The sequence below is a fragment of the Argopecten irradians genome, chromosome 1, assembly GCF_041381155.1.
Source record: "Argopecten irradians isolate NY chromosome 1, Ai_NY, whole genome shotgun sequence".
In the NCBI taxonomy this organism is placed as follows: domain Eukaryota; kingdom Metazoa; phylum Mollusca; class Bivalvia; order Pectinida; family Pectinidae; genus Argopecten; species Argopecten irradians.
This window is the reverse complement of record NC_091134.1, coordinates 60,102,520-60,246,698: the sequence shown is the minus strand read 5'-3', so window position 1 is coordinate 60,246,698 and position 144,179 is coordinate 60,102,520. Positions and strand designations below refer to the sequence as shown.

The 144,179-nt window shown below is 34.6% G+C and overlaps 3 protein-coding genes across 9 annotated transcripts in view; 2 read left to right on the top strand and 1 right to left on the bottom strand.

The window, feature by feature from the left end:
* Positions 1-48,551: 48,551 nt before the first annotated feature.
* LOC138335997 (uncharacterized) lies at positions 48,552-111,766 on the bottom strand. Of its 4 annotated transcripts, none has more exons than XM_069285264.1 (57): positions 111,601-111,766; positions 108,125-108,247; positions 107,641-107,839; positions 106,770-106,910; positions 105,482-105,753; positions 104,663-104,873; positions 103,606-103,694; positions 102,945-103,167; positions 102,359-102,499; positions 101,252-101,499; positions 100,630-100,837; positions 99,763-99,869; positions 98,114-98,330; positions 97,487-97,648; positions 96,898-97,148; positions 95,769-95,979; positions 95,416-95,531; positions 94,924-95,128; positions 94,377-94,523; positions 93,856-94,082; positions 93,318-93,519; positions 93,019-93,134; positions 92,538-92,766; positions 90,945-91,106; positions 90,356-90,637; positions 90,019-90,140; positions 89,703-89,761; positions 89,162-89,310; positions 88,604-88,858; positions 87,845-88,063; positions 86,996-87,142; positions 86,667-86,765; positions 86,130-86,224; positions 82,797-82,982; positions 82,329-82,400; positions 81,786-81,900; positions 81,333-81,479; positions 80,906-80,981; positions 80,553-80,670; positions 80,166-80,212; positions 72,862-72,985; positions 68,176-68,279; positions 67,478-67,580; positions 66,577-66,727; positions 66,252-66,321; positions 65,681-65,753; positions 64,827-64,912; positions 64,212-64,338; positions 64,009-64,050; positions 63,324-63,416; positions 62,837-62,897; positions 61,278-61,627; positions 60,631-60,882; positions 60,145-60,234; positions 59,257-59,325; positions 57,909-57,939; positions 50,566-50,706 (listed from the first exon to the last, which is right to left on the bottom strand). In XM_069285264.1, exons 1-56 carry the CDS (start codon positions 111,619-111,621, stop codon positions 57,916-57,918), a joined length of 8,235 nt encoding a protein of 2,744 aa, XP_069141365.1. In that variant the 5' UTR covers positions 111,622-111,766; the 3' UTR covers positions 50,566-50,706; positions 57,909-57,915. The 4 variants fall into 4 exon arrangements, with proteins under 4 accessions (XP_069141348.1, XP_069141358.1, XP_069141365.1 ...); XM_069285273.1 differs by lacking the exon at positions 57,909-57,939 and adding an exon at positions 58,317-58,329 and having other exon boundaries at positions 50,619-50,706; XM_069285247.1 differs by lacking the exon at positions 57,909-57,939 and having other exon boundaries at positions 48,552-50,706.
* On the top strand, positions 74,602-80,329 carry LOC138336020 (uncharacterized). The gene is made up of 2 exons (XM_069285284.1): positions 74,602-74,773; positions 77,872-80,329. Exon 2 carries the CDS (start codon positions 77,885-77,887, stop codon positions 79,937-79,939), a length of 2,055 nt encoding a protein of 684 aa, XP_069141385.1. The 5' UTR covers positions 74,602-74,773; positions 77,872-77,884; the 3' UTR covers positions 79,940-80,329.
* Positions 111,767-142,382: 30,616 nt separating the features above from the next.
* The window catches only part of LOC138335977 (uncharacterized), an 11,700-nt gene continuing 9,903 nt past the window's right edge, over positions 142,383-144,179 (top strand). For 2 of the 4 annotated variants that reach the window (XM_069285216.1, XM_069285209.1), the window contains exons 1-4: positions 142,384-142,549; positions 142,677-142,718; positions 143,313-143,342; positions 143,949-143,990. In XM_069285216.1, coding sequence (XP_069141317.1) covers positions 142,445-142,549; positions 142,677-142,718; positions 143,313-143,342; positions 143,949-143,990 — 219 coding nt within the window. In that variant the 5' untranslated portion in view covers positions 142,384-142,444. Of the gene's footprint in view, positions 142,550-142,676; positions 142,719-142,739; positions 143,074-143,312; positions 143,343-143,948; positions 143,991-144,179 lie in introns of those variants that run through there. The other 2 variants (XM_069285225.1, XM_069285233.1) reach the window with 2 other exon arrangements.

Below are 144,179 nucleotides of genomic sequence, written 5' to 3'. Positions count from 1 at the left end.
CTTTAGCTGTTGCTGCTGAATTCGGCCACGTTCGACATTTCAACTCATTTAAGCTCCACTGGGGGTCTTTTAATTACATTGTTTACATCAATAATTCATTAACGCCAAGCCATTCCTGGACGTTTTCCATCACACCTAAACATTCATTATTCCGTGTGTGTCTAGCACATCACAGGTGTATTAATCCAGAAAAGTGCGAGCTGGACATCATCCAAGATTGCTAGGTCCTGATTCCATCAGAGGTTATTGTAGAATCGCATGTTCCGGGCTCGTTTAAACATGCAATTACTCAAGCGGATCACGTGCAGGTCGCTTGGGTGAGATAAAAATTGATATAGTGATAGCTCTTCGTAATATTAGTAGTCATATTCCATCATTTCAAGTGTACTAGTTTTTCTACATGCGGTATCTATATATATGTGCATGGTGAATCCATAATTCTTTTCTGTAATGAAATCAGTTGCAGAAAATAAATCGAAATAAGGTTCACTGTATATGATCTTATTTCTTGTCAGATAAAAAGACAACACATTCAAAAGATCGTAGTTTGTTCATATTTACCACACGTGTATTGGCTCCTAAAACATGTATAGACATGTTTTCCTGGTTCGTGGTAAATAGCAATGATGCAACTGACCTAGATATCTATTAGCTTTTTTTCCTGTGTATATTTCGCGACGTCATGGACGTGTTTCAGTCTAGAGGCCCAGAAGAAACACGCCCCTCGACCCCGGCTCCGCCCTCTCCAGACATCGTGTTTGATATCGTCTCACCCACGTTCGTCATACAATACATAAAATGAAACATTAATTCAGCGAGGCGTGAAGTTAGAAAAGAAAGTGTTAACGACTCAATATGGTCTTGATAATTTGTGAAAAATAAACTTTCGTAGTACAAAATTCATGACTTTTCACGTCGATTTCCTGGTAAATAAAAAAAAAACAGTGATGCTATCTTCAAACCAGAAAGGCCCAGTCTCAAACGCACCCTTCCTCACACATATTTTCTGTGCACCATTTCGTCTGGAGAACGTCGTGTTGGAAAGAAATTGAGAAGGAATGAAACGGGTAAGATGAAGGAAGTGGCGGAATGGGGAAGGGTGATATATTGATTCTAATTATCTAATTTCATATATATGTAAAACCTCACTTTGAATTGAGTCACTGTTATACGACGTAGTTTAATTCAATTACATTTCCTGATGGCGTTGTCGATGGGAGATATCAGTAAATCTGGGCATTATTTGTGTCGAACAAGGCTAATATAGAAGATTGTACTCTTTACCGTGGAATTCTGGATGAAAGATGAAGCGTTATATTTTACACTGGTAATTATCCTTGGGTGGTAGTTTCTAAATCTAATACCGGTATTTGTAACAAGAGGACAAAATATGAGGTTAATTTCATGACCATTGATGAACTAACGGATTCGATGAGAAATGTTTCACGAAACTAGACGACATAATTAAAATCGGTTTACAATATTAGGATATGATTCGGGTCGTCCTATCAAAACTTAGACCCAGATTTATGACTAATCTACACTACAAACTATACAAACTGTCCATTGAATCAACTATAAATTATTTCCTGACATATTCTTCCGCGTTGTCCCGATTCTGTTCACTTTTATTGACACATATGATTCAACAATAAGGATTCCATTACACATTAACTCTGACTGTAGTAAAACAAATAAAAACGCGTGTTGTATTACATCCTCGTAAACAGACAGAAATTCCAGCTTCACCACGTATGTTTTATAGGCATTGATTAATAAATTTATTACAAAAAACACACATTACTGTGTATGTTTGTTGTTGATAATTAAGAAATAAAATAGGAGAATTTTGTTAGCTCTAGTTGTGTTTTGTGTACATGTTTGTCAGCATGTGATAGTGAATGGTCCCGTGACAAAATAGCGCGTGCGAGGATATGGATCAGTGTGACAATCGACAAAAGCACGTGAGTTATGTACTCTGGACAGTAGTTTGCATCACCTTACATGGACATGAGTAATACCAACAAAGTATATGGCCGGTGAGTGCACGGTCATTGAAATCCAGGGTTTCCCTAACGTCGCGTGATGAACTCATTGCGGTTAGGAACAACATTACGAACGGTCCCGAGTATCAAAGCCTAATAAAACCTTATCTACTGCCACTGTGTGTACTGGGAATAGTGTAAAATGAATCATAAACGAACCTTTTTTCTCGCACAGATGCAGGTTTAGATTTCCTTGTGGTGTATCTCGTAAAAGATACATTTTCGGCGACATGCACAATGTTGTGGTTGATGAGAATTTCACATGCTGATAAAAATGTGGTTTTGACAAGTTACTGTAGGAAAGCACGTGCATGTCATCTCATCCCTTAAGAAAGTATTTTTGAAACAAGAGATTATCAAGGTCAAGCTTTGAAGGTTATTTTTACACGGACATATGTTGGTACGATGTATAAGCACAGGGTTTTGACGTGGTTACCAATAAACGACACAAATTATAAATTCATGCGTATAGGAATGCTATGGAATTAGAGTCGGTTGCTCCTATCTTCCCTGTGTAATACAGCAGGTGTTGGCGGGGAGTGTTTGTTTTTTAGGGGTAACGTGATATAGAATAGTTCCCTAATCATCGCTGACCCCTTGTAATCTATATTAGACTATCATATTCTCTGTCCTTATCAGCCCCGCGGTATGTGACGAGCGATAAAGGCCGCTAAGTGTTCATCTGGACCCTTCTCATCTCTGACGGCGAAATAAAAATAGATTCCTTACTCAATGTTATCACTCTCTGTGTCCTAAGGGAGGTAACTGCTAAATGAAGAACACGAGAGGTGGATCCGTTAAGTTGTGTAACAATGGAATCTCCCTTTCAAATCATGACTAAAGTTTTGCTCAAACTGCAAAATAGGTTAATTAGGTAAATGTTTTAATGTAACTCGAGTAGAACAGGTTATTCGATACCATGTCAAGCATAGAACTGCAATAAACAGCTCTTTCGCATTTTATAACAGATTTTGCGTATTTATGTGTGATCGATAATTGTAATATGCACTCCAAGCGGCCCTTACCAACTTTATCGGGGTGAGTTGGGTACACCATTTCACTTGACACGACTTTAAATTCCGGTTGGGAGGTCAACTTTTTGGTTTAGTGGCGTAATCGTAAATGTCATATGTAATTGTATACGTCATTCTGTAAATGGGGTCTATTATATCCCCTACGGAACCCGGAGGGACCGGGGACTGGAAAGGGTCGTTGCAGAGGGACAGGGACAGAGGCATGAGAGGGGAGAATGGGGATCACTCGATTCTGATTTTGGTTGGCGAGAAAGAAAGAAAAAAAATCGGAAAACAATTAGGAGACGAACAGGGAACTGAAATGAGGGAGAGGTGTTTTTAGGGTCTCACAGAGGAAAGCCTAGGGAGTCTGATTTAATTATGATATGGATCGCCTACAAGGCCGATCAGACAAGGCAAACGTTAGTTTCTCATGTTTTTGAGTAAACGCGATACTAAAGGCGTCCAAAAAACATGGCCGACATACTATCGATCTGTCGATCAATTAACCTACCGACTTTACCCCCATTCCCCACCCACCCCCATGTTACAATTGGTGCCCTCCATTGCATTTTAGAGGATTACGACCACGATCCAGTGTGAAGATCTTCTATTTAATTTTCGCTTGTACAATATTGCTTCGTATTAAGAAAAATCTAATTGTGGGGTATCTTTGTTCAGAATTGCCGGAAGTTAATACCAAATTTCTGCACGTGTGTGTTCCATGTTTTCCTACGCCCCACCTCTCGCCTCTTCACTTACTTCTCACCGCTGATACTTGTCGACAGTTGTAGCATGGGTGAAAACGGAAGCATTACGTCCGATTTATGAATTGTTTTGCTCAATTTGCTTTACTACGAACGCATATCATATTAGTACCGTTACATTCAAGTAGTAGTATGGCCCGTTTTCCGGTAACGCCGGTAGTTATAAATTTCCTCTATAAAAATAAACGAATTCAATTAAAAGAAAGAGCTGGATTTAACTTAAAACACACATTTAATGGAAACGATTCGAAGCAGCCGTCAATGAAGTAAGTTTTGTATGCATTTTATCCTATTACTTACAGACGGAAAGGAAGTTGCTGTTTTGTGATTGGACAATCAGAACACAATCATCACGCGAGCCACGCGCCGGGGACCGGAACCAGCTGTTTGGTAACTTACAATTAGAAAAATATGGGCGCTATGAAAGATATCAGCGGACTAGGGAACACACGTCGTCTGTCTCAACGGACGGGAAACATCCCGACACTCAAAACAGCATCTAATTATACCCAGAATTAACATCGTCTAAATAGGCGTACATCAAAAAATGGCGTGTAATGTGGAGAGGGTCGGAACTTTTCAATATTTTGGAAGTTTTGTTGAGGAGATATTTCTTATGGCCTTACTTCCAATAGTAAAACATACCGATCGAGTCTTATTTGTTTTGTTCTCGTAGGCATTTCTCTTCAAACGAATGCTCAGAATCCAGCAAATTACCAGAGAAGTTTGGAAACAAAGGACTCAGCTCGTGTTTATATAAACCAGATGCGTACTGCCTATAGATGGCATTGTCTAGTGACAGGGATATAACACAAACTGCAAAGGCCATACACTTATAATACGTAATTCTACCAACAGGCACAAATGTCACGAATGACAATTAAAGAAAAAACGGTTGCGTTGTTATGGAAACAGCTGAATTGGACCAACTTCGTACAAAACGATTAGGTGTTTACATTTGTAGTAAGAACGCGCACCTCAAAATAAAAATATGACCCATACACACTTAATACATAAATAAGAAAGCAGAACAGTAAACATGCTTTGAATTATTTTATTTATTATTTAATTTCTATGTTTGGGGTATTTGTATTTTAAAACAAGTGTTCTATTAAGTACAACAGTACAGAGGTGCGATATGTATATTTGTTTAAAGGCCCATTACCTTTCCGGAGCAAAATATAAAAGTTTCTTAAAAAACATTAATAACATCAGAAAAATGCGTACCGATGACCTAAAATAAGGTTACGACACCAAACATATGCAAGATTTCCTGCGTAATATATGAAAACAGTGGAGAGTCAATTCGCTGTTTTGCCGTCTGGCGCAGTGATAGTCAACTACCGCCCGGTATTTAGGACGACGGCGGGAAACATAATACGACCCGCGTTATGAAAATAAACATTTTATTTATTTTAATCAAACCGTTCAGAAGGTGATGATAAATGTAGTATTAACGGAAAGTTAATATTTTTTGTGACACTACAAAATTATCGATCTTGTTTTACATTCCAATTTTAAAAATTTAAAGCCGTTTCGGAAAGGTAGTGGGCCTTTAAAAAACAAATAATATTTTGATTATGAATTGCTAATTAGACAAAGATTGCCTTAAATGTTAAGAATATACTGTAGAAAAATATTGATTTGTTAAATTGACGTGAAAGAAATAAAAGGACACCGAAAAAGCTTACAAACATGGATTTGCTCCTAAATCATTACAATCGTGGATTCAGAAACCAGGACGTTTGGGCAAGGTCACAAGGACAATTGGAGCGCATACGTCGCATTAGAAATGTAAATTAAAGTTTTGTTATATATGGAGAAAATGTTCCTGTAATTAAATATAGAGACGCTCTAAATTCTTCCCCAATCTAATGCCGCACGCAAGCTGGGAATCTACATCCCATTCCTCGGCTCCATCAATCACACTCAAGAACGCCCTCAACATAGACGTCTAAATATTTCACTTCCCTTAAACATGTAAAGTATGCCCATCTATCTCACATAGAGCATGTCAAGTCTTGACAACAAATGCCAAGGTCCAGTTCGAGCTGACCGGTGGTCAAATGACTTGCATTGTCTATTAGAGATCGTGGACACTTTGGCCGGACATTGATAGCCGGTGTCATCTTCATGGTCACTCTCGGACAATGGTTATGGACACGTAGTGACCAAAAACTTACACTGCATCGTGTAAATGGCCTCTTGTACATAGTCTTTGATTAATTGCATTAAGTAGGCGGGATTTTATCACACAATGTTACTGTCTCAGTTTACGCTGCGTTCCCGAGGTGTTGGCACCCCGGAGGAGGAGGGCGGTGGGTCAGTTTACAGTTTATTCATTCTCACGTGTCCACTCTATTAAAATGTCAGTCGTTATCCGCACGTTAACGAACATTTAACACATCTTACACGTTAATTTTCTGGAATAAAACTGTTAACGAGTTATCGGATCGTTTTTCAATAATAGCCAATGAAATTGGGCATGTGAAGATTCGGTCAATTTTGAAAATGAAGTCATTAATTTTTAGCTCAGTAATTTCTGTAATTAATACATTGATCTAAAATTTAACCAAAATAAAAATATAAGCTACTCGCTGTATTTGGGAAGTTCAGATAGAAGGATATTAAATTAAATTGAATATTTCCGTTATTCTCATATGCCTCATAGGGCATGTTACCATCTAAGATTATAATTTGCAGTGTAGAGCTATATACTTGAAACACAGTGCATGTAGAACATACTGAAAGCCCAATCCGCCGTAAAAAAAAAGTCGAAAACTTCAACAAGAAGCTGACGATTCCCAGATGTTCACGGGTAATTTAAAAAATCGTAAACTCTGACCAACACCATATGTATGTCTGGGAATTATGGGTGGTCACTCTGAAATGTTGGTCTTGACCAGCTTGTATTTGACCCATACCGGACCTTACGCGTCTGGACAAGCGTCAGATTTTACAGCTCATTAAATGATACTTAAAAAGCAATGAGGATTGTCACAGAAAATTTACCACGCGCGATTCTTTGCGTATATTATCGGTAAAGACATGCTCAGAGAGGCGGCCTTGGCCTTGGGACTGAAACTGATACTGAGGTTGTAACAAGTATCCTTAAATATTCACAAGTAATTAGATTAAACCGCTTTATCTGAAGTGCACAATTACACAAATAGGAAAGAAACTGTAGCAAAATTTACGCTCAATGTGTTTTAAATTTTCAAAGTAATTCAAGTATGAATGGAAAATGATGAAAGCTTGTTGGAGTTAATGCTAGGAAATACGATGATGAGTTTCGAATGCTGGATAATTTATTCTGTTTTGGTAAGCGTAGCGATTGTTTATATTTCCGGTGATAAAAGGGCACTTCAATCCATAATTATATTTATATGTACGGCCTACACACGCTCCTAACGGGGCGATGAATTAAACCCCTCGCGTATAATCTCTCCTCTATTTAACGACTTAAGACATTCTGTAAAGGGAAAGTGCTTTCATGAAAAATCATCACTTCGTGATATGTAATGTTCATCTATTCATGGACTGATAAACTTGTACAACACGATCAAGTCATCTACGAATTAAATTGAACCATACCCCTCTATTAAAATATTAATTATCCTTTTAAACGTATACAGAAGTTTCAAAGGTTCTTTTATACTTTGGTTACAAGCGTAAATAAGACAATCATTATAAACAAAGAGAATATAAACATCATGCACACAAGGGGGGGGGGGACAAAAACAAACTGATATGAAGTCATCATAAGTATGTTCGTGAGACATTAAAATTCACATAGCTGATTTGCTGTTTTACTGTGCCCACTAAAGAGGGGTTGTACCCAAACTTGCCACAAAGTGACAATTATATAACTTCTCCCTCTAACGGACGAACATTGGAAAATAAAAGACATTCGTAAAAACATAGACCTATAAATGATCACTAAATACAACTAGTAAATTTCTGTCGATAGGGTCTTGATGTTTCAAGCAGGATATCTAATGACATTAGTAATATAAATGGGCTACATTTATGGTCAATTATGCTATTATGTCAATTAACCCATGAAATGGTGACAACCTGTTATTCTGAAATAAACATAAAGCATTATTGTTTTTTGTCCATGAGTACTGAATAAAACCCTTTGATGTCCATCGCATCGTGCGAAAAATGGGAGTTTCTTAGATTATGAATTTTTTTTAATTCTCGTAGCGTTTTTTCCCATTTTTTTTACCAAAACGTTACTATGTGTTTGGACCGGCTTTCACAACTCTCTACATTAATGAAGCAAACGCCCACAATGTTCATGTATCCTTCAATATCTACAACAAACTAGTCCCTACTCCAATTCCATCCTGTTTTCTATTTCTGCCATCATCCCGCATGTTGCCAGTTCAATCCTGATAGGAATTTTATGTGGATTCACTTTTGATGTGGCACTATAATATCTTCATTATCTTTCGGGGTTTACCCTCTTCGCATGCAAACACAGTCATTTACTCAGCACGACGTATCAACATTAGTAATATGGCGTCGCTATATGTGTCCTTGTTGTTTTTCTACTCAATGCGACTTCGGCCTATACGACATTAGTATTACGTCGTCGGTGTAGACGCATCCCTGTTTTCCTACGCCATACCAAACCCTACCTGAAAATACTTAGGCCGCAGCAATTACATTCTAGATCGTCCTTCGTCAGCCTTTGATTTGCTCAAAGGATTCGGCTTTCCATGCTGGGTAGATCATTAGCAGATATGAATATCAAACAAAATACATAAGTGATAAAAAGGAAATTAATAAAACCGCTGGAGAGAACGAAGTCGACCTACATTTTATGTGTATTCCGGAGATTGCGGTTCCGTCAGCTGTTTGTGTTATTAACGTTCACTGACTTCCGCCATTATGGTGGAGATGAAAGCTGTAGTCGGTAACGCGACTGTTTGACTTCGGTGTCAAACATTTCCGGCCATGTACACATTTTATGGCGACCTCTGTAAGCCTCACCACAAGAGGTACTTACGTAGTTGATGTTGACGTGACGGACACTCAGCTGCTTAAAACAAACTCTTGTATTTGGCCATCGACTGAAAAACTCCGAAAGAGTTTTCTCAAAGAGTTCCATATCAACTAACCAAAAGTTGTGCTTCACTAATGCACAGATATTTTGCAAAATACGTTTTTTTCTCAACATAATGAGTCAAAAGATCTTCACAAACACAAACCCAAATGCCATAAAGCCTCCCAAAACTCACTTCATTATCGCCAATACAAGAAAGACAAACATTCAACTCCCAATCCAATCGATTGGTCGTTAGTTTGAGAAACAAACTGCAGACCTCTTTTTCGGTCTCTTACATGTTTAATCGACATGGTCATTGACGGAGATTCCATGTGCACGTGAGCCTGTGTTTAGGGGGACTGCGACATTCAATTTGTCGGTTTTCCTCCTTGATGGTCCGAATCTGATCCCAATGTTATGACGTGGTCGCACTAAAGTAAAGTGTCGACCTCGTAATATATATTGTAAGTGGTTGAACCAGTCGTCCCAGCTTTCACATTTTGAGCTTAAAGTTTAATGGCCTGAATGCAAAGATTTCCGCACAAGGCCCAACGCGTTGTCAAAACTCAAACTGAAAAGAAACATGTCATGGTTGTTGGAGAGAAGAAAGTGTTTCATAGATATTACACATTAACGGCGTTGCCTATTGCAGTAACGTCACATGCTGACGAATCTTACTCCCTATTGTTAATAATATAGGAAATCATTTGATACCTCTCTAGTTGTTCTTAGTTCAATGTATCCTGCTGAAGAATCTGTTGACTTGATGTCAGGAGCTGGGTGATTTAGTGAGATGCATTTGTATTGTTATAGTGAAAACCAGGTTATCAATTTATTTAAGATGGTGTACTGTTGCATTGGTGCAAATTGAGAAAGTTCGGAGAAGAAAATCTCACGCACATAGCCACAGGTGCATGTCAACAAGCAAAAACACATGTCCTGTATGTTCCCTAAATAACTGGCATAGCTATTTGCCTATAAATCATATCAACATGGGGGCTGACAGGGTCTTGTTAAACCATCGTCCATTAGGGGAACTTTTTGTCACACCTTTTATGACAAAACTTGGCGGGAAAAGGATGTATTTGAGACACGTTCATAAATTATTTACGTTTTAATGACACTGTAGACTATTGTGATTCAATGGTAAGACGATCTACTTGACGGTATGGTCGGGGTGACATAAAGCACGTTCGGACAAAACATGCAAAGATTGGTCATTTAAGTGTGTCCAGTTGGAGCTGTCGTTCAGGTGTTCTCATACGAGAGGCTGGTCAAAGTTGGCAGTAACGAGGCTACAGGTAAACTTTATCACCTCATCTTTGGCAGGTAGACAAAGAATGGCACCAGAGTCAAAACGTGTTGTGAAGTAACAATAGGTTTTCGGTCATTTAAGCTTTGATACTTATTACATACCCTAAGCCCTATAAACGGCCTGTCCATTACCACTAACGAACGCCATAAATCTCACCTGTGTAAATGGCCGACTTCCTTATGTACCTGGCTGACAACCTCTCATTACTGACTCCATTAAGCGAGCCATTCCTGTAATTTCCAACCTGTAGCCAAATTAATTTGTGCTTGCTTGTGTTGGTGAGGGGTCCGTATAACAAGGTAATGGCCGGTTTGAAGGGGTAGGTTACATGCCTAATGATGCCAAGGGTCTCTAATGTGTGGGAGAATGTGAAGCCACCTTCACTTGAGCCTACTTAAGGCTATTGTGTTACCATTGTTGGAATATTGACCGTTTACTCACCTACTAAACCAACAGTATTGACTTTCACCTCCCGGATATACTCCAGGTTTAATCATCGTTATTGCTGTGGCTAAATCATCATCATAAACACTAGTATTGCCGTCATCATCAGTCATAGCCTTACTCCTAATTCTTATATCATCTGAATATCACGTCATATACAGCGAAATTTATTGCATGTTTGTGTTAGGATCTGCTCTGATGACTAACTGTTTTTTTACATAGATTTTTGGAAATAGATGTTCATAACAAAGTTGAAAATGACATAAAATAATACGGTGGCATATTTGATTTTGAGTTATTGTGAATAGATAATATGAATTTGACGTAAATTGTGATCTTACTGGAATTTCACTGCATGTTTTGACCATACACATGGCAAACAAAAGTAATAATTTCCAAATTAGTTGTCTCATAAGTATGAATATTCGCAAAATTGACAAAACCAACGTTTTCTTAAAATAACAATATCACACAGTCAACCCATTCTTTCTGATCAGAATAGCAGTATATGTTACCCCTACCCTCTTTTTGAAGATGAACATACCGATTTCTGACAGATGCAACACCTCGCACAAAAAGGTCTGATGACTTAACTTTTTAACTTTAAGCAAAAAGAATGAAATTTCACCTCTCTACAAATTGTAAGAAATGCAGTTTCAAAATAGCCACCAAATTGATCATTCTTCAAAGGACTAGGTATGGTAAGGGTCTTTTGTGGCCCCCAAATCCGCTATTTTTCAAAGTCCTTTATTTCAAGATGTGAATCTTGCATTTCAAATCTTAACTGCATACCTGACATATTTGATAGTACTATTAGGTAATATAACATTTCTAGTTGCCATGGCAACCATTTTTATTATACATAAATTATGCAAAATGTGAAAATTTCATCAAAATTGGCCCTTTTTTATGCAGTTTTTCTTCTAGTTAACATAGAGTGCATTATAGAACAAACTTTATATTTCTCAAAATGATGTATTCTACGTGTCTGCTAATTCCCTTAAAATATAAAGTTTGTTCTAGGTTGCGCTCTATTGTTTTTAAACCAAAATTGACCAAATTTTCAAATTTGCATAATTTATGCAATGTTACCATGGTTATATAGCAAAAACATACTTTTTGTCAACAAAAATATCATTAAGTTTTTATCAGGGGCGTATTCAATATTTCAAACGCAGCGACTTAATTTCTAGATACTTAATTTTAAATTTGGTAGATTTAGGGGCCAAAAAGAGCCATTACCATATCTAGTCCTTTGTGTATAAAAAATCTATAAACAATTGAAGTTTAATTTGTTAACATATTTTGTATATGGCAACTTGCTACAAATAAAGACAATTATATTTTGATTTAAACCGGTTTTATAGAAGAGGCCGAAAACGCACCAAAGTTAAGGTTCATTACATGACACAAGTTTAGCACTTGTCAATCATAGTTGTAAGTTACTGAGAAAGCAGGAAATAAATATTTAATATGTACTTTTAATATTTTTATTATTACGTTCAGCAAGTAAAAGTAGCAATCAAGCGTTAAGAAATGTTCAACCTTTTGCATTGTATGTATAATGTATATGTAAAATCGACACTGACTTGTGTCTGACATAACTTTCTGATGTAACTTTGATGTTTACCTACCAAGCTGTTTTAAAGCATGATTATTCAGCATCATATTGATCATCGGATTGGTAAGTGTTGGGTGGAATTGTACTCTTCCATTTCATGTCACTTTTCAAGAACGTGCAGGCCAGAGAGACACAGTAACTTCAATGAACAGATCCGATATGAAGTGATAAAAAGAAAAACCAAGTCTTCAGTTTAAATGTTAGATAACACATAATTCGCACGATAGAAGACATTGCTGTAGCAGCATTTGTTCTGTCCCTAGATATCAATATCCTATTGTTGTGTTGCCACGGATAAACTTTCCCTATCACCGTTAAATAAAACATATACAATAGTACATGTATCAGTGATGATATTTACACAACAGAGTTGTACCACACACTTTCTCTTTATAGATAAACTGTTTTTCTCGATTAGCATTTTCAATGGTACAAGACCACACATGGTCCTTCTACGCAATGTAACGTGTTACATAAATCATATTATAACATTCCCGTTTTATCTAGGTAGGTCACCAAAGCTAGTTAAAATAGACATGAAATGAACAGAGGTATCGATTATCAGTTCTCAGTGAATTATGGGTATAGTAAATGTTAATGCGAATATGATGTCATCTGTATATATTGCAGACAGAGTATAAAAGTTACTTAGGATTGGTAAGGAGATAATTATATATAATGTGAATAACTACCAGCCCTGTTACCCAGATATTGTAGTACATTATGTTAAAGACTTGACGTTTTGCTTTAATTTATCTTTCATTTTTCAGACTTTAAACCACCCCCCCATTACACAACACCACAATGAAGTCCTAAAAGGACGGAAACAGCTTTTTCCCCAAATGGTATGTATTGCATGCATGTTTTTGTTGGTTTATATTGAATGTTTTTAAAATGTATCGCAAAGGACACTGAACAGAAACTCCACCAGGTTATATTACACGCCAGGTAGAGTCGCCCGCACACTATTCAAATAAACAGATCCAACCTTCGATCTTCCTTTACCATCATGTTGATTCAATTCTGGGATGCCTTACGGAGGTTGCAAAATAAAAAGTATAAAGTATGCATCAGTTCAGCACCATCGAACTTTCATGATCATACAATTATGAAATTATTGCCTTATGGAATTGTTTGGTAACAATCCCTTAACATTGTATTATTATGAATATGGCATTGTATTATTATGAATATGGCATTGTATTATTATGAATATGGCATTGTATTATTATGAATATGGCATTGTATTATTATGAATATGGCATTGTATTATTATGAATATGGCATTGTATTATTATGAATATGGCATTGTATTATTATGAATATGGCATTGTATTATTATGAATATGACATTGTATTATTATGAATACAAATAATATCAATCAATTACTTCTTATTTTGAAGAGAGTAAATGAGATTGTCGGAAATTATTTCGTTTACATAAAAAACACTGACGTGTTATAGATTCCTAACAAACATTAACTTTGATTTAATCACCCAGATACGTTATTGTAAAAGGTGTCGTTTTATAACGAAACATGCATTGTACTGAGTACTGAGTAGTTTCCATAACAGAAATCATCACAATTTATTTGATGTACTAAGTAGTTTCCGTACAAGAAATCGTCACAATTTATTTGATGAACTAAACTGTAATTTCCATACCATAATTTGTTTGATGTACTAAGTAGTTTCCACACCACAGATTATTTGATGTACTAAGTAGCTTCATCACCAGAAATCAACACAATTTTAATCTTAAATAGAACTAAAATGTCCGTGTAATGTATTCTCCCAAAAGTGAAATCTGACCAAGTATATAGCCACCCGTAGTGTGACAGATACAGATAACGCCAGAGAGATGTTATCGTTTTTAAAACCGCGTCTTTATTACAACTATTGAATAGCTCAGAAGCAATCGAACGATTAGCAACTAATTGAAAATAACTCGTATGGACCACTTAACTTTTTTCCTAAACAAAGTCAAAAGAGTTCCTCAATTTCACCGAATTGCTAAAATATAAAAAAAGTTTTGTTTTCCACCGTTGCCACAGAAATTTAATAATGGAAACTGATATCAAGAAACAAAAGGTTTAACCCCGTAAAACGATCCAGCAAACTCCCAGTGAGTTTTCTTGGTGTTATTTGACATTTTAGGCAGCTCTACGCGTTTAGGGTACAGATATCACGTTGCATGACACACACTCATAAAAAGTCGTAAGTTAGCGTCCCCGAACACATGGTTCCGTTTTGATAGCAGCTTTTCAGGCCTCATTTGGTAGCCATCATGTTTCACGGGGTCGCGAACCCTTATACTCGCTAAGTAAATCATGGCTTATTATTGCCATAAAACGGGGAGAAATCCAATCAAAGTGCCCTTTCTACCAAAGAGGTTCGACCGTGGGTGATTCCATAGATCATTCACCACGCTAAATCGGTAGGTACCATGGTGACAGAATGAGTATATTATTAGGTCCGGAAATGAGACTGTGTATTCCGGAAACTATAAGACAATTATCTGTCCTTGAACGCTATAATACCTTAGGAATAATAAAGTTAAATTGGTATCGTTATATTTATTGATTTTGTGCTCATTCTTACACTTTTCATTCTGCCATTAAAATAACACTTGCTCTGCATCCATACAAAACCACGATATCGATGGTAAAAGATGACAATGCTGAATCAGTCAACTTTAATAGTTTTCCCATTCTGTAACAACACTATGACTCAGATGCATACGTCGACCTGCCACGAAGTATAGGTGATTACATTTGTATTTACCTTCATAAGATATCAATTAATCAATCAATAACATTTAATTTTTGTGTCACATGTTAATATGTACATAAAACGATCAAGCATATAATATACAAATGCATAATAAAACTAATATCAACATCCAGCCTTATAAGACTTACGAGACCCTATTAAGCATAAAACTGATTGTATCAAAAATATAAATATTTACATTTTATCACGATAAAAATTAATTAACATCAAATAATCGTAATATATTGGCGTGAAAAGAATGAATGTGGTTGGGACGATTCGTACCGACGATTCATACCATCCCTAATCCTGGAATAAAAATAAGATAACAATTTTCTCCCATACTTCACAGGGATATCCCGTGGTTGCTAGGGAAAAGATATCTCTATCTTACACAGGGGGGTGTAAGACAGCTCACACGCGCTTGACAATAACGTGACGTCATCAATACATGCGGCGTAACTGCGGCGCCCATTGTAGATGACGTCATCAATTTTGACGCATAACGACGTTCCTGTGATCATGGCGCGATACAAAAGCTGGAAATCAAGTGTAATTTCATCATGTTTTCTACTAAGTATGGGAGAAAAAGAATCAAACATGGGTCTGTGAAGTGGACAGGGATATCTCAACCCGAGTGAAAAAATCTGGCCGATCAACCCGAGGCTTGCCGAGGGTTGACGGCCAAAATCTTTCACGTGTAATATTCTATTAGATCTATATGGTCTACATAATCCGTTCGTGATATCCTCGGCCAAAGGTGAAAATCGCACTATTCACACACGCTATCTTGTTTTCATCTAAACTGGGGCGTTTTGTTCACGTAATTTTGTGCACTGTCGAATTTGCTAATCACAACATCTCACGAAAAATGAAAATGGAACTAAATTGTTTGCAAACTGTGTGAATCCGCGTAGCGGATTCTCATAAAAGTTTGCAAACTATTTTTTTTCATACCCCGATAAAATTAAAAAATAGTGACATCAATACTTATAATTAATTTTTTACTCTATTTGATAAAATGACGTATGTTTAAATGTAATTTTATAGTGGTTTTTCAAAGGATTCTTTTTTCCGAATCAATACGCAACGTCAATGTCTCTATTGTAACGCCACGATAACGTCGGGATTTAGCGCCATCCTCGGATTTTTTTTTCATAGTGGCATGCAAAAAAAATATTGGCCAATCAGAAAGCCAGATTTGGTATGAAAACGAAGAAAAATTAATTATTATACAGTTAAAGTATGAGGTTAAGGGATATAGCAAGTTTCTGGTTTCCCGAGACTTGTCGATTTCCCGAGGCGGAGCCGAGGGAAATAGTCAAATTCGAGGGAAACCAAAAATTTACTATATCACTCAATCCCATACTTTAACTGTTTTAATATATACTGATGCATACAAAAGCTGTGGTTGGACTAAAATGTATTTCTCTCATATGCTTAGCAAATATTCCTGTCACGTATGGCAATGATCATAAGAGATTGAGGGAATTTTACATTATAATAGATCTACATAAATTTGACGACGTGTTGGGTAGCCTAACAGATTTTGATCGCTACTAACGTCGTTTGATTACGTCAACGCAGATGGTGTGGTCGGAAACTAGCTCCGCCCAAATGTTACGTCGCCTGGCTGCTGATGGTGTGATAGGAAACAAGTACCGCCCACCTCGAATCCGATTGGTTAAATGGAAAAAGCCGAGTCCGGGTGTGCGCTAGCTTCCAGGGGTGTGTTAGTTCGAAAGACTAACACACAGCTGAGCGAGGGTTTTGAAAAAAAGTAAGGAGCTAGTCAATTTAACAAAGTAACTTTTATAAAGAAGAGGTATATTATTAGCAGTTTATGTATTAAAACACAAATGAAGTTTCATTATTACAAGGAGACACAACACAAATATACCACCGCCTCCCAAAACATACATACATTCACTCACCGCAACACAAATATACCACAGCCTCCCAAAACATACAGAAATTCACACACAGCAACACGAATATACAGACTCCAAAACAAAATATACCACAGCCTCCCAGAAATATAGACATTCACACACCGCAACACAAATATACCGCAGCCTCTCAAAAATACAGACATTCACTCACCGCAACACAAATATACCACAGCCTCCCAAAACATACAGACATTCACACACCGCAACACGAATATACCACAGCCTCCCAAAACATACAGACATTCACACACCGCAACACGAATATACCACAGCCTCTCAAACCATACAGACATTCACACACCGCAACACAAATATACCACAGCCTCCCAAAACATACAGACATTCACACACCGCAACACGAATATACCACAGCCTCCAAACCAAATATACCACCGCCGTCCCAAAACATACAGACATTCACACAACGCAACACAAATATACCACAGCCTCCCAAAACATACAGACATTCACACACCTCAACACAAATATACCACAGCCTCCCAAAACATACAGACATTCACACACCGCAACACAAATATACACAGCCTCTCAAAACATACAGACATTTACACACCGCAACACAAATATACCACAGCCTCCCAAAACATACAGACATTTACACACCGCAACACAAATATACCACAGCCTCCCAAAACATACAGACATTCAACACACCGCAACACAAATATACCACAGCCTCCCAAAACATACAGACATTCACACACCGCAACACGAATATACCACAGCCTCCCAAAACATACAGACATTCACACACCGCAACACGAATATACCACAGCCTCCCAAAACATACAGACATTCACACACCAAACACGAATATACCACAGCCTCCCAAAACATACAGACATTCACACACCGCAACACGAATATACCACAGCCTCCCAAAACATACAGACATTTACACACCGCAACACAAATATACCACAGCCTCCCAAAACATACAGACATTTACACACCGCAACACAAATATACCACAGCCTCCCAAAACATACAGACATTTACACACCGCAACACAAATATACCACAGCCTCCCAAAACATACAGACATTCACACACCGCAACACAAATATACCACAGCCTCCCAAAACATACAGACATTCACACACCGCAACACGAATATACCACAGCCTCCCAAAACATACAGACATTCACACACCGCAACACAAATATACCACAGCCTCCCAAAACATACAGACATTCACACACCGCAACACAAATATACCACAGCCTCCCAAAACATACAGACATTCACACACCGCAACACAAATATACCACAGCCTCCCAAAACATACAGACATTCACACACCGCAACACAAATATACCACAGCCTCCAAAACATACAGACATTCACACACCGCAACACAAATATACCACAGCCTCCCAAAACATACAGACATTCACACACCGCAACACAAATATACCACAGCCTCCCAAAACATACAGACATTCACACACCGCACACAAATATACCACAGCCTCCAAAACATACAGACATTTACACACCGCAACACAAATATACCACAGCCTCTCAAAACATACAGACATTTACACACGCAACACAAATATACCACAGCCTCTCAAAACATACAGACATTTACACACCGCAACACAAATATACCACAGCCTCTCAAAACATACAGACATTTACACACCGCAACACAAATATACCACAGCCTCTCAAAACATACAGACATTTACACACACACACAAATACCTAACACAAAATACAGACTTATACACACACAGCCTCTCAAAACATACAGACATTACACACCGCAACACAAATATACCACAGCCTCTCAAAACATACAGACATTACACACGCAACACAAATATACCACAGCCTCCCAAAACATACAGACATTTACACACCGCAACACAAATATACCACAGCCTCTCAAAACATACAGACATTTACACACCGCAACACAAATATACCACAGCCTCCCAAAACATACAGACATTTACACACCGCAACACAAATATACCACAGCCTCTCAAAACATACAGACATTTACACACCGCTACACAAATATACCACAGCCTCTCAAAACATACAGACATTTACACACCGCAACACAAATATACCACAGCCTCCCAAAACATACAGACATTTACACACCGCTACACAAATATACCACAGCCTCTCAAAACATACAGACATTTACACACCGCAACACAAATATACCACAGCCTCCCAAAACATACAGACATTTACACACCGCAACACAAATATACCACAGCCTCCCAAAACATACAGACATTCACACACCGCAACACAAATATACCACAGCCTCTCAAAACATACAGACATTCACACACCGCAACACAAATATACCACAGCCTCCAAAACATACAGACATTCACACACCGCAACACAATATACACAATATACCACAGCCTCCCAAAACATACAGACATTCACACACCGCATACAAATATACCACAGCCTCCCAAAACATACAGACATTCACACACCGCAACACAAATATACCACAGCCTCCCAAAACATACAGACATTCACACACCGCAAACACAAAAATATACCACAGCCTCTCAAAACATACAGACATTCACACCGCAACACAAATATACCACAGCCTCTCAAAACATACAGACATTTACACACCGCAACACAAATATACCACAGCCTCCCAAAACATACAGACATTTACACACCGCAACACAAATATACCACAGCCTCTCAAAACATACAGACATTCACACACCGCAACACAAATATACCACAGCCTCTCAAAACATACAGACATTTACACACCGCAACACAAATATACCACAGCCTCCCAAAACCATACAGACAAGGTTCAAACACACCGCAACACAAATATACCACAGCCTCTCAAACATACAGACATTTACACACCGCAACACAAATATACCACAGCCTCTCAAAACATACAGACATTTACACACACGCAACACAAATATACCACAGCCTCCCAAAACATACAGACATTTCACACACCGCAACACAAAATATACCACAGCCTCTCAAAACATACAGACATTTACACACCGCAACACAAATATACCACAGCCTCTCCAAAACATACAGACATTTACCACACACGCAACACAAATATACCACAGCCTCTCAAAACATACAGACATTCACACACCGCAACACAAACTATACCACAGCCTCCCAAAACATACAGACATTCACACACCGCAACACAAATATACCACAGCCTCCCAAAACATACAGACATTCACACACCGCAACACAAATATACCACAGCCTCCCAAAACATACAGACATTTACACACCGCAACACAAATATACCACAGCCCCTCAAAACATACAGACATTTACACACCAGCAACACAAATATACCACAGCCTCCAAAACATACAGACATTTACACACCGCAACACAAATATACCACAGCCTCCCAAAACATACAGACATTTACACACCGCAAACAAATATACCACAGCCTCTCAAAAACATACAGACATTTACACACCGCAACACAAATATACCACAGCCTCCCAAAACATACAGACATTCACACACCGCAACACAAATATACCACAGCCTCTCAAAACATACAGACATTTACACACCGCAACACAAATATACCACAGCCTCCCAAAACATACAGACATTTACACACCGCAACACAAATATACCACAGCCTCCCAAAACATACAGACATTTACACACCGCAACACAAATATACCACACAGCCTCTCAAAACATACAGACATTTACACACCGCAACACAAATATACCACAGCCTCTCAAAACATACAGACATTTACACACCGCAACACAAATATACCACAGCCTCTCAAAACATACAGACATTTACACACCGCAACACAAATATACCACACCGCCCAAAACATACAGACATTTACACACAAACACAAATATACCACAGCCTCTCAAAACATACAGACATTCACACACCGCAACACAAATATACCACAGCCTCTCAAAACATACAGACATTTACACACCGCAACACAAATATACCACAGCCTCTCAAAACATACAGACATTTACACACCGCACACCGCAACATACAACATATACACACAGCCTCTCAAAACATACAGACATTCACACACCGCTACACAATATACCACAGCCTCTCAAAACATACAGACATTTACACACCGCAACACAAATATACCACAGCCTCCCAAAACATACAGACATTTACACACCGCAACACAAATATACCACAGCCTCCCAAAACATACAGACATTTACACACCGCAACACAAATATACCACAGCCTCCCAAAACATACAGACATTTACACACCGCAACACAAATATACCACAGCCTCTCAAAACATACAGACATTTACACACCGCTACACAAATATACCACAGCCTCTCAAAACATACAGACATTTACACACAGCGCAACACAAATATACCACAGCCTCCCAAAACATACAGACATTTACACACCGCAACACAAATATACCACAGCCTCCCAAAAATACAGACATTTACACACCGCAACACAAATATACCACAGCCTCTCAAAACATACAGACATTTACACACCGCAACACAAATATACCACAGCCTCTCAAAACATACAGACATTTACACACCGCAACACAAATATACCACAGCCTCTCAAAAACATACAGACATTCACACACCGCTACACAAATATACCACAGCCTCTCAAAACATACAGACATTTACACACCGCAACACAAATATACCACAGCCTCTCAAAACATACAGACATTCACACACCGCAACACAAATATACCACAGCCTCTCCAAAACATACAGACATTTACACACACTACACAAATATACCCACAGCCTCTCACACAAATATATACCACAGCCTCCCAAAACATACAGACATTTACACACCGCAACACAAATATACCACAGCCTCTCAAAACATAATACAGACATTTACACACCAACACAAATATACCACAGCCCCTCTCAAAACATACAGACATTTACACACCGCAACACAAATATACCACAGCCTCTCCAAAACATACAGGACATTTTCAACACACCGCCTCTCATAACATACAATTCATATACCACAGCCCTCTCAAAACATACAGACATTTACACACCGCAACACAAATATACCACAGCCTCCTCAAAACATACAGACATTCACACACCGCAACACAAATACACAGCCTCCCAAAACATACAGACATTTACACACCGCTAACACAAATATACCACAGCCTCCCAAAACATACAGACATTCACACACAGCAACACAAATATACCACAGCCTCGCCAAAACATACAGACATTCACACACACCGCAACACAAATATACCACAGCCTCTCCAAAACATACAGACATTCACACACCGCTACACAAATATACCACAGCCTCTCAAAACATACAGACATTTACACAGACCCGCAACACAAATATACCACAGCCTCCCCAAAAATACAGACATTTACACACCGCAACACAAATATACCACAGCCTCTCAAAACATACAGACATTCACACACTCACCGCAACACAAATATAAGTATTGTACATGGTGGTTTATAAATAGCTACGCCTGTATCTATACTGTATACATGGTGGTTATACACACCGCTACGCCATATCTATACTGTAATGTACATGGTGGTTAAAGCTACATACAGACATACACACACCGGTGGTTACAAATATAGCACAGCCTGCATCTATAGCTGTATTGTACATGGTGGATCTATTATAACGCTAGCTATCGGACGCCAGTATCTATATCTGTAATATGTTACATGATTTACAGGGGGGGGGTGGGTGGTTATTAAAGCGAACGCTTTGATCTATACTGTATTGGACATGTGGGTTATTAAAAAACTAACGCCTGTATCTATAACTGTATGTACATGTGTGGGTTATTTATAGCTACGCGCCTGTATCTATAAATACTGTCATAGTACATGGTGTTTAATTAAGGCTAAACGCCTGCATCTATAACTTTATTGTACATGGTGTTAAATGAAGCTACGGCCGTATCTATACTGTATTGTACATGGTGGTTAAATAGAAGCTAATACGCCTGTATACTATACTGTATTGTACATGGTGGTTATAATAAAGCTACGCCCTGTATCTATAACTGTATTGTACATGGTGGTTATCTAAATCTACGCCTGTCTCTATACTGTATTGTAACTAGGTGGTTATTAAAGCTACGGCCTGTATCAATACTGTATTGTATATGGTGTGTTATTAAAGCTAGACGCTGTATCAGAACTGAATTGTACATGGTGGTTATTAAAGCTAACGCCTGTATCTATACTGTATTGTACATGGTGGTTATTAAAGCTACGACGCCTGTATCTATACTGTATTGTATCATGGTGGTTATTAAAGCTACGCCTGTAATCTGTACTGTATTGTACATAGTGGTTATTAAAGCTACGCCTGTATCTATACTGTATTGTACATGGTGGTTATTAAAGCTACGCCTGTATCTATACTGTATTGTACATGGTGGTTAATAAAGCCTACGCCTGTATCTAGTACTCGTATTGTACATATGGTGGTTATTAAAGCTAGAACACTGCCTGTATCTCAATACTGTTATTGTACATGGTCGGTTATTTTAAGCTACACGCCCTGTATCTGTTACTGTATTGTACATAGTGGTATTTATAAAGCTACGCCTGTATCATGTACTGTATTGTACATGGTGGTTATTAAAGCTACGCCTGTATCTCTATACTGTATTGTACATGTGGTTATTAAAGCTACGCCTGTATCTATACTGTATTGTATGGTGGTTAATTAAAGCTACGCCTGTATCTATACTGTATTGTACATGGTGGTTATTAAAGCTACGCCTGTATCTATACTGTATTGTACATTGGTGGTTATTAAAGCTACGCCCTGTATCTATAAAAACTGTATTGTACATGGTGGTTATTAAAGGCTACGCCTTGTATCTATTACTGTATTGTACATGGTGGTTATTAAAAGCTACGCCTGTATCTATACTGTATTGTACATGGTGGTTATTAAAGCTACGCCTGTATCTATACTGTATTGTACATGGTGGTTATTAAAGCTACGCCTGTATCTATACTGTATTGTACATGGTGGTTATTAAAGCTACGCCTGTATCTATACTGTATTGTACATGGTGGTTATTAAAGCTACGCCTGTATCTATACTGTATTGTACATGGTGGTTATTAAAGCTACGCCTGTATCTATACTGTATTGTACATGGTGGTTATTAAAGCTACGCCTGTATCTATACTGTATTTGTACATAGTGGTTATTAAAGCTACGCCTGTATCTATACTGTATTGTACATGGTGGTTATTAAAGCTACGCCTGTATCTATACTGTATTGTACATGGTGGTTATTAAAGCTACGCCTGTATCTATACTGTATTGTACATGGTGGTTATTAAAGCTACGCCTGTATCTATACTGTATTGTACATGGTGGTTATTAAAGCTACGCCTGTATCTATACTGTATTGTACATGGTGGTTATTAAAGCTACGCCTGTATCTATACTGTATTGTACATGGTGGTTATTAAAGCTACGCCTGTATCTATACTGTATTTGTACATGGTGGTTATTAAAGCTATACCTGTATCTATACTGTATTGTACATGGTGGTTATTAAAGCTACGCCTGTATCTATACTGTATTGTACATGGTGGTTATTAAAAACGCTACGCCTGTATCTATACTGTATTGTACATGGTGGAATATTAAAGCTACGCCTGTATCTATACTATACTGTATTGTACATGGTGGTTATTAAAGCTATACGCTGTATCTATAACTGTATTGTACATAGTGGTTATTAAAGCTACGCCTGTATCTATACTGTAATTGTACATGGTGGTTATTAAAGCTACTACGCCTGTATCTATAACTGTATTGAACATGGTGGTTATTAAAACCTACGCCTGTATCTATTACTGTATTGTACATGTTGGTTATTAAAGCTACGCCTGTATCTATACTGTATTGTACATAGGTGGTTATTAAACGCTACGCCTGTATCTATACTGTATTGTACATGGTGGTTATTAAAGCTACGCCTGTATCTATACTGTATTGTACATGGTGGTTTATTAAAGCTACGCCTGTATCTATACTGTATTGTACATAGGTGGTTATTAAAGCTAACGCCTGTATCTATACTGTATTGTACATGGTGGTTATTAAAGCTATACCTGTATCTATACTGTATTGTACATGGTGGTTATTAAATCTACGCCTGTATCTATACTGTATTGTACAATGGTGGTTATTAAAGCTACGCCTGTATCTATACTGTATTGTACATGGTGGTTATTATAGCTACGCCTGTATCTATACTGTATTGTACATGGTGGTTATTAAAGCTATACCTGTATCTATACTGTATTGTACATGGTGGTTATTAAAAGCTACGCCTGTATCTATACTGTATTGTACATGCGTGGTTATTAACTCCTAACGCCTATACCGTATGTATTTTTATTTTTTTTTTTTTACTGTATTGTACATGTGGTTATTAAATAACTACGCCTGTATCTACTCACTGTATTGTACATTGTGGTTATTAAAGCTACGCCTGTATCTATAACTGTATTGTACATGGTGGTTTTATTAATAGCTACGCCTGTATCTATACTGTATTGTACATGGTGGTTATTAAAGCTACGCCTGTATCTATACTGTATTGTACATGGTGGTTATTAAAGCTACGCCTGTATCTATACTGTATTGTACATGGTGGTTATTAAAGCTACGCCTGTATCTATACTGTATTGTACATGGTGGTTATTAAAAGCTACGCCTGTATAATCTATTACTGTATTGTACATGGTGGTTATTAAAGCTACGCCTGTATCTATACTGTATTGTACATGGTGGTTATTAAAGCTACGCCTGTATCTATACTGTATTGTACATGGTGGTTATTAAAGCATACTGTATCTTTACTGTATTGTTACATGGTAGTGGTTATTTAAAGCTACGCCCTGTATCTATACTGTATTGTACATGGTGGTTATTAAAGCTACGCCTGTATCTATACTGTATTGTACATGGTGGTTATTAAAGCTACGCCTGTATCTATACTGTATTGTACATGGTGGTTATTAAAGCTACGCCTGTATCTATACTGTATTGTACATGGTGGTTATTAAAGCTACGCCTGTATCTATACTGTATTGTACATGGTGGTTATTAAAGCTACGCCTGTATCTATACTGTATTGTACATGGTGGTTATTAAAGCTCACGCCTGTATCTATACTGTATTGTACATGGTGGTTATTAACGCTAGCTACGCCTGTATCTATACTGTATTGTACATGGTGGTTATTATAAGCTACGCCTGTATCTATACTGTATTGTACATGGTGGTTATTTAAAGCTATACCTGTATCTATACTGTATTGTACATGGTGGTTATTAAAGCTACGCCTGTATCTATACTGTATTGTACATGGTGGTTATTAAAGCTACGCCTGTATCTATACTGTATTGTACATGGTGGTTATTAAAGCTACGCCTGTATCTATACTGTATTGTACATGGTGGTTATTAAAGCTACGCCTGTATCTATACTGTATTGTACATGGTGGTTATTAAAGCTACGCCTGTATCTATACTGTATTGTACATGGTGGTTATTAAAGCTACGCCTGTATCTATACTGTATTGTACATGGTGGTTATTAAAGCTACGCCTGTATCTATACTGTATTGTACATGGTGGTTATTAAAGCTACGCCTGTATCTATACTGTATTGTACATGGTGGTTATTAAAGCTACGCCTGTATCTATACTGTATTGTACATGGTGGTTATTAAAGCTACGCCTGTATCTATACTGTATTGTACATGGTGGTTATTAAAGCTACGCCTGTAATCTATATTCTGAAATATTGTACATTTTAGTGGTTATTAAAGCTACGTCCTGTATCTAATAAACTGTATTGTACATGGTGGTTTTTATTATAAGCATACGGCCTGTATTATACTGTAATGTACATGATGGTTTATAAAAATGCTATACCTGTAGACCAAATACTGTATTGTACATGGTGGTTATTAAAGCTACGCCCTGTATCTAATACTGTATTGTAACAATGATGGTTTATTAAAGACTACTGTTTCTATTACTGTATCTATCATTACTGTTTTTTATTGTTTATTTTTTTTTTATGGTTTTTATTTTTTTTTGAAGCTAACGACCTGTATCTATACTAATTGTACATGTGGTTATTTCAAAAGCTACGCCTGGATATCTAAACTGTATTGTACATGGTGGTTATTAAAGACTTACGCCTGTTTCTATACTGTATTGTTCATGGTGGCGTTATTTAAAGCAGTTTTATTTTTAAAGATAAGACTGTATCTATACTGTATTGTACATGTGGTGGTTATTAATGCTACGCCTGTATCTAACACGTACTGTATTGTACATGGTGGTTATTTAAAGCTACGCCTGCATCTATACTGTTATTGTACATGGTGGTTTTAATTTGGTTATTAAATGCTACGCCTGTAATCTACACTGTATTGTACATGGTGATGGTTATTTAAAGATAGACTGCCATGTAATCTACACTGGTATTGTACATAGTTGGTTATTAAAGCGACGGCCCTGTATCTACACTTGTATGGTACATAGTGGTTATTAAAGCTACAGACCAAGTGTATCTATACAGGTAAATGTACATGATGGTTATTAAAGCTTTACCTGATCGTACACTGTATTGTACAGGTGTTAAATAAAGCTGACGCCTGTATCTATACTGTATTGTGTACATGGGGTGAGTTAAATAAAGCTACGCTGTATCTATACAGTATTGTACAATGGTGTGTATAATAAAGATACCGCCTGAATCTATACTAGGTAATGTACATTGGTGGTTTTAAAAAACTACGCCTGTACTATATACCGTAATGTACATGTTGGGTATTAAAGCTACGCCTGTAACAATACATGTATATGTAATATGGTTGGATTTTAAAGCCTACGCCCTGTATCTGTACTTTATTGTATACTGGTGGTTAGTAAAGCAACGAGCCTGTATCTATTACTGTGTAATGTACATGAGGTGTGAGTTATTAAAGCTTATCGCCTGTATCTAGTACTGTATTCAGGTATAAGGTTGTTATTAAAGCTCTATACCTGGATAGTTGTACTGAATTGTAACATAGTGGTTAATTAAAGCAAAACGCCTGTATCTATACTGAATTCGTACTTGGTGGTTATTAAAGCTATGCCAGTTCAGACAATATCTTGTAATTGTACATTGTGGTATAATAAAGCTAAACGCCTGGTAAATCTGTACTGTATTGTACCATGGTGGTTTTTTATTTCTACGGCATGTTATCTTTGTACTGTTCTTGTAACATAGTGGATATTATAGCATATACCTGTATATTATACTGTTTTGATTATGGTGGTTATTAAAGGAATACTCCTGTATTTCCTTTATATGTATTGTACATGGTGGGTTTATTACAAGCAACGCCTGGATCGTAAACTGGTATTGTACATAGGTGGGAATTTTAAAGATATACCTGTTATTTTATTACTGAATTATAGGATGGTGGTTATTAAAGATACGCCTGGTATCTGTACATGTAGTTGTAACATTAGAGGTCTATTAAAGCTTTACCATGTCCTCTATACAGGTATTGTACAATGGTGGATATAAAAGCAACGACCCCTGTAACTATAAACTGTATTGTATATAGGAGGTTTATTAAAGCTTTAACTTATCTATACTAGTACAGTTATTATACATAGTGGTTATAAAGAGCTGCGCTTGTATTCTATTACTGTATCTGTACAAGGTTGTATATTAAATCTGACAGCTACGCCTGTATCTATACTGCTAATTGTACTTAGTGTGATATTAAAGCTACGCCTGTATCTAAAACTGTGTTCGTACATAGTGGTTATTATAGCTAACGACCTGTATCTATACTGTATTGTACATGCGTTGTTATAAAAGCTGCGCCTGGATCTATAACTGTGTATTTGTACATGGATGGGTATAAACGCTACGCCTGTATCTACTATTGTATTGTTTACTTGTGGTTATTTAAAAGCAGAAGCTGCGCCTGATATCTATACACTGTTTGTACATAGGGTGTATTATAGCAAGCGGCCGTATTCTATAAAGTATTATACATGGGTGGTTATTAAAGCTCTCGCCTGTATCTATTACAGGTATTGTACATGGTGGTTATTAGCTATCCTGTATCTATACTGTATTGTACATGTGGTTATTAAAGCTATTAACACCTGCAACTATACTGTACTGTACGTGTGGTTATTAAAGCTACGCCAGTATGCTTATACTGTATTGTATCATGGTGGTTATTTAAAGCTACGGCCCAGTATCTATACGTATTGTACATGGTGGTTATTAAAGCTATAGCCTGTATCTATACTGAACTGTACATGGAGTTATTAAAGCAATAACCTGTATCTATACTGTATTGTACATAGTGGTTATTAAAAGCTACGGCCTGTATCTATACTGTATTGTACATGGAGGTTATCTGAAAAAAAGCAACGCCTGTATCTTATGACAGTAAAAAAATTGTACCTGGTGTATATTAAAGCTACGCCTAAATACATACTGTACTGTACATGGAGGATCGTTTAAGCTAAAACCTGTATCTATACTGAATATGTTACATCGTGGTTATTAAAGCAACGTATTGTATCTATACGTGTATTGGACCTTAGGGTGGTTATAAATGCTACGCCTGTATCTACTACTGATATTGAAGCATGGTGGATTATTAAAGACTACTAACGCCTGTATCTACCCTGCTATTTGTACATGGTGGAATTCCACCTCCTTATTATTAAGCCTATAACCTGGTAATCTATACTGTATTGTAACATAGTGGTTATTAACGCTACGCCTGTAATCTATTTCTCGTATTGACCAAAGGTGGTGTATTAGAAGCTATGCCTGTATCAACACTGTATTGTACTCTGGTGGAAATTAAATAGCTACGCCTGTTATTCGTATACTGTATTCGTTACATAGTGGTTAATTAAAAGCTACGACCTGTATCTTTTCTGTATTTTACATAGGTGGTTATTAAAGCAATACCTGTATCTATATCTGTATTTGTTCATGGTAGTTATTAAATCAACGCCTGTAACCTATTCTGTATTGAACATGGTAGTTACTTAAAGCTTACGCCTGTTTCCTACAGTGTATTGTACATGGTGGTTAATTAAGCTACGCCTCGTATTCTATACTGGTAATGTACATGGGGTGGAGTTTATTAAAGCTATTACCTTTAATTCGTATAACAGTATATAGCTGGTGTGATATTAAAGGCTACGCCGATCTCAATACTGTTATTTTAAATAGTGGTTATTAACGCTAACGCCTGTATTCTATACTGCTAATTCGTACCTTGTTTGGTTATTTAAGCTACGCCTGTATCAACACTGAAATGTACATAGGTGGTTTTAATAAATCTATACCTGATCAATACTGTATGGTACATGGTGGAATTAAAGCTACGGCCTGTATTCTATACTGTATTGTACATAGGTGGTTATTAAAGGCATACGCCTGTATCATATATTGTATTTTAACATGTGTTTTATTAAAGCTACGCCTGTATCTATACTAGGTTAATTGTACATGGTGGTTATTAATAGCACGCCTGTATCGTATACTGTTATTGTACCATGGTGGTTAATTAAAGCTACGCCTGTATCTACACCTTATTTCGTACATAGTGGTTATTAAAGCTAAGACTAACGCCAGAAAATCGTATACTGATATTGTAACATGATGTGTTAATAAATGCTATACACTGTATATATACTGTATTGTTACATGGTAGTAATTAACATATGTATACCTTATCTATACTGTATTGTACATTGGTGGTTATTAAAGCTACGCCTATTAAGCTACGCCTGTATCTTTACTGGTTTGTACATGGTGGTTATTAAAGCTATTGCCTGAATATAATACGTATTTCTTAATGTTCCAGTTATTAAAAGTGTAAGCTACGCCTTATCTATACTGTATTGTTACAGAAATTAAATCGCCTTTGTATCTATACTGTATATTTACCCTGATGCAAAAGTCACTGTTGCCATACTGGAAGGTCTTTATTAAAGCTACGCCTGTTTTATTTGTTGAAAACATGGTGCGTTATGACACCCTTCGCTGTATTATAGTGTCAATTTACGTGGTTTTAAAGTCAACAAAAGAAGCGGTAAAAATACAAGTATTGTGCATTTTCAGCGTTAATATCAACATTAGTCGGGCACTACTCGATACCGGACAATAAGAATTTCCTGTTCTATATTGCAAGAGGAAAATATTCCGATGTCAGTCTATAAATATTTAATTTCTTTCGTTTATTAAAATGTATCTAATATACTTGATGACTTGATATTAAACATTCCAGTGACGTCACTTTTTGTAGGAGGTGGTTATTAAAGCTACGGCACAATCGGGAACTGTATTGCACTTTCCGTTATTAACGCTACGCCTGTTCTTTATACTGTAATGGAATGGGTCCAATTAAAGCGATCACCCTTGTCAGCGCCGGTAGCTGGCATGATTTTGTATAAATCAGTTTCGTATTTGTACAGGTATGCGATTCCCTGTGTGTCAATATACGAAAAATATAATTTTAATGTTATCTTTAAATTAAGTAAGAAATAATAATTGCCAACAATATGACAACTTTATTGTATATGGTATAAAAGCTACGCCTGTATCTATACTGAATTGTAATTTATTACAATGGAAGAGTACCGAGTTTTCCGAAGGAACGTCAGTTCTTCCGAATGTCTCAGACTTCCTTTCGCGCTGCCAGTTTAGAAGCATGGTGGTGTTTGAGGGTAAGCTACGCCTTATCTATACTTATTTTCTCTGTTTTTTTTGCTATTTAGGCCCTTTTTCTCATTTAAACTATGTTAGAGTTGCCATTATTAAAGCTACGCCTGTATCTATCGCACGTATTGTACGCATGGATCAATCCATTCCGTATCTTGTATTGTATGGAGCCACAATAAAGCTACCCTGTTTTTTACTGTATTGTAAGTGGTGGTTATTAAAGTGCCTGTAACTACACATGTATGGGTTCATGTCCGACTTAAAGCTACGCTGTTTGGTCCTCAGGTCATTTTCCTACAAATCGGAGGGATCTGACATTAAGGGGAAATACATGTCCATTAAAGCATTTGGCTATATGTATTGACATTATTTCTTTTGTCGTGAACTCGACAGTAGGTTATAAATGGCCTGTAAATGTGTTATTATCGGTTATTGTTTGTATCTATACTGTATCGTCCATGGTGGTTATTAAATCAGCCTGTATCTATATGAGTTGTACATGCGTGGTTATTAAACACGTCAATCTAAACTGAATTTACATTGGTTGTAAAGCAATCGCTTTGTCTTCTGGAAGCACAAGAGGCTCGCACCTTCTTGTCTCAGTGATGATCAGGTGCACCTCAATGCTGAAGGGAACAGGCGTTTGCACCAGTCGTTAAAAGGTACTATATTGTACCTTTTTTAAGGGGTAATTTTACTGTATTTTTCAAAAAAATTAAGGTAAATTTAGGGGGTATAATGTCATTTTAAATATCATGAATCTACTAGAGATTAGATCATGAGATTTTAGTTTTTTAACACGAGGCAATACTGACTTAAACTGTGCAGCTCAATGGTATGTTACCCCACTTGTCAAATTATACTGACAAATGTTGATGACACCTATAATTAATATTGGAACATCAATTTTTGTAGAATAATTAAAACTACATTAGTGGTGTGTCTATCTTTTCCCCATAAACTGGTCGCCTGCTTTATTCCTGTCTCTGCAGCATCCTTGATGCGATCAAACTCTCTTCGTGAAATAATTAAATGTCCATTAAAATTTCCAGCAATAATGTTTGTCATTTTATTTTGAAGGACAATGATCCTCACTACTTTAACACTTCACAGCATGTCGTTTAATGTGTCCGTATTTCAGTACGACCTAGTCGTCTCTTATTTTATAATCTACTACATCTAAAATGATTTTATCTTTTTTGAGATCGCTAATAATCAAACTTGTGTCTTGTAATTCACAAGACTGATGAACATTTTAAATCGGCGGTATCCTAAAAGCATTAAATGAGCTGTGGTGACATAAATGATCAGAGGAGAGATAATTAATGGATCATAACGACAGTAACTGGGGCCTGGACCTCTGCGCCCATAACTGAGCAGCAACATCACACGCCCATCAGCTATAACATCCCAGGATATCAACAACACTAATAGATATATACACTTAAACAGAAAAAAAGCGTCATATATCTTATCATGTGGTCTATAAAAAAAGTAAAAAGGAGTTTTTGAGATAAAACAACTTACCCAGTATAAGTCAATGTAGTGTAACTATGGAAATAAATATGACAATAAAAAGTGATATTTGAGTAATTGAAATTAGAACAGAAACACGTTTTAATAATTGTTATATTGCACTATTACAAGCAATAACAATTAATAACAGATGGAATTTGCAGAATGGAGGTCTCAATGATCATACGAGATGACATGTGTTACAACTGAATTGTATCATTGTTGGCATTACTTATGAACAAACAAACAAACATGCTAAAAACACAAGAGAAAATGACATAGTTCTTTTATCATCCATTGTAAGTTCCATTCTCAGTAAAGTTAGTTAACGAAGTAAAGAGTACGAACTAAAGCAGGAGATGGGGTAGTCTCCTCCGTTTGTATAGTCGACCAATTACCAACAAACAGTCGACAACATATAAAGATATCATTTTATGTGGAAATTAGAAACAACACATTCTTTATAGATATATCTAGATTGCACGATCTATCTCTCTGCCAAAACGACAAACTATAAACACAAAGATAACCTGACAATTTCCTATATATTTGTCTATAGATTTGTACCGGTTGAGATTTTAAGATATCATATCAAATGAAGACTTTGTATTCTGCACAGTTAGATATCTATTTTCTGGCGTCTACATTACATCATATGGCTCTGTGGTATTTATATCTCGATTCCGATTTTATTTTCAAAACATGACATATATCTCTTGGATGTAAAAACGACTCTATAGTCTATTCCGGAACCAATAGTCTTGATTTCCGCTAGTGTATTCCAAACAATGACGTTTTTTACATTCTTCGAATATCAAGCAAAAGGTCACAGTAAGGTAATGGCAACGGAAGGTCAGGGGATATGTAAGATATAAGTACCATCAAGCGTCTAACTTAACATTATGTCACGTGATTTCACAACTTCGACTGTAAAACTTTCATTTATCAACTTAATTATACATCTTCGAAAATTTAATGAAAGTACTTTTGGTTATTGCCTGTAAATAGTTTTATAATATCATCTTCATACGGCTTTATGAAACAATTGGCGCTAATTCATCACTTTCATATGGAAAATCTTGTTTCAAAATTGTTGCTAAAACAGGCAATAATTATTAACTTACATTATATATAATAATAATAATAAAATACTGTAAAAGATATCTTCATAATTCCAATTGTTTTGAAATAAGAACGATTTCTTAAGTGTTCCAGCTAAATTAATGTAGTGTAACTTACTTACTTTTGGAGAAAATCGACTTTTTGTGTCCCTATTTCCCTGATGCAAATAGTCACTGTTGCCATACTTGGAAGGTCTTTATCACTACGGTGTTTATTTCCCGTTGAAAACAAGCGTTCTGACACCCTTCGCGGGTTAAGTTCAATTTACGAATTTAAAGTCAACAAAAGAAGCGGAAAAATATCAAGAAACAATGCATTTTCAGCGTTAATATCAACATTAGTCGGGCACAAAACTCGATACCGGACAATAAGAATTTCCTGTTATAGTTGCAAGAGGAAAATATTCCGATGTCAGTAAATAAATATTTAATTTCTTTCGTTTGATTAAATTTCTAAATTTGATGACTTGATCCCGAACATTCCAGTGACGTCACTTTTAGTAGGAGTGAATGAAACGGCACAATCGGGAACCTTCGGCACTTTCCGTAAACGAGAAAATTCTTTATAGAATGGAAGGGTCCAAACGATCACCCTTGTCAGCGCCGGTAGCTGGCATGATTTTGTATAAATCAGTTTCGTATTTGTAGGTATGCGATTCCCTGTGTGTCAATATACGAAAAATATAATTTAATGTTATCTTTAAATTAAGTAAGAAATAATAATTGCCAACAATATGACAATTTATATATATAAAAGAATATAAGAATTCGTGTAATTTATACAATGGAAGAGTGCCGAGTTTTCCGAAGGAACGTCAGTTCTTCCGAATGTCTCAGACTTCCTTTCGCGCTGCCAGTTTAGAAGCACGTGTTTGAGGGTAAGGTTATCATTTAAGTTTTCTCTGTTTTTTGCTATTTAGGCCCTTTTTCTCATTTAAACTATGCTTAGAGTTGCCATTTTAGGATCTTCGCACGTAAGGCGCATGGATCAATCCATTCCGTTCTTCTATGGAGCCACAATCTCCCGTTTTTTCTGGAGAAGTGGTGGGTTAGTGGAACACATGTATGGGTTCATGTCCGACTTACAGGCGTTTGGTCCTCAGGTCATTTTCCTACAAATCGGAGGGAATGACATTAAGGGGAATACATGTCCAGAGCATTTGGCTATGGACATTATTTCTCTTTGTCGTGAACTCGACAGTAGGATAAATGGCCTGAAATGTGTTATTATCGGTTCATTGTTTGTTAGACTTCGTCCACGTGGTGTGCCATCAGCTCAATATGAGTTAATGCGACAACACGTCAACGAAAGTCTGAATTTATTGGTGTACAATCGCTTTGTCTTCTGGAAGCACAAGAGGCTCTCACCTTCTTGTCTCAGTGATGATCAGGTGCACCTCAATGCTGAAGGGAACAGGCGTTTGCACCAGTCGATTAAAGGTGCTATATGTACCTTTTTAAGGGGTAATTTTAATTTTCAAAAAAAAAGGTAAATTTAGGGGGTATAATGTCATTTTAAATATCATGAATCTACTAGAGATTAGATCATGAATTTTAGTTTTAACACGAGGCAATACTGACTAACTGAGCAGCACATGGTATGTTACCCCACTAGTCACATTATACTGACAAATGTTGATGAACCAATAATTAATTTGATAGCTGAGAGTTAAGCTAGGACTCTGAGCAGTACATAGTTACCTTACCCCACTAGTCACATTATACTGACAAATGGTGATGAACCAATAATTAAGTTGATAGCTGAGAGTTAAGCTTTAATTGCCATGATTATTTACTTTTGGTAATACAGAAATGGAAGTAAAACTATTTTTAAGAAATACATGTATATAGTTGTGGACCTGTGAATCGTGCAGACACAACTTAATAAAATGTATTCGTGAGGGAAGGGGAGACCGAATAGTTAAAACAATGTTACTTCTAAGCCTGCACATCTAATTAAGCTTTAAACTGTGTTCGTAAATAACAGGCAATTTGCTTTCGTTTTGAATACCATCTTCTGTATGCATATGAAAAAAATACAGGATAAACAGAATACACAGTCACTATCTTACAATACAAGTTTTATTTTGGTGTCGACAGGGAAAACCGAGATGACTCGGCAAAACCTCCCATCTCATCTCATCGCACATAAACGAAACCAGCATCGATATTAATTATAGCAAAATGAAAATGTCCAACGTTGGAAATATTGCAAGTACATTCATTATTTACATACACCAGTAATTAGAATAATCATTTATTTCATCTAGACTAAATAATTTGCAAATCCCATACATCGCTTCCAAGGCGACGTCCTTGGCCTATCGCTACCCACGATGCTCTCGACCGTGGTCTTATATTATGTAACTTTTCATGGGATATTAAATCTAGATATATCTGTTTTCGACAGTTAAATTTCTATGAACATGTGTAAAACAAGCAGTCTCAACTGCTATTCCGAGACCGTTAATGCAATCTTGGTCACCTCAGCCACAGGGGCACGCAAATTATGACAGAAACATTTACTAGTAAATTGATACGTATGTCATTTAAAAGTATTGGAGACCTTTTGATATCCACGTGTAGACTATATCATGACGTTTCAAGTGACAGCTCGTATTATTTTTTGTGAAAAATGAATTATACATATATGTTATAAAATTCGGTTAGTTTTTTTATTGTCATTATTGTTATATACACTGTATGTGATATTTAAACGAAAACACATATTTTACCTAGGAAGCCAATGATATATATAATGTAAGTATCGGTTAGCTTGTTAACTTACATTATATATAATAATAATAATAAAAATACTGTTAGAGGTATCTTCATGATTCCAACTGTTCCAAAATCAGAATGATTTTTTTAGTGTTCCAGCAAAATTAATGTATTGTAATTTTCTTACTTTTTGAGAAAATCAACTTTTTATGTCGATTTCCCTGATGCAAAAATTCACTTGGAAGGTCTTTATCACTACGGTATTGATTCCGGTTGAAAACAAGCGTTCTGACGCCCTTCGAATTTGCGAATTCAAACTCAACAAAAGTAGCGGAATAATATCAATAAACCAGATATTTTCAGCACTAAATATCGAGATTAATCAGGCATAGAACTCGATACCAGGTAAAAAGAATTTCCTGTAACAGTTGTGTTATGAAAATATTGCGATGTGAGTAAATAAAGGATTAATTTCTTTATTCTGATTACCATTTCTAAATTTGACGATTTGATCCCGAACATTCCAATGACGTCACTTTTTAGTCCTCTAGGAGCCCGGGTGATTCGACCTTGCAAGCTGACGTTTTGGAGGATTGAATAAGCACTTATTTGCGGTATTATGGTAGCAATTTGCACTCATATACAGCTTAACATAGTTTAAAATAATAGTGTTACTCTATCTTGGAACATTTCATTATTTAAACGTAACTTTGACAAAAGGAAACAGTAGGCCTACATTTGTACGTAGGCTACAATGTAAATCTTACAGCGTTTGTGGATACAAGGCTTCGTTTAGTAGATGGATTTCATGAAATATTGCACAAAAAAACATCATTAACATGCTTCTGACACATATAATTAATGAGTTGAATTGAATATGTTTGACATTGTGTGTAAAAAATCTATTTTGGTCTTTCGCCGTCGAAAACCGATGAAACCGCGGTACCACTGGGTTGCGAGCAGCTATCGTGATTTTTTTCGTGTTTATTTTTTCTTATTCATTAAAATAGCGATCTTTGAAGACTTAAGACTATCTCTGAGTCCAAAAGGTTTCGGCTATAGCATTCATTTTTTTATACTGAGTTGAATGCATCAAATCGGACCTGTTCCCGACATCGACTGTGCATTGTATAACATTAGGCCTACCTGTACCTGCAGTTATCGTGATTTTTCATGCAACTTAGTAGAATTTTACGATGCATACGCAGTAGAAAGATATAATCTAAAAAAGATTGTATTGTACAATTTCACAATGCATAATATAACTTTGATATTCCATGGTATAAAATAAAAACTGTCGTTTTCTCCGTATCAACCACAGGGCCTCGTTACTATTGATGATATATATAAAGATAGGTCACGTCTATTTACATACATTACACAAGGGAAGAAGCTCCGCCATTGGGCTGGCTAGGGGCGCCAATTTCAAACGAATATTAACAACACTTACTTTTGATATTTCTTCTTCCGGTCCAATGGAAGCTGGACAGGGCGGGATATTTGTAACCTCTCGTCAAAATTGCTTAAAATGTGGTTAAGATCGTAGAACGAACACGAAACTACTGTGGATACAAAAACTAGAACATATAATGAAACGATAACAACAGTTTCGACGAAGAAATAACAAAAGTAAGTGTTGTTAATATTCGTTTGAAATTGGCGCCCCTAGCCAGCCCAATGGCGGAGCTTCTTCCCTTGTGTAATGTATGTAAATAGACGTGACCTATCTTATATATATCATCAATAGTAACAAGGCCCTGTGTATCAACATAACACGAGCGTGTGCTTCGTCTCGGCGAAATCCAACTCATTCCTCTCAGGGGGTGTCTTCAACGACGTTCGAGCATATCAGGAAAAAAAATCAATAAAATAACAAACAAAGATTATCGTATACCAGGTATATTAAAGAACAACAAAAAACTTTGTGATTTGTGATCAATGTGTTATTATCCTTTTTTCACTATTCTTCATGCTGAAACAACAGCTACATGCACATTACATTTACAAATTTTTATTTTTCCTACAAGGAAATACTCTATCATGCAACAATGTTATCTGCTTCTTATAAAAAAAAATCACTGTATATAAAAAAGCAGAAATCTGGTTTAGTGTTAACGTGCAGATCTTCTGATCTTTCTATTCTCACCACCGGTGGCAGTTTTTGTTCGTTTTTTTTTTTTTTTTTTTTTTAATATATCATGCAAACATGCCTATTCAATTTATTCACAATATCTGGCGAGGGCTACATGTACATTTAGCTCTATTACTACAGAATAAATAATTATATATCTGAGGATTTACATCGGATATATACATGGCCAGTATCTTACAGTAGCTAGGCCAAGGACGTGTCCTTGAATAGGCCTGTTAGTTTTATTTTGGTGTTGACACGGAAAGACGAGATGACTCCTGTCTCCTGAACATTAAAACAAATCATTTATTTCATCTAGGCAAATAATAATTTGAAAAACTCCATATACCGCCTGCAAGGAGACGTCCTAGGCCTATCGCTACCCACAATACACTTGATCGTGGTCTTATACATATGCATTATGTAACTTTTCATCGATAATTTGATCCAGATATAGCTGTCTTCGGCAGTTATATTAAGAATTATGAATATGTGGAAGGAACGTATGTACAAGATAAAAACAACCCATCTCAACTGCTATTCCGGGACCGTGAAATGTAATATTGGTCACCTCAGCCCAAGCACAGGGGCACGCAAATTATTCATTACGTAAAATAATTCCTATGTACGTCATGTCCACATGACTGAAAATTATATATTATGTAAATATCGGTTAGCTTGTTAACTTACATTATATATAATAATAATAATAAAAATACTGTAAGAGATATCTTCATAATTCCAATTGTTCTGAAACCAGAACGATTTTTTAAGTGTTCCAGCAAAATTAATGTTGTGTAACTTACTTACTTTTGAAGAAAATCGTCTTTTTGTGTCCCTATTTCCCTGATGCAAATTTTCACTCGGAAGGTCTTTATCACTACGGTGTTTATTCACGTTGAAAACAAGCGTTCTGACGCCCTTCGCGGGTTAAGTTCATTTTACGAATTTAAAATCAACAAAAGGAGCGGAATAATATAAAAAAACCAATGCATTTTCAGCTCTAATATCGACATTAGTCGGGCACAAAACCCGATATCGGATAATATAAGAATTTCCTGTAATAGTTGCAATAGGAAAATATTACGATGTCAGTAAATAAATTTTAATTTCTTTCGTTTGATTCAATTTCTAAATTTTGTTGACTTGATCACCAACATTCCAGTGACGTCACTTTTACATGTAGTAGGAGTGAATGAAACGGCAGTCAGTCCCGCCAAACAGTGACGTCACAATCACCGGAATGACGTCGCTTACATAATTCCCACGGTAGTAAAAAGGAGTAAACACTCATTCGGTTTAATGAATGCAACTTTTTCTTGATCATCAAAGAAGCGTTTCGCTTTGAGCGAAATCGTGTAAATAACAGACAATTTGCTTTCGTTTTGAATACCATCTTTGTATGTATAATGAAAAAGTTACATGATAAACAGAATACCAGGTCACTATCTTACAATACAAGTTTTATTTTGGTGTCGACAGGGAAAACAGAGATGACTCTGCAAAACCTCCTCATCTCATCTCATCGCAAAAAACGATAGCAGCATCGATATTAATTATAGCAAAATAAAAATGTACAACGTTGGAAATATTGCAAGTTCATTCATTATTTACATAAACCAGTAATTAGAATAATTATTTATTTCGTCTAGACTAAATAATTTGCGAATCCCATACACCGCCTGCAAGGAGACGACATTGGCCTATCGCTACCCACGATGCTTCGATCGTGGTCTTATATTATGTAACTTTTCATGGGATATTAAATCTAGATATATCTGTTTTCGACAGTTAAATATCTATGAACATGTGTAAAACAAGCAATCTCAACTGCTATTCCGAGGCCGTAAAATGCAATCTTGATCATCTCAACCAAAACACAGGGGCATGCAAATTATGACAGAAACGTTTACTAGTAATTTGATACATACATGTATGTCATTTAAAAGTATTGGAGACCTTTTGATATGCACGTGTATATCATGACGTTTCAAGTGGCTGCCCGTATTATTTTTTGTGAAAAATGAATTATATATATTATATATATGTTATAAAACTCGGTTAGCTTTTTTTATTGTCATCATTGTTATAGACACTGTATGTGATATTTAAACGAAAACACATATTTTACCTAAGAAGCCAATGATATATATATATAATGTAAGTATCGGTTAGCTTGTAATAATAATAATAATAATAAACTAAAACATCTTTTATGTTTCCCTTACATAGCAGATATAAGTGGATTATGTTAACGCTAAATGTTTTTTTTTCGAGTTTAAAACTACAATATAAAATGAACCCAATCAAAATTAATTAACTTAGACTAAGGCAAAGTAGCTTAGTTGTCGAGGGAATATTTTGATAACAACTTTCCTCATGGTATCCACATTAATATCAATTAGTTTTTACATGAGGTTAATTGGTTTGCTTCATTAATCACATTGTATGTAAACACAAGTCGAACACCTGCCAATTAGTTGTACGTACTGCTTGTCAGTCCGATCCAGCACTGACTACAGAACGCTGGCAGAGTGTGATAGATGTACAGCCATACAGATGGTCTGTTTTGACATCAACAGGTGCCCGATGTTCTTGTGTGAGAAAAATTAATTTGATATATTTGTACAGATTGAAAAGCAGAATGAACTCCGACACTGAGATAGATTCGAGGCGTACACGTGCACTGTTATATAAATTAGATTCCCTTTAGTCAAATGTAGATTGATCGGTTTTTAATTACACAATCAAATTTTCTTATTGTATACTATAGTAGATATTAACACATAATACATCGTCGTAAATCATCTTCTTGGTGTAAAAGAGGATAGAAATAAGTTTAGGTACTTGTTACAGAAAATATAATTTTAGTGTATCAAAATAGACAAAGAATGATAAACATTTAGGGTAATGTTGTACCTCGCTTGGGATAAATAAAACGGATTAAATGCTTGATGAAATGTTGATATGTTTAATGTAACAAGAGCTGTTGGAGAACAGCAAAGCTCGCCTATTCAGAAGAAGTTGATGTTCAAGTATTTACTATTTAAACATGGAAATATGACAAATTAACAGACTCAAAAAAAACCTAAAGGGCCCCAAATTGGTTGTATTATCACGTTCAGCATCCATAACATTAGGAAAATAAAATCATAAACATTTTTATACACGGTAATGACTTATGCTTAAACAATTGAAAAAATAGAAACTTGCTCAAAAACTTTAACATGGAAATTGACAAATTAACAGACTCAAAAAACCCTAAAGGGCCCCTAATTGGTTGTATTATCACGTTCAGCATCCATACACATAAGGAAAATAAAATCATAAACATTTATGATGACTTAAGCTTAAACAATTGACGAAACAGAAACTTGCTCAAAAACTTTAACGTGAAATGGGACGCCAACGCTGACGCCGACGCCGGGGTGACAACATTAGCCCCCCCCCCCCACCCCTATTCTTCGAATAGGCGAGCTAAAAACCACTACAGGGATTTCGTCGAGTACCTTAAACCCTGTGTCGACGCTAACTAGGAAAACACTTAATTAGGCTCAAAAAGTGATGAAAAGTAGGTCAGGTTTGGACGTTAATCCGTGCAATTATTATCAAAAGCATCATCAATTCCATGTGCCGTCAATGATACAACTGAAAACTTCTATTTTGATTTGGCATATCGCCCGTCAATCTCAACTGAGTAAAGTAAAGTTGGCTGACAGGTACAGAATAATAAAGTTGAAAATCGAGTGCAAAATTATCTCAGAATTGTAGGACAATTGGTATAAATGCCTGTTTTATCGGTTACGTGTTTGATGAAAAAAATCGAAAGTAAGAACACCACGAGTCTATCTAGAACAAAGCGGGTAAAATATATATGGATGAAAAAGTTTGAAAACCATAAGCCTCAATACATGACATTTATAGAAAACAAAGATGCCCAGAGGGCCTGTATCGCTCACCTGTTTTTTTTTTTTTTTTTTTTTGAATATTTATCACAAAGACTCTGACAAAGAGAACAAGAGGCCCCAGAGGCCTGTATCGCTCACCTGGTTTGTAATGCCAAGTAATGTTCTGAATACAGGGTTCATTGTTCTCTTTCTGAAGGAATTTGAATATTTACCTCTATATTTCCCCTATTGGGCCCCGTCCTCCTTCTATCCCCCCGGGGTCAGAACCAAAATTTATACAAGTTCTATTCCCCATGACCCCGAAGGATTTTGTGGCCAAATTTGGTTACAATCCATGCAGAACTCTATGACAAGTAGCGATTTATAGGATTTACCTCTATTTCCCCTATTGGGTCCTGACGCCCCAAGAGGACCAGAGCCTGTATTTTGCTACAAGTCTGTTTGTAATGCCCCCCAGTAATGTTTCTGGCCAAATTTGGTTCATTGTTTCCACGCAGAACCTAAGGAAATTTTATAGAATTTTACCTCTATTTCCCCTATTGGGCCCCGTCCCTCCTGCCCCCGGGGGTCAGAACCAAAATTTATACAAGTTCTGTTCTTATTCCCCCAAGGATGTTTCTGGCCAAATTTGGTTAGATTCCATGCAGAACTCTATGACTAGTAGCGATTTATAGGATTTACCTCTATTTCCCCTATTGGGCCCCGCCACTCCTGCCCCCAGGGGATCAGAGCCAAAATTTATACAAACTCTGTTCTTATTCCCCCAAGGATGTTTCTGGCCAAATTTGGTTAGATTCCATGCAGAACTCTAGGACAAGTAGCGATTTATAGGATTTACCTCTATTTTCCCTATTGGGCCCCGCCCCTCCTGCCCCCAGGGGGTCAGAGCCAAAATTTATACAAACTCTGTTCTTATTCCCCCAAGGATGTTTCTGGCCAAATTTGGTTTTACAATCCATGCAGAACTCTAGGACAAGTAGCGAATTAAAGGATTTACCTCTCTTTCCCCTATTGGGCCCCGCTCCTCCTGTCCCCGGGGGTCAGAGCCAAAATTTATACAAGTTCGTTTCTCCTTCCCCCAAGGATGTTTGTGGCCAAATTTGGTTAAAATCCATGCAGAACTCTAGGACAAGTAGCGATTTATAGAATTTACCTCTATTTCCCCTGTTGGGCCCCGCCCCTCCTGCCCCGGGGATCAGAGCCAAAATTTATACAAACTCTGTTATAATTCTCCCAAGGTTGTTTGTGGCCAAATTTGGTTACAATCCATGCAGAACTCTAGGACAAGTAGCGATTTGTAGAATTTACCTCTATTTCCCCTATTGGGCCCCGCCCCTCCTGCCTTTGGGGGGTCAGAGCCAAAATTTATACAAGTTCTGTTCCCCTTCCCCCAAGGATGTTTGTGGCCAAATTTGGTTACAATCCATGCAGAACTCTAGGACAAGTAGCGATTTATAGGATTTACCTCTATTTCCACTATTGGGCCCCGCCCCTCCTGCCCCCGGGGGTCAGAGCCAAAATTTATACAAGTTCTGTTCCCCTTACCCCAAGGATGTTTGTGGCCAAATTTGGTTACATTCCATGCAGAACTCTAGGACAAGTAGCAATTTATAGGATTTACCTCTATTTCCCCTATTGGGCCCCGCCACTCCTGCCCCCGGGGGGTCAGAGCCAAAATTTATACAAGTTCTGTTCCCCTTCCCCCAAGGATGTTTGTGGCCAAATTTGGTTACAATCGATGCAGAACTCTATGACTAGTAGCGATTTAAAGGAAATGTTTGACGGACAGACGGACGGACGTACCGACGGACGACGGACGCCGCGCCATGACATAAGCTCACCGGCCCTTCGGGCCAGGTGAGCCAAAATTTATACAAGTTCTGTTCCCCTTCCCCCAAGGATGTTTGTGGCCAAATTTGGTTACAATCCATGCAGAACTCTAGGACAAGTAGCGATTTATAGGATTTACCTCTATTTCTCCTATTGGGCCCCGCACTCTGCCCCCAAGGGGTCAGAGCCAACATTTATACAAGTCTGTTGTTCCCCTTCCCCCAAGGATGTTTGTGGCCAAATTTGGTTACAATCCATACAATCCGTACCGACGGACGACGGACGACGGACGACGGACGCCGCGCCATGACATAAGCTCACCGCCCTTCGGCCAGGTGAGCTAAGTATTAGCAAAATTGACTCCGAAAGTTTAATTTTGAATCACAACCATATAATGATGCTATTGATACCATATATGCTATCCAATACATAGGTTCAGAGAGGAAGTAATTTATATGAAAATAGTAGCCTAATTGACCTTTTTGACGCTGCATCTATTGCCGTCTAAGGCCCCGAGGGTCATTCCTATCATTTGCACAATTTTTAATCCCCACCCTATAAGGATGCTACTATTGCATTATGGGTGCTATCCGATGTTTAGTTGCAGAGAAGAAGTCATTTATATGGATATAGCCAAATTGACCCCGCCCCTCAGGCTCCCGGTGGGCAGCCCCATCATTTGTAAACTTTTGAATCCCAACCCTATGAAGATGCTACCATTGCATTATTGGTGCTATCCCATGCTTGGTTTCAGAGAAGAAGTCGTTTCTATGGAAATAGCCAAATTGAACCTTTTGACCACGCCCCTCAGGCCCCCAGGGGGTCAGCCCTATCATTAGTACAATTTTGAATCCCCAACTTATAACGTTGCTACCATTGCATTATGAGTGCTATCTCATGCTTAGTTTCAGAAAAGAAGTTGTTTATATGGAAATAGCCAAATTGATCCCGCCCTTCAGACCCCGGGGGGTCAGCCCCATCATTTGTACAATATTGAACCCCCAGCCTATAAGGATGCTACCATTGCATTATGGGTGCTATCACATGTTTAGTTACAGAGAAGAAGTCATTTATATGGAAATAGTCAAATTGACCCCTTTTGACCCCGCCCCTCAGGCCCCTGGGGGTCAGCCCCATCATTTGTACAATTTTGAATCCCCAACCTATAAGGATACTACCATTGCATTATGGATGCTATCCAATGCTTGGTTTTAGAGGAAAGTCGTTTATATGGAAATAGCCAAAATGACCCTTTTGACCCCGCTACCATTGCATTATGGGTGCTATCCCACGCTTGGTTTCAGAGAAGAAGTTGTTTATATGGAAAGAGCCAAATTGATCCCTTTTGACCCCGCCCCTCAGGCCCTCCGGGGGTCAGCCCTATCATTTGTACAATTTTGAATCCCCACCCTATAACGATACTACCAATGCATTTTGAGTGCTATCTCATGCTTAGTTTCAGAGAAGAATTTCAAATTGACCCTTTTTGGCCCCGCCCCTCAGGCCCCTGGGGGTCAGCCCCATCATTTGTACAATTTTCAGTTAGTAGCCCATAAGGATGCTTCCAGTCAAATTTTGTTGAAATCTGACCAGCGGTTATGGAGAAGAAGTCGATTGTTGACGGACGATGGACGACTGACGACGGACGACGGACGCCGGACGCCGGACGCCGGACGCCGGGGTATCCCATAAGCTCACCTCGGTCCTTCGGACCAGGTAAACTAAAACGATAACACTGAAACGCGGCGTCAAAACTAAAGAACAATAGAAGTATGGCGTTACTTGGATACATAGCGTCACAATAAGGGGCAAAGACACATATACCCTAAAGTACATCTAGATCGGACTTCGAGTACGATGCATAATGTATGTGTTATATTGTGTGTGATATTTTGTAAAATGTCTGAAGCTAAATGTATTATTCATATGAAGTTTATATTTGGAAGTAAACGAAGACTGCAAGTCGTCATCATAACAGAGAGATATCCTGACACGGACGATAAACAAAGGATTATGAGATATTACACCTTTTACGTAAGTCAAATATGAAAGATGTCATACTGGACTAGTACCACATAAATGTGATCAGGTGTAGTTAACACTAGATATTAATATTTCAGTAGACATGCCTAGAAACATACAATTTATAAAATGTAGCGCATTTATGAAAGATGACATCAAGTTATTAAAATATTCCTGTTTCGGAACAGTTATCGCCCCATCGCATTATCAATTTCTTTTTAAGTCAATGTCGCCGTGGTTTACTATCTGTCTAATTTAATTTGCATGATTGAAGCCATTGAAGCGTAAACAGGAGAAACGTGTCCTACTCAAGGCATCCGATTTTCATTGTCATCATAAAGAAAAATACATGCTAAGATGTATAAAAGTGACGCTCATTATTAATTCAGAATTAATATCGTCGATATTGTTGTCAATCAGCGGACTAATTGCCTCCACGCACCTGATTATGAGCCACTGTGACAAGGTGTAACGGTTGTAGAACAAACGCACGCTCATCTTTAATTCAAAATCAATTTTATGGTCGTAATCTACAAATGATCATAAAATCAATGCATAGTCAGTAAAATGTTTTGATGTCTTTGTTGATGGGACTTGTCAAAGTGACAAGCAATTTCTTTGTTTAGTTTTTTTCTCCGTGCTCATCGTAGAGATAGTGACGATTTTACGTTAACACAAAGAATTTCGAACACGACAGATACATAAAAAAGTAGCAATTAAAACGGACCCAATTTACATACTTGGGGTTTGTTGATTGTCAAATATAAAATAACGGTATGGATTTCATTGTCAGACATTATAGTTCGAAGATTATAAAACATCATTTATTTAGAATATATCACTAATGAAAGACGAGAAAAAAAGAAAATCACTCCGCATTATTATGTTTTATTATAGTTAAGTCTGTTTCAGATGGATGAGTACGTAGTTCAGCCTTATTTGAAGTTATTCTAGTTAATAAGTGCTCGTGTTCTCTCCCAATGATACAAATAACGAGATGTTGTCCTTCCAAACGTCTCGTCTTGACGATACTATTTGTCAAGTTTCCAGGTTATTACAAGCATTATTTTTAATCTAAGGAACACAGAAACACGTGTTCCTGAATAGTAAGTATCTTAACATAACCCATCAACAATATAAACTAACTAGTTCGGTAAAATAGTATTATATAATACTTTTCCTAAAACGTGTTTGAAAACTTTTACGACGGATATTATTCGTAATCGCTTATCTTTCCAGATGATGCATTTAGCAGATTCTTTTTTTGTAATTGTATGTATATAATCAGGTTATTTTGCATTTCAAAACGAAAAATACATATATTGATATCAACATCGACATTTCTTAGTTATGTACTTTAGGTCTATGTCAATACTGTTGATAAATCCTTGGATCCTCTCAAATTGTTTTACCTTCTATTGTTAATCACGAAAGCAAAGACATTGTGTAAAAAATATTTATTTTGCCAAACATTAAACACTTTTCTGGAGACATTTAATGAGTTTGATTTTCCAATAATCACATGCACACATTAAATAGATAATCCACAACTTATCTGAATCAACGCATAATCGTTCGCTGGAATTGGTGTTCTAGCCTATAATGTCAAAAATACCGTTTTACAGAAAATCATCCGAGACTGAACGTACGCTAAATACAGCTTATACAAGAGAAAGCGTTTATTGGTAGCCGTTTATACCACTGAGCGAATCAGGAAATTAATATTGCTATGCTGTACATAGTTTGACATGTATATTGGTGATAATTTGGCTTGAACATAAAACTATAATATCGGCCTCCCTAATTACATATGTAAGAATTAGTGTATTTGGCACGTTTATCAAGTACAAGTGTATTTGAGTCATGTCATAGGCTTAATACCGGTATATATTAATATCTATATATTGAATATATGTGTGTATATATAACTGAAAAAATATAATTACATTTATATTTCTTAGACATTGGAGTTCCTAAAATTTGGTAGAAAATTGCACATCACTTTATAATACACAACAATAGAAACGGTTTCTCTACATTTGGCTGCTGTCGGAAATCGTCAAACAATCTGCCCTGGAAGTGTCGCGTAACTTCCGGTACAACACACTGCAATAATTAAAACAACTAAAGTTTGTTGAAAGAACAAAAATATATAGGAAACTAGCATGTTAACAGGGAACCCCTGTGGTATATTGTCACCTTCGTGTGCACCAGCATTCCAGAGAGAAACTTATCGGCAGCTTAACATCACATTATGGATAACCTTATCAAACGAATACTGACCGAAAAGACAATCCTACATCTTACATAGTTTATCGTCCTAACATTCACGTTATCGGCAAATAAATGTGTTATATAGTTCCTCAAACGTCTATAAAACGACACTTCCTCAAGTAACGATCAATTATCGCTTTAATGTGAAAACACCTTTACTCAAGAAAACTAACAGGATATTTTGTGTTAAGTGAACTAATAAATGCGACAAAAACACATATAAAATCCATGTTCACATATAGGATAAATGAAATATTCACAACCAAGGTATACGAAACTTTATGATGAATGTGTAAAAAGGTTACAATTGAGATAATATCAGGAAACTATTAAATGCACGAGTCAAAAGATATGGACGATACGTATCTCCGAATGTGTAATTACTTTTACATTTCAGCCGCATATGATTAGATAATCATAATTTTTTTTAAAGATGTTGCATTGCAACAACTGGTATACGAAGTTGTTGCTAAGTAAAAAATAGGGGTTTTCTTATCCACACAAATAGCACTTCAGATATTATTTCGAGACAAAGATACACAGAAACACATTATTCCGATCAACATAGAGACAGACAATATAAAAATCACAATGATTTGAAAACAGTCAGCCTGCACAGAAATCTGAATAGACACAGAGACAGAGGTATGGATTCGATAGATATCATTTTACTGTATAATTTAATATTGAATAATAACTGAAGTATGATTATAATTAATACAATACAGTTCAAACAATGCTTCATAAAATTGTGTATACTTTCTGGGGCGTTTTATATTGTTACATTAATTGATAAATACAATGTCATGGACACACAGTCACAAAAAAAACAAAGAGGTTTGACATGAATTTTCTAACACGGTGTACTAATGCCAAGACTGGACTTCGTTTTGGAAATAAACATATGAGGTCATAATATACTGAACACAGAAATGGAGGGGTCTGGGGTAGTCACCAGTAATCGGCGTATGGCTCCTGCCATGGAGTCGGGTAGTCCTGTCTATCGGAAGGTCTAATATTGTCGTAAGAGCGGATACCCCCAAATGGCTGGATACCCATATACTGCATGTTAATGTTTTCCAGACTCTGGTGCCGCGACCCCGCGGACTGGGGCTGCTGGTACTGGGCCTGTGACGTGCGGTAGACTTGGTGTGTGGGGGTGGAGGGGTAGGATGAGTCGACGGCGTAGGCCTGGGCACGGTCTCGTTGGCGTTTACTCTGTTTAGACCGTGATGGCTGTGGCTGGCTTTGGCGAGAATAAGGATCGTCTGTGGATGATTTGGATTTCCCCCAGTGCGGGACAGGGAATGCTCGTTTGTGTTTCTGGAAACGAAATAAATTAACGAAATAAGATACCCCAAACCGCTTGTTTACTGAAATCATAAATTGCATTTTACCTTTAAATACTTCATTTTGCAAAGCAATCGTCTAATGATATACAAGATATTGACACGCAAATACAAGTTTATACATTGAGATTCGTATTTAAATAAAAAAAAACATACTATATTCGAATTACATGTCTATCTCACAAGTTATTTAACATCAACCAAAAAAATACATAAATTGAAACGATATTGTTTTAGATTAGATGTAACATTGTCATCGTTGTAAACAGGAAGAAGTTTGCCTTTTCTAGAAGACAATGAAGTCTCACAACCTGTGCCATTGAAGGGGTTTCGGCAGTGTAAAGGTGAGGAGGTTAGTGGTGATTTATATCTCTACCGACAATACTAGTTATTCAATACAATTGGGCACGCGGCAGTCACACTTTTTTCTCTGTGACAACACTGACTTCTTGTTAGCAACGATTACCTGCACACGTCATATTCGTTCAAATTCAAAAGAAAATTGAGGCACCATAAGGACTTAGTGCTTTGTGACATATTCCAAAGGGCGAGATTCAATTTGATTAAATCGAGCTTGACGAAAGTGTTGTTTTTAACAAAACAGCAGAAATGCTTGTGAAACGATGAAATCGATTTTAGTCATTTTAAACAATCATGTAAACAAATAAAATGTTAAATTTAATGGAGGTTTCTTAACTGGTATATAGTCATCATGAAGAAATAAAACATATGGCTTCAGTCATTCTTACATTTTAGTGTACAGAGCCATTGAAATATTCAAATCATTCTTAACGTTAATAGGAAACTATTATTTTTAAAATTAAGCTTTAAATACATGTTAAATATCCCCTTATCGAGCCCCTATCGATATATCACTGACAGCGTCAACTACACCAGTGCAATTATTGCCGAAGGTGAACTTTTATGGGAAAATGTTCAAAATACTTCATTTTCGTATTTGATCTTCTAATTTGAGTGGTAAATTATTCTAAAAAGTGTAAATGTTTTATTTTTTTTATATCGCGGAGTCTTATTAAAATAACGTTGTTAGTTAATAAACACAATGGCAATATGGATCACTCTGAAATAATCATACCATTTCTGTCAAAACGCAGTTTAAACTTTGTATTCAGCCAAATTAGTAACCTCAATGTAACGGGTGTATTAATATATATATATATATATATATATATATATATCATTAAACACATATGACATTAAGTAATGTTTTGAATTAATTTACAATTAAACATGACAAGATTTTTTTCGTGATGTAAAACTGAAAAAACCAAACCAGAAATGAAGACAAGTCAATTTAAAACACTCTGTAAAAGGAGGAAGGTCATGTTGTATGACATAAATCACTTACGGGCACCAACACTGGGGATTTTGAGCGCTGTCATTATATTATCGAACTGAACTTACTAGACTAGCATATGTTCAGTTAATTAACAAGTGATTTTGTAAAATTATATAATACTGGCAATGAAATGTCTTAGTAGGATTGTAGTACAGGAATTTCAAAAAGTCAGGTAGAAAACGAGTATACCATCGAAAAACACTCCAGGAACACTCGCTATCAGAATTGAATCTTACATTAAGCCGGATTCAACAATAAAAAATATCACTTAAATCTATGGACATATCATGAGGATCTCGTTAAATTAAAAACATCTCGCGTGTCTTACGAGCAGGGCACGAGGGGATTTATACATCTCGCGTGTCTTACGAGCAGGACACGAGGGGATTTATTGTTTATCGTTTCCGTTCCATCTTTCTAATTCAAACAAACGATCAGGTCAAAATGACCGTTTGACAATAGATGTCTTATTTCCTGTTTTGGCCTTGAGCTTAATTCCGGTTTCTGACTTGACAGATACAGACGGTATTGGGGATCACTTCATACACAATGAACACCCACTCACTACTCACCCATAACAGCTGCAAAAGAGCACGTGGATATAAACGATTATTCTGGATAATCTTGATACATTTTAAGCATTGATAAAAAAAAATCTTACATAACTAATACAAATACGTAAAATGCAAATTTGCCGAGAAAATGAATGTATTATTAAACTTTAGTAAGCTAGAATGAGACAATAAAAGTCCTTCAGTTGAAAGATACTCCACCGCTGACAAACGCTATCAAAAACAGGAGCAGACAAATTAGCGATTTCCTTTCAGTTACAGAATTTACGTTCTTTACACCATTGCCACAATTGAAAAGTTTGAGCTTCTGATTTCACTTCAAGAAAAAATATTAAAAATAATTAATTGCATCCCGAAAAAATTGTGTGGCACTGTCCTATTTGGAAGTATTGATTGTGCATGCACCAAAAGCAAAACAAATAATTTCATATAATTTTTATATTAATTAGACACATACATTTATACAATTAAACACCAATTATTGTTAAATTGATTAATATCATTTACGCTCTGTCGGCGATGGAGCATCTTTAAATTGTGAGGAAATCACAGGAAAGTTGTCACTACACTGAAATTACACAATATATCTGTTTTATCTTTCTTGAACCTCATGATATTTTTTTTCTATATCTGTAAATATCCATGTATCAAAACTAAAACCTGTACTACTAATGTTTGTAATGGTTTTGATGTTGTTGGTTTTACTAAATTAGAATTTAACTAGCATCGGGAATATTATATCCTCTGATAACTTTTGATAGAATGACATTCAATGCATTACTGAATGATTTAATATTTTAATAATAATTGTATACCAAAAACAACTCTATCTGGAGCATCACTTTCAGAATTGTTTTTCATTCTTTACTTCATCTTTCCAGAAAATGAAATTTGTTTCTTCAATTGACGTGAAATGATTTTGTCTTAAAAGAAATCTAACAGCTTCTTCCTATGATACAATATTCACAATGAAATCTAACTGCTTCTTCCTATGATACAATATTCACAATGAAATCTAACTGCTTCTTCCTATGATACAATATTCACAATGAAATCTAACAGCTTCTTCCTATGATACAATATTCACAATGAAATCTAACAGCTTCTTCCTATGATACAATATTCACAAAGAAATCTAACAGCTTCTTCCTATGATACAATATTCACAATGAAATCTAACAGCTTCTTCCTATGATACAATATTCACAATGAAATCTAACAGCTTCTTCCTATGATACAATATTCACAATGAAATCTAACAGCTTCTTCCTATGATACAATATTCACAATGAAATCTAACAGCTTCTTCCTATGATACAATATTCACAATGAAATCTAACTGCTTCTTCCTATGATACAATATTCACAATGAAATCTAACAGCTTCTTCCTATGATACAATATTCACAATGAAATCTAACAGCTTCTTCCTATGATACAATATTCACAAAGAAATCTAACAGCTTCTTCCTATGATACAATATTCACATTGAAATCTAACTGCTTCTTCCTATGATACAATATTCACAATGAAATCTAACTGCTTCTTCCTATGATACAATATTCACAATGAAATCTAACAGCTTCTTCCTATGATACAATATTCACAAAGTAATCTAACAGCTTCTTCCTATGATACAATATTCACAATGAAATCTAACAGCTTCTTCCTATGATACAATATTCACAAAGAAATCTAACAGCTTCTTCCTATGATACAATATTCACAATGAAATCTAACAGCTTCTTCCTATGATAAATATTCACAAAGAAATCTAACAGCTTCTTCCTATGATACAATATTCACAAAGAAATCTAACAGCTTCTTCCTATGATACAATATTCACAAAGAAATCTAACAGCTTCTTCCTATGATACAATATTCACAATGAAATCTAACAGCTTCTTCCTATGATACAATATTCACAATGAAATCTAACAGCTTCTTCCTATGATACAATATTCACAATGAAATCTAACAGCTTCTTCCTATGATACAATATTCACAAAGAAATCTAACAGCTTCTTCTTATGATACAATATTCACAATGAAATCTAACAGCTTCTTCCTATGATACAATATTCACAAAGAAATCTAACAGCTTCTTCCTATGATACAATATTCACAAAGAAATCTAACAGCTTCTTCCTATGATACAATATTCACAAAGAAATCTAACAGCTTCTTCCTATGATACAATATTCACAATGAAATCTAACAGCTTCTTCCTATGATAAAATATTCACAAAGAAATCTAACAGCTTCTTCCTATGATACAATATTCACAATGAAATCTAACAGCTTCTTCCTATGATACAATATTCACAATGAAATCTAACAGCTTCTTCCTATGATACAATATCCACAAAGAAATCCAACAGCTTCTTCCTATGATACAATGTACAATATTCACAACGAAATCTAACAGCTTCTTCCTATGATAAATATTCACAAAGAAATCTAACAGCTTCTTCCTATGATACAATATTCACAATGAAATCTAACAGCTTCTTCCTATGATACAATATTCACAAAGAAATCTAACAGCTTCTTCTTATGATACAATATTCACAAAGAAATCTAACAGCTTTTTCCTATGATACAATATTCACAATGAAATCTAACAGCTTCTTCCTATGATACAATATTCACAATGAAATCTAACAGCTTCTTCTTCCTATGATACAATATTCACAATGAAATCTAACAGTTTCTTCCTATGATATAATATTCACAATGAAATCTAACAGCTTCTTCCTATGATACAATATTCACAAAGAAATCTAACTGCTTCTTCCTATGATACAATATTCACAAAGAAATCTAACAGCTTCTTCCTATGATACAATATTCACAATGAAATCTAACAGCTTCTTCCTATGATACAATATTCACAAAGAAATCTAACAGCTTCTTCCTATGATACAATATTCACAATGAAATCTAACAGTTTCTTCCTATGATACAATATTCACAATGAAATCTAACAGCTTCTTCCTATGATACAATGTACAATATTCACAATGAAATCTAACAGCTTCTTCCTATGATACAATATTCACAATGAAATCTAACAGTTTCTTCCTATATGATACAATATTCACAATGAAATCTAACAGCTTCTTCCTATGATACAATATTCACAAAGAAATCTAACAGCTTCTTCCTATGATACAATATTCACAAAGAAATCTAACAGCTTCTTATCATCTTCCTATGATACAATATTCACAATGAAATCTAACAGCTTCTTCCTATGATACAATATTCACAAAGAAATCTAACTGCTTCTTCCTATGATACAATATTCACAATGAAATCTAACAGCTTCTTCCTATGATACAATGTACAATATTCACAATGAAATCTAACAGCTTCTTCCTATGATACAATATTCACAATGAAATCTAACAGCTTCTTCCTATGATACAATGTACAATATTCACAAAGAAATCTAACAGCTTCTTCCTATGATACAATATTCACAATGAAATCTAACAGCTTCTTCCTATGATACAATATTCACAATGAAATCTAACAGCTTCTTCCTATGATACAATATTCACAAAGAAATCTAACAGCTTCTTCCTATGATACAATATTCACAAAGAAATCTAACAGCTTCTTCCTATGATACCACATATTTCTTCCTATATGACAATATTCACAAGAAATCTAACAGCTTCTTCCTATGATACAATATTCACAATGAAATCAACAGATGAATCTAACTAGCTTCTTCCTATGATACAATATTCACAATGAAATCTAACAGCTTCTTCCTATGATACAATATTCACAATGAAATCTAACAGCTTCTTCCTATGATACAATATTCACAAGAAATTAACAGCTTCTTCCTATGATACAATATTCACAATGAAATCAACAGCTTCTTCCTATGATACAATATTCACAATGAAATCTAACAGCTTCTTCTTATGATACAATATTCACAATGAAATCTAACAGCTTCTTCCTATGATACAATATTCACAAAGAAATCTAACAGCTTCTTCTTATGATACAATATTCACAAAGAAATCTAACAGCTTCTTCCTATGATACAATATTCACAATGAAATGTAACTAACCTTTGTTAGAAAATGTGTTGTCTAAATTTGAGGTCAATATCACATCAGTAGATAAATATCAGATTAACTGTATCACGTTCATCTAACGGATGCAGAACGTTTGATTATAAAAGTTGAATAGAACACTTAACAAAATTATCGGCAAAATATTAACATCAGTTTAAAATAACATGTACACTGAAAGCAGTAAAAGTGAATTCCTGGCATGATAATATTGTAATAAAATAATTATCTATAGATTTTGAAGGCATAGGTTTCGAAAGTGGGGCATTTTTATGAAAGGACTTATAGCATAAAAATAAATTCCCGACAAATTAACAAGATAATAGATATCTACATAACATATCTTTGGAAAGTAGAACATTTTTTCACTGAAAGAAAAAAAAGGAGTAAAATTTGATTTGTGTCATGATATGGAAATAAATATAAAGAAATCTACATAGGATAGGTTGCATTACTAAACAATCTATATATCATCAAATTCTTTTATTTTGTAGAAATGTCCAAGAGTCTGCCAGTTATATATTTTCCAGAGAAGTAATCAGTTTGGCTAGATTTAATATTCAATTAACTGAGCTTGTTTTCCATATATAGCTTTAATAATAATATACCTGTAACTTTGAACTTTTATCATGCCTTTTTTCTTATTCAACATAAGCTATTTAATTTGCAGATCAGAACAGAAGAAATAAACTGGTAGGCCATATAACAGAATGCATGTACCTCCTTCCACCACGAACCACACAATGATGCACATTAAATACCAAAATGTAAATGGTTCGGCATATCTTGATAATGAAGACATACGAGAGATATCTAAGCATATTTGTACAAGCACACGTGATACAGAAATATATCATAAAGCAGGTGTGACCGCCATTAAACAACCAAAGCATGCTGACTAATATATTTCGCATTTCTATGATTTGTGTCAATAGAGATTCCAAGCAAATTTTTATTTTTAAAAATCAAGTAATTTTTCTTAAGCAATGATTAAAGTAGAACTGAAACTACATCAAATTTAATTTACTAACCTTTTATATATAAACCAAGGATATTTACTTTATAACATCTAATACACATTCGGCATGCTAAACTATAACCAGTGCTTAACCCACACCATACCCCAAATATCCATGTAAAATCTTACTCTGGGTCTAGTGGAAAATATTCCTCATGATCTAAGATAAACCATTTGGAGGGTAATAATTTTATATAACAAAATAAAATCTAGCATCAAAACATCAACCATTGATGTACCGTATACCAATTGTTTTATGGCATTCACTTGATAACAAAAAAAAAATAACGATTTATTATCTATTGATAAAATTGGAAATCATTCTTGGTATTGTCATCACCACAGCCTGAGTCAAGTTTAAATCAAAATAGTAAGTTGTAATTATCTGTGTATAATGTATTGTAATTATCTATGTATAATGTATTAATAAAGTTATTTTGAATAGAATTATGAGCTAATTAAACAATCTGGTATACAGTACATCTGCCATAGACATATAATAATATATTACTTAATTAGCAGTCTACTCAAACTTACAAATGTAACTCGACTACTGAAACCAATTGGGCTTAGTAAGCAAGGAAACAATGTATAATGCTTCAATCAGAAAACTTATTTTAAAATTAAAATATAACTAATATATATATAAATTTGGAGAAAAATCCTTATGGACGAAAAATATATGCAAAAAAATGAAAAAACAATAACGGCTGACTAACGTTAGCGCTGTTGCTCCAGCTGAAGAGCATCCTTCGATGGAGCGAAAGCCCCAACGTTAGCCTGTCATTATTGTTTTTGTTTTTTGTATATATATAGATACTTTTGTCATGAAGGTTTTCTTCTTGATAAAATATATATACATTGTATATGTATATTAAAATCAATAGTTCATGAGTAAAGCAGTTAATCGCTGAGTCAGTATCAGTGCTTGGCTAATTGTATATAGAATAATTACACATTAGGTGTAAAAAGAAAAGATTGCAGAGGATGTAATCATATAAAGCAAAGCTACCACATCAGACCTGTTATGTCATGAAGTCTATACTGAATTAATTAATATCATTACTCTTAAAACATGAATTCTTTTAAATTACTTTTTAGGCTTTCAAGTTTTCAACTCCAAGATATTTCGTTTGATTAGTATATATGTTTAATCTTTTTTCAAACAAATATAAGTCAAATAATATACAATGACGTCATGAACACATCATCAACAGAAATTCTATTTAAAACATCCTATCAGATGAAACTCATTCACTAGAACCTAGCAAGTAGGCATTTAAACATGTTTGCCAAACAAAAATGTATAAATTAGTCCAAAACATTATTTCAATTTAAAATTTGTTCTTAATTATTCATGTTTTTGAAAAGGCATGATAATTGATATTGTATTAATTTGTTAGTTACATATATTAGGTTAATGACAGTTTGTAACAACATATAATGTTATGGTTAGATTGTACCACGGTGTACTGACCTCGTGTGTTGGTTGAGGGAGACCATACAAGTCCTGAGTAATTCTATGTGCTTCTTGTACCTCTTTACTCTGTAAGGCAAGCCATTCCAGGTGTGCATTATAGTGAAAATACTACTTAATGACCACAACAAAAACACAGACAAAGGATTATGTGATGACAATAATGTGAATATAAGAGTTACTTAAAATTAAAACGAAATAAATAACTTAGAAATGTGCACTACCCATGCCACCAGTCTCTAGAATACTAAAATCATCAGTAATAACTTATTATCATTGCAGCATGTGGTATTCCAAGTTTTAATCTATGGGGAGATAATCTAGTTTTAGAATTCAGCTGTAAAAATCTTAGAAAATCAAAAATTTAGAGTTTTGTGGTCAGTCATTGTATAAAAACATATCCATGGCAAATATGCATGCAATGATTGGTATATATGTACAAGAACACTAGTATGTGTACAGTACACTAAACTATCATGCATGTTTGATGATTGTATGATATTAATGTATTACAACATAATCAATAAAATACAGTGAATGTCAGTCAATACAAAATGCCTGAGAACGTATGTAAACACAGATAGTGACATTACAACATTATACATTCCCACTAAGCAATGTAACATGCTATGTTTAAAATCAAAAAGTGAAATTACTGAAACTTCAGAAGCCATTTAATCAGGTATTCATTTTTTTTGACAATTTTTTATATTGCCTATTAATTTGGTTTGTTTTCATAAAGTATTATCAACAATTTTGTTCTGTAGGAAATCAAAAGTTTTCTTTTGATGTTTTCCATTGATCCATGCCAACCAAGATGACATTGTGATTTATCTAAATTACCATCCATATTGCATGCATGTGTCTACCAGGTGTTGGGGATAGTACCTTCTTTTTCTGTACTTTTTTCTTAGAGTCTGCTCTTTGTTCCTTATTATAAACACTGTCTATTCTGGTCACGTACTGACTCTCCTGGAACTGAAATAAAAAAAAACAAAGGTCAAGTTTTGTTTGTCAACTGATGTAAGGGAAATAACTCCATATTTTTCCTGAGTATGACTAGTGATATCAGTTCATTGACAGAAAAGAAACATTTCTGTTACATTTTTACACACCACAAACACATAAAATTAATTTTGTACAATATATTCAACGTCAGAATAACTTTTAATCAAGAATTTCATAGATTATTTCATTATCTTGTGCATACAAAATAATTAGAAACATTAATTTTCTTGTCTAGATATTTGGTTCCTAATATTTCAGGGCATTACTTCAAAATGCTCCTCTAGATTTAGGCACAATATTATGAAATACCCTAAAGACTAAGCCACTGTTAAGAATGACAAATTAGTGTTTTACTTCATTTTTTACCTCCATATCAGAAGAGCTATAGGGGTCTACGGTAGTTGAGCGTGTAGGAGCGGAGGAGAATCGTGCTGAAGATGATGCAGGAGAAACCTGTTGGTTGTAATATGTATTGGCAGGCATTCGACTATACTGGCTATACTGTACTGGCTGGGACATCTGTCCTGAAACTGGTCGGTGTCGTTCACGATCTGACTCACGACCCGACCCACGGTCAGAGGAACGAGTCTGTTCAATTTTCTCATATCTGTGATATGCCTGAAATGAGTGATACTTATGATAAGCAACTTTCCACAGGTGCAAGTTTGTATGAAAACAAAGAATGGTTCAAAAACAATATCAAATTTTTGATTGTTTTTATTTCCACGAGACCTTTTTAAAAAATTACATCAAATTTCAGATACATATCAGCTACTGCCATAGCTTCTCCTCGAAATATTTCTGATATAGAAATGTGCTTTGAAGATTATCACTGCTCAAGGTGCATATTTAGATATCACTTGTACAAAGACAAAATATTCTACATTGTACAATGCTAATGAGTGTTCTGCCAACTATGGTGAAAAGCTTGGTTGACACTATAAAAAAATGATTTTAACATAGCAAGGTGTTCAAGTTTTAACAGTTCAATGTAACTGTATTGTATAACTTACCGAATCCGTTCGTTTAGGAGCCAGTTGTTGGTAAGACACTGGTGCTGGTTTATTTCCCCCAGTAGGATCACTACGAGTTTTACTGGCAGACATGTGAGGCTGGGATGTTGAGGATGACGACGCATTCCCTGACTTATCACTCGAGGACAATGCCGTGGATTGTTCCCCGGCTGACGGCGCTTCAGTCTCTTTAAACACATTTGTGATTTTAACATCCTCTAAGCTAACTATGATATCTTTATCAGCATTCTTCTCCTTAGTCTCACCATCATAATCGTTCAGATTATCAATAGACAGAAGTTTGTCCACAATCTGTTGTACCTGCCGATCGGCCTCCAGGAATGGATTTTCTGAATGACAAAAATATTTTGTACATATAAAAATTATCATTGGTAGCCTATGGTTATCAACTTAACTGATATGACAGTAAAACATGTTTATAGTGAACACACTTACAAATTCATGGTAAAAAGTTCCTATAATATGTTTGTAATATTTGTCTAATGAAGTATGCTTATAGGAGTATTGTTGTTGGTTCTCAGGGTTTCGTTATAACCACATTTTATGATACCAGTACCTTCTGTTTGTGTATAAAACTCATTCCCCCCTGTAGATACACTTCTGATTCTAAAGCTGGAGCAGTTCATTTTGATTGTCCAGGGGTGAATGAATTAACACTAGATCTACAAATGATCATAATATGTAACCATTTAAAGAAATAATTACATGGCAGTGTAGTTTTACAAAATCATGTCCGAGTAATGATGACACCAACATTTACACTACTCAATAGGACGTGGGTACTTATTATGACATCACAATATACCTAGTAGTGGCAATGTCAACATTTACAACAATTAGCTGTTGAATACATGGTTTCATTTTGATTGCTAAAACTGTGGTAATAGATTTATCTCTGACAGACCAGGCAGCAGGAAAACAATAAAAAAATTCTTTAAAAACTATCACAATTGGAAAGAAAATCAAGTCAACTGCCATCTATGCGCCAAGGATTTATAAGTGAGAAGGATTCGTGACTGCCTCTTTACATTACTAAACACCACGCGAGACGCCGATGAACCGGGAATGAAAACCATTTTTCTCTACAAATACTTGTCTTATCGAATCAAACGAAACACCAATGTAAAGTTTATTAAATTTCACAACATTTATTACTTTTAAGGATGGAAGATTTAGAGGATATATCTTAAATTTTCATTAAAAAAATACGCCAGCTCATGAAATGACGGCCCTCTTCAGAGAGTAAGTCGGTAACCCTCGCACCCGCAAGCAACATCAAAGGGTGCGCCGGCGGATATCAAAGGAAAACCAGTCGTCGCCCAACGTCACGGTCAGTGCACAAACACAAAAGCGCCTGCCTTGGACATTCCCCAAACCCAGTGTGACTTATCCTTCTCATATACGTCCTTGTATGCACTTATGAATACAAACTTGAGATTTCATTGTTTTGCAGAGATCATCTTAACCATAAACATGTACAACATCTTTATTATAAACATATCTAATGATTCTGTTTCCTTTATTATGCCATTACTTACCTTTCTTATCTATATCCATATTATTTTGCTTTTGTTCATACATGTCTTTCTGGGAAGATTTCTGAAAGTTCATAACATAATAAATGAAATATTCCAACAATCCTGATAAGTGTAGAGAATGGGAACTGAACCAGGAAAAGTATTTTACGAAAGGTATATACATTGTACATGTATACCAAAAGCTGCCAAATCTTTATAATCTGTAATTAAATTGACTTTCAAACCTCACTATTTTGAAGCTGAAGGGGACAGGGTTATCAAAATGTGTGTTTAAACAAAGACATTGAATTAAGCATTGTCTTTGTACTAATTACAGTTAATGAGCTTTAAATGATGAAACAATGTAATTATAATCTGAAGTATCAGAGAATATGTATTTCAACAGAATACTTAGGTAAAGAATGAAGATCCCTTTTTGCATTTGCCTGAATAATAATCCTACCACAATTAAGAAATAGCTTGGCTATAAATGTTTGTCCATACTTACTGAATTAATATTAGCACTTTGTGAAGAACTTTTGGTGCCGATATCGGCCATACTTCTTTTACGACGTCTACTGTGATTTATTGCATCTTTTATCTGTAAACAAAAATTATATTATGTTACACAAAGACATACAGTGATTTGACTTAACTACAGCACCAAAAGTGCAGACTTAAGTCAAAACTTCAGTTTTTCTCCTTATGTAACTTATATGAAAACTTAAGACTTAAGTCAGTTTTGAACTTAAGTATGTTTCGAGAAATCGGGGCCAGTTCTTCACTGGTAGAAGCTTACATTGTAGGATAAAGATAAAGCAGGATGCAGTCCTTGTCAAAGTCAAATTTAAGTCACTGTGACCTACTTTTTATTTAAAATACATTCAATCAAAGGTGATCCTGTAGTTCCAGTACCAGATTTGAAACTAAAATACCAGACAATTGTTAGATATATAGGTAAAATGTGGAAATAAAAGTCACAATCACTACTCTAAGAAGCTATGAGAATGTATGACCAAAGCATATAGTAAAACCAGTGTTAAATAGTGGTGCTGACAGCTATTTACACTGGACAAGATAATGTACAGAAAAAACAAAGAAAACAACAACAAGAAAGACAAAATTATACTACTGGAGGAATAATGAAAATGCAATTTACTCTATGTTACAAGTAAAATGATTGAATACTATACCTGTCTATTAATAAGGCAATGGAAGAGGAAAATCAAAAATCCCTGAAAGGATAAAGATAAAAATGAAACGTTAGATCATAAATAAAGGTCAAGGAGTATATGCTATTATCTGAAATAAACTTTCTAGCTTTAGATAAATTTCTTTTCCTAGATAGAACTCTTGTATTAGAAAGCAGATTATATGTTACCACGTACTTGCTTACCTGAAATGAATTAAATATAGCAAAGAGGTATTGGAATATAACCATATCTTCATTAACAGAGAAAACGCCAAACACCCAGGCTATGCCCATTACTGGCAGGAGAACACATAGACTCCGCATTGCAGTCCTGTAAGGAGAAGAACATCATATAAATTAGAAAATCGTGTAAGTATTGTTGATATATTTTCTCATGATAGTCAAATGCATCTTTCTGAGAAAATATGTAGTCTAAGGGAGACAATTCATTTCAAGATAAAAAGAACCTACAATTTCCTTCCATATACATTTATTTATTTTTATTTGGATTCATTTACCTTAACTGTAATGAATCTATTTAGAAAAAAACCCAGTAAAGCTCTTATTTTTTAAAAGAAAAAAGAGAACTATTAATCTAAAATATCATCAAATATAGTTTATAAACAAATATAAACTATGCTGAAAAACGGTCCAAGTGGAGACAACTCAATAGTGGTAATTTTTACAGCTCAATACATGGAGTAAAGAAGGTATTTAATTGCTTTATTACTATTTCCTTTTTCTATATATATAAAGAAAACTTTGAATTTTGTATTAAACATTAGTACTTATTTAATGAGACATAAGATATTGTCATACTTGGCCTGTTCTCGAGCAGCCTTGGTCATCATTGTATGTGTGTTAAATAGAGCCCGTATCACAAGGAATAATATCACAGCATTTATCTGTAATCAACAAAATATAAAAAGGAATAATATCACAGCATTTATCTGTAATCATATCATCATCAAAATATAATCACAGGAATAATATCACAGCATTTATCTGTAATCATCAAAAAATATAACAAGGAATAATATCACAGCATTTATCTGTAATCATCAAAATAAAACAAGGAATAAATATCACAGAATTTATCTGTAATCATCAAAATATAACAAGGAATAATATCACAGCATTTATCTGTAATCATCAAAATATAACAAGGATAATATCAGCATTAATCTGAAATCAACGAAATATAACTCGATTTTTTTTTTTAGATAAATCAGATAGTATCTAGTCTCAATATATCACAAGTGGTATAGGAAAATAACAAGAAAGGCAGCATTTATCTAACACAGTATCCTTTACAATATTCCTCATAATCTATAAAATGCACATTAAGTTTTAAGTCATTATAACATTTCAACATATACCAGTAAGATATATTTACGATCAACTGAGGAGCAATATGTGTTGTAAGCAGATTTCCACAGAATGTTATACACTGTACACAATTATTTCTTAAATAATGCATGGCAATAAATATATTAACATACAGTAGCAGGTCTGTTTTGTATTAATACAATTCTGTTTTATTTACTGGCTCGTTGGTTGGCACGAAAGACCCAACCTGTCTATAAAGGCAACCTGTCTATAGTGACCGTTTTTCTGTCTCCCCTTCAGTGGTCGTTATAGACAGGTTTGACTGTATATAAAACAATACTTACAACAATAATAACGAGGACAGGTGCTACAAACGCCCACAATACACCTGTGGTACTGTACACCGACAACCAGCAACTGGAACAAAACATTAGATTAGTATTTAATACCAAAGACAAAGTTATAAACTTCATCCAGTATTTGTCGATATATTTAACATAATTCAACTCTTAATTTTGTTCACACTAATTAGAGTAAATGTACACAAATTTAGCAGTGACCATATATTTAAGGCAATTATTTTTGCAATAATTGTTTTGAGCTTAAATGTGATTTTGTGTTACAACATTAATATATCAACTACAGTGAATACTGCAAATATGAGAATTCATCATTCCATTACCTGGTTCAAAACCAACATTGAGCAAAACTTTGATTATGTGAAGATTAGTAAGCTTACAGTAACTGAGAGCACATACATGTGTACGTCTTCTTAACTCCTTCAATTGAAGACAATAATCTTCTTAGCTAAAAACATGTAATTAACAGTGTCATTTAATTGCCATTTGCCTAGTAATATTAATAATTGGTTTGTTAGTTTTAATCTATATTGATTTGACTTGTAACAAAACTTACAATTGTGAGTTCCCGTATCCCTCTAGATTGGTAGCTCCCATTGATATAGCCACAATGACAGCTGGGGCCACTGAAGTTAAAAGAAGAAAAAAAACCCACTTTTTTGATGATTTGATAAAATGGTAAATTTATGTCTATGCGACAAGGAATATATCAACAAATAGCTTTCTCCTTTGCCTTTAAGATAACTTATTAAATTTTCTAAACCGAAGAAAAAGTGTACTCTTAAAACTGAATCAATATTCAACATGTTCATTATTCTTTAGCTGCTGATGACTTGATTAAAGATTTTATTTATTACAAGAACAGAAAATGTTTTACTTACACCAGGAAAGAGGTAGAAGCCAGCGGATACGAGAACGTGTAGAGAACACATACAGCACAGTAAAGGCTACTTCCACACCCTCGGCCAACATCAGGAAAAATACGACTAGGAAAATGTAGTGGAGCACTGCAGCAAAACCTGTACACACATCCTGTGGAGAAATTCAAAACCTGTACACACATCCTGTGGAGAAATTAAAAACCTGTACACATATCCTGTGGAGATATTCAAAACCTATACAAACATGCTGTGGAGAAATTCAAACCTGTACACACATTTTATGGAGAAATTCAAAACCTGTACACGCATTTTGTGGAGAAATTCAAAACCTGTACACATATCCTGTGGAGAAATTTAAATCATGTATACACATCCTGTGGAGAATTTCAACCCCTGTACACACATCCTGTGGAGAAATTCAAACCCTGTACACACACCCTGTGGAGAAATTCAAACCCTGTACACACATTCTGTGGAGAATTTCAAACCCTGTACACACATCCTGTGGAGAAATTCAAACCCTGTACACACATCCTGTGGAGAAATTCAAACCCTGTACACACATTCTGTGGAGAAATTCAAACCCTGTACACACATTCTGTGGAGAAATGATAATTTAAAACCTATACATACTTATGTGGGAAAATGTAATGTAAGTAAAATTGTAAAATCAATCTTTTCTATTATATACAGTAATTTAATGGGAGTTACCCCCCTTCTAATATATTATGTTACTAACAGTTTGCCTTCTTTCAAAGGACAGCCCAGGGTGACAGCCCAGGATGATACAGGTTTTAACTAAAGAAAGGTTTATAGCATATATTTGAAGGAAAAGTTTTGTAAAATTTAGTAAAATACTTTTGGAAATTTTATGTTGATGGAATTTTGTGATAAATTGTACCTTATTTTCAGTCCTATTCACACCAACCAAAAATAGCAGGTAGGCAGCAAACAAAGCAATACACAGGTGCATCAGGATTGTAGCTCTGTCACTCCTCACGTACCTGTAATTAGTGCAGGTAAGAATAAGTCAACTTACACCAGGAGAAAGGGAGTATAGTCAGCAGATACAATAATGTGTTGAAAACACAGACAGTGGACTGTATACTGTTTTTGAAGCTATTAATCTACTTATGGATTGTCATTGATAGAGGCTTGCATCTCTTATTTACCAACATAGTTCATGTATCAATACATTGACAAAACGTAGATGAAACATGTAAACCAGGCCCAATATAAGGTAACTAGTAAGTTACTGAGCTGAGGTCAATTAAACATTTCAGAATAGGAAAAAGAATGTAAAAGTGACCTGGGATATGAAAATACATTAATGCTTGTTTTACGCTTTTGATAACTTGCTTTAAAGAGTTGAGCTGATTTGACCCATGGTGATCTTGAATAATAATCATTCTTTTGAAGAAAATTATCTGGTTATCACCAATAATGCATTTTCCTACATGTGTTATTATAATAATTATTTATTTAAAATACATTGTCAAATTATGATGTTGATAATGCCATTTATATGTTGTTTTTTTCTTTCAAATACATAAAAGGCTGAGAGTAATACCAGGATACTATACATGTATGTAGATTTACCTCCAGTAGGCTAGGTACACGACAATGGTGATGAGGAGAAACAACATGGAGATACCACAGCCGATTGCCGAGATGATACTGAGGGCCAGGGCATGCTGAACAGGCTGTAACATAGACATAAACATAACTTCTGAAAAGTGTATTTGGGACATTTTTATTTAAAGGCATAATTAATCAATAACTAGTAATTAGAGTTTCTAGTGCAAATATCATAAAGCACTGTGACAAACTGTCACAGGGACATGGATATATCAAACCAAGTCTCTGCAACACAAGAGATATTTAATTAGAGTTACTTCCAATTACCAATTATGCTTTGAGTTGTCTTCTCTTGTCATTTTATCTGTTGGATTTAATAATAAGTATCATAAGTCTACAAATATTTATTACCTTATCATCATTTATGTCTAGAGTTATTTCCCTTTCCGTTTTATCTGTTGAATTTATATCATACTTATATCTAAAGTTATTTCCCCTTTTCGTTTAGGTGTAGTAGAGTTATTTCTTCTTACAGTTTATGTCTAGAGTGATTTCCCATTACAGTTTATGTCTAGAGTGATTTCCACTTAGAATTTATGTCAAGAGTTATTTCTCCTTACAGTTTATGTCTAGAGTTATTTCTTCTTACAGTGTATGTCTAGAGTGATTTCCCATTACAGTTTATGTCTAGAGTTATTTCTTCTTACAGTGTATGTCTAGAGTGATTTCCCATTACAGTTTATGTCTAGAGTTATTTCTTCTTACAGTGTATGTCTAGAGTGATTTCCCATTACAGTTTATGTCTAGAGTTATTTCTTCTTACAGTGTATGTCTAGAGTGATTTCCCATTACAGTTTATGTCTAGAGTGATTTCCACTTAGAATTTATGTCAAGAGTTATTTCTCCTTACAGTTTATGTCTAGAGTTATTTCTTCTTACAGTGTATGTCTAGAGTGATTTCCCATTACAGTTTATGTCTAGAGTGATTTCCCATTACAGTTTATGTCTAGAGTGATTTCCACTTAGAATTTATGTCAAGAGTTATTTCTCCTTACAGTTTATGTCTAGAGTTATTTCCCCTTACAGTGTATGTCTAGAGTTATTTCCCCTTACAGTTTATGTCTAGAGTGATTTCCCATTACAGTTTATGTCTAGAGTGATTTCCCATTACAGTTCATGTCTAGAGTGATTTCCACTTAGAATTTATGTCAAGAGTTATTTCTCCTTACAGTTTATGTCTAGAGTTATTTCCCCTTACAGTGTATGTCTAGAGTTATTTCCCCTTACAGTTTATGTCTAGAGTGATTTCCCATTACAGTTTATGTCTAGAGTTATTTCTACTTAGAATTTATGTCAAGAGTTATTTCTCCTTACAGTTTATGTCTATAGAGTTATGGTAGCAGACCAGAGAAGAACAGCCTGGCCACGGTCTATATTTTTATTAAATGGGATAATATATATTGAGCCATGCATAACAAATTAAAAATCAAATATATTCTGAAATTGGTACATCCATTATGGAGGGTTTGATTTAAAGCCACACTATACGTAACTATCAACAGAAATTCAAGTTAAATTTGACTCCAATATTGTTAGTATTTGTCGATGTAGTTAAAATTAAGATATATTAAAGAATATTCATAATGTTTTTTTAATAACTTTGGTACAGCAGTTGTTGAAAGTCGATACATGTAAACATGCCTTCATTTTAAACTGGTCGCCATAGAAGTTACGAGTATTGCCGAACGGAAGTCGGAAAGTTCATGACCCGTTTTCGGAAGAGTTCGGACAGACTTTATGTAGTTACGGTAGTCACATGACGTTCTCGGCAAAGATGTTACATTGTCGGCTAACTTCGGCTTGTTTGACTAAGTGGGACCCACCTAGCGATAGTTAATATTTATTTGATTTTTAAAAAAATGTTACGAATCATTATCGCTCATCTTTACTTCGATTTAGTCCTGTCTCTGCATGATTTACAACAGGATTTTTTTTCCAACATTCTTCTAAATCACGAAAAAAATAAGAAAGATACGGATATTGGACCTTTAAGTTTCAATTTTTCAAAAATAAACACAACAAAAATGGGTTAGAGATTACAATTCTGGGCTCCTCCGGAAGTGTGTCTTGACCGGAAATGCTAGCTTTACTTGAAGGAAAATCCATGGCGCGGGTTTAGGCAAAAATATTGGAAAATCCACACAATCGACCTAAGAAATAAATTAACTTATTTTGCCATTGTGATAGAAGTGCTCAATTTAAGGTAGGTCTTAAGGAAAAAATTGAGTACAATTTTCTGCAATTTGGGGCTAAAAATCATGATATTTTGCAATTTTTCAGGTATTCTTTAGTTGTTACCATGGTATTCACATGCATGAATAAGTGCAGAATATGTCCAAACCTGTATCAAAATATCAAATTGTAATTGCAAAAGTTGTGCTGATTAATTATATATATACTTTTGTACAGGTATTTTTTACAGTTAAAGATGCTCCACCGCCGACAGAGCATAAATGATATTCTTCATTTGAACAAAAATGGTGTTTAATCGTGTATATATATGCCTAATTAAAACAAAAAATAATATAAAATATTTTATTTCGCCTTTGGTGCATGCGCAATTAGTAGTTCATTCCATATAGGATATAGTGCTACGGAATTTTTTCGGGATGCAATTACATGTAATTATTTTTCATATTTTTAACTTGAATTAAAATTAGAAGCTCAAACTTTTTAACTGTGGTAATGGTATAAAGTAAGTAACTTTTGTAACTGAAGAAAAATACTAAATCGTCTGCTCCTGTTTATGATAGTGAAAAAGTACCATTTGTCAGCGGTGGAGCATCTTTAAATGACAATATCAATATTTCTAAGGCATGCGCCTTATTTTCATAGATTGTCCAAATCTACTGTTTTCTGCTACCTATTTCTCCATACAGTTTATGTCTTTATTTCCCCTTATATTTTACGTCTATAGAGTTATTTTCCCTTACAGTTTATGTCTAGAGTTATTTCTCCTTACAGTTTATGTCTAGAGTTATTTCCCCTTACAGTTTATGTCTAGAGTTATTTCTCCTTACAGTTTATGTCTAGAGTTATTTCCCCTTACAGTGTATGTCTAGTGTTATTTTCTCTATAGTTTATGTTGTCTAGAGTTATTTCTCCTTACAGTTTATGTCTAGAGTTATTTCCCCTTACAGTTTATGTCTAGAGTTATTTCTCCTTACAGTTTATGTCTAGAGTTATTTCCCCTTACAGTTTATGTCTAGAGTTATTTCCCCTTACAGTTTATGTCTAGAGTTATTTCCCCTTACAGTTTATGTCTAGAGTTATTTCCCCTTACAGTTATGTCTGTCTAGTTTATGTTATTTTTTCCCTTACAGTTTATGTCTAGAGTTATTTCCCCTTACAGTTTATGTCTAGAGTTATTTCCCTTACAGATTTTGATTTTCCCTTACAGTTTATGTCTAGAGTTATTTCTCCTTGCAGTTTATGTCAAGAGTTATTTCACCTTATAGTTTACGTCTAGAGTTATTTCTCCTTACAGTTCAATGTCTAGAGTTATTTCCCCTTACAGTTTATGTCTAGAGTTATTTCATCTTACAGTTTATGTCTAGAGTTATTTCATCTTACAGTTTATGTCTAGAGTTATTTCCCCTTACACTTTATGTCTAGAGTTATTTCCCCTTACAATGTATGTCTAGTGTTATTTTCCCTTATAGTTTATGTCTAGAGTTATTTCCCCTTACAGTTTATGTCTAGAGTTATTTCCCCTTACACTTTATGTCTAGAGTTATTTCCCCTTACAATGTATGTCTAGTGTTATTTTCCCTTATAGTTTATGTCTAGAGTTATTTCTCCTTACAGTTTATGTCTAGAGTTATTTCTCCTTACAGTTTATGTCTAGAGTTATTTCCCCTTACAGTTTATGTCTAGAGTTATTTCTCCTTACAGTTTATGTCTAGAGTTATTTCCCCTTACAGTTTATGTCTAGAGTTATTTCCCCTTACAGTTTATGTCTAGAGTTATTTCCCCTTACAGTTTATGTCTAGAGTTATTTCCCCTTACAGTTTATGTCTAGAGTTATTTCCCCTTACAGTTTATGTCTAGAGTTATTTCCCCTTACAGTTTATGTCTAGAGTTATTTCCCCTTACAGTTTATGTCTAGAGTTATTTCTCCTTACAGTTTATGTCTAGAGTTATTTCATCTTACAGTTTATGTCTAGAGTTATTTCTCCTTACAGTTTATGTCTAGAGTTATTTCATCTTACAGTTTATGTCTAGAGTTATTTCATCTTACAGTTTATGTCTAGAGTTATTTCCCCTTACAGTTTATGTCTAGAGTTATTTCCCCTTACAGTTTATGTCTAGAGTTATTTCATCTTACAGTTTATGTCTAGAGTTATTTCCCCTTACAGTTTATGTCTAGAGTTATTTCCCCTTACAGTTTATGTCTAGAGTTATTTCATCTTACAGTTTATGTCTAGAGTTATTTCCCCTTACAGTTTATGTCTAGAGTTATTTCATCTTACAGTTTATGTCTAGAGTTATTTCATCTTACAGTTTATGTCTAGAGTTATTTCCCCTTACAGATTATGTCTAGAGTTATTTCCCCTTACAGATTATGTCTAGAGTTATTTCATCTTACAGTTTATGTCTAAGAGTTATTTTCCCTTAGCATTTATGTCTAGAGTTATTTCCCCTTACTGTTTTGCCTGGACTCATGAGAAGAGCGAAGTTAGTGGTGTGATCACAGGTACATGTAGTACTGGTGTCGGAGGTACTGATGTATCTACACCCTCTTGTCGACCACGCTCCATTTGGGGTATTCCTGGGAATGGAAACATATGTAATTATACCAGTTGTAAATCATGCCATAATATACTTTGGTTATATGAGCAGTATAGAACAATAACATAAGGGACAATAGTCTATCTTAAGTGTTAATCCAGGTTTAAAATGCTGAGCTGTCAAATATAGATAAAAGGCTTCACAACTCAAGAGCCTCTGTTGTTAAATGTTGTTGTATGAATCAAATGATCTTTACTGATATATATCAGTATATATAGTCACTTTATTTATATTTGGGAAATGACATTTTACTGTAAGAGAAAGTGTTCAAAATCAGATCCAGAATAATTTGAATATAATATTGATAATGTTCAATTGTCACTGGCAATTGTGATCTTAACATTATTGAGGCTGTATCCACATTCACTCCTTATTCTGGATGGAAACAGTTAGTTGGTATGGAGTTATCTCCCTTGTGTTAACTTCACCATTCCTTTTTTGATATGTATTGTATTTATAGAGCTACATGCATTCCCTTGTATAAATATAGCACAATTGTTCTGAACATGTTATGATAATGAAATTGATTTGTATCTGTTTATAAAAACACTGTATTTTACCTTAGATTTTCTAAAATTTAAGGATTACAAAAAGCACAAGCATCTTGTAGGAAGTGAAACATTTGTGACCTTCTGAATAGCTTACAATCAATTAAATTAATGTCATATTTCACTTAAACGATGTTAAAATTTCATTCTGTGATCAATACTGACATTTGTTACTTTAAGATTCCCCCCTAAATTGCATGTTTCTTACAGTATAAGTAAGGAAAATCAAATTGGATTGATACCTATTGGTTATGATACATGATAATAATACAGATACATTTGACCCCAATATCTTAAAATGAGTGATCTTAAACGCTGAATGTTTGCAAATACTATTGTCGTTTGCTCCTGTTATCAGATTTCATAACATTTGTCCACTAGTCCAAGATTACCTATCTATTATGGTGACATCTACTTTGTTTGAAGGCTTATATGGATTGTTTCTAAAACAATATCATTATCATACATTTGTTTGTGTGAATATGTATTAACATTATCTTATATACATATCATACATAATTTGAATTGAATTTAAATTAAATTTATACAGTATATATACACACACTAGATATAGACCATCAGTTCATGTACAATGCTCAGTCTAAGGTAAATTTACTCCTTATTATCCAATTTTTAGAAAACATTTATGACTTTAATCAAATACATAGTTTAATCATGTATAATTTTATCTTTCATGCTAAGTAAGAAAATAAAAATTTTCAATAGCTTGCAATAAATTTTAATAATTTAATGACAATGAATGAAGTAATCTTGATATCTGCTTTGCATGTCTAAATTTTGTCTTTGCCTCTCTGACTGAAGACTCTGTAATTATAACCAAGGAAATTGAAGATTTAATGATTTTTTTCCTCATTACCGGGAAAGAAGTCTTGATTATGTCCTTCTCTAAAATGTAGACATGATCCGATTTGTATGATCTGATTAATAGGTACATATCATTATGTGAACACATGACACAGCATGCTGTAGTTTATTTTCTGACTGGGGATTTCCCAACTGATATATAAATACACTGGCCTTGGTGAGAAATTTCCAGTAGACAGATTTACCACACAGGTCATTTCCTGCACTAGTGGTAAACCTGAAAGAAGGCTCTAGCTGTGATCCACGGAGCAGCCTAGTGAAGGCGGCATGCTAATGGCTAGAATAGTCCAGACATGTATGACAGAGTGCTAAATATCAATACGGTTTCAATTCAGGTAATCCATGTTTTTCTTATTTGCATCAATTTTTTGTCATAATTTATCAATCCCCTAATGTGGACAAAACCTTACATATAATAATAAATAAAGATATTGCATGATTTTTTTTCTTTATTCATTATTTCATGTAAAAATTACCTTTTCATCTTTTTAACCTTGATACTACATCTTCTAAATGACTTCTAAATAGACTTCTTCAATCCTTGCCTTTTTAATTGAAAAATGTTTTCAAATTGTATAATGTCTTTTTTATTCTCAAAGCTACCAAACAAAATATAGCAGTGAAAAAAAAATTGTTTCATTTTACAAATAATAATTTTTAAATTTTATATATATAAAGCAATGAAAATAAAATTTACCCGTGTATGTTTTGCATCTGTTATATGCTTTGAATTTGTTGTGTATTGATTCCCCCCCCCCTTTGAAAAATGCATTCTGTAGAGCAATGGAGTTTGGCACCAGCTGCCTCTCAGTCATTAAAAATAAAAGAATATATTTGCAATCTTTTGTTTAGAGATTTGTATTGTTTTCACTTCCTTTGCAAAAAATGATGTTAGGAATATAACATAAATGTATATATATATACAAATGACTATTCATAGTGTAGTCATATTAACTGTACTTATTGCTCAAAATCATGTTCACTGATATTAAAGTGTAGTTTTTATTGTTCTATAAACTAATAAATTTCCGACAAAACCTAATTTGCTAAAATGATTGTTTACTTAGTTGGAGTACTGCATTATTTTAATCCCTAGTACCTATATATACATAACATTTACTGGCTTACTTAATGTAAATACTTGTACGTGACAAATTACAATGCCTACAATCAATATACATGATACAATCACTGGTGCTGTACATGTAACACTCACGTAAACTACCAAAATACACATTACAACGTGATTTGTTTTGTTCAGTGTCAGGGTCATTTAAGGCTTGCCAGGTTTAGGATGTAAAGGAAGAGGGAGAACCTGTAGGAAAACCAATGACCTACGGTCAGTACTTGACAACAGCCCCATATGGGTTTCAAATTCTTAACCCAGAGGTGGAGGGCAAGTGGTAATGTGTCTCGACACAAAAGCTTGACCACTCAGTCACTGCTGCCCTTACTAGTAAGAAACAAATGGTATGTCTGCTATGAGCACTAGAAAGGATTGTGTGTTCAAATATATATAAAACCATAATGTAAAATATTGGACTGTCGTCCAATGCTAATGGGCCTTAGATCGTCCAGTATTTTACATAATAAAAACCTAATGAAATATTAGATTTAAGTTAATTAATGTTTGTTTTGTTTTACATCATATATTAACAGAAAACGTTATTTCAAGACATGTTAGGTTTAGGAGTACTCAAGGAGAAACCATAGACCTATCTATGGTCAACACATGATAACTGTCCAACGTTGCTTTTGAATTTTTGTAAAACGGTGGTGGAGGCTATTGGTAATATAACCATGTCAAAGGAACACCTTAACCATTCAGCCACTGTAGCACCAGTTTTTTCTCTCCAATTATACATTATCATAACCTCAACAAACTAGAAATCTATCCTTATATTTTACACGCAAATGAATATTATTTTATCGCGACAGTTGCATATTTAAAAAAAATAATAAACATATCTTTTTCTCTCCCATCATCGTCAACGAATTCGATTGAACAGCAGATTGTAATCGAGTCATTCATATGTTCCCACCAAAAATGGGGTCATGGCCCCATGTTTCCCCGACGCATTGCGGCATTGTAGTTCCCCGTTTCAATGGTCATCGGGTCGGGAAACATTCATTTTTAACAAAATCTATAATTGCCAAAATCATTTAAATGTTTTAACAATGCTTTAAGGTAGCCCATACTTTTGGTAAACTCGTGTCATTTTTTTCTAACAGGTCTTATTTTCTTGCATTTTTCATGCAGATTTCAAATCTGTATAGAAAAATGTGTGTTCTCGAACTATTTTTTGAGATATTTAAGCTTGAAATATACCATCCATACAAATTTGCTTGCAGAAAAAAGAAAAATTCATTAAAATATGTTTTCTATAATATTAGGGTGAATGTGGTCCCAATCCTGTTGATTTTTTGTCTTAAATTTCTAACGATAGAACAATATACAAAACTATTGTATTTTTACAAAAGCTCACTATTTTCCTTATTTCCGAGTACCGTTTCTATATGTTATTATCATGTTTTCCATATTTTTGCTCCCAAAAAATCAATGAATAGGCAAAAAAGGAAATGAAAACCCATGTCATTTTCACAATATTTGTATATCAAATGCTCAAGGTAATATATTTTTTAAATATCATATAAAAACATGGGGTCCTCATTCAAATTTTCACAATTTTGTTAGCTTAAAATTTTGTAACTCACAACCCTACCCCCATTTCATCAAGCCCTGGCTAAGATGGGTTATATTTGACTATTTTTAAAAAATCATGCCACAAAAAAGCATTCTACATCAGTTCATATGTTTTTGTCATAGCAAATGTGGTTAATGTCTCTTTATTTTTATGATTTTCTCCAAATTTTGTGTTTCAAGGAAACCCATAGACAATTTTTTTTATAATTCTGGTTTTTCAGTCCGGTATCATTTATTGCCACTAATGTTACTGCGGGTGTTTGAAAATCCATTCCCATTTATGACAGAGTCCTCAAAAACCTCAGAGATAGCATCTTATATTCACTTCACTGCTTTTATTTGATTTATTTAATGATCTTAAATGTTCAATATCTTATGTAGACAATTTTCACCTATTGAAAAAATATCCAAGTGGAATGTTGTAGGGTATCGGAAACCATTTTGAAATTCGTAACGATCTCGGCAGCTTCCGGTTTAGTGTCATATAAATTGGCGCAGTTTTCAAAAGTAAGGACCTACCTTAATGTCTTCAGCAACATTTCTTTATGTTTCGCGAACTGATTTTTTTATATTAAGTTACTTCCACTTGATCAATTGTCTTTACAATCACCACATGTGTTCTAATATCATTATACACTGATAATGATAATACTAGAAAGCATGGTTATTGAGTCCATGTCAATGCAAACTGTAAATATTTACCGTTACACAAATTAATATTTGTTACAGGTAACACCAGGAAATGGCCACAGGTGGTTCCTCCAACATCGAGAACACTTCTGTGCTTCTGTCAAGATACATTGGCAAAAACTTTACCGGGACAAAGGAGGCGACAGACAACAGACGACAGGTCACACTTGTACAGGAATCTATCTATAACTGTAGAGATAGTAGTAGACATGTGTTTTATGGGGGAAGTGAGTCCGAGGGGATCCACATGTCTGATGATACAGATACATTATATATAGACAATGAGGTGGTAGTTATATACCCAGGACAGAGAACTCCACCCGAGAGTACACACAAGACCGTGTTATACATGGGGAAGGCTTTGGAGGCTCACTGTTACCCCGGCTACGTGACCTTACAGCTAGGCCAGCTAGGACAGAAACACAATCCTGTCCTGATGGCTTCACTAAAAAACGTTGGGGAGGATATGTTTGTCTCAAGCAAAATATTCAAGGAGCAACTTATCAAATACGAAAGAGATTCTGCCAGTAGCGCATGCTCGGAACCGGACAGTGCATACAAGACTGGTAGCTTTTCCAGGGATATAATTGTTGGTTTTGCCTGTAAACATTGGCCAACTGATGCTAATGAATGGGTGACTCGTACACGTTTTTATGGATGGCCGCCACAAAAAGTGATCAACGACATCATGCAAAATGGCTGCCATCTCATTCCATTACAGGAAAGTCGTAGACCGGATGACATGCTACCCTGGAAGATCTGCATGATATCAGCTGAAAGATCACTTCTCCATGCTCTCAGTCACATCCAACTGAAAGTGTACTGCTTACTGAAGTATTTCTTTATTCAGCTGACGAACACAAAGATGCTAGAAGGAGTAACCTGCAGTATCGTCAATAATTCTGTCTTGAAAATGCTCATGTTTTTCTCTGTAGAAAATTCTCATCCAATTTTGTGGCAAGAACCAAACTTATTTTACTGTTTTTGGTTTTGTTTTAACATCTTCATTACATGGGCAAAGAATGGAAAATATCCAAGTTTTTTTATTTTGTCAGAAGAAATCATGCCAGACATCCGTGGGGAAGATCATCAAAGATTTCTTGATATATTAACACTATTCCATACTAAGAAATTACAGAGCCTCTCGCACGAAAGATTCTTAAAACCAGATATCTTGGAAAGTATAAGTGATTCAAAAGTTCAAGGGGAACTCATGCGTTCAAACGATGAAAATGAACTGGAATATAACACAGATATGGGACTCTTTGTAACACTAGCAACACAAAAAGAGGATCATGTGGTTAATTTGAACAGCACGCTGGCAAAAGCACTGAGTTTACTTGAGAAATCTGAAGCAGAAGTTGATGAAGTAATAACATTCAGTTCTGTGACAAGGTTACTATCACGTACAGTACAGAGAGAAGGAAATCAAGCTATCACAGCCAGAACCTCTAGTAATAAGGCTCGATACAAGAGCTTGAAGAAATGCAAACATCATTTGACACTTTCTTCATCAGCGTATACATCCGACCTCTGCTACTTGGCAACTTTTTACTTTTTGTCTGGGAGTTATGACAAATCGCTCAAGTTATGTCGACACATTGTATCACAGCCATTATTTCATATGAAAAGTCAAATGCTGTTACCTCCAGAGCAGAAAGCAAGGTATGTAAAAGAATACTGTGGAAAGGGATACTCCCTTTATCACAAAATGAAGACATCCTTCGGAGAATCTCTTTTTTTTGAGAAAGACAGTTTGTATCTTCCTCAGCTTCGTCCCGAGATAATTAAAAGTCCGGTTGGAGTTAGAGTTCCACCACTACCCTACGCTGTGTTCCTGTCCTTCTTGTGTTGTCAGGAACTCGGAGACACCACGGGACGTGACACCGAACTACGAAACATGATAGTAGTAAAGTACAGCTCTTTTGACGGAGGAGACACCTGCTGGACGGTGCACACGCTCCTCGGGATCTGTTACGAAACCCTTGGGGACCTACAAAGGGCCATCAGATGTTACACAGACTCAGAAGAGTCAAAGACTGAACTCCACCAATACAACCCAGCTCTAGACAGGATAGAATCTCTCAAAACATCAGAAGCAACATAGAACTGATATCAAATTCCCTAAAGGGTCCTAAAACTACCTGTTACTAGGGAACATTCTAATGTTAAAACATCGCTGGCTCAATGTTTACATCAGATTTTTAAGATAAGATGGTTTTAAGATAAAACTTCTGGTTTGTGATATAACTTCAGAAATAAGTAAGAGATAAAGCCTTTGATAGAGACAAGTATGGAAAATTATATGTTTATGTACACTTGAATATACTTACGGTACTGTGAAGTCCCAAAATACACAGGAAGGTGAGGAATAGTTTGTCTAAAAATAGAAATTACATAAATTCAGTGATCAATTCATGAAATCTGTCTAATTCTAAATACATTTGTAGATATCAGATGTGAAAAAAGAAGTAAATAAAACGTTATTAAAATACAAGTGTACATGTTTTTTTGTTAAATTGGTTATGAACCAAATTATATTATTAGATGATTTGTAATGAATCAAACCTTAAATAAAAAATCAAAGTTTAATACATGTGTATATGAAATAAAAAATATATTACAGAGATATTATAAGATTTCTCATGCTATGGTAAATAAATAGAATTTTTTTGTGATTTTGATTTTTTTTTCTAGTAGTGCTACTTGTATGGACTCACCAGAGTATGCTGGAATGTGAGTTCTACTAGTCCACTTACACCAGACATGGCAGGCACTACAGCAATATCTAGAACATCCGAGTTAACATCGTACTTGTCATCTGCATCTTCAACATCACTGGAAACAGAATACCGATTATCTATAAATAACTTAGAAATAATAATTTGTATAACTTGTTACTCAGCCTCTATAAGAAATATGAGTGACCCAAACACACATGATGGGACAGGAGAGTCAATGCAATCAATAGTAATCCTGGTATTCATGATTTGTCAATTAAGCAAATGTACCAATAATTTTAACATAAAAAGTAGACATACCTTTAATTTTCACCTGTAAACAAACCACTCACCTGTCAGTAAGAAGGTAGGTGTGTATTAGGTTAGAGATGTTCCTGTAGAAGATTCCACTAAAACCAACCTTCTGAGCTGCAATGTTAAAACCAAAACATTTCCAATATCTCTGTGTGTAAACTCTATGTGAGTTAACTGGAACCTAGCGTTAATTCTCAAAGAAACAAACTCTGTGAACAATTAAGTTCTATCAATTCAAATTTGATAATAGTTATACAAGAAAAGATTCAAAACATAAACAAATTAAATCTACAAAAAAAAAAACCCAACAAAAAAAACAAATTAAAAAAAAAAAAACACTGAATGTATTTATACAGCGTAATTCTATTCCATACCAAAGCTACACCATAGAAAAATCAAACTGTTACAAATCACTTATTTTGTAAACATCTGTAAGAATGCCACTGTTGGTCAATTAAACCTTACATGTACTAGATCCGAGACTACTGGAGATCACATCCTTCCTGATGGTGCCTTGGGTACCAGATGTTTTAACCCACTCGGGGAGTGTCAAAGATCCGTCACGATCAGGGAACACGATGTCCCGGGGATCTGTTCTACCCACGGTCATTACTGGACACAAATAAAATTTTTTTTTAATTAAACAACAAAATAATGTATATTTAAAGTGCATTGGCGGCCAGTCCATACTAATGCTGATACAACAATTATACTATAAAGTATCAGTTAAATAGCACTAAATTGAAGTGATGCCTATGCAGAAGAACTTGTAATATACGCGACAGATATTGGGAATTAAAACTCTTTATCTGATTATAATTAATCATACCCTACTAATCCTATGGTAACTGAGTTGAAATTTAAGCTTTCCCAAAACGTTTCTTATTAACTTGTAAATTATCTAGAAGGAAGTCTTACCTAGATTAGGTCTTGCGATGACTTGGTTGAAACTCTGTGAGTTGTCTCCCATCTTAGTGCCAACTTTACCAAACTCTGTAGCCACTTCCATTAGCCCTGATACACCTTTCCCTCTCTGTAGATAACATCCAAGGAATTAAATGATCAATCTCAATATTACAGATTTATATCAATCATATATGGAATCATGTATAAAAAATAAGATCTGATTTAATGCTAGAATTGTGTATATGTATCAACATTATTTTGTACATAGAAAACTGATGTTTGTCAGAAATGATTCCACTGAAATGATTCTGTGTAGTAGTGATTCCCTTCAGATCTATGGCCATGATGTGACCCCTAGATCTCTTTGTACTAGTTTACCAATCTACAATGAAATTGTAGGTTTTTCTTTTTGTCAGTCCTGAACTAGTGACCCAGAGGTGGAGGGCTAGTGGTACAATGTCAGTCACCTTTAATTAACCATATTACACTGACTGCCACCCAGATTCTTTGACACCTGTGACTGTCTGAAATATATCTAAACAGAATCGCTCTCACCCTCTGCTTCTGTAACTCCCAGGCGGGCTTGTTGTCATCATCCAGGAGATTGTTGGCTGAGTTAGCAAAGGCCTACAAAATGTCAAACAAGTAGGATTGATCTAACGACATGTCAGCTAAATCCTGTTTATCAGGAATTTTCAAAACTTTAAATCACCTGCAAGTTTACCACATTTATTGAAAACTGTCAGCAAGACATTGTGGTCGCTTATCATCTATATGTATGTGCGATGAACATTTAATGTGAAGAGTTAAAGATGCAACTTTTGACCTTTTCCTTTTGATCAATGACTATCAAAATAATTATGTAATAAATCAACAGAATGCGCTTTAAACAATTACATTGTATGATAAGTACAATACTGAGGGTTCTTATATGTCTTTTAACATTATATTAGGATAACTCATAATATTTAGAATCAGATATGTCGATTAAAGTCAATGGTGTGGTGAAATTGGAGCACTAACCTCTATGGCATTCATAGTGACAAAATTGTTGTCACGGTCACTAACGGCGACAACATTACTTAGGATGTTCACACAAGCATCCATATCGGCACTCTTGAGGGAATGACCTTGACCTGTGATGTTAGAGAGTACTACCAGAGAGGACTCAGGGGAGGTAACTTCCACTCCCTCCTTCATCTTGGTAGTCTACAAGGGAAAATCATAAATATCAATGATTGCCATCAAATAAATTTTAAAATAAAACCATCAAACAAAGTTTAAAATAAAACTTAACAGAGTCTAAGTACTGAATGCACAGACTTTTATTTGAATTGGGTGTGACTGGACAGGACAAGACGAAACTGGGTACAATGGGATATGATAGGATGGAAATAATTAGCACTGTATGCTCCTCTTTCCATCCTTTAGTTGAATATTTTGCTAAAATTCTTTTTTTTTAGTTTAGTATAATTTTTTTTAATTTGGTTTTAATGTTTGTTTAATAATGGGAATAAATAAACCTCAAAATGGAAGAGAGAGCTATACATTATAAAACAATTACTATCAAATTATGAAATTAAAATATTTTAACAAAAAAAAAGAGAAAATCAGTCACATTTTTCAAGCTTTCAGTGTGCCTGTTTATCAGAATAGCCCAATTTGTTAACATGGCTTTTTGACGTTTTGTGTTATAATTACATGCTATTGTTTAGTTTACCTGTTTTGTGTTATTGATATAATTACATGTAATTTTTTACTTTACCTGTTTTGTGTTATTGTTATAATTACATGTAATTTTTTACTTAACCTGTTTTGTGTTATTGTTATAATTACATGTAATTTTTTACTTTACCTGTTTTGTGTTATTGTTATAACTACATGTTATTTTTTACTTTACCTGTTTTGTGTTATTGTTATAATTACATGTTATTTTTTACTATACCTGTTTTGTGTTATTGTTACTATTACATGTTATTTTTTAGTTTACCTGTTTTGTGTTATTGTTATAATTACATGTTATTTTTTACTTTACCTGTTTTGTGTTATTGTTATAAACTACATGTTTTTTTTTAGTTTACCTGTTTTGTGTTATTGTTATAACTACATGTTATTTTTTAGTTTACCTGTTTTGTGTGTTTGTTATATATTATTTTTTACTATTGTTACATGTTATTTTTTAGTTACCTGTTTTGTGTTATTGTTATAATACATATTTTTTTTTAGTTTACCTGTTTTGTTTTATTGCTTATAACTACATGTTATTTTTTAGTTTACCTGTTTTGTGTTATTGTTATAACTACATGTTACTTTTTAGTTTACCTGTTTTGTGTTATTGTTATAACTACATGTTATTTTTTAGTTTACCTGTTTTGTGTTATTGTTATAACTATATGTTTTTTTTTAGTTTACCTGTTTTGTGTTATTGTTATAATTACATGTTATTTTTTAGTTTACCTGTTTTGTGTTATTGTTATTATTACATGTTATTTTTTAGTTTACCTGTTTTGTGTTATTGTTATTATTACATGTTATTTTTTAGTTTACCTGTTTTTTGTTTTTGTTATAATTACATGTTATTTTTTACTTTACCTGTTTTGTGTTATTGTTACTAATTACATGTTATTTTTTAGTTTACCTGTTTTGTGTTATTGTTATAATTACATGTTATTTTTTAGTTTACCTGTTTTGTGTTATTGTTATTATTACATGTAATTTTTTAGTTTACCTGTTTTGTGTTATTGTTATTATTACATGTTATTTTTTAGTTTACCTGTTTTGTGTTATTGTTATTATTACATGTAATTTTTTAGTTTACCTGTTTTGTGTTATTGTTATTGTTATAATTACATGTTATTTTTTACTTAACCTGTTTTGTGTTATTGTTATTATTACATGTTATTTTTTAGTTTACCTGTTTTGTGATATTGTTATTATTACATGTTATTTTTTACTTTACCTGTTTTGTGTTATTGTTATAATTACATGTTATTTTTTACTACACCTGTTTTGTGTAATTGTTACTATTACATGTATTTTTTAGTTTACCTGTTTTGTGTTATTGTTATTATTACATGTTATTTTTTACTTTACCTGTTTTGTGTTATTGTTATAACTACATGTTATTTTTTACTTTACCTGTTTTGTGTTATTGTTATAATACATGTTATTTTTTAGTTTACCTGTTTTGTGTTATTGTTATATTACATGTTATTTTTTTTACTTTACCTGTTTTGTGTTATTGTTATTTTATATTACATGTTATTTTTTAGTTTACCTGTTTTGTGTTATTGTTATAATTACATGTTATTTTTTAGTTTACCTGTTTTGTGTTATTGTTATAACTACATGTTATTTTTTAGTTTACCTGTTTTGTGTTATTGTTATAATTACATGTTATTTTTTACTTTACCTGTTTTGTGTTATTGTTATAATTACATGTTATTTTTTAGTTTACCTGTTTTGTGTTATTGTTATAATTACATGTTATTTTTTAGTTTACCTGTTTTGTGTTATTGTTATAATTACATGTTATTTTTTACTTTACCTGTTTTGTGTTATTGTTATAACTACATGTTATTTTTTAGTTTACCTGTTTTGTGTTATTGTTATTATTACATGTTATTTTTTACTTTACCTGTTTTGTGTTATTGTTATAATTACATGTTATTTTTTACTTTACCTGTTTTGTGTTATTGTTATTATTACATGTTATTTTTTAGTTTACCTGTTTTGTGTTATTGTTATAACTACATGTTATTTTTTAGTTTACCTGTTTTGTGTTATTGTTATAACTACATGTTATTTTTTACTTTACCTGTTTTGTGTTATTGTTATAACTACATGTTATTTTTTACTTTACCTGTTTTGTGTTATTGTTATAACTACATGTTATTTTTTACTATACCTGTTTTGTGTTATTGTTATAACTACATGTTATTTTTTACTTTACCTGTTTTGTGTTATTGTTATAATTACATGTTATTTTTTACTTTACCTGTTTTGTGTTATTGTTATAATTACATGTTATTTTTTAGTTTACCTGTTTTGTGTTATTGTTATAACTACATGTTATTTTTTAGTTTACCTGTTTTGTGTTATTGTTATAATTACATGTTATTTTTTTACTTTACCTGTTTTGTGTTATTGTTATTATTACATGTTATTTTTTTATTTTACCTGTTTTGTGTTATTGTTATTTTAATGTTATTTTTTATATACCTGTTTTTTGTTTTTGTTATAACTACATGTTATTTTTTACTTTACCTGTTTTGTGTTATTGTTATAATTACATGTTATTTTTTAGTTTACCTGTTTTGTGTTATTGTTATAACTACATGTTATTTTTTAGTTTACCTGAGTCTCTAGTTCTGACAGGTCCAATCTGACACAGCTACTGTAATCAGCGGTCTCCCATACACCTCTGGACGAACAGGCTCGTTCAACTGTCCCTATTGGAAGTCAAAGAAGAGATTTTTAGTATTTCATCCTGATATTAACAAATATACATTTTGACTCAAAAAAAATATATTGTAAATACTGACAAACCTAAGAAGTGCTAGGCTGAGATGTCTAGGACAGAGACATGCTCCAAGTACAAAAGTGTCAAAGATAAAGTTGGTTTTGTGTTACATTTATAGTAAAAATGAGCAGAGTAAAGGTATACATGTAAACGGCAAAAATGAAAGTACAAAAGTAAAAGAATACACGTCATACAAATTTGCTAAAATCCGGATATTTCAAACAAAAATAAATGCCCAAAAATATTTCAGTGCATAATTGAAATGATTTTTAACACTTCTGTAGAATTTAGAAACCTTTAGGAAAAAATACAAAATGATAATTTGTATCGTAAAGTCATGTTATATTACGAATCCTACTAATGGTATGTACCTTCCATTTCCGCTGGACATTCCCGAACCTCCTGACCTCCAGCAATAGTCTCCGTCCACATAGTACCTTGGGAATCAGTCTCGGGAGGACACACAATGGCTACACAGAAATACAATCTAATGTTACAACAGAAAATCATTTTATTTAAATAGTATTTAATTTTGATCTGACACACACAGTTCTTATACAGATTACTGCAATCAGAATTTGATAATGACGGAAAAGATATAATTTTGTCTTATTATTGAAGCACAAATATAAGATTGTATATATAATATCGATACAAAATGTACTGTACATAATCATATTTTAAAATAGTTGGTACATACCGTCCGCTTGTCTAATGGTCAGTTGCATAGAAAGCCTCTGTCCAGTTCCAGCCACATTGGTAGCCTCACATGAGTAGGTGGCGTCCATAGTGACCTCTCTGACCACTAGCTTTTCTGTGTGTGGGGTCAGCAGTAGGAACTGGACCCCTGTAACAGTATAATATTATCAGTAAGGGAGAAAAATAGGTACAGGTTGTTCATCTGCATGGTTACTAAGTACATATAGCAGCTAGCAGAGACAGGTTTGATTTCAATATCTAGTTTGGGTTTCTTCCAATAATTTATTTCATTTCAAATGGACATAAGCTAATTGATTCTTGTTTTAATGTTTAAAAGCACAGATGAACATTCCAATACTGCATTTGATTTGGATGGAACCAGATCTGAAGAAAAGATCTTAGGTACACTTTTATTATTTTCCCTGCATCATTTATTTCACACACATGTACAAATTGTTAATTTGTTATGATATAATAACTGAAGGTCTTAGGTATATATCTAAAAGCAGATAATCAATGATAAAATCTGACCAATATTGTGAGTGTGAATTTAACAATTCTTTCTTTTACTTTGCCAAAAATATCAAAATATTTCAACAGGATTCATTTTAAGGATAATGACAAAAGCAATGAACCACACTACATTCTGCAGTTATCATTCATCAACATGATGTATTATCAAAGGTATTATAAAGAATAGAAAACATTCTCTTTGGTGATTTTGTTTGATGATATGGTCTAAAACAGTGTGAATCCAGACATCGAAAAAGAAATAAAAAAGAATTGCACATAAAAATAATGTTATATAGAGATGACTACCAGGTAACCTATACAATTGTCCTGTACCTACCTGGTGAACTAGTGATGCGGTTCCCATCCTTGTACCAGGTGAAGAAAGCATGGTAATTCAGTGGCTGGACAATCTGACATGTAACATTCATAGACTGACCACTGACCACGGTCTGAGTCCGGGGAGAAATGGTCAGTACTGGCTGGGCAATGACCTCTATGGTCTGTGACTGTTGACTGGCCAGCCCTGTGTCATCGTACACCTCACATCCATACTTCCCTACAAACAATCAGAACTGTCGGTTAATTTATCAGCAGAGGGTTTATGTGTAACTTCTATAGCCTTTACACTATTCTCATTATTTTATGTGATTTGTTAAAGATTTACCCCCCTTACAACATAAATCAAACAAAAAAGCCTAAAGGTTCTTCAAGTGAGGTTTCTGTCTTACCCTAAAATTATATGCTATCAATTTTTCATAGAACAATATAATTAGTAATTCATAATTCCTTTTGTTAATAACTATGTATATATATATTTGACATCTACTTAAAGTATAACAACACTTGTCTACATTTTAAAGTGGATCTGTCAAAATATATTGTATCTACAAAATATGTCAGTCCAGCAAAGTGATTGGTATCTTAAATGGGTCTAATAGCAGTGTCTAAACAGAACAGTATACACCATAGTAAGAATATAAACATTGATCAGTTAATGATAAGAAGACAATTTTTAATGAAAACTAATGAAGCTACAGATGAACAAGTAGAAAATGGCTTTGTTGATTGATAATATTCCACCAATAATATACATCACCTGTGTCATGTGCCACTATTGGACTGATGACCAGTTTATATGACTTCTGAGTCGGTCGGTTGGGGTTGGCAGGTTCCTCTGAGATGTGCCAACGAGATGAGGTGTTTGGCCTGATCACCGAGCCATCAAAGGTCCAGCGACTCTGGACAGTTCCGACGGTTCCTATGATGTCAGCAGTACAGATCAAAGCCACGTCCATGTTGTTATAGATGTCAGTCGTGTTAAAGGATAATTCAGTGATCCTGATATACCCATCTGTAGAAAAGCGTAAAAGAAGGAGGAAAATAAAACAAATATATATAGGTAAATAATCAGGTATCTTAAGCTCAAATATGTATATCTGATCAAATATTACAATAATGGTTCGATTCTTTTCGTAATTTCTTTAAAACAAGAAATGTCTATTACATAGCACTATGCTTATATTACATTAGTACAAAAGGACAGACCAGGATAGGACGGACTATATGGAACAGCTTGTACTTCTTATATACATTTATGGTTGGGTAGAGAATAATACATACAAATGTTTAAGTCATGAAAAAAATGATCAGTTACCTCCTGAGCTGACAACAAAATACTGTGGATCCACTGACATATTGCCGATCCAGCCGGTCTGTAGCTGGTCCTGGAAGCTGTTAGACACACTGTCAATGGTGCCCGACTGGTTCATGATTACTATGGAATCAACAATCACACTGCCCTCCCTACAAACAACAAATCAAAACAATCAAATTCATGGTTACTATGGAATCAACAATCACACTGCCCTCCCTACAAACAACAAATCAAAACAATCAAATTCATGTTTACTATGGAATCAACAATCACACTGCCCTCCATACAAACAACAAATCACATTTGTAAGGACAGTGATAAAGACTAATACAGACAAATCCACCATCTTAAAAGATGCTAGATAACAACCTTTTTCATAACTGAAGACATTATCAGCTATATAATTATATATTCTTGTCTCATATTGGTTACTTTTAAACATATCAGCTGTTGTATGTAGATTTAATTGTTTCTATTTTTTTAATTATCAATCACTGAAAATGATACAAAAACGAATGCCAAATATGGTATGCTAACAGACCTGAAGGAGACCACACCAACAGACAGGTACCCAGCAAACCTTCTCATGATACCGTCCAACTGAAAACATAGAGAGCCATCATAATTGAAAATTATGACAGGGTTCTTTTATCCATGAATCTAATGATAGCTTACAATATAAATTTCAAATTAATTCAATGTTTTATTGCATTATATTTTTTTTCTCTCTGTTCTAAAAATGAAAATAACATGAATACTTTAACAGTTAATTTCTGGTAAGTACTCTGTCAGAGTCAGGCCAAATGCTTTGTTAACAATGTTCCTTCTGTAATTGATTGGAATGGTGACACACTCACATTGTCTTCCACTGATCTCTTGAAAGTGACAAAGTCGTAAGAGTTCTCATCAAGCAAGGTCTGGAGGAACTGTTGTCCCGGTAACCTTAGTGACATCATAAAACTGGACAGAATCGGTACAGCTGAAAGGGAATCAGAACTATTTATGAAATTTTAGCAAATAGATATTAAAACGGTTTCATATCAACTACATCTTTCTGTAGCTAAACATGTGCACTGGCAAATCTATATCTCAGATATAAATATCCCTGTTTTGATTTGCATATGGGTACTTAGAGACCATTTCCCCTAAAATAATGGTTGATGTGATAATATCCTAATTTCAAGACTGGTATACCTGGAATCACTAAGGTTATAGACGGAGCAGAAACATTGCCATAGTTTGTAACAGCTGTTAGCTCCACCCTATACTCTGTCTCCGGTGTGAGTTTGGTAATAAGGCTCTGAGTTACACCAGGGTCAGGCTGGGTCACGAAGGAGTGTCGGTCAGAACTGGACACTGCTGCCAGGACAAAACTTGTTGTGACACCGTAGTAATCTGGTCGCTCATACAGCCATTCTACCTGAACCACTGTACTATTTATTGGGAAGGCAGAGAATGTAGGAGCTGGCGGTAGCACTAAAACATAGAATCATAATGGTAAAATTATACATGTATTTTAATATCTTGGGGAAATGACATTTTATCTTATAATTTGAATAGCATTTGGATAAAGAGAACATTTTCCAAAAGAACATTATTTTTTCACTTTATTCTGAAAGTTAAACTTTCTATATTTGTAAGCATAAAATTGTTTCTTACTTAGAAAGAAACATTTTTCAGGATTTCTGATTTCATTAATGAGTGCCCTAAATCATTAGTTGACTTGAGAAGAAAACGACCAGTGAAGTTGTTTAGCATATTGGTACACTAGTAAAGGACTTACAATTGACTACAACCCGGCGTAAGATCTGTACCGAGAGGGGCGGTTTGGCCGAGTCAGAGATCAGCAAAGTGATGTCGTACGACCCAGTCTGGACAGGAAGTTGTGTCTTTGTCCTCACGATGTATTCACCACCTTGTTCCTCCAGTAAAAATACATCTGACACTTGAAAAGAAGTTTACAGTATTGAAAGTTCATGAATGTTTCAAAACTAATTATAATTTGTATCTTATTAAGTTTATGATATTGAAAGTTCATGAATTTTTCAAAACTAATTATAATTTATATTTTATTAAGTTTGTGATATTGAAAGTTCATGAATATTTTAAAACTAATTATTATTTGCATTTTTTTTTACTTGTAATATGATAATTTTTGAATGAACATATTTTATGGATATATACCTATTTAGTCTATTAACTAATACAGCTGTGAGGGCTGAGGATTTGTCTGAGGGTGTCTTGTAAGGACTTTGTTAGGAAACGGAGTGCTAAAAGCTGACCTGATGGAGTATATATGAGAACTTACCTGATGGAGTGTATGTGAGAACTTACCTGATGGAGTGTATGTGAGAACTTACCTGATGGAGTGTATGTGAGAGCTTACCTGATGGAGTGTATGTGAGAACTTACCTGATGGAGTGTATGTGAGAGCTTACCTAATGGAGTGTATGTGAGAGCTTACCTAATGGAGGAGTGTATGTGAGAGCTTACCTGATGGAGTGTATGTGAAAACTTACCTGATGGAGTGTATGTGAGAGCTTACCTGATGGAGTGTATGTGAGAGCTTACCTAATGGAGTGTATGTGAGAGCTTACCTGATGGAGTGTATGTGAGAGCTTACCTGATGGAGTGTATGTGATAGCTTACCTGATGAAGTGTATGTGATAGTTTACCTGATGGAGTGTATGTGAGAGCTTACCTGATGGAGTGTATGTGATAGCTTACCTGATGGAGTGTATGTGAGAGCTTACCTGATGGAGTGTATGTGATAGCTTAGCTGATGGAGTGTATGTGATAGCTTAGCTGATGGAGTGTATGTGATAGCTTAGCTGATGGAGTGTATGTGATAGCTTACCTGATGGAGTGTATGTGATAGCTTACCTGATGGAGTGTATGTGAGAGCTTACCTGATGGAGTGTATGTGATAGCTTACCTGATGGAGTGTATGTGAGAGCTTACCTGATGGAGTGTATGTGATAGCTTACCTGATGGAGTGTATGTGATAGCTTAGCTGATGGAGTGTATGTGATAGCTTAGCTGATGGAGTGTATGTGATAGCTTACCTGATGGAGTGTATGTGATAGCTTAGCTGATGGAGTGTCTGTAAGAGCTTACCTGATGGAGTGTATGTGAGAGCTTACCTGATGGAGTGTATGTGAGAGCTTACCTGATGGATATATGTGAGAGCTTACCTGATGGAGTGTATGTGAGAGCTTACCTGATGGAGTGTATGTGAGAGCTTACCTGATGGAGTGTATGTGAGAGCTTACCTGATGGAGTGTATGTGAGAGCTTACCTGATGGAGTGTATGTGAGAGCTTACCTGATGGAGTGTATGTGATAGCTTACCTGATGGAGTGTGTGTGAGAGCTTACCTGATGGAGTGTATGTGAGAACTGCAGTGAGTTCCTTGTTCAATGGTAAAACATCATAATCTGTACACTGAATATGTAACAGGAGAGTTCCGACAGCATCGTCTACACTGACTGTAACACTATTACCAAGAATCCCATCTCTGTATAAACAACTGGGTACCTCATTGATGTCAATCACAGAAACTTCTACCCTCGCAGTTGACCGTAACAGGGAAAAGTCATTTAATGCCTGCAGAACAAATCATCAATTAATATGTATTTTTTGAGACATTTGAACATGTGATTGTAGTCTTTTCACAGAATAAGTGGAAAATTGTCATCTTATCATCTAAAACCCATGGCTTCTATGAAGACAAAGCTAAAGTGATTAACTTTATTTAACTAATCTACAAAATGAACTGTGTATGATAGTTCATCATCAATCATTTGTTGTTAACTGTAGGTAAATACACTGTTTGTTTTCCTTAAGCAAAAGGCTCACCTGTATTTCTAAAACAATAGTCTGTGCTGCATATCCTCGCATGGATACTTGAGTGGTGATAGCTCCAGAGGAAGCATCTATTTGGAAGATACTGGTGACGTTTGGCCAAGTGCCACCTGTGACAAAATATTAAGATTATTAATAAGTGTTTTTTGTTTGATCCATACTTAATAATTTAAGAAAAAACAAATTGTTTTTCCTTCACTGGTCACATGTTGAAGTTTAGAAGCAGACATAACAGGAAAAGAACCGTAAAGTTTATTGAGAATAATACAGTTGTACACTTAGAGGACACTTACCTGTAATTGAATATACTATAGAGCCACTGGTGGAGGCCGTTGTGGCCATTACCGTGGTGACGGCTTGTCCACTTGTATGGGTCTCTAGGACATTGACATTGTAGGTGGATTGACTAAACACTGGATTTGATTGGTCGTATCTCACATCTAAAGGTTGGTAGTATGTAAAGGTCGCTAGGCCATTAGACACAGAAACTGTCATCTGTACAGGGAGGAAAATAACTGATCATAAATTTGTACAACCCCAGAGCACATCAGTACTGTTATTATATTTTTGGGCATTTTAGACATTTTAAAATTGATGTTCTTATAATTTACTGTGGTTGTAAACAGCAATATCAAAGTAATTGTTTTATCTATCTAGTGATAGACCAAACGTTAAAGATATCATTTGATGATGCCATAAACAAATAATCAGTTCTCCCCCAAAAATATGTAGTTTGACAATTTTTGATGCAATCTGCTACAAAAATATAAATAAGATTGCCTGTTTCTGTTATAAATTTTGAGCAACATCAATATTTGCAACACAACCTACACCAAAACTGCCACTTTGGACGAGATTATAACAGAGTCTGTATTGTCCCTTTGGCATCTGGACCTGTGTAAAGCCAGCAGTATAATTCCCGCTCTCTGTGTAACTCAGATGTGTCGTCTGCCCAGGCAGGGTAGGGTCGGCACAGTTCATTGTCAAGGTCACACATTGATCCTTGACCCAAACATTTGGGTACTGTACCTCTGGCTGGCAAGTAGCTTTAATAGCAGCTGAAATAAAAACACAAATCTCACATATATGTTAATCATGGAATAAGTTTCATTGAAAAATTTTCAGTTACTTACTGTATGATAGTAGAGAAAATTTTATTCATTTGGTAGATCTCTTATTATCTAATTATTAGAGCTGAAACAATGTAGATATTGAATCAGGGGAATAACTCCTGTACCTTTATAAACGTAAGACGATTTAGACAGAATAAAGGGGAATAACTCTGTTACTCCTATTAAATTTTCAGTGAGTACAGCTTGGTATCCTACATAGATTGGTCAGTATATACTTACTATCTACATTAACTATGATGGTCACTGAAGTGGCCAGAGGAGGTGTACCTCCATCACGTACACTGACCACTACTGTATAACTAGGAATCAATCTGTCCAGTGATTTACTGATGGTCAAATCACCCTGGTCGGACACACTGAAATAATCTACAAGTGAAAATCAATAAACTGTTTATAAAGAACATCTGTGCAATAGATCAAATAGCATTGTACACAAATGCCCACCCTCCATAAGCATCTGAAATGGAACAGGAGATGACAAGGGTCACACTATGCTTTCCATTTCATGGTATAGGCATAAAATTTAAGGATGGCATCCCCTTGCTAGCTAGTCATGTAAAAGCATTGACCCTAAGAAACACTAAAACCATCTGATCTACTTTGAGAAATGTGACAGGCATGGGTAATACTATACCTATGCCCCTCCCTTACCAAACAACCCCCTATTTTCTGGTGGTGGCATTAAAAGCTTACAAATAAAAACATAAAATTATTTAAAAGTTAACAAGAAAAAAAATGAAAACACCAAGTTAACTGAACAACTCACCAACATTAGACTGGTAAAATAACTGTTTGTTGTCTGGCTCTTTATCATAATCGTAACAACTCAGTTGACTTATGACCTCGTTGACCTTGGCCAGAAGTGAAATAGATTCCGTTAGTAATGCTGGAGAGCATATAGGAGCCTCGTTTGTGTCACTAATCAAAATCGATACAGTCCTAGCTTGTGACAGCCCACCTCCATCTGTTAGCTGTTAACAGAGATAGAATTCAAATTATGGATAATTTGGAATTTTTTCCATAAAAATGATTTGAATGATACTCTTTTGCATTTGTGTTGAAAAGTTTCAACATTTTGTGATAATTTCTTATTCTGAAAACAACAAAGATCATGCATTTAATCAAAACTTTAACACGTAAAATTTTTTTTTTATGTCAACTGTTTCCCCAAAAGTGTAAGTATGGTCTCTCATTTGCAAAAACTTGCCCAATTGTGATGGTGAAATAGACAAGGAAACAAAAATAAAAGAATACTCACCGTAACATTGAATAAGTAGAGGTCCTGTTCTGTAGCGTTAAGTTTCCCAGTGACGAGAAAGCAACAATCCAGTAGGAAGCTGATTGGTACTGCTACATCATCAGGGACATTGATCACTGAAACAGAATGTAATCTCCAAAACACTAGAGAAAGACTGCTTCCCGAAGTCAGCAAATCACACCGCTTATTTCTGATACTGGTAACAGCTACAGCTATGCTTAAATTTTCTCTATGTCCACTGGGTGGTTTATATAAACAGGTTTGACTTTGTATTATAAAACAAAAAGTATAATGATGGTAAACTAGTGTCTAATATCTGTGGCAGTGTTTGTGGTGGACAAAAGGACACTCACCTTCATAAGACACGCTGACATCTTTGAACGATGAGTCCACATCCGGGTCTCCATTCTTAAGGATCAACACTGTCGTACCAACCAGGGAACTCTCCGATATTGTCATGTTGAACACAGAGTTCAGGAAAAATGGTGGCTCATTTATATCTTCAACGTCAAATGTCCATGTGACAGTCTGAGAGCCGAATCCATTACTGACTACGATCGACACCTAGAGGATAGTATCTTTACATTAAATTATTGATATTTATTTTGGCTAGCTTATGAGAAAGACTAAATGCAGATTATGAACCTATATGTCGAATAAAGTAAATTTATAAGTCATTTGTTAATATTTATAAGTCATTTGTTAATATTTATAAGTCATTTGTTAATATTTATAAGTCATTTGTTAATATTTATAAGTCATTTGTTAATATTTATAAGTCATTTGTTAATATTTATAAGTTATTTGTTAATATTTATAAGTCATTTGTTAATATTTATAAGTCATTTGTTAATATTTATAAGTCATTTGTTAATATTTATAAGTCATTTGTTAATATTTATAAGTCATTTGTTAATATTTATAAGTCATTTGTTAATATTTATAAGTCATTTGTTAATATTTATAAGTCATTTGTTAATATTTATAAGTCATTTGTTAATATTTATAAGTCATTTGTTAATATTTATAAGTTATTTGTTAATATTTATAAGTTATTTGTTAATATTTATAAGTCATTTGTTAATATTTATAAGTATTTGTTAATATTTATAAGTTATTTGTTAATATTTATAAGTTATTTGTTAATATTTATAAGTCATTTGTTAATATTTATAAGTCATTTGTTAATATTTATAAGTTATTTGTTAATATTTATAAGTCATTTGTTAATATTTATAAGTCATTTGTTAATATTTATAAGTCATTTGTTAATATTTATAAGTTATTTGTTAATGCCTGACTTTTGACCATGAAACAGCCATGGACTTAGTTTTGACTATTTTGCCAGACCAAAACTTACAATAACAGTAGTTTTATAATTAATGCTGTTTCGTGATCTTAAGACTTTTTCTTGAGTTACTGATATTGCAATGAGAACATGACCAGAATGTAGTTTTTGATGCTGGACGAATTACGACTTACCCTGAAATCCTGAATGCGATTTTTGATGCTGGATGATGTACAGACATTTAGTGGTAGTATACTGTTGCTGCTGCTTGCTCGACTCTTTATCTCGGCCACATCAAGCCCCGTCCCCTGGGACGACAAGATGGTGACAGTGCCCCCTGTTGGATCCTCACAGATTACTTCCTGTCCGATACAGGTACCTTGGGGGTCAGTCTCCTGTAGGGTTGCCGTGGTGATGATACGGTCACACACAGGAGGGATACTGGCTGGACACACAAGAAAAGATATAATACATATACCACATACAACCTATTAAGTACCTATGATGTGAAGTAAATGCTTTGCCTCCATATAAGAAACTACTTCTGTCAGATTTCACAACAGGGACATACAAATTGGGTAACTGTTTACTGCAGACAAAGTTTGCATAAGAGTGATTAAGAGAAATATTATTAGCCAATGTGAGGCATAAAATACCCAGCAAAAGATGAAATATTTATGTCAATGTAGATCTTAGTAATGAGGACCCTGTGAAATTCAATATAATTGAGATACTGTTTCAACAGTATCAACAGTAATTGTGAAGAATGTCACTGATACTTACTGTCCACTACGACAGCCAGAGCAATGACGACATGGCCGTCTAGAGTATTGTTGTTGATCATGGTCTGGTCATACACTCTCAAGGTCATCGAGTATGTGGTAGTGGAACTGCGGGGCAAACTTTGGCTCAGTTCTATAGAACCATTATCACGGACAACAAAATCTGAAGGTAATCAAGAGCATGCTATTTCCATTGTATCCATATTTTTTGTTTTTAGTAAACAAAAGTTTCATAAGGAAGAGTTGTGACAATGTACAGTGATTGGTATATATCACCATGCAGCAATCGTCACTGTCTATAGAAATGAGTGAGTATTACTATCATTACAATTTTAGAAATGTTAATGTTGGAACCATGATTAGCAAATGTATGTTTTTTACTATGCATACACAAGTTCTTATCATAGGCCCAATTATAGAAATATGCAGTGATTGAGAAATGATTTTACTTCAAATGTCATAACTAAGGTAAAACTGATTGAAGAAAATTTATACTCTAACAAATAATTCTAGTATTCTTTTATACAGAGGTCAAAACATCGTTTTATAAGCACAAGGAAAACTCAATTCACTAATTGGGATCATTCTCCCTCATGTAGCTACCACTTAGTAATAATATATCACTCACAGGGTTCTAAAGGTCCACCAAGAACATAGACCAGCTTTTTGTTATCAGGCAGGATGTCAGTATCCCAGCAGTTGACCGCTCCAACTATGGTCCCAGGAGATGTGATAAGACTGACCGGCAGATTGACCACCAAGGTGTCACACTGTGGTGGATCATTCTCATCCTCTATGTCCACTACCACTGCCCTCTCATCACTCAAACCTTGGGGGTCCTCCACCTGAACAAGGAACAGGGAAGGCACATACATTTCTATGGCGACACATTCACATATATTTCTATGGCGACACATTCACATGCATTTCTATGGCGACACATTTCTGTAATCAAGGAACAGGGAAGACACATACATTTTTATGGCGACACATTATGGCATACATTCATTTACAATTCTATAAGGACCATGGCGACACACATTCACATACTATGCACCATTAATACGCGATCAATTATAATTATGGCGACACACATTCACAGACAGGAACTACATTTTCTATGGCGACACACATCGACACATTCACATACATTTCTATGGCGACACATTCACATACATTTCTATGGCGACACATTTCTGTAATCAAGGAACAGGGAAGGCACATACATTTCTATGGCGACACATTCACATACATTTCTATGGCGACACATTTCTGTAATCAAGGAACAGGGAAGGCACATACATTTCTATGGCGACACATTCACATACATTTCTATGGCGACACATTTCTGTAATCAAGGAACAGGGAAGGCACATACATTTCTATGGCGACACATTCACATACATTTCTATGGCGACACATTTCTGTAATCAAGGAACAGGGAAAGCACATACATTTCTATGGCGACACATTCACATACATTTCTATGGCGACACATTCACATACATTTCTATGGTGACACATTTCTGTAATCAAGGAACAGGGAAGGCACATACATTTTTATGGTGACACATTCACACACATTTCTATGGCGACACATTTCTGTAATCAAGGAACAGGGAAGGCACATACATTTCTATGGTGACACATTCACATACATTTCTATGGCGACACATTCACATACATTTCTATGGCGACACATTCACATACATTTCTATGGCGACACATTTCTGTAATCAAGGAACAGGGAAGGCACATACATTTTTATGGCGACATATTCACATACATTTCTATGGCGACACATTTCTGTAATTGCCATATTTAAAGTTACAATAAAGCAACTCTGTGTGCAAAGATGACTATATTGACAAATCGAGTTATACAAAAACTTGTTATGATAATAACATTGACAATAAATGTTATAACTTGACTTAAGTATTAGGTCAAGTCAAGTTGAATAGCTTATTTTAATACATATTAGCAGCAAGTAAAACTTATTTAACAGTTAAGTAAACTTATCATTATTATAAACTACTTTACTCTTCACACTACAACTTTACCTGCCATCATAATTTTTCTCTGCCAGCCAAGCAATGTATTGTAATGTATAAAAACTCTTATTATTAACTTGTGTGTTTGAGAGATATATGTATAGGTGGTTTTAGAGACTATGACAGAACAATTATCTTTTTTACATCTTTAAAATTTTCTTTCTACAATTTAATATTATATCAACACATTTAGAGTTAACAAACTAAGAAATCCAAAGTTATCTACCTTGGCAGAGAATTGGTAGGTTGTCTGTACAGAGGCGTTGAATGTCCTGGTAGTACTGATCATTCCAGTATCACTGGTGATAGCAAACCCTGTCACATCACCAAGATCTGTCAAACAAAATTATCATACTTACACCCAAATAGACGGAGCTGATCTCACAAACACGACATGAAAATGTATGCAGATGTAAATAAACTAAGTGTCAGCAATAACAGGATACTGTAAACCAAATAGTTTTATGTGCACCATTAAAATTTGCTTATTTTAGTGGTGGTGGTGGTGGGAGGTGGTTGTTGGGGTGTGTGGGTTATCAATTGTGAAAAGGTTTCAAACACCAGTACATAAAGCAGAATCAAATCATAAAATTAAATCAAACGTCTTCATTGGAGGATAAAAAAAATAATATAAGTTTCAGCAGAAATGAGTTGGATTACATTATTTCATAGTCCTGTTAGACATGATGACCATTACCTCATGCTATAACGTATTGTCAAGATTCCATTGTATTGCAGCCAACTATATATAAATATTTGTCATACCGTTTGACTGAAAAAGCTAAACAGCTAAACTGTAAATGATGGGATAATATATCAGCATGAATACTTTATAGCGGGTATATTATGTGGGGTGGTGGTTAATTTCATTAAAACCGTGAATATATGTGGTTAATTTCATTAAATTCACTGTTTTAATGAAATTTGAGAATTAAAGAAACCAACGAAAAATTTTGAATTTCACTACCATTACACAAAAATGCCAATAATGCATAAAGAGAAGTCTGTGTACTTTGTCTATGTTCCGGTGACGAAACTGTAAAATATTGCCCCCTTGAATTTAAATTACCATACAGTACGACACCTAACTGACCTAAAGAGAATGTGAGCTGGTTGTTGATAGGTAGGATGTCAGAGTCCTGGGCTGTGGTCTGTAAAAAGATGTGGCCCACAGGCATTTTTTCTGAGATACTGGCGACATACACAGGTCCAGCAAAGACTGGTCGATCGTTCTTCTCCTCCACAGTAACATCAACCTGGACTGAAGTTTGGTTAAACTGATTTCTCACCTCAACAAAGACCTGGTCAAAGCAAACAGTGTACATACAGCTAAATTATATTTTGTCTTGTGCATGTAAATAAAAAAGTGAAGTCTAATCATATTTATGTATAGAAATATCCAATATTTTAAGTTAAATGAATTTCTAAATATCTGGTGTCAATGACTCCATTAAAATGTTTTAAATAAGCATATTATTAAAAGGAATCTCCCATGGAAAAACATTGATATTATAAAAGAAGCTTGTACAGATGATCACTACATTCAAGCACAATTCACCAACAGCGTTCGTCTGCAGTAAACAATGTACAGGAACTGTAATTAGCATTATCATAACCCAGAAACAAAATATTGTATATCAATGTGAAAAGTAATGGACTATCTATAACGATCCTTGGAAAGACAATTTTAAAACTTCACAAGGCTTTAGACCTACCTGCCATGTGCCCAACAGACTGGTCAGCATTGCTGTTGGACAGAGATTCAAGGTGGACACAGACAGTCCTGAGAGGTCGGGCTGGACAATGAAGAGTTGTGACCCATTACCACCCATCAGGTTGTAATAGAGATTCCCTGAGAGCGGATCAGTACAGCCTGTGTCCACACTGAAGCACTGAGAGGGGCCATAGTCATCCAGGATATTTGTCTCGATGGACCCGAGGGGACAAATAGGGGCGAAATATCCTGGAAAAGATTCAATTTACAATATTTACTGCTCTTCAATTATTTAATTGAAATCAGTATTAGTATTGGACATTACTGTATAATATGCTTTTTCAACAATAGACAACCAATGTATGCTAATAACACAATGAATGAAAATCCATCAAACTAGTACATAATTATGACAAGAAAATAAACTTTATAGGTAAAGATAAAAGTACTAAAATGGTGCAAAGTAAATAAACTTGGTATAATGAGCCAGCACTATGGATAACATTGAAGGGACAATTCGGTGAGGCAGATTCTGTTACATAATCATGAAGCAAAATGTGGTATAAATGAATTGTTCTACATTTCTTGTGAAATATAAAACAAAAAAATATTGACAAATTCCACAAAATTGGTAACTATTTTGATTGATATTGTTAAAATTCAACATTGTATATCTATACCATAAAGCAGGTACAATATGTATGCTACACCCATTAGGCCATTACCGAGCCGATGTCAAGACAGTAACACAAACACAATATTATACATAAAATCAAGATAAAAAATAATAATAATAATCACCAAGATGATGTACCTACAAATGTAATCAGGTTAACACAGTACTATAAGAGTAATTTGAACAGTTCTAGCTAAAAGTTTATTTACTCCACTGGCATAGGCATGCAAAACATTGTACCACTATTGTGTAATGGCGGACAGCGAGGGAGGTTGAAATTTTCTCATATTATGACGACAGATGACTTTAATGAAATATCATGGAAATAACAACTACTCCAACTTCCATAAGAACTGGTTTGTTTCTGATATATATGCACATATTAATCTTATACTAAATTGTATATTTATACTTTTACTAAGATGCACTTACTGTTGACTATGAGTGTGACAGTTATAGATGTAGAGAGACCTCCCAGATCTCTGACCAGAGCCGTGAACTCATACGATTCCTGCCCACCACTCATGTCTTGTAGCAGGGAAATCTGTCCATCTGAACTCACCATCAGTAAATCTGTAGAGACAGTTAAAAATACATGCAATGTTAAAAATTCATAACAATTCATTTCCTCTTGTTTCTATAATGCAAAAAAAAAAAAATATGTTTGTATCACATAAATACCCCTGTCACTTTAAAAAATCAAAGTGGATTGGAACTCGATAGGACACATCCTCGGGATACAATAGATGTGTATAATTAACACTAATAGTATACATGTCATCCCCATCACTCTACATTTATGGTGGTGGCATAAAAATAACTGTTGTTAAAAAAATATATCAAACAGTCATTTATCAAGCACAAACATTCAACTTTAAAATCTAAAGTTACAAAAAAATTACTAGCAAATATCAAAACTGTGACAGTTATATATTGATGTTCATAGAAGAGCATGTAAAGTGCCATTTCAGTTCCTCATAGATAGAACAAAGTATATAATTCTAAAAATTGTTTATACCGGAAATTGAACTTGGTGACAGTGGATCCAGCAGATATACGACAGTGCTGAAATTAGCCAGTAAATCTGTATCATAACATCTCAGCTGTGCCACAATCTGGCCACTGGTTGCCGTGGCATCCACCACAAAAGAGTATGGCGTGAAACATACAGGTGGCTCATTCACATCGGTAATGGAGATAGACACCGGTGCAATGGCTTCATGGCCTGCTAAGTCTGTCACCTGAAACAATTTCAACACATACTTATAATTAACTCTGTACATGAAAAATGTACTGTAGTAGCTAGAGGCTACCTTACATACAGGTATCCAAATATAAAAGTATGCTGTTGTCTATTACTGTGAACAGTTTAGTTTAGTTTTTTTATTTTCATTTCATTTCAGAATTTTTTTTATCAAATTAAAAAATTCAATTTGGATTGGGCAGCAAGCAGAGCCTGTATATGCCCTCTCCACAAACACTTGAGGTCAATCATAATTATGATAGAACAAGACAAACAAGGGTAACACGACTATACCTCTCATCCTATGGCAAATAAAAGCTGGATATCTGAATTCAACACTGACAATTATCACAAATGTATGTATATGCAAAATGAATACCAATGAATACCCTTGATCAGATACTGGAAATAATCTTGTGTGGAATACAGCTTTTACCTTGACTGTAAAAACGTAGGAATTCTGAGCTGTTGCATTGAGCTTCCCATTCACCAATACTCTGTCTCCAAATATTGTGAACGGGAGACCTGAAATAAAGAGAAAGAAATGATACATCATCTATATCAATAGATATCTATCAATTTCATCTGTCCTACATGCTTTATCAAACTACCAGTATTTTTCACAATAAATATTTTCAGTGTGAAGAGATTCTGAATGAAGTAATTTATTTTGATTAAAGATGTAAATAAAGTTAAGCCAGGTCACTATAACCTACATGCATTATACATCAATGGAGAGATTACTTTATCATTTATTGCAATACAATTAATGATGATTACAGTGTGTGTACAAAAGGCTTTTAAGCATAAATGAGATACGATAGATAGGTTTTCTGTGTGTGTTTTTTAGCTATCATCATTTAAGGACATGGTGTTGAATATATAGTGGAGGAAACAAGAATTTCCACAGAACACTACCGGTGTACATAGATATATAGGCCTTAACATTGCAATGTTGAAGTGAAGGTCCAACACCTTAATGCAACTAATTGTGACTACTATAGTGTCTTAATGGTGAAATGCAGAAGTTAATCAGATATGAAGGTATACCATATTTGGCGTAATAAGTGCCCCCTCCCCTTTTCTGGAGAGTGTTGAAGTTGTGTATAAATGCCCCCATCCCATGGATTTTAACAATGTTTTAGAACATGTGTTGCCTCTAACATCACCATTGTATCCCATATTACATGAACTTGCGAGTCTTTTACATGGGAATTAGGACATAATAATAAATCTCAGAGGATAAAAGGCATATTCATGTTTCCTGTAACAGATTAATATCCCATGAGGAAAGAAAGAATTCAAATATGGCTGACCTTTTTCGTCCACAACTTACATTTTGATTCATAAATAAGCCCCCCCCCCTCGCTTTGTTACAATTATTTAAGCACCTTAGGCACTAATTGGTACATAAAAACTTTTTAAAAATCTCTTTAGAAGGTACACAACTGTACAACAATGTGTAAAATGAATACAGTTCAGTTACACTTTACCTTGGTGTGGAATACTAAAAGTCAGAACATCATTGACATCATTGTCTGTTGCAATTAGCTGGAACAGGCTGGTCCCATTGGTAGTCGTCTCCGAAACCTCCACAACATAATTCATGATAGAAAATACAGGAGTGAAAAAATTTCCAGGAAGGATGTCTACTTCAAAAGTAGATATTGTTGTTTCATAATTATTTGAGACTTCCCCATGTACCTGTAAAAGAAGCAAAACAATTAATAAGATAGGTGGTCAGTTGTATTTCAATATAAATTTTGTTAAAAATAAATAAAATGTCTTCCCCTCTGTTCTTTTCCAAACTACTACAGATATGAAATCAGAAGTATACCAATCCATTTTACTATGTGGTAAAGGCAAACAATTACCTACAGTAAATAGATATTATAACAAAAATTATATTTAAAGATTTTTTTATATATTTCCTTTTAGATTTATTTTATCAATAACTTTGTAGAATATGATAGCATCATTTGATTTTTATGATATAGGGAGGAAATAATTATTTATTAATCATCTATTCACCATACATGTATTTCACTATTTTATTCTTCGTCTGTATATGTAATGTCGCCATGATGAATTGGCAATGATCATTACATCAAAAAGATAATTCATCAATATATATGTGTAACTGAAGTGTAACATTAGAGGAGAAATGTAGCAGTCAGACTGGGGCTCGAACTCGGGACCCCTGAACATAAGCCAGTTGTTCTACTGACTAAGCTACCTGATCACCTGTGATCGGCCCAGTCCAAATCTGGCTACAGAAGCATAACAGGACCATTTGATGAAGTTTTAATTACCTGGTGTGTGCCTAGCTGGTTCTGCTGGGCTATACTGGTATGAACACATATCGAGACATTAACCATATAAAAGTTGTTGTTCTGGCTCATAGCTGTGCAGTCCAGGTCAAAATAACTAAATAACGAGTCACTCGAAGATATTGCACAATTCAGGGCTCCAGCGAACAATGGAGACCGACACTGATATAAGTCGTAACAAGAGTTAACGGGACTCTCTTCTGAAACTGTCAGGACTAGATTTGGAGATGGAAGACACTCTGGTGAAAAATTACCTGAAATTGAGTCAGAAGAAAAACAACTGATGTGATGGATATCATTATTTCGTAACAAAAATAATCTGTAAATTTTGTACAGATGCTTTTGCGTTCTGTGATATAATTCAGCTACATTAGGATTCTACTAGACTTAATCTCACATTAATTCTTTAAAGATCCTAAAGAGACACAGTCATTAAATAAATAATCATTGTTGTAGCAAATTCATATTTTTTATGAGTCTGTGCTAAAAAGTACATATACTGGTGGAAAATGATGAATTTGGAAACTCCTATATCTAAGTAGTTAAGTTCACTATCCATACAAAAGAAATGGAGAATATCTCATTATTATCTAGCAGTAATATCCTAAACAGCACACATCTGCACTCTGAATAACCTTGGGGTCCAGCTAGGTTATGGAAAGTTAACCAGCAGTCCGTAAATCATATTTAAATGTCTGCTACAATTCAAGTAAAGGACAATAGACAGAAAGTAAAATTTGGATAGAGTAATCTGTATATAAATATGCCACCTTTTACCAATGAATAAATTTATCTTTTGAGTGTATATTGTCCACAACAGTAATGAATAAAGTCAAAGGGGGTTTCTCATACAATCATGTAGTCAAGTGCAACCTTTGACCTTTTAACCTTGACCATTATATAGAGCATTGACAAGTGCAGAATGGTGAGATTACTGGGTTCATTATGTACATTGTCACATATGGATGGGTGCCCATAGAAGCAAATGTACATCCTATGTCAAAGCTATTATTATCATTGACTCTGTCATGTTTAGTTCTTATCCAAGAGTACCAGAAACTTCAACACATGAATTTAGAAAATATACGCCACATTTCTTCATAAACACTTTTAATTATTTGAGTAAATTGTATATTTACATTTCATTTTTATCAAACAAGTACTGAGTAAGTAAATTTTCACATTTCTTTTATCAAATAGCAAGCTGTTGACTTTTGAAGGAACTGTATACACCAGTTGAATGGATCTTGAGCAGAATAACTTATCTTACCTAGGTTGATAATGACATCAATGGAGACACTGGGAAATGGAGGTTGGTGTGCTATCACTTGTACTGTGTAGATACCAGAAGTTAAATTTTGGACTTGGTTTCCTAAAAACAGGTCACCTTGGAAATTTACAGCAAGCAAATCTGCAGAAAGAACATTTATTATAAATGTATCATTAATTGACATCAAAGCACCATATTAAATGTTTTGTTATTTAAGTTAGAAAAAGAACAAGCTATTATTTGTACACAAATAGATTAAAAAACATACACTCTTAATTATGTAACCACAGAATTTTGAAAGGACACATACAGTTTCTGGAAATGTGTCACTGTAACATTGTGGGCCTCAATGCTTTTGGCAATTAAGACGTTGTGAAATAAAACAGTATATTAAAGATGCTCCACCGCCGACAAATGGTATTTTTTCACTAACAAAAACAGGAGCAGACGATTTAGTAACAAAAGTTACTTACTTTACACCATGCATTACAACAATTGAAAAGTTTGAGCTTCTAATTTTACTTCCAAGTTAAAACTATGAAAAGTAATTAATTGCATCCCGAAAAAATTCCGTGACACTATATCCTATATGTGGAATGAAGTACTGATTGCGCATGCACCAACGGCAAAATAAATTATTTTATATTATTTTTGTGTTGATTAGACATATATATACATGATTAAACACCAATTATTGTTCAAATGATGAATATCATTTATGCTCTGTCGGCGGTGGAGCATCTTTAACCAGTAGAGTATGTATGAATTGGATGAAGTACATGCAGGTAAATATTGAATCATGGCATAATAGTTATCCTTGCAGCAGTATATCAGTACATGTAAATACCTTACTAACTAAGGGCACTGTTACCTTGAGCTGGATCCGCAGTGAAGCTGAGAGACCCATCAGCGCCACCAGAGCACCGGATGGTTCCCAGAATTGTCTGTCCATCAGGTAGAGCCCCAATACTGAGGTGTATCGGTGGGGCTGTGCACACTAGGGAACCATTGAGGACATACAGATGGACAACACCTGTGTCGGATAAGTCAGGAATTCCTCCATCTACTACCTGTAAAGGGATGATTTACATCAAATAAGGACAAAGCACAGAGGAATGAATCCTTCCCTGAATTGGTTAAGGCTGAGAAATATTCATGGTCAATTTTTCTCAATACATGCATTTATTTTCTTTAATATTATTTAGATGATTTTCTCCTCTTCATCATACAGGCACAATTAAAAAGGCAACAGTTCTTGGAGAACAGAAATGAAACCTGTTACATATGAATTATAATTATCCTACGTAAATTTTGCATGGTTTCTTTGGCATTAATGTGATAATACAAATAACTACCGTGACATTGATTTCCACTGTCTGATATCTGTTCAACAAATAAAGGTATGTCAGCATCCAGACCCAGGATTCCTGTACTTGTCTCCATACCAATGTAATTCCCCCATGGAGCTGGTTCCACACCTGTAATATATAACATAAAAACAATTAATGAATTATAGTAAAAACTGTAGTAAGTGATGGCCATGGCCAAGGCAAACATTTTTATTTTTATTTTAAATGAATCTTTTCTATTTTATTCAGAAATTGATGCTCATCAAATAATGATATCTGCATAAATAGAACTAAAATTGGACCATCTAATGGATATATTTTTGTCTGCTTTAATCCCTAGGATATTATCTAAATCTGCATTTTTTATTGGTTCAGCAGAATATTGTATATTTTTTTACTGATGTTGTTACTTGCACAATAAAACTTCAAAAGCAAATATTGTGTGGTGCATTATCATCTGATAATATCTGACACAATGGTGACAGTTAAATGGCCACATAAATCTATGCATTAAGGATTTACACTCATCTCATAAATCCGGGATATTGGATTTTAACTCAAGGTGATCGATGATATCATATCCGAATCCAAGATGCATTTAAAATATGCATCTCTGTGCAGGCCTAAAAGGTTTGGGTTTTTTTGTAAATTTTACCTTCTTTCTTGCAGGTAATATAGGCATGCATAGTACACTGTATAGTGTATACAAATATGTACATCCACATCTTATAATTAGTTGGAATTTATTTATCAGACAATCTTTCAAGCATACAATTTTGTAGATCTTTAACCTAGGTATTCCATATCAGACCCCTTCAGATTAGTTTTACCTGTTAGACTATGAACTAAATACTTATAATACTAACATTTTCAGTTTATAAATTTTTTTTTTCCAAATATAACCATTTCAATTAACAATATAACATGCTTCTGAATATCAGCATACAATTGCTATAATATCTATTTTAAATATCTAATTTTCTGTTTATATGCTTAATATTTGATAAAACTGAAAAAAAGTGTAGCAGAGGTTTTAATTGTACATAGTGATACGGTCGCCCTCTAGCTTCGCGCTAGCAGCGAACCAGTAAGTCTGGGGTCACAGGTTCGAGCCCAGCTTGCAGCACATACTCTCGCCCTGTTACAAAAGCATACCATGTACATAACGTAACATGTGTTTTCAGATTGTCAGAAACTACACCAATAAATATATATAAATTTGCCATATATGCTTTATAAAAATATACATATATCTTATATAGTATAACTTAATATGCGCAACTCAATGAAATCAGCTACATGACAAAAGTCAAAAGTAAATGTGGTCTTAAAGCCAAATAGACAGAAGATCAAATAGTCAGTTAACAGGTATTTATGCTAACCTGTTGCTATAATGTTTTATCACATAATCCGCCTGATATCCAGTAATTTCGCCTCGTGTAATATTTTTTCATATGTCACTAGTGTAATATGACCTGGAGCGATTTTCATTGGCTGGAAATTCATTGTGACGTCAGACAGAAACAATAAAATGACGTTAGGAAAAATGACGTGACATCAGGATTATGAGGACGACAGGACAAAATGGCGGTCTTTGCTGGATTTTCAGAATACATTTTGACGTGAAATTCTTAGTTATGTAGGTATTTGTAGTTATGTGATAAAAAGTATCTTAAATTTGGGTTAATTTCATATGAGATTTTATGAAACTCGTCTCAAAGTTTTAATTTTTGCGAGCCTTATAAACTCGTTTCATAAAATCTCATACATGTTTGAAATGAATACTCATGTAAGATCCTATATATTGACAGAACGTCAAGCTCCTGGAATTGACGACATACTTGGCTTCAGTCAATATCAGAAACATAAATGAGAGGCATATTGACTAATGAGATAAAAACAGTATAAAGCTAGTATATAATAATCCGAAATAAAAGGCTAAAATAAAGTCCAGGTAAAATCAAAATCATTTCTATGGAATACATATCTCAGCCACTATAGGGCCTTCTTCAGTCCAAAATAGCACATAAAAGAGAGGCTACGTTACATCTCTTACTTGTTTCTGTGAACATCGACATATATTATCTTGAACAGTTGAAGGCATATTAAAAACTATAAATTGAACGACCTCAGTTTCAGTTCAGAAACGTTACGTTTCATTATAAGTTAATCCAAAGGTTTCTGATGTTGAATCTGATTTTTTTTTTAAATGCTACTGTAGGCCTACTGTAGCTGTTCAACATCAGAAACAGTGAAACATTGAATCATCGATAGTTAGGCTTCGGATTAATGTTGGATTAGGTCAGTAGCCAACAAAAACTAATCATACCATATCTAAATTACATATGAAAACACAACCCATCCTTATTTGAAGTCTTTCTGTGTGCAATTGTTTCTTCCTGGTGGTTTGTGGATGTACGATACCACAACAGCTGAACAAATCTGCACTGCTCAAGTTTATGCTTCCCGCTTACAAACAGATCTCACTCGTAATTCTACTTCCGGAATATCATTCAAAAGGCATAGTGGGCCTGCAATGCTTTGTGTAATATGGGCCGTTTTCGATTATGCTGTTTGACTGGTTGGACCTATTTATTCTTTTTTGCATCATAGACGGGCCTGGAGATTTTATATTGTTTTCAGGCGAGCCTTGACAAAGCCATCACAGGCCTGTATCATCAACTGCAGGTCCGTCAGGATTTATACTTGAAATAATGACTTTTACACACGGTCGAACCGGTTGTTCCGAATAAACGAAAACGGCCATTGAGTCCGCTAAACGAAAACGGCCATTGAGTCCGCTAAACCTGCCTTTATTATTAGGCTTTTATAGATTTTTTGGTCTAATATATATAGACAAATAAAATAAAATATAAATAAAAAAAACTAATATAATATAGGCAGATTTGGCGGACTATGTAATATGGTACGCGTAATTTACATAACCAAGGTGGTAAGCACTAAAAATATTTAATCAGTCCAAATTACAGAGGCGTAAAATAAATATTTGAAGAAATGTGGCAAGATCTGGAAAAGTACATGTAGCGGACAAACAAAGCAAAAAACTTTGACTTTTACCAAGAAGAAATTTGTATATATTTGTAATCTTCGAAAATAAAATAAACATATAAAAAAAAAATTGTATATATGAAATTAATTTTTAAGAAAAAACTGTTTCGTTAATTTTGAAATTTATATATTTTTTAATTTCCCCTTCGTTCCATTGAAAATGAAGAATTAAAAAAACTTTGATTAGAAAGATATTTTGTTTGTGTTTAATTCATTTATAATTATGCTATGTTTCTTTATAGTTATAGCTCAGACATAACGTTAATCCGCATGCTAATCATTTTGTACATGTAATTTACATGTACATTTTATTATAAACGCATATGTTTCTGATGCAACTGACCATAAGCTCCGTCGATCATTTAACTATAATTATCGATATTAGTGTCCAACACCTATATACATGTACTCACTTGTGATGTAAAATTCAACATTCGGGAAAACGAAGTTGTCTGTATAGTTGAGGTCGACTAAAGCGAGGCCTTGTCTGAGTTCGGTGACGTCCAGCGTCACGGAGTACGGCTCCCCTGTTAGTACTGGGGGTGTGTTGAATACCACACAGTGGTCGTGACTAGCGTTTCGCCAAGGTCGATGTTGCAGATCGTCAGCTTCTGTTGCCAAAATACGAACCTGGAGGAAACAAATTAACCCACTTCTGTAACTTCATTTGTAAACGTGCTAAGAGATTATAATAATTAACTTACATTATATATAATAATATTAATAAAAATACTGTAAGAGATATCTTCATAATTCAAATTGTTCTAAAATCAGAACGACTTTTTAAGTGATCCAGCAAAATTAATGTAGTGTAACTAACTTACTTTTGGAGAAAATCGACTTTTTGTGTCCCTATTTCCCTGATGCAATTATTCACTTCTGCCATACTTGAAAGGTCTTTATCACTACGGTCTTTATTGCCGTTGAAAACAAGCGTTCTGACGCCCTTCGCGGGTTAAGTTCATTTTACGAATTTAAAGTCAACAAAACAAGCGGAACAATATCAAGAAACAATGCACTTTCAGCACTAATATCGACATAAGTCGGGCACAGAACTCGATACCGGATAATAAGAAATTCCTGTAATAGTTGTAATAGGAAAATATTACGATATCAGTAAATAAATGTTTAATTTCTTTCATTTGATTCAATTTCTAAATTTAATGACTTGATCCCGAACATTCCAGTGACGTCACTTTTAGTAGGAGTAGGAGTGACTGAAACGGCGGTCAGTCCCGCCAAACAATGACGTCACAATCATCGGAATGACATCGCTTACATATTTCACAAGGTAGTAAAAAGGAGTACACACTCATTCCGTTTAGTGAATGCATCTTTTCTTGGTCGTCAAAGATGCACTTCGCTTTGAGCGAAGTCGTGTAAATAACAGGCAATTTGCTTTCGTTTTGAATACCATCTTTTGTATAGTATATAATGAAAAAATTGCAGGATAAACATAATACACGTTCACTATCTTACAATACAAGTTTTATTTTGGTGTCGACAGTGAAAACCAAGATGACTCGGCAACAACTCCTCATCTCATAGCACAAACGGTGGCGGCATCGATATTAATTATAGCAAAATAAAAATTCCAACGTTGAAAATATTGCAAGTACATTCATTATTTACATACACCAGTAACTAGAATAACCATTTATTTCATCTAGACTAAATAATTTGCAAATCCCATAAACCGCCTACAAGGAGACGTCCTTGGCCTAACGCTACCCACGATGCTCTCGATCGTGGTCTTATATTATGTAACTTTTCATGGGATATCAAATCTAGATATATCTGTTTTTGACAGTTAAATTTCTATAAACATGTGTAAAACAAGCAGTTTCAACTGCTATTCCGAATCCGTAAAATGCAATCTTGGTCACCTCATCCAAAACACAGGGGCACGCAAATTATGACAGAAACGTTTACTAGTAATTTGATACGTATGTCATTTAAAAGTATTGGAGACCTTTTGATATGCACGTGTGTATCATGATATTTCAAGTGGCTGCCCGCATTATCTTTTTGTGAAAAATGAATTATACGTATCTGTTATAAAATTAGGTTAGCTTTTTATTGTCATTATTGTTATATACACTGTATGGGATATTCAAACGAGAACACATATTTTACCTAAAAAGCCAATGATATATATAATGTAAGTATCGGTTAGCTTGTAATAATAATAAAAAAAATAGAATTAAAAATTGATCTGTCATTAAGTTACAAAAAATAACGTCACCGGAAATGTATTAGATCTAATATTTGTATACATATACAGTTATTTTAACAATGTATCACAGTAAAATAATTTGCCTTTTTGAAAATATTATTTTGATAATATATGTTTGTATCTGATGTGTAATCTAATATTTTATTATGGCGTATAACAAGCTTTTCATTTTGACAATACATAGGTATACCCTGAATTTTGCAACACTAAAACCTAGTTACAAAATGTACTTTAATAATCTCTGAAATCATCAGTGCAATTTTTAAAATAAATATTGTCAAATCATTGTGACACTGATGTGTGTAGGTTATATAAGTCAGCGCCTAAATATATATACATTTAACGTACAATCGGTAGCGATGTTTTGGCGTAGAAAATCTACCAAGGAGATACAGTTCCGTGCCAAATATACATATATAATGTGTTATTGTTACAGAGAATAATCAACATCACCTGATAACTAATTAACAGGTACACTACCTACAGTCACAAGTACACCTGATTGTTCCAAATTTACCGCGAACACGCAAACATACCAGGGATCATGAAAATTAGGTATACATGTATTTTCATACATGCAAGTTTTGCTTTTGCATTACACATCCAGTGGACAAATGTTTTCGATATATTCATCCCTCACAGTGATCTAACTATGCGCTAAAAAGACTAAAATAATAATATGCTTTCAACTTTCAATGAATTATAATATACTTTGATAATCATCACCTGTCTCTCAAAAAAGAAACCATCATTTTATATATAAATTATCATTGTTATCTTTTTGCACGAGGAACTCATTGTTTTCAATTAAAATTGTGTCTTAAAGGAAACTGATTAATTGCTACCTTCTTGTCACCAAAATGAAATAGCCGTCTATGCCTTTGGAATATGTTGGAAAGTGATTTCATTTTATTTCATTTTATCCATTAATTGTTAAATTTTATCATTTAATTGTAGAGTGCATTTTTATTTTTCATTCTTAAAGTTTGAATACATTAAGCTACAACATGACCATCTTAATCGCAGCACGCTCTCTAATCACATAACTTTGAACCACAGGTCCGCAATTTCAGCGGTTACATTTAACTTTCGCAACATTAACAGCTAAATTACAGCACCCTGCCTCACTCACCCAACGGAATTGTAAAGCCAACTTCAAAATACTACAGCTACATTGCACAACTCCTTGTCTTAACCGATGAATAGCTAAATTGCAGTACCCTGTACCGACCAACGACACTACAGAAATAAAGCTTCTAAAACATCAATACCTTAATTGCAGCACCCTGTCTTAGTTAATAATGTTTTAATGATGATTTTACAAAATGAACTGCTATACTGCCACATTCGGTATCTACACTACTCAAAATATTAACAGCTTGATTGCTGCACCTTGCAATGTCTCAACCACTGTTGTTCTAATCCATATTCCAATAGGTTTTTGTCTACTGAAAGTGACAATGTACACACTGTACTAGTAATATGAAACGTCACACAAGACGCATTAACTTTCTTTTCACAAATAAGCACCAAAATGAAAGGCGATATAACCAGCTGTCGTCATGATGCTGCGAATAATTATGAAATGTTTTACAACCATTATATCACTTACACACTGGGTACCTCCCTGGACCATAGCGGAGTCAGCATACAGACAAAAACTGTCCATCAGAGAGTTGTAGGAGATGTTTAAAGGCCCAGAAGTAGGATCGTTGATGGAATACACTAACGAGTCATCAAAATCGAAACAGGCATCTGATTGGGTAGTGTTATTGACGGGGAAGCAGGCGATTGGTCCAGACCCTTGTGTCGATAGGTCGTGAAACGTCCGTGTAGTGTCGCTGGAACACAGAACTCGGAAATCATCTGGAAAAAAACACAGAAAAAAGGAAAAATCAGGACAAAGTCATTATATTTGTATATAATCGTGTAGTTGAAATGCATATAACAAAGCATATAACAAAGCAAGATTGATAACAAATTGTCTTTCAATGATTGAAAATTTTATTGAAAGCCACCAGCACATGATACGGTATTTGTATCTTCACTGAAACATTCATTGGTTGGACTAAAACGTTCTATTCATTCAGGTCATTCAAGGACGGCTTTCCTCGTAGGCATGGCCCTGCAGGTAGGGCGTTAGAATGGTACCTGCTGCCCCTATTGCATGATCGTAAAAGGCGACTAGATTTATGATCTTATATTTTCTCTTCTTCCTAACTGAATTTATCTTTCCAAATTCATCCCTTGGCACCACCTCGCTTTTGGCCTTGAATTGAGCGTTCGCCCCTGTGAGAAAGGCTCTGTCCCCTGACCGAGACACACCAAAGTCTATAAAAGTAATAGTTTCTGCTCCTGCTTAGTGCTCAGCATACCGGGAGTGGGACGACTGGTTCGCTCGTTGTCATTATAACGTGACCGGGTGGGATGTGTTGCTTGGTGTCTTCGTCGGCATGCTTCAGTGATATAGCACTATAAAAACAGTTCCACTATACAAGAAGACACAACGCGAATATACAGCAGTCTCCAAAACACGCACCTCGCATTTCACGCACGCTGTACACTGCTTACATAAGAGGCCGTCCTTACATGATCTTGACTGTTAATAGGACGTTAAAATAATCAAACAAATAAGCAAACCTATGTAGGCAATGTATTATGGGCGTGAATATTTGTATTTGTATGTTTTGGAAGACTGCAATATATTTATATAGTGTTTCCTAGTAATTTTGGAATTCTTTTTATTGTGCTATCTCACTGAAGCATGCCCCAAAGACACCAAACAGCACACAAATTGGTCACATTATACTGACATCACTCAAACCAGTCGTCCCGTTTCTTTAATACCGAGAGCTAAGCAGGAGCAGAAACTATCACTAATGTGTATCGGCTTGGTGACAGTGCTCAGAGCCTTCCTCATATGGGCAAATGCTCAACGCAGTGCCAAAGTGAGACGATGTCAAAGGAGATGTCAAGGAGAAGAAAGTAAGTTAGGTAGAAAAGATAAGATTCCTTTCGACCCCCCCCCCCATACAATGGAGACCCCCCCCCCCCCCCCCCCCCACACACACACACAATGGAGACAGCAAGTACAATTCTAACGCATAACCAACAGGGGAGATCAATGGACTGAAAAACTATAAGTCAAGGTGGACAAAGGAGTTGCTGCTGTTAAAAGATAATTTTTATTGGTAATTTTGTTCTTTCAGTATTAATTCTAATGCTACATTTCAATGTTTGCTCTCTCCTACCATACATGTGATATATGGAGATGTAACAAGAGCATACATCTATACTATCCCTTTACTGTAGAGCACAAAGTTTCATCTTACAGGGTACATAGGCTATAATAGATAAAAATGTCACAATACTCTAGGATATTGAGATGTCATCCTGTGTCTGAGTGAAGTTTTGTCATAAGCAGCTGTTTTTATCCCTTACAAGTATTTCTCCTAAATTGCCATCTTCAGTTTCTTCTATCAGAAATACGACCAAAGACTCTGTGACTCGCCATCTAAAGTTTCCTTTCTGAGAAATCTGAGCCCTGACTACTTTACAATAAGTCACCACACGACTTGTCTAGTGAATCACTATACTACCTATCTATCCTTTGATACCTGTTGTTTGTTTTAACGCGACACGCCCGTTATAGAGTTCCTCCAGCCTCACACCAGTTTTAGGTTACAGCGACATTGTCTTTGAACTTGTAGAGTGATTTAATCTTTGACAATTGCTCAACCACTGAACAATAAATGACATACTGGGTTGTCAATCTTCAGCTGTAACATATCATAATTCCCATCACCGTCAACAAATTCCAAGACCCAATAGTGTATTATTTTGACTCAAGAGAAAAAATAAGAGCGCTGGTCCCATGAAGCTGCTGATGTTAGTGTTTTTAGAGCATTGAAAAGCTTCACGTTTATTTCGTTTCTTAAATCTCTTTTGTCTCCCCACCCAATTGTGTGTGTCATAAAACTTAAATTCTTTTCACACAACTGTTTTGTTATATTTTACCAAAAAACTTTTTGTTGTCATTAGAGAAATGACTCGACCATTTTGGCTGTGATGCTGCTGTGTAATGCCGGTATGTATACTGTGAGAATACCTTTTAGGCCTATAAGTCATTACCTCGATCTGTACCAACTAGTGATTTTAATGAAGATTTGTAAATAATGTTGCATTTTTTGTGAGTAACATCCATACATCTCCTACTTGTGTTTATTACACTTCAAAGGTGATTTGACCATTCAGAAATCTTTTCCTTTTTCACGATTTCCATAATAGATTCTAAAGGATACGACGTCATCAAGCACAATAGGTGGTCCGGGAGATGCAGGGAAATGAAGACTGTGAGGATGTCTTATGGTGGACACCAATAGGAAATACTACTGTAAAACATGCATGATTCGTGAACATTTTCTTTTTGTGGTTTGGATCTTTCAAATAATTTCACGGATAGAAATATTCTTGGTTACAGGTTAGCCGAAGGTCCAACGATTACAATAGTACATAAAAGAATGGCCCGTAGTTATAGTCTTGGTTCCTAAGCAACGAATAAACAATTCAATGTTCTCCACAACGAAACAACTATGATACAGTAGTGTGTCCTATTGGTGTTTTGGTGTCCTTCATTGCTTTATATTTACATTACCATTGCACAGTACCTATAGGTTACTACTAAGCCCAATGCATGCTATTTTCCAGTATTTACATTGGCAGTTAGGCTCTGGCGTACTAATACCACAATCAGTTCTAAAGGTCAAGAAATGGTTTTACGTCACTATGATAATCTACTGAAGAATATAACATTCTGAAAACTGATCAACATGGAAATATATTCTTATTAAAATATTTGAAATCAATTGAAATGTTGTACTTATCTTTGTATGTCCCGTTTCATCAATGGGACTATTTCATCTACTGTTATTGTATAGTCGGTTGTCCGTGGCAACATAAAGGAATTTGCAAGAACTCAACTCTTTCCTGCCAAATAATTGGCTTTTAAATCAAATGATATTTTTCTCTATGCAAACGTATAACTTTTATTTTCATGCTTTAGTTTTCACCTTTTTCTTTTTATAACGGGAATGGCTATATCAATGTAAATGTAAGCATTGGTTGTCATATGACGATTTTTGTTCCCTGTCTGGGTTCGTTCGGTTGATTATACACAATGTAATATAGTTAGATTTTGTTCTTGTAAAATTGGTTTTATGGTTGCATTATTGTTTGACTATTGTAACGTTATTTGTTTGTATATATCCTACTGTAACTGTGTCAATGTTGAGATGTCTACGTACTCTGCTGACACAGGACTCCTTTGAAGTCTCCCGGACACACACAATATGGTCCCACGGGGGTATCCACACACCCAACGTTAGCCCCACACGTCCCGGCCTGGCAGGTCGCTACAGTCTCACAGTACACGCCTTCAACACAACAGACGAATATGGAGATATTAAAAAACACGACATAAAACCGAAAACAAAGTTCCGATGACTACAACAAAAACAATATCACATAATTGGACAAAATATAGGTATCTAATTCTTTGTATAAAAATTAAACGATGCATTCACAAGAACATCTTCAAAACGCTAATTATAGAACTTGTGTGTATGAACACATTGCGGGGTTCTTTCTCTGATCGACTTTGAAGAAATACGGTATTAAACAAATATATTGGAAACTTGTTACTTAACCGGTGTACTGGTCCGGACAAAAACACTGTATTCCTTCATTTCCTTGTGAGCAACTCCCGCCATTTAGACAGGAAACAGGTGTGCACACTGTAGGCACGGTAGGGGACGACCATGAAGACGTCATGGAACCACGTGTTACAGTTGTACTCCTGGAAGTACTTTGAGACGTCGACGCCGACGAGGAAGAACTCCACCTTCTCGGAGACGTAGTTGGCGTTTCCAGCTCACCCGCGGTCGCAGTTGCAAATGAAGACTGTTCTCCATCTTGCAATTGCTTCATCGCTGCACGAAACATATTTGTTTCATCGTCGTCCTCCTCCTCTTCAACGTCTGTGTCTTCATCACTCGCCTCGTCCTCTTCATTCGCTCCTACAAATGTTGGTTTGTCAACGATGTGGAGGACAAGCAACAGAAGAAGGACAATTTTACACGAGATCTTCATCAGGATACAGTCGTCTTGTGGCGCATGTCTATCCAACAGTTCCTCTCAATGCTTTACGTATCAGTAACATCTGAAAAAGCAAGAAACACCATGATCAACTGAAATCCATCGGGAAAATATAGACATCAAAGTCTTACATTGCAATAATCAATGGTAAGTTCAATTCTGATTTTTCTTTACCATATATTCCTGACATTCTTGCTCCCAATTTAGATCTTGAGACGTTGACATCCTCCAACCAAACGAAATTGATTAAAACTTATCAAACCCAAACCTTGTTAATTCGATCTGTAACTTATTAAAATTAGTTTAGCATGATTGAACTTGATATATGATATATTTATTCCTCAATGTTTGCCTTTAATATAATATTTATATAACAAAAATTTTAAAAAAAATATCATAATAATATGATTATAATGTTCAATATGTTACACATTGGTCATCGATAAGAATAGGAATGCGATTGCTTTATATTACTATACTCATATCTTGGTTCCATCAATGGTGTGCTGCCTATGATCATTATTTAATTAACCAGTCTGAAAAATCAGACATCTTATTAAATCCTTCCTTATGTGCTCAGTACGCCAGGAGCTTCTCAAATAAATTGTGTGACCCGTTTCACTATCAGTGTAAGGTAAATATAGATGTTATTCGTAGTCAGTTGTGAGTCAACTGTCATTGTAACACTATCGTATCTACAACACAGGGACGCTCTCACCACAGGAACACCTGCGCATTTCGATTGCTCTTCACGGTGTTGAATTCGACACTACGTACATACGTTCAACATATCAGCATAGGGAAAGGGGAAACGATGTGATGATTTAAAAGAACCTTAGCGAGACAGTACCACTAAACGGGTCGCTTGATGTGGCATGTGGAATAATGCGTAAGTCAAATTATTTTTAAAGTGTGACTTTCGAAATATCAAATAAATATGTTTTATATAAAATTTTGTTTTCATAAGAGGTATAAGTGATATATGCATGTATATCGGGAGTAGCAGAGAAGGCTTATTTAAAGTATAAAATACATTCATGTTGGAGGTATGCTAGGCCAGTTAAGGCGCTTACTACAGTAGATTGTATCTCTTTTACGAGCTAGACAATGCATGTGACAAAGGTCTGCTCCCATTGTCATTGTGCCAAATTCCACAGCATTGTCATTTTGTGTACAAAATGCTCTTTTCAGTAGTGTATTCTCAACGCGATTTGAAGAGGTCTTTTTGTTCGATTTCCATTGAGGAAAGGAAACATGATATCTTATACTTGTTTGAAAAGATTTTTTTCCCACAAAAATGAATGTATTTTGTTTGTGTGTCTCCCGAGGATGGAATATGTTACTTATTGACAAAGTCTATAACCCTTTGTTTTCAATCCTACCAAGGAAGGGGAAGTCTATTTTTATGACTACTAAACTCTCTCATATGTGGATATGAAGGATAGGGATGTTCTATACCCGAAAGACACAAACTGTTTTATAATCCTGGGATCCTTCTTTTGTATATAATTGTTATATATAATTTGCTATAAGAAATTCCAGTAAATATGCCCAAGCTTTTGCATATTGCAAGCATTATCAATGTAAACTTACTATTGGTTTGTCACATGCAAGTGAATCTACATATTTTGGTGTTTGGTTATTTTCACAGCCTAACGTGGACTTCAACGAACATTAGAATATTTTTCGTTGTTGTTATAACTTGGTTCTACTCAAATTTGAGACATCGGCGATAAATAACTGAAGTTCCGGGCGACCTGAGTTACAATGAAGTTATAACGAAATTGATGTGTTTAATAGGTATCAAATGGGTTTTCGCACTTTGACCATTGTTTAAATGTTAACATGATATTGGATGAATGTTGATGTAAATAAGTTTCCTATTATTTAGGGTTCCAACGACAAGGCGTAGTCTTCTTGTGGTCAGTATTTTTAGCTTTATGTTTTGAAAAGAGTATTAATGCTTTATGTTTTTTTTCTACCAGAATTTCAGTTTTATTTTATCATAATATTTGATATATTTAGAAATATATTGGGATGGTTTCTCAACCCCATACTACAAAATACACATTTAATTTAATGAAATAATTTAATTAATGTGTTCCGTTTATCCGGCAACACATGTAGCATATGTCTCGCCTCCATACTCCATATCCTATCACATTGAAATTTATCTTAGATGTATGATACTTGCGTACAAATGCATTACGCAAAAAAAGCTTTAAACGCAACTGTCATTTATAGATATCGCCCAGACTTATTTACAGTAAACTATATAAACATCGGTCTCATATAAATATCCTGACTGCTACATTCAGTCATAGATATAATATCCTCCATTAAAATTTGTTGATATTGATCGCGACGCCAATACATACATATAGTAAAAACGAGACCAATTAGAACGGCGACACGACTACCCTACAATGGTCGACAGTTAGAACCCTGTCAAGAAGCTGTCGAGATGGGCTGCACTCCTGTGGTATCCTCCTGTGTCAATATTTGTCTCCATTTGCCATGTAAATAGTGTAAATAGACCCACTATGGCATGGATGACCTTTAGATCTAAAATACATAAATATCAAGCCGAACCAGTTTATGAAGTCAGGCCATATCCACCACAAATTGACTTTTCTTGATTAAAAATTGGAGAAATATTTGGTCTAAAATCTTATTGTGTCAATGACTTCATTTCAAAGGAACAACAAAACAGCGCGTGTTTCCCGTGTGTGTATTTGCTTTGAAAACCAAAGGTTAAAGTTAGAAATTCCGTATAAGCTACACATAACATACATTCGTGAATTCAGTAGTAAACAAGTATAGAATGAAAACATGAATCATTTTCTCATTAAAGTGAATTAAATAGATTGTACGAAAGAGAAAAAAATATACCAATATTAAGAAATACAGGTAGATAAAGTGACCTGCACTGATGTGTCATTATTGACAGTATTACCTTTGACACAGAAAGCTTGGTTTGCTAGGTTTAACATGCTATTAATAGCTAGGCTAATTTAAGGATAGCCTCCCCTGTAAGCAATGTATTGCGTGAGTGGATGTGTGGATGTTTTGGGAGGTTGCACTATATTCGTATTGTGTCTCCAGTCCTCAAAGCACCGAAAAACACACCTCACATAAGGTAGGTATTAGTATAAAAACTCTCGCATAATGTACAGAACAATCCAGATGCTCTAGTAGATTAAGCGTCCTTTGGATGATTCAGGGTTAACAAATTGAATTCTTGTTATATATATGCATACAGATAATGGTTTAGCTAATTACATCAAGCTGTAGTCCACGCCAAATAGCTGTATCAAGAAAACAATGTGACAGACTAGAAATATTTTGTCAGCAAATAAAGATAAATATTGATGTAAATGTCGTGTGAAAACTCAGCTCCTGTAAAGACAGTTATTGAGTGCATAGATGTGAGTATTCACACGACCACTAAACTAGGACATGACATTCCTCACTGACCCGCGGATTATAGGATTACGTCTGGATTAGGAGCTGAGGGCCGTTAATCCACTCTCGACCTTAACAATGATGTTTTGACTAACACCAATAAGGATCAATTATGATTCATTTCTGTTCTAAGTGGATTAAAACATTACGAGTGAACTTTCACTGGACTAAATAACCTTTATATTGACTTTTTTTGAGACCACAAAATGTTTCTTTTTTCAATGTATTTAATTAAAAAGAAGACAAAATATGGGATTTTATCTTGTATCTTCTATAACTCATTCTTCCATGTCTGCTTAATATAATTGATGCCGACTTAAGGTTAAATCTTCGTTCAAGTAATGAATATGCTTTTCTTCCAAATGACTAAAGCATACTACACTCTATAAACGTGGTTGTTCCAGGTCCTTATGACCGCTATGTATTCGGGGTGAGGGAGTATATTATGATATTATTACGTAACCGAGTGGGATGTACAGCACAGTGTCTGTACTAGTACAAGGAGTTCCCTCTATCGCATGGAGACACAATAGACGCGGAGAAGATAAACCACAGTTTTCAAAAACTCTAGTCCTGCTGCAAGTTAACTATTTACATCTTGTATTAGTTGCAATGAGCTTCGGAATTTAGAGAGCTTCAATAATATACTGCTGTATACATCCAGATATATATCACTGTACACTATTAATCATGACTAGGATAGTATTACTTCAGAACAATTGTCAAATCATCATAGGATTTCCTTATGGTCGAATTATATTGAAATGAAATTGTTCAATGCTGCTTATGTATTGACAACTAAATGATAAATAAATAATTGGATTATATCATTTAAACGAAATACGACATTTAACATAGCACATTTGATATTCTGGTATGGTATCAGGTATGTAATCGTGTGTCGTTGTCTCAGTGGTATGTAGACTTACGGGCAAGGTGTGACTAAGGTCCTTTCTATTTGTTACATTCTTGTTTGAGGCAAGTAAGATTTGAATTTCACAATCTTTGCATGCGATAAACATGCATATATATGTAATATACCCTGTAAATAAAGAGAAACAATCTATCTCATAATGGATTAAATAAGGACAAAATGCCAACTTAAACATCTAACTAGAAACTTCTGGTACCGTATTTAATGTCTTTGATGAACTATAATCACTTCCCGTGATTACTGTATAAATATATTCAATATCACAACTAAAGCCATATAGATAAATTATACAGTTGTTTGTATGTATTATTTTCTTTAGATACATAAATTTCAATATCATTATGAGAACATTGAGGTTTATATTGAAGATCCCCCGGGGACAACAGCACTATCTGATCTTATGTTTTACACACAGTGAGATTTGTGTTCATGGGATATTGACAAAATAAATGACAGCGGAGTACACCTCCCACAGCTGGCGCCCGGGATAACACACGGCATCCATTTATCTTAGGTTTTCATCAACAAGATTTTCATCTTAAGAAAGGAGGGCTCTTAGTTTATTGAATATGTGCTTATAATTTGTAATTAGAATAACAAAAGGACGCCCTGACGTTGTGTTGACGCAGCATTGTAACTTTATACACATTCCTCCGCATCAGTAGTGTCAGGTTTTTGTCATTTACCGAATTATTCATATATATATATAAGAAAATCAATTTGGGCTGTAGATATGAGATAGAAAGCATAACTTCTCACAGTTTTTGTTTGTTTGCTTGAATGTTATTATAAATGACATCTACCTACATACGTAGTAAGGGTCTTTAGGAAGGGGTGCCTCTCGGACAGTAATTGTCACAAAAATCTTTTTATCTGCTCATCACGATTTAGTTTGTTCGAACAGCGTCACAGTTAACCACAAACATTTTGTACGTAGGCCAGTTCTGTCGAAATTTAGGTGTTCAAAATAGGATCAACGAAATGTTTTCCTTGTCCATGATTTATGGATCTTTGCTATACATTTGTCATACTTACTAATCGAGATCTATCTTAAGTCTTGGTTTAGTCGACTCTTTTGTCAATACTGTTGGCGAAACTTAAATGGACGAAACAGCTATATGATACGTTAAAGTTTTTAAAGATATTTAGAAACAGAATGCATTTTGTATCTTCAGTCGGTGTATGCATCTTTGAATACACCATAAAATGTTGAGCTCTGCCATGTGCTTGTCATTCCTAATTCGGACCCTATTGCCAAAAACTTTTAAAGGTTCTAAATTGATATATCAGTAGGATGAGACATAAAATTACATTGACTGTTCTTGATAATGTTTCTGTATTATGTAAACCAATTTTCTACACGCATTCATAGTACCTATATGTAAGTCCACACTTAAACGATATTCTAAAGATCATAGCATGACATACCTAAGGTAGTCTTCTAGGATTTGTTAGACTTGGCGGCAATCTTGATATCAGAATAGATAAAATTGGTCAAATTATCAAAGAAAATGTAATGACATGCTTGGCACACGTGGAAAGACTAGTATATGAGTAGTGTCAGTGTGGCGAAATCTCTGTGAGATACGCATTTATATATGTTTTATATATTTTTATATATCTCCGAGGCTTACAATATAAAATAAATAATCATGTAATACGTGCAAGATAAAACAGTATCATATTCACTTCCACCCATATCAATTATTTCTTATTTCCAATTTTTCTTATCTTTAACTATTTGTATGAAATTATCAATTATTAGCATTAAATGGAATTTAATAGCAATCTTTCCATGTATTTTATCAAGCAAACAAGCACTCACGTAGTCTACTTAATTTTATCTTAACATGTGAACGCCCTTCAGAAGTTGACAGCTATATTGAGAAGTAGGAAGTGATCCTTTAGTTTGACCCTACACGTGGTCGGACGGAGGCAGTGGTATGTGAAGGCAGGTTTCTCCATGTCAACACAGGACATGATACTATAATTATTTAGATTTACACAGCAATCCTCGTCTTACATGCCAGCTACACTTTCGGTATCGCACATTCAAACATTGACTTGGTGGTGGGTGTTATACCACAGAAATAAGTAAATGAATAAATAAACTTAATGTTTCAATATTTGCACCTCTTCAGAGATTTGTGAAAGAAAGTCTAGCCCATAAAATAGCTCTTAGCAAACAAGTATAAATATAAGAGATATTCAACACATATTCATTAATCATAATTAGATAGCAGAATAAGAATCAGTTAAACAGTTTTCTGTACGGAATTTCTGTATCCAATCAGTAAACAAACATACTGCACTCCATCAATGTAAACTAGTATGTGACATATACGATTCGAAAAAAAATCTGGTAGTAAGGCTTGATGTCATAAATACGTAGATAGTGATTTCTATTTTAAATTTGTACTTGTAATATTTAATTACAACTTTAATATTCCATATTGATACTTCTTTTGTTATAGTTATGATTATTTGTCTTACATTGTTAGTTGTAAGAGACACCATATCGCACTCTAAATTCCAGTTTGTAAAACTAGAGCTAAATACAGATTTTAGGGATGTTATTGAAAATGAAATATAACAGCGACATTTGTTATGAAAGAGAAAGTTTTGATGGCTGGAGGTCCAAGGTCATGTGATGTTTTAATAATATTGCATGTGATTTACAAAATCCTTTTACTGATAGCAAATTACCAGTAAGTTTATGTTTGGGAACTTGTTTGGGATTCTAAGTAAAAAATACCAGTTTGGAACGTGTCGTCTCCTTTACTGCGCATTATGTTATAAAACCTATTATTTTCCTTTTCTGTGTGTTTTTAGATTGTATAATTTCAGTTAAGGACAGTGATACTATCAGGGAATAGTGTCAAGGTTTTCGGACAATGCGATTACCTTGAGAAATGTATATGGTCAACTGGTCTTACAATTCTAACAGTGGACTGACTGGTGTACACTAATATGTAAAACTTGAATAAGATCATTTCATTATAGAAATGCAAAGTTTTATTTCAAATATAGCTCAATACTGGAAGGATATGAGATATTATCAGCTCCATATTTTATTTCATATTCAATATCCCTTCCCATAAAAATTTTCACTCCACCAAGGCAGTACGGACACGGGTATTGTATAAATATACATCCTCAAAAGAATTGACGTTGTACAAAACGAAATCTATATATATATATATATATATATAACTTACCTTGAAATATCTCTTCCACACCACATATTCAAGTGAATCATTTGATAAACTAAAGTACTTAAGCACACATTTTGTAAAATTCTCACTGACAGTGAACGGTTAACAAAGCATTTGACATGTAATTAGCAACCTCATTATTATAACAGATTGGACACAGTACACAATAAAACGTTATTAATGTCCTAATATAAACACACGAGGAATAAGCAAGACGTGATTGAAATTAAACAATAATAAAGGTAGGACAATTAATGTTGACTGATGGTACAAGTAGCTATCAATAACAAACAGATGGATCATCCCTCTGAGTAAACCGATCCTCCTTATCGTTCAGCCGTTGGCCAAAGGCTCCATGTCTGCGATTAATATCTACATTTGTACCTGTCACCATCGACATCAATCAACGACAGCGATGGTGTGATAGGGGAGAAAGGGATTTAAGGTTTTATAACACTTGATATCAAGTCAGGTGTAAGAGATAAGAACAAAAAACATAACAGAAATAAATGTCCATCCATGATTCATTTCATTAAAGACGTTTAAAATAATGATAACGAAGGGTGGCAGAGAAGAACCATTCACGAAATCAATGAACTATTTTCACTATATGGTGTCTTAGAAGCATTGAAGAATCCTCAAAATTATCAGAATTTAACATAACCATGGGATAAAGGATAGTATAGGATAATATGCATGTCTACAGGAATTGAAAGTTTTTTTAAATGTAAATCCGAGTTTTTAAATTTGAAAATTTCAAAATTACAGTGTATTCTGATAAACATAATGCATTTGAATACACAAAATACTGCATGTAGTATGCACGTAAAGATATATAAAGAATATCTCTATTTATAGCTAGAAAGGGTTCGCCTTTTTAATTTGTTTAACGGATCAATCTTCGGTTCTGTAGTAATTTAACTTATCGAAGCTAACATCAACACCTTCCTTTATAATACTAATATTAAAGGATTAATATACAATGTACTTGTACGACAGGTACTAAATCTATGATCTTTTAATCCCTGTGTTCAGGTTATATTAAGTCAATCCAGGCACAAAGCGGTATTTTTTTCTACTTTTGGTATGCTCAATTGCAAGTTTCATTTCAATGAATGCAACGTCAATGGAAACTAGTTTATTAATGATTCAAAAGATGAAATGTCATTTATACTCTTTATCTTTTTAATTTTAAGTACCGCTTCCGTGTTATAATATACAGAGCACAGACTAATCCATCTCATCTTGTTCAAATTATCATGATGATATCGATTTTTAATCTCTTAAGTAAGAAGAAGCAAGACTTTGTTCCCCGTTGCACTTTCATTATGGATGTGTTTTACATAGTTTAAAATTGACTCTTTCAATTATATGACATACAGGCATACAACCTGCACACAACAAATTGTGAAAAGTGAATTTTAAACTCTGCTTCTAAAATAACAGGCGTGTCAATCAAAAATTCTTTGAGGCAAAGATGACGGTTAAACAATAGAAGAGAGGTAAATAAATATACATTGAAGAGAGGTAAATAAATATACATTGAGTGTATATCACAATAGCAGAAAGGTAAATAAATATACATTGACTCTCGCTGCCACCGAAGTGAACAGACATCTGATCTAAAGTAATCTTGTCACGTCATCAGCTCGTTACGATGTATTTATTTATTCTGTCATACTGAAGTTTATTTTCATCGATTAAATGTTACTCTTTGAACATTGTAAGAGGTTACAGCAAATGCCAACACGTTAAAATGTTATCGAAGGAACGAAAAAAAGTGATGTATCATTATTTAATGTATTACCTATTTCATCAAACAGTACAAAAATATATAAATATCAGCAACAAATACCAAATATTGACATATCATGTGATTCAATACTAAATTACCTATATAAATACCTATATAAAACATTCCTAACCAAAGTTATAACACAAGACGATAAGTTGTTGTTCAAACGCCCAGTTTATATATATTCATATTAAAAAAAACCATCTGATATAGAAATTCAATATCATTTGACACCTTCAAACATGCTTACCTACCCGGTATTACAAGTTGATTTCAAATTATCGTTTACAGAAATGACACGAGTGCGTCTAAATATAAGCTTCTACTGAATCAATAAATAGTATTTTACATTTCGTATTGTAGTGATGTAGCCCCTACAATTACCTTTGGCTTGATGTCATACAAAAATACTTTTATATGTTTTTAATATTTTTAGTCCAAATAGATGCACGCATGACTAGACATTTTAAAAAGCGGCTTGCTACAGTATATGCCACACGCGTCAATTTCACTGATTTTATAGACTTTTATATGCAGAAGATAACAAAAATTGATAAATTACTTCAGAGTTACATCAATAGTATAACACTTATTTATTTTGCTAAAAGCCATTTGTCCTTCTTCAAAATTCAGAACATAATCTATTGCTTTTATTAAGAGATATTTTCCATAAACGTTTCGTCGCTTTTCTCATTTAACTTCTCAAATACTGTATGCATGACCATTTGCCCAGTAAGTGGTTATAAAAGTTGTTTTTTTTCTCTAAAAATGAAAATCTTCTGAATTTGCAAGAGTTCACATGTCGTGTGAATATCCACGTTGTTAGATTTTTCACTCTCTAGAAATGGACACTGAGGTAGACTATGTATTCCTGATGATCTCTCTTGACCCTAATGACAAAGCACCAGGTAGACCCTGTTGAATGAAATCATTTCAACTATCAGGTTTCTTCCTTCACAGAGTCACGTTTCATCTACCACACATCCGCATTTCTATAAAACACCCCACTAACATGGGTATAATTCTGTCTAAGGACATTGAGAACACCTCCTTTGAATCAGTTTCGTGTCCGCTCCCTAAACCAGTCACGGAGAGGGGATGCATTATTTATGTTGCACTGACGTCTTTCTGGTAGGATTCAGCTTCAGGCAAATTGTTCACTTTATTGAGGAGATAAACGGACTCCAAGGGAATGGTTAAAGCTAAACAAAGTATTGTTTTTAAAGAAAAGTTCATATTCATATCATTTATCCCTAATAGTGAATCCTTATTTTCAAAAACTCATATGTGAAGTGCCAAATTCATAGCATATGTATTTGATGTGGATTGCTTTTTGAATAGAATGTAAAACGTTTGGAAATCACATTATAAATGAGTAATTTTTGATAGAAAACCAAACAAAGTTACATAAAGTGTCTCGCAAAGGCAATATTCTACCCGCTATGTCCCCGGAAGAGGAGCGTTTGCTATCCATCGACAACTGACAATGTAGAAAGGGGTCCAATCCGGGCCAACACCAGGGACATGTAAATGAGAGCAACACACTCCCAACTGAGCATGGAAATCCGATGTAGTTATAGAACAGCATTGAAGGCGTTTAGGTTACAAATTCATATTATTAGAAGCCATTGATATATAGTTGTATCTGTGAGGATAATTTGCTTGATCAACATAATCTATCAAAGTATTTCATACTTAGAATTATAAACATCAATGAACGCCATCCTGAAAATCTATTGGTAAAACAGAACTTATCTTGTTTCCTAAATTGTGAAATATAATCGCATATCTTTTACACGATGTTGGACGTCTAAAAATAAATCCACGAAAACGAAATTTTATATTGTTGACACATTAAAAATTCTGGTAGCCTGATATAAATTTCATTAAGAAGACCTATAATTTTGTTATAAAACATGGTAATAGACTGCATCACACGAAGATATGTTAATTATGCACACAGCTGTGAGCTGAAAGATAAACTTATCGATAAAGAATTATTGTTTACATTTCATACAGGGTATACGGTGTTGCATTACCATGGTCTTCGACCAATCAGAACACGTGTTCTTCTCCGGAAAAAATTTGTTTTTGTTTTTTTTTTTTTGTCGCGAGTGTATCGAGCATCATTATAATTTGGATTTGGAGTAGATGACATATTGACTAGCACACTTTTTCCTACAACATCCCGACAAAGGGCGTATGTTTAGACAAGACAGAATTCAAAAGACGCAGGCTGAAGAAAAACCGTTCCACATTTACGATTTATATGTGACATCGCCCTTTCTTACTTAGTCAATCTTCCCCGTCAAATAGTTTGATATGGTTATCACTTTTTTCAATGATATTAACATAAAAAGGATTCCCAACATCAAACAAAAACGTGTGACTTATCACTTTGAAGAATTGTAATAGAGAATAAATTTTAAAATCCAAAGTATCGTACAAAAATAAATAAATAAATAAATAAACCAAATGAATAAAAGAATGTACAATTACTACAGCAGTATTTGAATCGGTATTGAAAATTTATCATTTAAAGAAAGCTGAACGACAACTTGATCCAGACTTCACCGCTATTGGTCGTGAATCGTGATCGTGGACAAAGATGTAGACAGTTGTGAGAACTTTGTGTATTGATGCTGGATATTTGTCAGGGGGTCAACCTGAATGTGTGAACTCCCATGCCAATAACTGTGTGACAAAAGACCTGTACACTAGCGCTGATAAACTGGAGAGGAATTTACCTTTTTATTACCCGATAAATGAAACCACTCATGCTGATGAAAACTTTCTTTCTTATCGACATATCGCGTTTAAATCACACCAGAGCCACCGACTGTAAACGTTTTTTACAATGTTTAATAATGCGCCAGGACGTTTATGATATGTGACCGGGTTCAACTTTTATTCAGGGAAGAAGTCACAGTCAAACATATGTAAAGCAGAAGTATATATCTACATCAGCGGTATACCAATCGTACAAAAACGTAACAAGTTTGATATTGAATATTCTATCATAACCAAAGAATACCCTGATGTAATGTGCACTCTCTTCTCCCTTATATTTTTTACAGGTGTTGCTTACAACCAGATACTTCAATCTAGAGATTTAATGGAATGATATAATGTATTTCAAATTAAGTTTTAAAACCAGATTGACAAAAGTTATTATTATCACCGAAACCTGTTTGGAATCGTAAATCAAAATAAAGTTTTAAAACATTCTAAAAATTCATACGTAAAGCTTAAAGATTTACAATACAGAACAATCACGCAAATGTCATTCAGAGACAAATTACCAAAGTAATGTACTTACTGTGGCTTTAGATAAAGAAAATTAACATTATGTCATATCCGTAATCCAAACTCAACACTATTTAAAGGAATGAAATTTATCCGAATGTTAAACATGATCCGTAACGCTCATCTCGAAGCCTCAATCAGCTTTTATTGCAAGGTAAACAGATGATATTTCGCACATTCGTTATAAGAAACCCAAAATTGAAAAAATCACTATCACGGGTATACCTGTCCATTATATTACGTATTGAAATGCTAGGTACTGAACCATCGTAAGCTGCACAGAAAACCTACTATAATGTTAATATAGTTATTACTATCGAAATAGAAATGAGGAAACGTGGGCTATATTTCTGCGCACACTAATATAAATCATTAATCTTTGAAATTGGTTGAACTGAGTTTTATAACTGATAACTCGAGATCACCATTACGGATCCAATACTGACTTCAGTTTACATTAAACCATTAGATATTCACTGTATCTGTTATCGTAGCCACTTTCACGTTAAATCAAATGTAATGCCAAAGCTCCATATAAGCCACCAGACTCCTCTGGAGCGATTACTCGAAACGTTATATTCATTACGTTCCGCGGTCCAGAGATTACAGGTACGGGTACTTAGGAATCCTATTGTGATATCTACCCAGGTAATCTAGGATCTTACCAAACCGGAGATAACAGGGAAGGGAACGCTAAAATTAGGTCATTTCATGCTGAGAAATGATTGCCAATTAAGGTGTTCATTGCCTTTCTTTCACCTGGATCAATGAGCCAGGTAACATTGGGAGTGCTGGTATAGAACAACACTATACGGGTAGGCTGGTACAGCAGTCTACCCGAATTATACACGGCAGAAGGGAACGACGCAATAAGAGAGAAGTATGTGGCCCCACCCTGGTCCGTATAGTCTATTGTCCAGTCACACGGAAGGACAAACAAACTAGTTCCCCGCTGATCACATTCAGACAAGATGGACCGGTGTTTAACACATAATATGCCAAACACTTATGTTCCGTGGACAATACACAGACTACCTATGTCACATTCCATGCCTGGAATTACTGTGAGATTATATACCCCCAGACGGCGAAGCGTGTTTATACTCAGACATAGATAACGCATAAGTGAAAGTTTAACAAATAAAACCCGTCCATTTACTATGTTAGGCTTATAATTCTTAATTCACAAATACCGGTCTATGAACACATTCTTAATTTACAAATACCGTTCTATGAACACATACAATGCTTCCCTAAACAATTGACCCAGCTGATATCGAAGTTATGGGTATGGTTTAATTATCAATTTACTTTTGATTTTGTGATGCCAGATACGGTGCATGATACTGTACTATTTCACTGGTTGAATCAGTTTGAAATTACTTTTGTTGTTTCAAATGTCACTTCATATATATTTGCCGCTTATAGCAATATGGGTAAAGCTAGTGTCATATAGCATATCTGGGTATACATTCAGGTCGTAATATATCTCTGATGTGGCACTAATTTTAAATTGACATACGAAGCATGAGAAATTATACTTGTTCTACTAAATTATATAAATGTACGGGAGTTAAAATAGATTTGCATGGCAATTTACCAAGAAATCGTCTCCAGCACAACAGGTTGGCTATACAGACTTTACCACGGCTATCAAATTATTGACATTATGAAAACCACCCTCATACCATCGCCTATCATCTCTAGGGGTGACCTCATCTGTTGCGAGGGACCTAAACTTCGGATGAGAAGTTATTGGTATTGCCTTAGCCCAAATCTCAATATTCATTAAATTAAACGATACATTTGTCTACTATACAGATAAAGCTAAATAAATCACCCCAATAGGACTGCTGTCAACAGTTTTATAATAACCTAGCCGTACCTACTATTTTTGCAACCGACCTCTGTATGACAGCCAGTGGGTATGGATCCTATGTTTATCCTGGTACTACATCCCTTTGTTTGCCCTGATTTGGCCCTGTATAATCCTTCCGAAGAGTTCCCTAATCCGTCACATAAGATAGATATCAATAATCAGAAGAAAAAAACCACCAAAAACGATTCCATATAAGACATTATCGTACAATGGTTTCCTAGAGTCTATATGTATTACAGGGGGTTGTTTTTTTGGTTCTTATTTTCAGTATTTTATTGGGGGTTTTATTTTATAATGCTTTAGGTTTAAATATAATTTTTACTGCTTGCAGGTTACACATCATTGTAGGGTGTTCACTTGATTTTATAAACTAGATATTTAGTAACTTACGTCCCAGTAGTATAGGTGCTGTCTTATTGTCCTCGGTCGCCAGCACAGTAACATCAATGTTAGCACAGTAACATCAATGTTACTCTGACACTGAAATATAAACTAAATTAATTTTGCTTTTTGTTAGTAAGACAAAATGTGTCTAGACGCACGTAATTACACATATGAACATATGTTGTTGATTTTTATCACGAATATTTATTCCTTTGAATTCAAGATGCCAAACAGTTCATGCATCCGCCCTTGTACAAATGTCATTCAAATAAATTCAAAAGTGTCATGTTACGAAACTTAAGTTTAAAAACACTTGAGTCAAAATTTTAACACCGGAAGTCGGTTATATGTCATTCAGTTAAAGAGTGTCGTAAAACTAGACTTGGGAATAAGGCTGACACAGTAGAATAGACTTTAAATATCAGCTGTATTTATATACAGTACTACTCTAATTAGTTAGAAAGATAAATACTTCACAATACTTAAAACGAAATTAGAGTGTACTGAAACTCAATTAGTATAAACTATTACTGAATATGAATGAATGAATGGTCAATTTGTTTAAAGCTCTTCAGAATCCGATGTTAATGAGTAATCGATAATAGACATTTCAGTAGGGTCATATTCACGTTACATATCGCGATCAAACATCTTAAAACATTAAATGTTTTTATTATTAGCATTAATGTTTTCCAGGAGATATAAGATATTTTATATGAATTAAATTCTTATTTTGTCGTTTGTCTTTTCTTACAGTTAATGTTAATTTCAAATTGTTCTACCGATTGGCAATGTAGAGAGCGACACTCTGGAAATTGTCTCTTATTTCAAGATAAAACGAATAAAATATTTCCACAATACAATCCCTCCAGAATAAGTATGTCCTCAAGTGTCTGAACTAAATCAAAACCATAACCTTGCTCGTAAACATACAATACTGCATTTATCTCATTATATGACCAGATAGTGATTGCTATCTAAAACGCTATAAAACAATGTTCTCTGAGAAAGGATGTCATCAATTAATTAGCTATCGACATGTAACATGGACACTGCTATGTGATACCTAAACTGTAAACTAACATTTCTCTGTAAAATAACGACGGAAATTGAGAACGAAACACTTAAATTCACTCATGTGGTGACCGAAGCGTTTCTGTTAATACACTATAAATATAAAATTACCATATGAAAACAGTGTACATAGATTTACGTTAACATGAAAAATGTCCTGTTTGGTATTAAATTACACGCGGAGTGAGAGACTGACAACAGTTTTTTCTCTTTGATCTCACCTGTAACATTGACATACCTTGTAACATCTTCTATCACTCAATGTGTCATTAGTTAGGTATAAGTACGCAAAGTTTACAGGTAGGAGTTTCTATGTTCAGAAACCAATACGTTTCAATAATAAAGAAAACAAAATTTAATTCCAAATGTATTATTTTAAAAAGATTGAATTTAAAAACACATGCCTTAGTTATAGTTAGTTAAAGTGGTGTTTTTTTTACAAAACTACTGTAGATGTCTACACTAGTTGTATTTTCGATGCTTGGGTTTTATAATATAGTCTGTATTGGTATATACATTCAGGTCAAAAGTTTTTGCATTTCTTTAAAAACTGTACAATTGCAGAAAAAACAGATTAACACAAAGTTGACAAAAACAGACAAATATAAATTAGAAAATTGTTTAACCTTACCTCACGTGGATTTAAACTCCAGTAAAATTTTAAAATGTATTTCCGAGTTATTTCATTGAGATATCCCAGAAGCTATATAAACAGCCAAAAAGAACGCACACACCCAGTATAACACAAAACGAAGATGAAGCACAATAAATCCGCGAATTATCTTTCACACTTAATCACGTATGCCTTTTAAAATAGTTGTTGATCAATCGCCACACGCTCAGTGATAGATGGCTGATTTAGGTACAAGTCAGCATACAGATTAATGTCTTTCCGTCATTTTTGAACAATTTTAGCAAAATCTGTCTCCGAAATACCACGAGGAGAGGACTGAGGTTAGTGCTGTGTGAACTCCGCCTATTACTACCGGTAAGACTGGCGTAGTTTGTCAATACACATGTACACTGACGTATAGGGTATTTACACGCTGAAGTGAAACCAGAAAACCTGTAGACTTGTATTGTATCACCTAGTCCGTCACAGTCTTCACTGATCCTTAACATAGCACTATGGACCCAGTTCACATTAAAGGTTTAAGGAAACAGTGGCGCAGAACGTCTTGGCCCTTGGAACAAAATGATCCGATATACACAACTGTCTATTTGTGATAGTGTTAAGTTCTAAACGATTAAGATACGGGGTTATAAAACAACGAGGGCACTGTTCTCATGATGCATGATATACTATTGGCTTTTTCTTAATGCATTCATTCATTCAAATGAACCTAAGTAGGTTAAAGACGACTAGAACATTTATTTATCCTCAATGGTTGTTGGTATTAGAGTAAACTTATCCTTATTGTTAAAGCAATATTATGTTTCGGCGTTAGAGTTCTTTAGTATGTGTGTACACATGCATTGTGTAAATTCCTGCAGAGACATTGCATTTCTATGTATGTTTATATTTACACTGTGGGTACGCCCAAACTAAACCACATTACATGAATAATATTTGCAGCGATCATTTTCTGTTTTCACTAAGGATCAGTCCTAAAAATATGGAGGAATTGGTATGATGAAGTGAGTCACTATTACAGGGAGCCCAATGAGTTTCATACAACGTAGCATTGATTACTGATGGCGCAAGTCCATCACGGGTTAAACGAGTGTAAAAATAAAAAAAAATCTTAGAAATAAACATTTTGTGATAAAAGGTGTACGGTGTATAGGGAGTTTAGTGATTTGAATGTGAATTGATAGTTTGATAATGTTGTCGAATGATCTCAATTCTTTTCTTTAAAAGGAAATCCTTAAAAGTACACAAGGTGGTATGAAGGATGCCACATGGCAACACAAAGCAAAACAAACCATTTAGACTGTCTTATTGACTAATATATACGACAAATTAGGGATAAATTAAAAAAAGTTCGTAATAAAGCCGTTGCTCATAAAATATTGATGCTAAGCCAAGAAAATTGTTTGATATCGATGATTATATCCATAAGAGAGAACACACATTTTGACATAACCAGTTGACATTGCTATGTCGACATTAGTGACGTCATAATGGCCGCGTTTTGGACGTCATTTATTGCCGGACAACTAAAACGTGCATAAAAGAAATGATAATTATTGCGCAAAACGATTCCATGCATATATCTAGTTTACCCATTGTCAAATGCCTTCCTCTATCTCACATAGATTTGTCACAAATATTATCTATGTTACATACAAGATATATGAAGAAAATATATGTTCATATTTTTATAGCTTCTAAATGTTATTCTTTTTTATTTCCATTGACAAAGTCTTTGATAACAACGAAAGCAACATCCATCGATCAACCTTTCGCATTTTGGGGCAAACCCATAAGTTACTACTTTTTGACATTTAAATATGAAAGCATATTGTAACGCCATACTCATCTTCGTGACGTTTGGGATCATTTCTTAATAAAATAGATTGTAATAAGATTCAATGGTCAAATAATTGGGGAGGGAATCATGTAAAGGATGTCTGTCTACCGATTGCGGCACTGGTCCATGTAAATCAAACCACAAATGTACCTATGTCACTGTTGATAAAAAAGTAACAAATATTGTGTATTATGATATCCTATATCATTATGTAAACAGCATATCATTGAAATGTAAACTGTTATTCGTTAAACATGTATGTAGATTTAACTATATGTGTGCTTTATCTTTGGTGCTTTTCATTTGAGCGAAAGTTGAACATAGATATGTGTTCGGATCATAGAGAAATATCAGAGAGATAGTTTTGAGTTGAGGTGAGACAACGAATCAAATGTTTTCGTCAAGTAACGTTTTGGCGTTGAAAATGTACTTCAAGGTCTCTGAGACGTGAAACGGGGTGATAGTTTCTCAAATACATGCAAGTGTATTTAATCAAGTAATCTGACGCTGCTTTACACTACATGCGAAACGCTGATTGCGTGAACATTTGGTATACATATATTTAAAATTAATCGTGTTGCTTTTTTTCCACTTTCATATTTAATGTATATGAGTAAGATGGTGTGAGATTTTTTACCTTTCAGTACATATCGTGTCTTTTTTTCTTGTGTATTATAAACAGAAGCATTACCTGTTTTGTCGAAAGTCTTTCTGTTCTCTCCATATAAAAAATCCTGGTAACCGTTGAATATCAAGCTCAAGGCTGGCTTGTGGACTCATCGAGAGATAATTCCCGTATTGGATCTAAGGGTTGATACAAAACATGCCGATCTGATATAACACTGTTCACGGTTCCTCATAGCATGCACACGGTCGTAATGTGTTGATATATTATCCTGTATCATGATATCTGACGGAGTTTAAAGTATGGAAGCATCTGTTGTGGCTTACTCACCCAGATGTACCCGTGCAATACTAAAGGTGTTTCGTTAATCATTTATAAAGACATCACCAGGACAACACGAAACCAAGTCAGTGTAACGTTTGGTCTTTCTGGTGTTTGATAGAGTTGTAGTCCCATTACATTGGATCTGCATATTATATATATATAATTAGATGTTATTTAATATTTAAGTTGAAGGTTTTTTAGTAAAATTGAAAACTATTCTTTCTCATAAATTAGGTTTTACACATCTATTTCAAAATCTTATTAATTTCTTAGTCTATGTGCTTATTTTTTTATTGTTCTTCTTCAACCAGGATTTGAAGACGTGCTAGGTTTATGAGGTTGAAAATAAGTTGGAGTATCAAGAGGAAAACTACCGCGTTGAGTCAGTACCCAGGAAACGTCCCACACATTAACCATTTAGGTACCGCTGACCCAATTTTATATTTTCCTCCACGTCGTAATTATTAAAAATCAGTTCGTAGCAAACATTTCAATTTGCAGTTTTTTCTCATGTTTAGCTGTGTCTGGCGACGAAAAAAAAACCCTAGATAGATCTTAAAATCTGCTCGTTTACTCTGTAGCTTTGTAGTAGATGCGTAACCATGGACTTGTATTATCAATTAATTTTAAGTGTATACCGTGAAACATTACAGTATCCCATTCTGAATAATTAATAACGACTGGCTATCAATGTTGATCAAAATCACGCAAAATGCCTATGAAAAGGCAAATTTGAGAGACACAGTTTATTACCCGCAGGTTTGAGCTAAGGAAAACGACTTGAAGAACATCCCAGAATTCCATGTGTTGAATGAATGCTCCTTAAACAACTGTGGTTATTTATATCATAAAGAATGTCGGCATTAAATGATTGACATTGATTTTATGACGTCACAATGTCCGCTTTGAATTAAACTTGTGTATTATTTATGGACTGTTCACTGTGAAGTTTTCTTATTTCTAATCTGTAACCAATTCAACGACCACTATACCCATTGAAGTAGTTATTTATTTCACATGAAATACAACTTCCTATCGCAATAAATAAAATACCATTCCTTTGACTGAATTTGCAAAATTATCATCTGTGAAATGTTCGACGGAAAATAATGTGGTAATACAAAAAGGCACAAAAAATGTAGTTTTTTTTTAGCATCGCTTAATAAAACATGATTTTAGGACAGTGTTCCTAGTCATTTAGTACGTTAAAGGAATCATGGAACCTGTGGTTATTCTACATGTACTGTTGTCAGCCTGAATCAAACTATAATCCTGTTGGTCATTGAAACCCTTCTTCATACGATCCTGGCTATGAATGTCCTTCTACATTATCCTAGTGTGATATTTACTGTTGGTGACTTCTTTACATCTGGGTTCGACCTTTGCTTTTTGGCAGCCGAATATGATTCTGGAAGCTGCAACGACATTGAACGTAGACATTAATGTTTATACATTGCGTTGCAATCCATCGTCCATTGAAAACATCCCTAAGGTAAGACGAATACGGTTGAATGCTTTAGATATACTACTACATTGTATTATACTTAAATATATGTACTCGTCACATTACACGTGAATGGACGCATCCTACAGTTTTGGGTGAGATATTGTCAAATTTAGATAATAGCATACTGAATGCGATTTTATTTCACATTTAAAAATCACGATTTAAAAATTTGATTATAGGTCAACCTCAGTCAAGTCTTAAACAGTATAAGCATTCGCAATGATATATGTATTAATATGATTTATATGAGTAACATATTTAATCACTCAGTGTAATGGTTTCATTGGTAAATGTAACGAAACATTTAGATTTTCAACTGAAAACAGAATTCTGGGCTAATGGCGTTGTATGATTTCGCGGGTCATAGCATGTACTTTCTACTTTTAACTTACAAATAGTAAGCTTTAAAATCAATCTAAACGAATCACATGATGCATGATGGTAGGTAAATGTCGTTGGTGAGAATTATTGCAAAATTAAAATAGTAAAAGGCGAATGGAAAACAAAGGTCAACTTTGTATAAGGAGATAAAATAGCAAACAATCTACAGTTTAGAAACAAAGAAATGAAAAATGTGTGGTGGTAACTTTTCTGTTACCACATTACCCGTGCAGTGAATATCTGGCTTCTTTTGACACTCAAATGTTGTCTTGGTATCGGATATGACGACATTTCTACTGTAGTTTAGCTTCCTAATCTAAGATCAATAAGACAAGTGGTGAATTAACACATACACATGTAGACACTTTAAAACGCGATATCAATAAGTTCATGTCACCTGCTATAGCTGCATTCCACCTGAACATCAACACAAGCTAGTCCAACCTCTGAGAGTATACTGTGATAGAAAATATTGTAAACCTACGTTCTTTTACGTGCGATGATTTACTTTCGCCATCCACAAAAATCCGCGAATGTTAATCTTAGCGAATTATTATCTACACTATTTATACCATCAAATACATTCGCATAGTGAGAAATAATATTCAGGTTACACTCGTTGAAGTTTCCCTCGGAGTTTAAATTGTCACAAATTTGAACCTAATCTAGTCGTGTATTTAACAGTCCTTTTTATTTTTGCTGTATCCAAAACAATATACAAAGTGAAATAATACAGGTGTGTACGTATCATAGAAGTACAGGGTGAGATATAGCCACAAGCAGGTGTGTTCCGCGCACATATCCGCCAGAAAACAATTTCCTGTAGAGAAATTACCTCGAACATCCCGATCAGAGGCCAGAGGTGCTAGAACATATATTGTAGTTGTTTCCGTTTTGTGAGAATACCTTACCTGGGGCATAGACATGTGTTCATACCACTACATAATGTTATAGATATGTTTAATCTCATGTTATAAGTGTTTCGTACGTCCCGAGTCAGATATACTATAATATTACAAACAAAATTTTAAACAGGTTTTTATGGACCTATTGTATACCTTGATACTGAAAACACTTAATCCTTTTGTTTCAATAAATATGTTTAAACTAAACTTATATGTTACGGAAGATCTATGGTGGGCGTTTTTTCTCATTGAACTATGTCAAAAATAAATAATAAATCTGACGATACCTTGTATTATTTTCATTTTTCTTTCGTTTCTCTATACATGAATAAACAAGAATGTACTAATATAAAGGGACACTACTCTTACAGATAAATATGAACACTGTAAGATAAAAGTTCAAAATGATGTAGTGCCTAATTTGTTTATATTGAAGATTATACTTTAAACAATACTACACATGTGTATATCAACATATCTATCGTCATATGATTAATACTTTATTTCACGTGCAAAATGAAACTAAATGCCGATTGGGTTTTTCACATTATGTCAACTTTCACATTAGTGAAGGCATGGTTACTATGTACATGTTTGTAGATGGAAATTGTGGCCATTGTGTATGTTGCAGTCATTTATGTTATATGTTTAATAGCCATAGTCTGTTCGTGTAACAAAATGGCGTGGATGGGAAGAAAAAGAAAGGTATTTAGTTATCTCGTATAGATTTTAAATCTTCTATTTATACACACTACTTTCGATTTACCTTGTCTTTACACTGTATTTAGTTGTTATTTTAATGATATAATAATTTTAAAGTATTATTTTGAAGATACAAGATGTGGAGTCAGGACTTCTAGAAGGTGAACGAAAAGTAAGATTTATTTTCTTTGTCAAGTGAATTTGACTACATCACAGCAGCTTATCGTCAATTCTTACAAATCGACAAGACTATCGATGTTGTTCTTTTCTGGGTTACCTTGTGTTAGGGTTAACAAGTTTCTGTTTGAATTGAGTTTTATACAGAAGAGATAGAAGGAATGGAGGGAGAAATCCTTAAAAGGACCATATGTAATAACCTAAAACGAAAGTAGTAATGGTAGTCATAAACGAAACATCTAAAACTGAAACCGAAAGTTGTACTAGTAGTATACCGTGACTGTCGTGTACTACAGGAATACCATCACAAAGCCCGATATCTTTTACATAAAAGGGAGACAATTGTATAGGTAAATGTATGTGATTGAATTATTCAGTGAATGATCGAATTATATTACAATTATAAATGTTATGTTAGCTATAGGAGAGTAGGATTCAAACGCAATTAAGTTTTGCTTTAAACTATGGTAAAACTTCTCTCAACCATGTATTTCATAAAGAATATGTGCCAGTTATATAATCGCAGTACAACTTGAACTTAGGAATGCACTTTATATACATAAATTTAGCGGGATTGTTTTACTTCCAGATCAAAAGACGACGAACGCGGCAGTCAGAGGTATTATCTGCATCCATCATTAACACGTGTTATAGGAAATACACATATTGTTATTATCGATAAAGCTGAATAGATTCTATACGGCAATAATCAAGTGACTCTCTATTTTAAGCCATTGAAAATGCTTGTCACAAGCAAGATTGACGATTTCTATAAATAAATTTACATATGAGTTTAAAGGGAAATCCAATAAGGCCTAACTATCTCCATGTTTTGATCAGAACTATGACAAACAATTGAACCTTTCTTTGTCTGTACATTCTATCTTGATTTTAATTGCATGTTATTTTATTAATTGTTATTCATTCCCGCTAGGAGAGAAGGAAGGACACATATAAACTTTTAGAATATAGTGTTATCATTGTAATTTGGAATGATAGTAGGAATAAAGTTTAAAATGAAAGTATAGGATACCATGCATTAGAAAAAGTATACGGTATTCAAATTCCTTATAAAATTATTTCCTTCAATTTCAAGAAATTGAACTTTAGCCAAACAGAAAGAAACTTCATCAGTACTTGTGTACTGATCTGAGTATTACATTATTATGTTTAGGTGGCATTCTACAGTATTTGAGTATTTATACTGTAAACTATTGTTTTAAAGGTCAATAACTGGGACACATTCACTTTCTCTTTGGAGCCGAAGGTAAAATTCTTTTATCATATTTGTAGTCTTGAAGATCGATCGTGTCATTCATTCGTAAACTGTAGTAAAATCTAGTAAACATTTCACGGTAAACAAGAACTAATAATATACACCAAACGCTATTTATTTGATATTGAATTGTCCGATCGAGAAATATTAATAAAATATTAACTTATATGTATACACATC

Coding starts and splice junctions, on each gene's coding strand:
- LOC138336020 (XM_069285284.1), top strand. CDS start 77,885: ATGGCCACAGGTGGTTCCTCCAACATCGAGAACACTTCTGTGCTTCTG.
- LOC138335997 (XM_069285247.1), bottom strand. CDS start 111,621: ATGTTGAATTTTACATCACAA. Junction 90,638..90,944: donor ACGCCGGGTTGTAGTCAATT/GTAAGTCCTTTA, acceptor TCTATGTTTTAG/TGCTACCGCCAGCTCCTACA. Junction 82,401..82,796: donor TCACTATGAATGCCATAGAG/GTTAGTGCTCCA, acceptor GACATTTTGTAG/GCCTTTGCTAACTCAGCCAA.